General features: G+C 41.6%; 2 protein-coding genes and 1 pseudogene across 5 annotated transcripts; all 3 read right to left on the reverse strand.

Moving 5' to 3' along the window:
• Nucleotides 1-3,701: 3,701 nt before the first annotated feature.
• Mtrf1l (mitochondrial translation release factor 1 like) lies at nt 3,702-15,028 on the reverse strand. 2 transcript variants are annotated; one of them, XM_006978080.4, is made up of 7 exons: nt 13,983-15,028; nt 11,280-11,359; nt 9,389-9,572; nt 8,030-8,193; nt 6,160-6,277; nt 5,195-5,331; nt 3,702-4,563 (listed from the first exon to the last, which is right to left on the reverse strand). In XM_006978080.4, the coding sequence occupies exons 1-7, from the start codon at nt 14,827-14,829 to the stop codon at nt 4,363-4,365; spliced, it is 1,731 nt and encodes a 576-aa protein (XP_006978142.2). In that variant the 5' UTR covers nt 14,830-15,028; the 3' UTR covers nt 3,702-4,362. The 2 variants fall into 2 exon arrangements, with proteins under 2 accessions (XP_006978142.2, XP_015852271.1); XM_015996785.2 differs by lacking the exon at nt 13,983-15,028 and having other exon boundaries at nt 11,275-11,359.
• Nucleotides 15,029-17,661: 2,633 nt separating this feature from the next.
• Nucleotides 17,662-115,051, reverse strand: Rgs17 (regulator of G protein signaling 17). 3 transcript variants are annotated; one of them, XM_076552835.1, is made up of 6 exons: nt 114,920-115,022; nt 56,676-56,769; nt 49,196-49,339; nt 32,280-32,369; nt 27,539-27,773; nt 17,662-24,838 (listed from the first exon to the last, which is right to left on the reverse strand). In XM_076552835.1, exons 3-6 carry the CDS (start codon nt 49,312-49,314, stop codon nt 24,650-24,652), a joined length of 633 nt encoding a protein of 210 aa, XP_076408950.1. In that variant the 5' UTR covers nt 49,315-49,339; nt 56,676-56,769; nt 114,920-115,022; the 3' UTR covers nt 17,662-24,649. The 3 variants fall into 3 exon arrangements, with proteins under 3 accessions (XP_076408950.1, XP_006978141.1, XP_042118281.1); XM_006978079.4 differs by lacking the exon at nt 56,676-56,769 and having other exon boundaries at nt 114,920-115,051; XM_042262347.2 differs by lacking the exons at nt 56,676-56,769; nt 114,920-115,022 and adding an exon at nt 114,524-114,719.
• On the reverse strand, nt 29,574-32,271 carry LOC107401348 (FMR1-interacting protein NUFIP1 pseudogene; annotated as a pseudogene).
• Nucleotides 115,052-144,179: the final 29,128 nt, after the last annotated feature.

Raw genomic sequence — 144,179 nt, forward strand, 5'->3', positions numbered from 1 at the left:
CCATCCCACCATTAAGTCAAACTCCCCACTTCTTTGGGCTGGAGGAGCCCCGGCTAGGTGGATATTTCTGTAGCGAGGGCGGGAGTGAATGTGTTCATTATTATACAGTCTGGTGACAAGCAGTAAGTAGTGCGCTCCCCGTGATGCTGGGCACTGCACACCTTGAATTTGTTTCTACATGGTGACAATGCACAGGACTCGGTTTCAGAATATGGCGCCCTAACGCTACAGGATGCTCGCTCCGAGAAACGCCCACCCCCTCAACCTGCCAGTTCCCTCCTGCTTTTCTGCAGCAGTATTTGACTTGCAGTTAATGTTGCATGCGGTCAATGACAGCGCCTGTTGTAAGGCGGGGCCAAGATTAGACTGAGTCATACAAGGGCTGAGTGGATCCAGTTCTTAACTAAATTAGTTTATCTCTAGTTTTCTGGTATTTTTACATTTGAAAGTGTTGCATAAAAATAGTTATGGGTGGTGTTGCTTACCAAAATCTTGGCAGCATTTTCTGTTTTGTTTCTGAGAACGGAGCCTTTAAGTATAAATGGCTGAAACGACAGAAGTCTTTCTGGGACTTTTTGTACTACTGAGAACGAAATTGGCGGTCCAGATTTCCAGCAAATGAAAGAAAGAACTGTCAATAGAGGCATGGATTGAGAATTTTGAATGGTCAGCTAAGTTTGAGTCTTTGAACATTGTACTGACCTTGCAAAGCACTGCATAAAAAGTGCCTGCAGCCCATCAAGCATGGGGATCAGAAAAGTGAGAAGGTAGATCTTGTGGTAGCTTGTAGATTTCCATGTGAAGTTGTAAATTTCTTCTGATTACACTGCATAGGGGTTTTAGCTAAAGTAATTTGCTGAATGAATATTAAAATGCTGTCTGATCAGGTGTGGTGGCACACACGTTTAATCCCAGCAATTGGGAGGCAGAAAATTGAGTTCTAGGGCTACACACAGAAACCCTGTCATGAAAGACGGAGATGGTTGTGTAAAACATACTCCCTAGTGGGTAAGTGCGGAAATAACACTGAATGCAGACCATTGGTGTATTGTGTGTACAGTAATGGAGTTGGGTTTTTAGAGGCAAGGGAAACCTATCAGAACGCTGAGGAGGGACTAGAAAAATCTTGGTATTAGCTTGCCTTTTTAAAGCATTAGTTTAGCATTAGTTTCACTTTATAATGATTGTGCTTAGAAGTCAAACTTCACTGTGTACTAGGATTTCAGAGCTAGTCAAGACAATGCAGAGACTTTTGAATCCTCCAGAGGTAGGGGAGGAATTCTCAAGGAATTAGAAAGGTGAAAAGGGAAAAAAAAAAAAAAAAAAAAAAAAAAAAAAAAAAACAAAAAACAGTTCCTTTAGGAAAGACTTCAGGAGTCCAAGGCCAGGCAGTGGTGGTGCATGCCACTAATCGAAGCACCCTGGAGACAGAGGCAGGTGGATCTCTGTGAGTTCAAGGCCAGCCTGGTCTACAGTGTGAATTCCAGGACAGCCAAGGTTACAAAGAGAAACCCCCATCTTGAAAAAACAAAGATTTCCTGTTTCAAAAAACAAGCATGTTGTAATATTGTTATCACAGATGTTTAAGGGACATTTGCATCAACCATACCAGGACTAGGACCTTGTTCCCAAATTAATCAGTAGTGCTGCTTTTTCAGAGAACCTGGGTTCAATTCCCAGCACCCATTGGCAACTCACAACTGTCTGTAACTACAATCCCATGGGATGAGATAACCTAATTTGGCATCCATGGGTACTGCAGGCACCTGGTGTACAGACATGCATGCATGAAAAACATATAAAAAGCAGATTTAAAGTGTTTTTAAAGATAAAGTACCTTTCATGAGAAGGGAGGGATTCTGTTTATGTTACCTGGTTTCTGTGCTAAATACTGTTAGCAGCTTGAAAACCCTTGCCTATCAGTAATGGTGTTCCACTACTCACTTTCCAATAGTAAGAACTAAATCCTCAGTATAAAGTAAGTGTACTGAAATTATAAGCTGAGTTCTGAAGGAAATTTGCTGGAGATATATATATATATATATATATATATATATATATATATATATATATATATATCTCCTAAAAACTGTTCCTAAACAGTTTTAGGAACTGTTTCCTAAAGGAAACATATATATCCTAAAAGTGTTCCTAAAAACTTAAGACTACTGCTGATTCCAAAAAATCTGGGAAACTGCCTCATAATTCCTTTATTATTTAGGTTAGAGCCTCTAAAACCTAGCAACAGCGGCATGGAACAGTCAAACGCTCCCTATTTCAATAGGAATTTATGTGACAACAGTGCTAGGTCACAGGAAAAGGTATGGGTGGTTTAAACTGGCCAAGTCTTAAGCATTAATGTCCACGAATGTCCAAACAACTCGCATAGTACCAGAGTATCTAGTTTGATCTCCATAGATGAAAATCTAGTGCAGTGTCTTGAAAATCAAGATCAGGGGTCTGATAAGGGTAAACCCACTGGATTATGTCTATAATTGGATCTTAGTTTGAGGAAGCCAACTATAACACACCTGGGGAAGAAGTAGAGAAATCTGAACTATTAGTGCTAAGTATTTGGGATCTACCATGAATTTTGTCATGTGATGATATATGCTTAAGTAGTGCCAGTTGGTATGTGCGAGAGGGAACTGTCAGGTTTGCAATTTTTTTCAGACACTAGATGTACGAAAACATTATTGAAAATGGGCAGTGACTCTGGGTGTCTGACAGTTAAGACATGAGCCCCATTCAGAAGGGACTCTTAAAACCTCAGTTGTGACGCTGACATACTTAGTATCACATTGGCAACACCATTCAAACTACTGCAGCCTGGACCTCTCTTTGCTGCCAGTATGTGAAGCTTGTCAGTAGCAGGTGGTGTGAGAAGCCCTGTAAGCATGACAGGACATTTCATTTCTCCTCGTCCATGGCACAGCCTCTGGGGGCACTCTCGGACACCATAATGGTTTATTTCATAAATTTGGCTTGCTGTTACCAATGTATTTCGTGACATAATATTTTAGATCTTCTCAAGTTTTGGATGGCACTGGCATTTAAATCAATGAAAAATCAGTTAACCTAGATTGCCCTCTATGCTACCATGTTTACCCAACCAGGCTGAAGGTCCGACTAGAGAAAACCCAGCCTCCTCCAATCAAGAGAGAAACATCAGCTCTTCTTGGTCTCCACTCAGCTGATTCACACTGCAGATCTTGGGACACATAGTACTGCTCTATATGGGGCCATCCTTATAGTGATCTGTGTAGACACATCCTATTAGTTTTATTTCTATGGAGAACTGATATAGCCCACCAAGGAGTTTTGTTCATACTTGAACAGGAGGCTTTTTGCTTACCATGCCCCATGGGCTTGAGGTTCTCTGAAAGACCCACGCTACCAGCTGCAGGGCAACTCAGGAACCTCTCCACCATTGAGTGGGCTATGCCATGCCCTACAACAGGCCTGACTCTACCCTGTGGAAGCACCTTATAAGGATGTGCTTTTATTAGGAACTTCGTATAGGCCATTCTCTCTCAGCCCCAGCATACCTGACTTTTAATGCTAGTCAATTTCACTGTCAGAATCTATCTCTTTACATCACATTAACAAAGATATTTCTGCTTAGTATTTGAAATTTTTGAGCACCTATTATTTTGCACAAAAACTTGTTGGAAATACGGGCCTATGTTAGAATGCCAAAATGTTGTTGGTATTTTTGTTCTTTTTATTCTTTTGAGGAGCCCACCACCCAGCTCCCAAATAAATCACAAATGGAGGCTTATTCTTAATTATAAATGCTCAGCCTTAGCTTGGATTGTTTCTTGCCAGCTTTCCTTAAATTATCCTGTCTACCTTTTGCCTCTGGGCTTTTACCTTCTATTTCTGTATATCTTACTTTCACTCTTACTCCGTGGCTGGCTGTGTGGCTGTGCGGCTGTGCCCTAGCATCCTCCTCTCCTTGTTCTCTTGCTCCTTCTTTCTCCTCCCAGATTTCTCCCTCTATTTATTCTCTCTGCCCGCCAGCCCTGCCCACCCTTTCTGCTGCCTCACTATTGGCCGCTCAGCTCTTTACTAGACCAATCAGGTAACACAGCTTCACAGAGTTAAACAAATATAACATTAAAAGAATGCAACACATCTTTGCATCATTAAACAAATGTTCCACAGCATAAACAAATGTAACACACCTTAAAATAATATTCCACAACAACTGTCTTCCTTTGTGTCTCATTTTTTATAGAGTAGAGTCCAAGAAACTGTTACCTTACATTCCTCAAGAGAATACCTGTTAAATATTGGCACAAAGTGATTTTGCTCTAAGATTTTTCTAGTCTGTATAAAAAAACAGCTTTACAAAGTAGCTTAGTCTTTTCTGGAAATCATTTCTACTAGAGATTCATAATCCGAATAGTCCTTTAGTGATTGTATCATGTCATCCAGAAGACAGTCTCCTTGCATGAAGTTCTCAAGGTCATGCAGTGACTTGTTTATCCTGTGATCTGTGACCCTGTTCTGTGGAAAGTTGTACGTTCTTATTTTCTCTGATCTTCCTTTAGTTCCAACCTAAAGAAACGGGGGAGACATGAGATGCATTAGGATCCAGAAGGCCTACAGCATTGCAAGAACCAAGTGTAAGTCCCTGACTCCCCAGATGACATGGTGGAATGGTACAGAGAAAAGAAGGTAGACTTTAAAATCAGACACGGTATCTAAGTCCTGCCTCTGCTCCTTCAATGCTCTCTGGCTTACGCCGAAACTTTAATTTCCCACCAGCAAAATACTGATTACATAACGATGGAGTCTGGCATGGGGCTGATATTTAAACGGTAGAAGCAGCATATTTATGTGTACATTTATATGTAATCTCTGGGAATTCGTGTCATCCTGGAGTGGTGAAAAGATGATGGGTGGTCATACTAAAGAAGTCATGGAAAGGCTGTATATGGCATAAAATGAAATACAAAACAGTAGGTTCATACTTCCATTATTCTTGCTTCCATAGGTTCCAAGGATTAAAAGCTGAGTAGGGACTTGGTACACTTTGACAGATCTGAGAAAAATACGCTTGACTATAGAAAACAGGATGAGACTGTACATGGGTACTGCCCTTATAATGAAAACAAGAACAGTAGTAACATAAAAACTACACTACCCATACATATTTTATCTTTGGGTTTCTTAAATCCATTTTTACCTGAATCTTTCTAGCGTTGTATCTTTTGGTAGTTTCTTCCTCTAGATGCATGCTGTAGAGCCTTGCCCGTAACTTCTTCATAGCCAGCTCCCTGTTCTTCAGTTGAGATCTCTCTTGCTGGCATTCAGAAACAATGCCTGAATAACATTATGAGAATTACAGAATTTTAATACAAAAATCTTTATTGTCAAGGACTATTCCTTTTCTTTCTTATCCCTTTTGTTCTTTTATGAGATAAATCAAGACTCTTAACAGAAGACTTTAAATACTTTTAATACAGACTTTTTCACATTGTTGGTTACCTATCTTAAAAAAGACTTATAAAAATGAAATGTATTGTTCCCGTTAAGGTAAGCCTGAGCCATATAAACCAGACATCCCTGTCACTCACAATCCACCCCAGGGCTCTAGTAACACTTCAAAGCATGGCTCTACTTAGCAGTGTCCAGTCCATCTGCCCAATTATCCAGATTCAAACTGCCTTGCCTTGGACTTGACGGTCTCAAGGGAAAGATGCTCCTGAAATGTATTTAAAACTGCACACATGTATCATGTTTCTGTGTAGGAAGTCCAAAGCTTTTATTGCCTCCATGGTCCTTGTTACTATCTTAGCCTTAATGCTAATAAGTAGCGATTCAGACCATTTTCTGATAAATAATCCAGGTCATTATCTCACTGAGGTTCTAGTAAATATATATTTCTAAACCCAACTGGCAGGCAGCAGGACTCTGTTCTCTTCACAGTGACTACCATGGCAACTCCTAATGCTTAGCCCTCCCTCTTCCTGGCTTTGTAATTACCTACATGGCATCAGCCACAGAACCTACAGAATCAGGTGATTGGTTAAGAGCCCTTAATGATTTACTTTCTTTTGGCAACTGAAGGTCCGCTTCGGTGGGAAGCCAGTCAGTCCCCCAGAAATTGATCTTGACTCTAAGTTCCGTGTTGGAAAAGTTGGTACATACCTGTAGGAAGATGAACTATTCGAACAGCACTGTCTGTAGTATTTACATGCTGACCTCCAGCTCCACTTGCTCTCTTAGTATCAATTCTCAAATCTTTAGGATTAATCACCAGTTTAATCTAGATATAAGAAGAAAAGTGGCAACTTTAAGAAACAATTGCATGTATCAACTGTCTTCAGGTGAGACTTACACATTGTAAATACATGTCATACATAGAGTTCACATAAAATTTAAAACGGTTTAAGAATAGATAGTACTTAGGATATTATTTTCAATTTTTTTTCTTTTTTTTAATGAATAGGAAACAAAAGCAACACTCCCTAATCCTCAAAAGTTAAGCTTTTTGTCTCACAAATGATGCAACTGGGGACAGTTAAAAATAGGAGATTTGGGGCTGCAGATGTGGCTCAGTGGTGAAGAGCATGTGTTGCCCTTACGAGGACCTGAGTTAGTCAACACATCAGGTGGTTCCAGCCTCTGTAACTGCAGCTCCAGTGGATCCGCACCCTCTTCTGGTCTCCATGGGCCACATATACACAGATCCACACACATAAACATGATTTTTTTTTAAAAAGTAGAAAATATAAAATTTTGCTGAATTCAAAGACTTTAGCAGAGAAAACAGAAAATAATAGCAGTTTGAGTACATGAAACTGTTTCAGGGAGAGAGGGGATGGTACTTTATTATAAATAATTTGGAGACAAAGATCATGAAGCTCAGGGTATGCATGCCATGAACACTGAAATCAAACAGGATGATGCACTGTCCCAGGAGATACCATCAGAAACACCATGTAGCACGAATCTTAAAAGTTCTTATTAATAAAAATAAACTCAGAGCCAGGTATTGGGATGAACGCTGAAAGATCAGAGAGACAGAACCAGCCACAGCTACCTCACCTTGCCAATTCCTCAGCTGGTCCTGTTTCCTCAGACTGGAAGCCTCTGAGTCCTCATCCAAATGCATCTCAGCTGAACTGCTGCTGAAAGCCTAAAAGCTTAATCAGGCTTCCAGTCTGAGGAAACAGGATCAGCTGAGGAATTGGCAAGGTGAGGTGGCTGTGGCTTGCTCGGCTTCTCTGATCTTCCAGTGTTCACCCCAATACCCTGGCTCTGGGTTTGTTTTTTTTTATTAATAAGACTTTCTAACAATTCGTGTTACAGCACCATGTTTAAAAACGTGTTCCATGAACAACTAGAGACTGATCTATGGCATGTCAATCATCTTGCAGTAAGATAACCCCTCTAAGAGTTGCTAGAAAAGCTAGACGAAACCTAACCCTCACTCCCGTGGTCTAGAAGCTATCTGGACTCCTGACACTGACTCGGCTGTTCTCTTCCTCAGTCTTCTCACAGATACTAAAAGCAAGGAAGGAAAGCCTTCCTATCATACATCTAAATAGGACTTTTTCTTAAAAATAGTAGGTAGAAACCCTCAAATCATTCCTATTTCATTTTTTAAGTGAATTAACTTGTCACTTTTGGCAGAAGAGAAATTATAGACTGAGAACTTGCTTTGTGGGGTGGGACGCACACTCGGGCGGGGCCTTTCTAACACAGCCGGGTCAGAGGCAGCAACTGTGCCCTTTTCTGACGGCACCTGGAGAAACCACCCTGCCACGCCAAGTGAGGCCCTCAAAAGTGTCACCTGACGCATGAGGGAGGCTGACACGGCCCGTTTACTGCTGGAGAAAAACCCAGTGTAATCTGGACAATCTACAGACATTTTTCATTCTTACCATCCGTTGTAAAATGACATTTCTTCAATCAAATTTTCAAGAGTAACTCAAGATAGGAAAGGAAAATCCAAACAATAAGGTTACAGTTGCTGGGAGAGCGGCCCTGTGCCAGCTCCATTACTATGCTTTACCTCAGCAGGCTGGGGCAAAATTGCCACTGTCATGGTGCTGGTGTGGATGCGGCCCTGCTTCTCCGTCTTTGGCACTCTTTGTACTCTGTGTACCCCTCCTTCAAACTTCATGTGTTTATAGGCTTCTGGACCTCCAATGCTGGCTGTCGCATGCCTAAGGCCACCTTGAAAACACAGGGAGAACTGAATTCTTTTTACCATTCTGCCATGCATTGTTTAAATTGACCATCACATGTGTTTTCATTAAATGTGTTAAAAGAGCCACAAAATAACTAAAAATACAGAGGACAAGCACATTGAAGAACTTTAGCAAGTCTTTGATATCTGGTATTTCAATACGTAATCTTTATTTAGATTCATTTAATTTTATGTCTGAGTGCTTTAACTCTGTACATGCATATATGTGTAACATGTGTGCCAGGTGCATGTGGAGTCAGAAGGCAGCATCAGATCCACTGGAAATGGATTTATGGGGGGGGGGGGTTTGTGAGCTACCACATGGGTGCTGGGAACTGAATTTAAGTCCTCCCAAGAGCAGCAAGTGCTTCTAACTACAGCTTTCCAGCACCTTAATCACCAGTGTTACTGTGCAGTTATTAAATCCCAATGCTGAGGAATTCACAACAGTAACATCTAACAGACCACTGGTTGGTTTCTTTTTGAGACAGGTTCTCTTGTAGCCCACACTAGTCCTGAACAGTGTAATTCTTCTGCCTCGGCCTCTTGGGTGCTAAGATTACAGTTGTGAGCCCAGAGTATTCTGAAACCACTTTTCAAAGCTACAAGTGATTATACATACCATATGGAATGGCTTTCCATCGTACTTTATAAGAGATTTCAAAATGGTATCTTTATTTAAAACCATTAGGTAAATATTGGGCATATAACTACTTAGTCCTTACAAATAAGTTCGGATCACCATCTTGCCAACCCTTTTCCAGGACATAATGTAGATGAATCAATGCTTTACAAAAACAAATCACTCCACTTCGAACAGTGCTGTTTAGAGCCACCTGAGAAGCAACTTCACCTGAGAAGCGGGGACAACACTGACCGTCGGGAAGTCTGAGCCCTTTTCCTGACGGATGACTAACGTACGAGGACCACTGGACTGAGGCAGAGGGCAGTGCTGGCCCTGGGCAGAGGGTCTTGGGGTCTATGAAAAAGCAGGCTAGGCCAGCCAGTAAGCGGTTTTCCTCCATGGCCTGTGTTTCCTGCCTCTACATTCCATCCTGGAGTTCCTGCCCTGACTTCTCTTCGCAGTACTGTAACTGAAGGATGAAACAAACCCTCTCTTCCCCAAGTTGCTATTGGTCACGGTACTCATCACAGCCACAGAAACCTAACTAAAACACTGACCTAGTTCACTTGGGAAATAGTCCAACGTTTCAAAATGCCATCTTTTAAAGGCAGCGTACTGCTGGTACATGTCAAACATCTCGGAAGTGAAAAGCATGGCTTCCTGACCACCCACACCCGCAGTCACCTCCAGGATCAAGTCACTCTCGTCTGTTTCTTCTGAAGGAACCAAAAGGGAGATGATCTGTGAACACAAAGACAGCACCTTCCTGTGACTAAGAACTAGTCAAACCAGTGCCCAAAGCTATAAAATTAGAGAATTTAGTATGTAACCCGTTTCTCTAAACAAATCATTTAATATTGTTCTTCACTACAGTTTGATCATCTTGCTAACTACAAATATATAATGCATAATTTCCACTAAGGTATTAATTTTCAGTTATATTTTAAGTATTATGAAATGCATCTACTTTTGATAATCAGGTTTGTTTTTATTTCTTCTTGGAATTCTTTCATTTCTGATGCTCCTGCCTCCACCTCCTCAGTGCTGGGACTAGAGCTATGCACCACCACACTGCTTTTATGTGGTGCTGGGGACTAAACTCAGGGCTGCACAATGCTGGATAAACCCTCCAATAACTAAGCTACGCCTCCAACCCCCACTTTGGGAATCTTGCACACTTTCTATCAACTCCCTATTCAGATATAGTTTGGAATTAAATGCTGGGAGTATTATACCGCGTGTAGTGTGCAAAAGAAATTCTCCTCTCTTGAAATACAAACCTAACATGGAAGGAAAACTGCATTTAGCAGTTACGCTTCCTTAACATGGGAGAGAAAACTTGATTTTGGAAGTTTAGGACTGGCACTCTATCAACAAAAGCCACGTTCTTGCCCCTTCAAAGTTCAGTTTGCCATCACTCTATAATCTTTCCTATTCATTGCCTTCCCAGTAAGAGCTGGTACATGAATTTATCAGTGAGAGCTGTACAGTACACAGGTCTTGTAGCATGAAGAATTTGAAAGATAGGAAGAATAACATTTTCTGCTTTAAAACCCCCTTTGACACTGGTAATCCCTTCATGGAGTGTGCACACAAGAGAAACATCATGTTGTAGGCCTGCAACAGATGAAAGTTTGTCACTTGTTCCCCAGTAAGACAGACAAGAGCTACAAAAGTCTAGAGTTGGAGAAAGGGCGATGACTGCTGTGGGATGCCTGTCTGTGCACTGTGAACGTGTGCTGCTCTCACTGGTTGATAAATAAAGCTGCTTTGGCCAACAGCCAGGCAGAACAAGGTTAAGCGGTGCAATCACTGAGACGGAGGGTGGAGTGGTGCTGAGGATGTCGCTCTGTATGCTGGGAATGTGTTGCTCTGATGTGGTTGATAAATAAAACACTGATTGGAGGAGACTACAGCCAGCTGCGGAGGAAGCAAGATGTATAGAAAATGAGGTAACAAGCCACGAAACACGTGGCAAAGCACACATAAGAAATATGGGTTAATTTAAATGTAAGAGCTAACTAGTAATAAGCCTGAGCCATCGGCCAAACGTTTATAATTAATATAAGCCTCTGAGTGATTATTTGGAAATGACTGCAGGATCGTGCGGGACAGAGAAAAACTTCCGTTTACATAGCTCAGTGGTTAAGAACAATGACTACTTTTCCAGAGGACCTGCGTTCAGTTCCCACGTCAGGCAACTTACAATCTCTATACCTCCATTTCCAAGGGATGTGACACCTTCTGGCTTCCAATGGCATCAGGCATGTTTGTGGTACACAAACACACTTGCAGACAAATATTCATACAAAAATAAAGAAAGACTAACAGCAACAAAAAGGTCTATCTAAATTGCAACAGGTTACTTTTCTGGACTCTTATAAACCTGTAATGAAATGCATAAGGAATAGTGGCATGGATGCTCTATTCTTTGTATACATACCATACCTGATGCTTCAGCTGAGTTATTTCTTTTTGACACAAAGCAATTTCACTCTCTGCAAGTTTCTTTAAATCTTCATTCTCATCTAAGAAAAAGAGCAGCGGTTAAGTTTTTCTTAATTAGTGTTGAATTCACCTCCACAGAAGCCATGATAATAGACTTTGAGAGAAAAAAATCTAAGTGACTGAGAAACACTTGGCAATTAAAAGAACTTGCGACTCTTGCAGACGACCTAGACTTAGTTCCCAGCACCCACATGTTGGCTCACAACCATTTCTAATTCAGTTCCAGGGGATCTGACCCCCTCATATTATTATGGTGGGCACTAGGCATGCATATGGTACACGTGTACACATGCAGGCAAAATACACACAAAAAGTTAAATTTTAAAAATGTTTATTCGTTTTATTTGATATGTATGATTGATTATTTGCCTGCATGTATGTATGTATGTACAGCAAGTGTATGCTGTGCCAAGAGGCCAGAATGGGGTGCTGGATCACCGATGACTGGAGTTACAGACAGCTGTGAGAGGCTACACGGTGCAGGGAACAAAATCTGGGTCCTCTGCAAGAGCAGCAAGTGCTCTTCACAGTTGTGCTTTCTCGGCAACCCCAATAACTAGACAAGTTACCATAACTTTACAATACCACAAGGATACATTTAACTAGATAGAATGCCCAGAAGAGGCACAAAAGGTTCTAACAGTTAAACAAAAATTGAAAGCTGCCGTCAGTCCAAAGTTAGTCTTAGTTTCCACGGATAAAGTAAGTATCCAACCCAAAGCACTGTTGGAGTCTGCCCAATGTTTACATAAACTATTTCTTTCACCTCTGCTTTTATCATTATGTTATCTTAGAGTTCTCACTTCTGACTTAAAGATGGACTTTCTCATTCCTGTTTTTCTGTTCTATGGACATATACAGCCTGGGAAGGGGGATTACAAACCGTTTTCTCTCTGAAACAGCAAACGTGCACACAGTTTGCCTGTGTGTGTGCTAATGATAGATAAGAATCTACATCGACGGGAGGTGGGACAGTACATATCCAGAGCCTGCCTTAGGGCAACGTTATGGCTCTAAGCTCTACAGCTTCTCCACACTACAGGGTTTTGTTTTCTCCAGTTCTTTAAGTAATTGCTTGTTGTCAACTTCAGTTTCCCCACCCCAACTGTTGGGAAATAAAACAGTTAACTCTTGATAACTAGAACTTATTTTTGGATTTCCTGATTACATTAATCAGACTTTTAATTAAATTCTCTTTGGCAAACTCACCAAATGTAAAGGTGTTTTTCAGTATAAGCTGAAAAGGGTGAGCTTATCCTATGTCAGGTATTGGCACGATCTTGTTTCTTCTAAGTAATTATTAGTTTCTACAAATTCATTTAACGAATTCCTTCCCAGTCCCAAAGGTCTGCCTATTCCTCTGGAACTCATGGTTTCTTCTCCTCCTGCCTCAGGTGTACTTTATTATGCATTTCTGCCTTGTTATGGTCTCTGCCAATTTTGATTTTTTAGTATCTACCCTGACCCCTCTGACTATTCAGGCTCAACAGCTTTCTCCTACACTGTAGTTCTCCTAGACCAATACGGAAATCTGTACCAGTATCCTAACAGGTTTATTTGTATTATGTAAATATGCATTCAAAGCAAAGCTCTTTTCCCTACCTCAACAAAACTCAACTTTTGTATCTCTAACTTAAATTAAACATAGGAATCATTTTGATGGCAGAAGCTGTCCCCTCCTGTTTATAAGTCCGCCCTAGTTTTATGATACATCACCAAATCTGGTTTCTTAGTGTCTTTCAGGTCAGTTCAGTGCCTACCTACCACATCTCTCCTCTGAATGGTAAGCAGCTTCCTCCTGACTCGTGTATTCCCACACTAACTTCACAGTGGACTTTCCCTAGATAACGCCACTTCTTTCCCTAAAAATGTAAGACACTGCCCATGGTCTACAGAAACAATTCTAATCCTTCTTCTTTCTGGTTTCCCGTTTCTCTTCCGTTGCCATCTCCCCGTACCTATTCTATGCTTCCACCATACAGTGCTTGTCACGTGGTACCTATATCCACGTCGATCACTTCTGCCTTCTATTCACTTCTACACCACCTAACCACCTCCGCTTGTTAGAGATCCATTTAAATGCTACTTCCTGTTTTTCCGCACTTCTCTTTATACTGAAATTTCAAATCCTTACTTTTTATTCCCATTTTTGTGTGTGTCTATGAATATGCATGTTTGCATATGTGTGGGCACACATAAATGTGGAGGCCCGGGGTTGATGCAGGAAATCAATCTCAATCCCTCTTCTTACTTTCTTTAATGAGACAAGGTTTCTGAATCAAGCCTAGAGTTCCCACTTCAGTAACCAGACATTTCGGCTTCCGACTTGGCTTCGAATGCAGAGAAATCTCGAGGGAAACGTGCAGAGAACTCGGATTTCCAGGGCTAGGGTTCTAACTCTCCAGTGCATCACACCTCACACTGCAACAGGTCAATACCATAAAGGCACCGGGCTGCAAAGTCGGTCGCAGGGACTACCTCTTCTTTCCTGAGCATTTGAGCTGCCAGGAGGGGAGGGGAGGCAACTAAGAACCTTAGTAACTTCTGATGACTGATGGGCAGAGCACTGTGTTAAGGGAGGCCTGCAGAGCCTGAGGTCGGGAATGCAGATGGCTTCCAAACCCGCTGCAGCCGGAGGCTTACCCTGCAGCAAGGATTCGGTGTCCCGCAACTCCCGCTCCTTCTCGCTGAGCAGCCGGGCTGCCGCTGCCAGCTGAGGTCCCCCGGCGTCCAGACCCCCGGTCTCCGAGCCTGCCCGGCGCTCCAGGAAGGCCCGTAGGGGCCCTTCGCGGGCAAAGAGCTCCTCGGGCGGCGGCGTAGTGCGGCTGAGGCCGCGGAAGGCCCACAGGCGTCGGGCACCGCTCAGAAACCCGCTCCGCATCCTGACCGAGCGCACACCGTAGCCGAGCAAGCAAGGCTCTCGGAAGGATTGGGCTCCAAGTGCTCTAGGACTGCCTTTAAAAGTTCTGCCGGAAATGATGAGAGGGCTTCCGGCAAGGCGTGGGAAAGCCGCTAGGTGTCCTAAAGCCAAAAGGTGAAGGGGCGGGGCGACCACGAGGCGTTTGCCCCGCCTCCAGCCCGAGCGCTGGCTCCTGGGCCCCGCCTCGGGTGACGGGGCTCCACCCCCTCGGCCCCGTCTCCAAGGGAACGCAGGGCAAAGCCCGGGTGCCTCGGCCCAACCTCCGGGAGGAGAGGGGGAGCTCCAAGGCGGTGAAGCTCCGCTTCCTCGGCCCCGCCTCCAAGGGGGAAGCTCCGAAGCTCCGACCCGGCCTCCCGAGGGGGAGCCCCAATGCCTCGGCACCACCTCCGAGGAGGGTGGGAGCTCAGCTTCCTCGGCCCGGGCCTCCAGGGGTGGAGCTCCAATGTGGCTCCATCTCCGGCGCAGGGGATCGCCAAGGCCTGGGCCCCACCTCCGGGGGTGGGGAGAAAGCCTCGAAACTTTGGCCCCGCCTCCAAGGGGGAAGCTCCGATGCCGCGGCCCCGCATCCATTACCAAGGGGAGGGAAGGGAGCGTCCAGGCCTCGGCCCCGCCTCTAGGGGAGGAGCTCCACCGCCTCGGCCCCGCCTCTAGGGGAGGAGTTCCACCGCCTCTGGGGAGGAGCTCCACCGACTCGGCCCCGCCTCTAGGGGAGGAGCTCCAAAGCCTCAACCCCGCCTCCAGGCGGAACTCAGACGCCTCGGCCCCGCCTTCAGTCGAGGCTCAGGCCTCGGCCCCGCCCCTAGGAAGCTTTGACCCCGCCTCCGGGCTGAGTTGTAAGGCTGGCCAGTTCTAGGGATGGCCAGGCCAGGCCTGCAGCAACTTCTCTGCTATTTGAAAGTGAGGGTTTGCTTCCCAAGTCTGCATGGGGACTTGAAGAGCCATGAAGATAGTCGAGTGCCCTGCAGGCTCAGAGATCACAGCCACGGGAGTCATTTGTCCCCAGTCTCTAAGAGTGAATTTTAGGATGGTCATCCGTGTTTTCTCCTCTTCTTTTTCCTATTTTGTTTGTCTGACAGATGAGTTAGGTTCCTTCCCAAGACAGGTGTAACCTACCACGACCTCCAAGTGATGCTAACAAAATGTATCTGTTTTCCTTTCATCACCTACACATCATTCCCCAGCTTTTTCACGACATCCTGTCTCACGTTCTGGTCCATTCAGTCCAATTCTCTATTGCTCTTTCACTCTGCTCTTGCTCCCCTCCCCCGCAAATCCATGTTAAAACTAACAAAATACAACACAAGGAATCCTTCAAAAACCTGCTTTCCTTCTGCTCTGGAACTTTTCCTCACAGCGGGAGTACTCACTTATCTTGCTCAAGGCTCAGTCTCCAGCCTTACACTGAAAAATATCAAAGGCCTATCTCCAGTATCCATCCCATCCTCCTAACTGCTAACTGCTAAGATCCGAAAGACTTAACCACAGCCCACAAGAGACGTGGATAACAGGGAGTGAATAAATACAGCCAAACCACTCTTGGGAAAGCAGGGCTTGAAGCTCAGTGTATGAACTCTACAGGATTACTAGCTGTTTTTTTTTTTTTGGGGGGGGGGTGCTGTTGTTTTGCTGTGGGATGGTCTGTATGTCAAATTGTTCTGATTGGTCAATAAATAAAACACTGATTGGCCAGTGGCCAGGCAGGAAGTAGGTGGGACAAGGAGAGAGGAGAGTTCTGGGAAGCAGAAGGCTGAGGCAGAGAAACACTGCCAGCCACTACCATGACAAGCCGCATGTGAAGACACCGGTAAGCCACAAGCCACGTGGCAAGGTATAGATTTATGGAAATGGATTAATTTAAGATATAAGAACAGTTAGCAAGAAGCCTGCCACGGCCATACAGTTTATAAGTAATATAAGCATCTGAGTGATTATTTTATACGTGGATTGTGAGACTGCGGGCTTGATGGAACCTGGAGAGAAGCCCTCCAGCAACATTGTTTGTTTGTTTTTACGGTGGTGGTTCACTGCTGATCAAACTATCTTCATTGTAGAACAAAATGGTACTCTTGCCAGGCGGTGGTGGCCCACGTCATTAATCCCAGCACTCGGGAGGCAGAGCCAGACGGATCTCTGTGAGTTCGAGGCCAGCCTGGGCTACCAAGTGAGTTCCAGGAAATGCACAAAGCTACACAGAGAAACCCTGTCTCGAAAAACCAATGTATATATATGTATATACATATATATGTACTCTTAAAGTGAAAACTAATTAAAACTATTAATTACAAAATTCCCCCCAAAATCCCGAATTTTGCATCATATCTAATCAATCCTTAGCATCAAATACACGGGTACTGAAGTAAAAAAAATAAAGTGGCCCTTCAAACATCAGCAAGCAATTCCAGTGTAGTGGGTAGCCATTCCAGCTTGGATCTGGAAGTTCCAACCCCCATTGAGACTCTGGCAACTGTCACACCTACGAGGCGGGGCGAGGGGAGGCGCCTGGGTACCCGAGAGCTGGATGGGCCAGCACTCTCTCTGTGTGCTCTCTCCGTGCCAGGACGCTGAACGGTGAAGGTGGACTGTGCAGAGCTCCAGAGAACACCACTGGACTGCGTTACACCTTCCCCAGACCCTGCGACCTACCCATTACTTAATTTGTGAGTTATGCCATTAAATAAATATCCTTTAAACTACGTGGAGTGGCCAAAATAATTTCTCCAATATCTGGCGCCCAATGTGGGGCACGAACCCACGACCCTGAGATTAAGAGTCTCCTGCTCTACCGACTGAGCTGGCTGGGCCGGAGCCGGGCCAGAGCTCTGCACAGTCCACCTTCACCGTTCAACGTCCCGGCACCGAGAGAGCGCACAGAGAGAGCTCTGGCCCATCCAGCTCTAGGGTCCCCAGGCGCCTCCCCTCGCCCTGCCTCGTAGGCGTGACAGTTGCCAGAGTCTCAATGGGGGTTGGAACTTCCAGATCCAAGCTGGAATGGCTACCCACTACATTCCAGTACTTAAAATTTCCCTTATCCTTGTGTATTCAAATGATACTATGTAAATGCTTAGTTTTAAGATGGAGGTTGAGACCAGTTTTGTTTGTATTCTGACCTGAGTATAGAATAGTAGTACCATGAGGTTTTCTATTAGGAAAAGTTATTTCTAACACTAAACTCAATTTTGAAGTTATTTTTTTCTGCCACAGAAATTATGGTGAGAGTATTTTGAATTTAGTGTGAGAAATCCCTCCACTGCACTTTTCAAGACATCAGTTACTTCAAGAATATATTTTACTACTTATAAAAGGTACTCTAATGTTACATAACGGTGTAAAGAATCCACCAGAAGTCATTATACTCAGACAGTTTATACTCAGATAGTGGTAGGCCAATGAGCACACAATAACTTGTCTAAGGATACATGGAGAATTCTTTATTAATTCAAAACATTTTAAGAAAATCAGTGTAATGCATATGCATTTTATAATAATATCCATAAATCTCCACAATATAGTTAAATGAAAACACCTGTTATTTGATTTACTTTGAAAACTCAGATACACTTAGAGACTTCTGAGTTTTCTTACATTATTGTCATGCTCAAATCTATTACATGGTAAAAATTGTAGCACTTCCAGGAAGTCTATTATTGTACATAGGTAAATGATAAAATCTATTCAATGGAATAAAAATGCAGAAAAACAAACTGCAAGAAAAGAATCTGGATTATCTATTCAGTTATGAGTACCCACAGTTACTTCAGTATTATGAAATAGCCAAGCATGGTTACTCTTGCATTCATGTACCCAGAAACTTTTCCTGGTCCACTAATAAATATATTGGTAGAATACAAAATATGGAAATAGATTACTAAATAGAATGAGCATGGAAGTAGGAAATTGTACATGTTCAAGACGATAAGTTTCACAGAATCAAATTCATGAAAATACTTTTTAGTATTTTGAGAACACTTTAAAGTCAGACACAAGAAACACCGTGACGAACAGGCTAAAGCTAGAGGGGCAACATCAAGTCTTCCACACCACTTCAGCGTAGCATACATTGCTCAGTGGATGGTACACAGGAAAGCATTAAACACGAGTAATAAATAACCACTTGCTACAATTAATGAGACTAAAATCTTCAAATCCAGCATGTGCGCAGGATCTAGGTAAGTACACAGGGTGTGTCAGGGAGAGGGGAATCGGTTACGCTTTTAAGTGAATATTCAAGCTAACACTGGTTTGGAATTTGATCCATGTCACTTCCTCACTCACTGCATGTTCGTTATAGTATTTGGTAGTAATCTTTTAAAAGAGCCTAGTATTTTGTGCTAAGAAATCTGCCAGAATTGCTTTTGTTTGTTTTTCTTGCCCAGTGTAAACAGGCTGTTTCCTCCAAGACACCCTCTTGTGCGTGTGTATTACTCAACAGCAGAGAGGCTACTCAGAACAGGATGCTTCAACCAGGTGATAGGTAAACAACAACAACAACAAAGAAGAGCCCAAAGCAAGAGTCGTTAGCCTGCTGGCATGTGCCTTTGATGTCCTGTAAAAAACTTGGCGCTATTCAGGGATGGACAGGTGGCTCAGCAGTTAAGAGCACTTGCTGCTCTTGCAGAGGACCCGGGGTTCAGTTCCCAGCACACACATGGCGGCAGGGAAGAGGGGGGGACTCAAAACCATCTGTAGCTCCCATTCCTGGGGACTCTTTTGGCCTCTGAGGTGCTGCACACATATGGTCACATATGTACATGTGGACAAAACACTCATACACATAAAATCAAAATAAATCTTTACAATAACAAGACAAGAATAACACTATTCCTTCTAGAAAACAAAAACTCCTATCTAAACACACACACACACACACACACACACACACAAACACCTAGACAAATCCCAGCAGAGTGATGCTCTGCACAATAGATGTCTGCTTCCTCTCAAAATTGTCAAGGTTATGAAGGATACAAGAACACTTCTAGAAAGTCACAGCTGAAAGGAGCCACGGGAGAGGTAACAACAAATGGTCACGTTGTTACCAGATGTAGGAGCAGAGAGAAGACATTGGGTAAAGCATCTGGTATTGGAGTGGAATACAGACTCAATGAGTCAACACTACTCTTTAACTGTGACTAATGGCTGTCACAGGGGTAGAGCACATGAGGCCATTCTGTACTGTCTTTGTGATCTTTCAATAAAGGCTGGAAATACTCTAAAATTTGATGAAACACATAGCAACTGTTATCAGTCTTTCCACTCACAGTTTCATGATAGAATTGACAAAAATCACACTACTATTAAAAAGATGGTTTTTTAAATGGTGCTTTATGAAATTACAGTTGTCTCTATCATCTACTGACATACTTGGTATATTGGTAAATAACTTGATTTTTATATTATTCCTATCCTTGGGAATGTTGATTTATTTCCTATGTCTCCGTCTTTGTGTGTGTGTGCGCATGTGTGTGTGTGTGTGTGTGTGCACGCACATGTGTGCATGTTCATATTTAGATTTTGCAAATATGTTTCAAATAATCAACAAAGAAAGTAGAGTAGAGAGCACAGGGAAAGGTGCTGGGTAATAAATGAGAACAAGATATAATAAAACATCTGTATGAAAATGTTGTAATAAAACCCGTTTTTGTATGCTAACCTAAAAAAATTAAAGGAAAAATTTGGGAGAAAATATATTAAAATGACATTGACTATAGACCTTCCTATAGACTATTACTGGCCTGCAGAACTCTGATAAATTATCATACTCAATACCATTGTTCCCATGACCACCCCATAATTAATATTCTTCATGTTCGGATGAAGAGACAGATTCAGAAAGGATAGTGACTTTTCTACCATCTCTGGATACCAGTTGAAATCAGTTTGGTCATTGCAAAAGGAGATGTGCCCAAGCCTAAGACAATTAAATTATCGGTTTAAAACTCAAATCGCTAACTATTTAAAAAGCTGAAATGCTGTAATGAAGGGATACATCAACAGAAAAACGTGCAACAGAAAACATTTGGCACAAGACATGAGGGGGACTTGAACTTCAGGTTGTCCACATGACATTAAAACGTTGGTTATCATTATGAGTACTTTTGATACCTGCTTTCCCCAATGCAGAGCCTTTGTCACAAGAATTGAATGAGTCCCCAGCCCCATCTGCCCAACTAAGGCAACACCCACTTCCTCTGTGTTCTCACTAGAAATGATGGTCTGGAATATTCACTTAAACTGATGGGGAAAACATGTCACTTACGGCTGTGTTGGACTATATCTGTAAGAGTAATATTTTTCTAAACATACACAAAACTCAAAGTTTGCTGCTGGGAGCCAATACTTCTCAATGCACACTGTGTGTTGCAATGATATTAAAATCTTGCAGATACATTCTGAAGTACGGTCTCAGATGTTTTAGTGGTAAATGTTGGCAGTTGTGGCAAGTGAAGAATTATTAAAATGATTACACGTGGGATACTCCTTTCTAAGGATGGCATTGTATATTAACATTGAATATTTAAAAACAGAAAAGAATACCCAAATAATCGACTTCCTTTGGAAATTGGTCATTAACTGGCAATCCAAATAGATAGGTAAGCCAATCTTTTGACATTCTTTCCTATTTCAAAATAGTACATAAATCTTAAAGTATTCAAAATCCATGTTATGTCGGGTTCTAAGTATATCTTCTAGCTGTTTAAAAACAAATTGGTGGTTTTTCAAAAGGTTATTTTCCTATGGTTAATTTTGTTTCTTCCATTTAAAAATCTTCACCAAAGCACCTGATTTTTTTATTTGTTTTGAGTGTGGTTTCCACAATTACAATGTGACTTTTTCCGAGAAGATTAAAAAATTATAGAGAAAAAAAAGAATAGACTTAAATTAAAATTCAAGTATTATTTTAAACCATCACAATAGGGAGAGACATGTATTTGTTTTCAACAAATAAGCCTTTATCTAGTTCTATAGTCCTTTGACACTGAACTATCAAATAAATGTAGCACACACTTTATACTAGGAGGCATTGGAGGGCACTAATAAACAATCCAGGCATGGCGACTCACTGTGAAAACTGGTTATATATAAATATTGTATGAATTTTTTAAAGACCATATTATAATTTTGACTTTTGCATTTCACAATTTCAGTATCAAAATCCTGTTTTGCTCATATTCCTATGTGCCTTGTCATACTGTCAGAGCATCTGTGATAACCCTGGATAACATCATAATAAGCCAGAAAGAGAAGAGTCATCCATCCAGTGTTAGCATGTCTATTTGGAAGATCCACCTCTCAAGACCTCTGTTTTCAAGTCACCTCTGTATACATCATCTACATCACCTACTTTTCTTTCCTTAATAGATATGTCTATAGACAGGTACTATAGAAAGTGCATTAACCTCTTCTGTGTATTCGCAGATTCTAAGAACATAAAAAGTTATCTTGGCAATTTAAACCACAAGGTGCTTCATTTTAAAGTGCTAGTATTTTCCCCAGGGAGCTATATACTCGCTAGGGATGAAATCAAAATTGAATAAAGCAAATGTTGTGCTCTTGAAATGGTGGCAGAGACACCAGTTGAGGGCTTTTGTTTGTTTATGATAGCTCTGTGATTGAAACTGAAGAAATCATACCGTACTGTAAAAACTGGTATAGTTATAAATCCACAGACACACCCTTCCAAACTTGAAACATTCTGGAATGAAGTCAGGAACCCTCGCCCCTGAAATAGGAATTTAGCGCAGACCTGCTCACACGGCCTGGCTAATGACACGAACTGTGCAAATGTGCTCTAGAACCTTCTCAGGGAAACTTCTTAACTGGGGTTCCAAAAAGACACAGCAACTTTGAAATGCAAACATGGCAAATGCCCAGGTTAGAGACGAGGCCTCGTTATGGAGGCCCTTAACTTCTACATTTGGTAAAATATTAGCTGCATTGTCAATCAGACAACTCACCTAATCGTCCAAAGCATCTTGTAAAGATAACCTATGAGAGTAAGTCACCAGCATCCACAGTAACAACAGGAATATAAAGTCTACATCAAAAACAATTGTGCATGCAGAGAGTCATAGTATTTTACATATCTCCTGGTACGTGCACCAATTCATTGTGCCTCAAACACAGAAACACGTATGATGCCATACTATATATGTGTACACTCCTAGGAGCATAATAAACTAATCAAGAAAATAATTAAATGATTCAGAATGATGGGACTTCACAATAGAAGCAACGATGCCCCTTTTAAGATTTCTTGACTCTTTAGGAAAAAAATAGGATTTTTTTTCTGTAAACATCTTCATAACTATCTTTTTCTCAACGTATTACTGAAACTATTCAAATAGTAAATATCTAGGTGACATGAATAAAGCACATCTTAAATACACTAAGACTTTCAGAAAAAGAAACACAGGCATGTGTTAAAAGATGACGGTTATAAATACTTTCTATCTGCACTTTAACTATGTGTTCATAAATAATGTATTTAAAAGTGCTGAACATGGTAGGATAGTCAGCGACGCCAGTGTAAACAGAACGCTTAGTTTTCGACTCTGCAAATTGTCTTTAAAATCCCATTTCGTCAAACACTGCAACAGCTAAAATATTTGCATAGGGAATAGGTAATAGCCCTTTTAATCATAGCTCCTGAATTCTATATAAGTTAGAAAATCATACTCACTTAAAAAACAATTCTTGAAATGTTTTAAATTTATGGAAAAAGAAACATGATGCCAACCTTTCAAGTAACATAAATTTAAAAAGAAAACTCCAAACTTTTCTTTTTAAAAAAATATGTTTAATAAATTAAAAATGAGAGGTAGTTAAAAAATGACAAATAAAACCTATAATTAAATATCATCCTTAATATAAGGCCAGTATTCTCAGTGGATATAAATCTTTTTAAATCTTCCATTTTTTTAGATTACTCAACATTATATTCATTGAGTTTAAGATTAAAAAAATAGTCTCCAGGGGATATTGATATTGAAAGATAAGACCTTGATATAAATATGAAATTGATTGTAATTTTGGTTTTGTGCACAATACGACACTGTTCTGAAGGTCAGAAATACATGCCAGGGTCAAGTGAGTATTTCATGTAAAGAGTTAATGTAATTACAAAAAATAATATTGGCAGCTAAAATATTTGAGCACTGTACTGCCTTTTAATTGTGGATGAGGGTTAATTGTTTTTAACAATGTTAAAATAAATCTTTCTTGAGATACTACATGAAAACAGTTAAGGTCTGACATCGGAGATTTTCTTCTTCATAACCCTTTATAAAATGTTGGCTTAGGAAAAACTTAAACTTTTCACTGGATTATACGTTCAAGGCAAATATGCCACATGCCAGATGCAATTCCTCGAGATGTTTTCACAGTGCTACACGTAGGCATTCCTCACTAGATCTTTTGCTTTATAGTCCCAAACTGGATCAGCAAGCACATTATTATTTTCTTGCTGACATACATAACTTTACATGACTAATTTAGAACTGGAGAGCCATTCTTTAATAAATTAGTTATAGTATTGGACATTTGATATATACATAGACTCATTTCTTCTTGTATGAAATACCTAAAAAGAGTATCACTCTTGGATTTTTCAACGAGACAGGGTATCTTCAGCCGATTTTGTGCTTTTTAAATTTTTCTTATCACTGTTAGGTTTTGTTGTTGTTTTCTTTCTTTCTTTCTTTTTTAAAACAGAGCAAACTCTGCTGTAATGAAAATTCCAGAGTTTGGGCAGTGAACAACCAGAGGGCTCTCAGACTAAGACCCATCCACAGGCAGAGATGGTCAGCTAACTTTTTCTTTCCATGTACAGAAAAATTGGCTTCAAAGTCCCTGTACTAAACATAGTATGTAGCATGGTTAAATATCACTGTTACATGTTTAAAATAGCCTTTTTTTTGTATCAGATTATGCTTAAAAAATGCAAACCACAGCCAATTTGTTGGCGATTGTTTCTAAGAGACCATATTGCACAAAAGTCCTTAATTACAGATATAAGGTATGCTACTGAGGAAATAGTACAGCTAAGTGGCAGACAAAGCAGTTGTACTTTGCACATGCGGCCTCTGGAGATGCACTAGGAGACTGCTCAGAGGACTAGGAACACAGTTTGCTTGCAAGGAGAACAAGTGTTGAATAAACAAACTTAATTTGGCAATTCACTGTCTCGTATAGACTTTTCTCCAAACAGAATCATGGGTAACCTTGATTAAAAATGGAGACAAAGACCCTCATGGTTGTCTCTTGCCAGCAGCCCGAGGGTGCCAACCTGTAGTTCTCCAGGAACTCAATTTCTGGTGTCATTTAACTACTTATATTTCCCATCCCAGCCCTCTGAAGTGATTTTTTTTTTTTTTGGCCTTTCCCATGAAAGTTACGATTCAGAAGAAGAGTTGGCAGTACTTTCCACAAAGGCTTTGTAGATCTGCGAGTTCAAGAATCTTGGGAAAGAATCCCTGTGCATCAGGGTATAGATCTGGAGCTGGGCGTCTTCATACATGTGAGGGCTCGGGTCCAGCAGGTTCTTGTTGATCACCTCCCTAACTCGAGAATCCAGGCTGACCTAAAATGGAACAACAACAGATTATGTCCGTGTGGTTTGCAAAGGACATCTCAGAGAGATTTCATAGATGAAGTCTGATACTCACGACCCCAGAGACTGTCCTTTCAAAGGCTAAATAAATGATTTGTGAGTTCCTCCTTCTGATGTGGAATTATACAACAGCGAAGAAGAAGAAGAAGAAGAAGGAGGAGGAGGAGGAGGAGGAGGAGGAGGAGGAGGAGGAGGAGGAGGAGGAGGAGAAGGAGAAGGAGGAGAAGGAGGAGAAGGAGGAGAAGGAGAAAAGAAAAGAAAAGAACAATTTGGCTCACACAGATCTTGGCTTCTTCGTGTTTATCTTCTCCATGTATTATTGAGTGCCACTGCCAGAAAATAATCAGAATGTTATTCACCACCCACTCCTTTCCTGTGATTGTTAGCGTGACTCTGTTGACAATTGGGTACAAATCTGAAGGCAGAAAAGAATTCCCCGACCAAAATCAGCACACCTGTCATACATGGTACTTAATAGTTTCATATTCCAAAGGGTCCCACCAAGTCAAGGCAGGGAGAGCACAGACCATGGGAGAGTAGAGAAAAGCAGAAACAGAGTAGCTCTACAGTCCTAACCATGTGGCGCCATCTGGGAAACATCTTTAAAAGATCTCTACAGAGCAGAAACTAGGATAATGAAGTATACTACTTAATAAAAGAATCTTAGGAAATCAGAATACTCAATAAAATTACCAATGCAGTGTTGCTTTAAAAGTATACAGAAATTAAACTCAGGGGAAAAAAAATTCAGTTACCCATCACATGCTGCTATTACTGGGCAATTTACCTGGGACACAAAGGACATGTTAGGAAAGGAGGAACAGAAAAATAGCACTAAAGCCATGGTTAGGGGAACAGATCAAATGATCTGTCCTAAAAGGCCATGTTAGAAATAAAACCTACAAATGTAGGAGGCTTGGATCCCCAGCCCAGCCAAAGGAGGAGGAGAAAAGAAAAACCATACAGGAGACAAAACAATCATCCAGAGTGTTGATTGCTTTCGACTGTGACCATGGTGTTGTGGTGCATGGCTGACTGTCTCTTAACACACAGCCTTTTGTGTTTATATGCAACACCTTGGCCTAAGCATGTTGTGATGGCCATCTTGATTCTGGCTGTTTTTCTCCTCCATAGACAGGACTGTATGTTGTCTGCAGTGATCTCAGAATGAAGCTACGCAGATCTCACCGTGTTCCTGAACTCAGCAGACACGTGTGTTAGGCTGGTGGATAATCCAAAGGGCAGCTTGCTAGGTTTGTCAGGAAATGGAGGCCAGCAATTAGTTTCTGCAGTCTGACCTACCCAGTTTATGCATACAAAAAAGTGTCCATCTCTTAGCTGGACTGATTAACATGTTCTCCTTTTTTTGGGTCTTCTCTTTTTAAACACACATTTTGTAAGTGAGCTCTTCACTTCATTTGGCTTTTTCACACCATATGAAGTCACCAACAACAGCAAAGGGGGTGGGTGGGGCTGGTCATCATATTACTGTAACCCCTTGAACATTTCTCAAGAGCAAACTAACTTAAAATTTTAATTGGGTTGCTAGAAGTATTCCTTATAGGTTCATTCAGATAATGGGAAAAACAGGCTAGCACTTCTGATAAAGTGTACAGGAAGGAAAAAATAATTTCTATTCTCCATTTCTGTCCAAGAGTTAGTGGTAAAGAAAGGAGAGAAGTGAGTCCTTCAGTACTGGGGGAAAAAAAATCCCAGCCTAAGAGTCAACAAGGATGCCATGGGGTTTTATTTGTTTGTTTTTGAGCTGCCAGCCAGGGAAATGTTTTCAAACTAGTATTTATGTGAGCAGCTGGGTAAAAGCAAAGAATCCTGGGCTCTGTTTCCCGAAGTCCAGATTAAGCAGAACTTGGTGGGGGTGGGGGTGGGGTGGGGATGGGGTGGGGATGGCTTTGCAGTTAAAGCGCTTGCCTTGCTAGCATGAGGATCAGAGCTTGCCTTCCATTCCCAGAACCCCACAGAAACGCCCTGTGGGTGGGTGGGGCCCCTTGTGAGCTTCAGAAGCAGGAGACAGAAAAATCCCCAGAGCATGCAGACTGGGGGAGGGGGAGGGACTCTAGGTTTGCTCGGGGAAAAAAACCCACCTCGATGGTAATATAGAAGGGCAATTGAGAATGATTCCTAATGGATATGCAAATATATATATACATATATATATACACACCTATTGTTGCATATATATGCGTGTGCGCGCGCGCGTGCACCATTGTGAACGCGTACCATTGCGCGCGCGCGCGCGCACACACACACACACACACACACACACACACACACACACACACACACACACTCTTGGGTAGGCTTCAGTGATTGATTGGCTTTTTAGACAAATGACCCACGGGGGCTCTCAGATACACGGCCTGAGCATCATGCTTTGGAAAAGCATCACCCACTTTATACAACATAGCAACTTGCTTCTGCATGGCGTTAGTTCTGGAAAGCAAGTACCTGTCACAGACTGTGAGGCCAGGGATGAATGAATGAATGATCAAAGCACACTGGGGAGACCCGGCCTTCAACGTGTCCAGGGGGACTCTGAACGGAAGCTCATTAACCTAGCCAGAGAGGTCTAGGCACTGATGTTCTCAGTGTGGGTCCTTTAGAGCCGCCCTGGTCTCAGGAAGCCCACCTCAGCATTCTCCGGCCTCTTACCTCTTTCGGCGACAGTATAGAAATGTAGTCCTCGTAAATCATTCTGGCCTTCTCTTCAACCACTTTTTTGTTCTGTTCTTTCTTCAAGTCTTCGCAGGCTAGCCAGAAGAGGAGGTTCTCTTCGCTGTATTCTGTTCGGAGGAACTCTCGGAAAAGGTTGCGTCCCGCAGGAGTCTTCATCATCTTGTCAAAATTTTGAGACCAGGACAAGACTTCCTCCGCAGTGGGGTCCTGGCTGCAGAGAGAGGGTGAAGAAGCCATTAGAAGCAGCGGCGTCCGTCCACGTCCACCTGCAAATGCTAGCAGGGAAGGGAGCTGGTGGTTGGAAATTCTTAGTCACATGCTGCCCTCTAATGGCCGCATTTTGCTATTCCGCTCGGCTTGATCCGGCAAGCCATCTGAGGGACTGACTGTATCAGTCCCGAGCCTGGCTGGACAAAGGAACCCAGGGGTGCAAGATGCAGGCACGGGAGCCACGGGTTAGAACAGCAAGGAGTTATATACCACATGCTCATAGCTGTGGGACAGTCCTACGGAATTCTGCAAGTGGTGATGTTTCCGAGCAGTTTGTTGTAAATGGATGGGAACATTGTGTGAATAACTTTTCTCTCTTCCTCAGTTGCATGGTCTAACCGTAAGAAAGAGCTGATTTTCCATTTCCAGGATCCATTTCTTATTATTTACACAATCTCCAGTGTCGTCCGTGTGACATAAACAATTATGTCTATAATAGCTGACGGGTCCCACGGGACTAAGCTCCCTAAAGGTCCCTGACAAAGTGCCGCGTTATGCCTTCCTCTCAAAGAAGACCAGCTTCACGGAACATGAGTTCCCTGGGCTATGGGTTCTGTATAACTGCTTTTCTGATAATGTTCTAATTAATCTATGAAGCACAGCCAAAATTAATAAATGCTTGGGTTATATACTATTAAAAAAGCTGGACATAGATCTTAATCAAATATAACAAAATAAGCTATTTTTTTAAGACCCCAAGCCACTAGATAAAAAAAGTATAATAGTTCAGGCACTTCTAGGGAATGAACACTCATCCACTAGGAATCCTTTAGGAATCCCAACTAAAATGATTTATGGTAAAAAACGTTATCTCATAGGAGTCAGATGGTGGGCCCCTCTGTTAAAAAAAATTCAACATGAAAAACTTAAAGACTACAACAAAACCCCTTCCCCTTACAGGTGTAAAAGTATAAGAGTCCATATTCCAACAGATAAAAAGATTTTATATTAAAAGAGATATGTAATAAAAAAACTAAAAAAAGACTTAGGATCTACAACATCCAAATTGGCTAAATGGGTCATAAAAACAAAAAAATACATAATAAACTAGAAAATGGCTAAGATAAAGATAAAGGACACAGCTACAACCACAAAGAAACCTACACAAGTCTAGGGACTGCACTAAGTTTAAAAAAACACAGACTGCTTTTTGGGTCATAAAGTTCTTATGAGTGAAGGGATATGTCTAGCGCCGATTAATAACTGTTTGCTTGCTTTTTTTTTAAAAGATGATGTGATTAAATTATTACCAAGCTCTCATTGTTCCTTGTATGACTTGATAGTTTTCTTTTCTATATATAAACTACTAATTTACAAAAGTAAAATTACAACAGATTCAAAACACTTCTAAATGTGTTGTCTCTCTGTCATTCACCGAATTCTTGCCTTCCTGACTACCCAAGCCCTGGTTCTCCTACGGTCGTGGTACCCCCGATGGGCCAGTCCGTGACAGTTTTGTACACTTGTCAAAATGTCCCCAAATGCTCAACGTATTCCTTAAAAAGCATTGGCCGGGCGGTGGTGGCGCACGCCTTTGATCCCAGCACTCGGGAGGCAGAGGCAGGTGGATCTTTGTGAGTTCGAGGCCAGCCTAGTCTACAGAGCAAGATCCAGGAAAGGTGCAAGGCTACACAGAGAAACCCTGTCTCGAAAAACCAAAAAAAAAAAAAAAAAAAGCAGAGGACTTTTAGAAGAGCATGAAGGGATTTTTCAGGACAACTGTATACAATAAATACCACTACTTTATTGCCCAAATCACCAGGCACTGATCTATTTGCCCCCACACCAAAGAAGGAGAAGCACAAAGCTTGGAGATTTTTTATTTTTTAATTTATTTTTTTTAAAGACCAGCTGTGCATTTATTTGCATAAAGCCAAAGGTCAGACTTAAAATCCAAGCTAACAGCCATGAGGCTTACAGTTTCACACTGATCCGGTCTTGAAAAGGTCTTGGTTTTCTCTGCTTACGAGGATGCTGTTCTCTTTCACACTTCACTGACATCTTCAGTTTTCACAGAATCAGTATTAAGTCCAAAAAAGTCTTTTTTTCTTTTCTTTTTTTTTTTTTTTTGATGATGTACCGAACACACTGCAAAATCACATTTCTTTCATGTCAAATGTCTGGAGCCAGAAGCATTTCCAGGAGGTATGGGTGATGTGTTCTTGGTTCATATAACGGGTGGTAGTAGCTCTTTTTCCTCTAAAGGGCCATCTTCCTGAAACCAATCCTCTGGCTCTCCCACTTGGCTCCTGCGACAAATTCTACCAGCTATTTCAACATTTTGTCTTGGACTCTTAGGAGGACGGCTGTGGAGAACATGGTTTTCTGTAGGAACGTCTGCTTCAGTCTTGATAGGGATCTCTTCCCGTTCACTCTCTGACCCTGAAACACTGCCTGGGCTGCTTATCAGTGAGCACAGTGCTGGTGTCACCTCCTTAGGTACTATAGTCCTTTGCGGTTTCTCCTCCTTATCAGACTCAGAGTCACTGCGTATCAAAGTACCGAGAGGGTCTGCGGATGGAGCTGCAGGCTTAGAATTTCTGGCATGATTGCCCAGGCCAATGGCTGCTCTCTGTCTAGTCCCACCATTTTTCTATCTATGATGTTTACCAGGACTTCTGATTTTTTGCCGTCTGGGAACGTCTGGACAGGCCTTTCATTTTGCCATACTGTGCTGTTGTCAAGACTTCCCCTCTCTTTTCCTTTTCAAGCTGTAACTTTTTCTTCCTTTCAATGTTGGCCAGAGTTGGGTAGTTTTTTTTTTTTCCTTTCTTCCCTCCATCTTGCAGTCTCTTCTGGAGTGTCTAGCTTGATCTTCCTCCTACCAGGAGCATGCATATTTTCCCAACGGAACTGGACAATCTTCTCGTGTGCACTAAAGGAGCAATCTACCTCAGGGCATTTTGTATGTTCACACATGTGTATGTCATAGTTTTCTTGAATTTTAAAGCCACGGTCACAGGTATCACAGAAAAAGTGGGAAATCGGTTCCTTTCTTTTCCTCTTTTTCTGTTTTGGGGCAAACTGAAGTCATTGAGTTTTGCATCGTGTGTTCGTGGAAAATAGGACTGTGTAACCAAAGAGTAGTAGGATGTGTACACCCAGTTGTCCTGCGGTGGGTTGAGCGCGGAAGTCAGCTCGGGGGCTAAAGGCCACCCGGCGGGAGTGGGCTCTGCCATGCCACCTAGCAAGTGGAGAGCCCAGCGTGCCATTGTGGCGCTATCATTAAATGTCCTTTTTTTAAAAAAAAAAATTATTTTTTTTATTTTTAAGATGATCCAGAATCTTGCCTTTTAACTCAAAATATATTTGGTTAGGAGGGGTGTTATTTTATTTTTGTTTATTTTCACTAGGTATCTTAGATAGACTTGCAGCTGGCCCATAATATCTGAAGCTCTTCGTTCATTTACAGTATTAAATTTGGGGCTGGGGAGATGATTCAATGGGTAAAGTGCTTTCTATGCATGAGAACCTGAGTTTGAATCCCCAGGGCTCATGTAAAAGCCAGGGAAGGTGACGTGCTCCATACCCCTAGTGCTTGGGGTAAGGGGTGGAGATAGCCAGATGCCAGGGGCTCACAAGGAAGTCAATTTAGCAAAAATTTGAGCTCCAGGGTCAGTGAGAGACCCTGCTTTAAAAAAAGGTGTTGGGTGGGTGGGGTGGAGTCACTTGCTGCTCACCTCTAATATCCACACATACACACGTGGGGGAGCACACCCACACACATGTGCATATACACATCCACATAACATGGACATACACATGCAATACATCAATAAAAAAATTAAATGTACAGCTGCTTAACATCACAGTGAAACTCATATTAAAACTTGTATAAAGAGCAAAAAAAGATGCTTTATAATTATGTGAACCATCAACTTATAATCAGGTTTTCTCCTCTAAAATTGCATTTCAATTTCTCATTTTGGAAAGACTTGCCTAAAGACTGTTCTAGTGGCTATAAAACCAGGAGCTGGCTAGGTGGCTGGTTTTCACTGGTTGATTTTGGTAATCCTGTGTGTGTGTATGTGTGAGTTCGTGTGCATGTGTGGGTGTGCATGTGTCTTTGTGTTGCATGTGCATGTGTAGGTGTGCATGTGTGGGTGTGCATGTGTCTTTGTGTGCATGCACAGGTGTGTGTATGTGGTATTTAGATTCTTATACAATGAAGATAAATTTTAAAATATTTCCAGTCAAGAGAAGTAAAAGCCAGTAACTTGTGCAATAATCTTTACTGAACTATCAGAGAAAGATGAATTGGGACAATGCTTGGCCTTGTAACACGGTTAAAGAAAAACCTGGTCAAAGCTATTTGCAGTCGTAAGATCTTCCAGGTTGAGTTGTCACTCACTTCATAGAACCACAAGAGATGCCGCTTTGGCCTGGGGTGCACACAAGTGCACACACACACACCCAGAAGAGACCCCAGCCCGGCCACCACACTCACCACTCTTCTAGGACCTGGATGCTCTCCATTTTTGTGGTGTGTGTGGATCTCCCCGCACCGTCTCCTCTCTCCTCATTCCTGACGGTGAGGCTGCAAAATGTAACACACTCTGTCAAGGGAATTGCAAAAAGCCAAAGAAAAGTATCACTCCCTCAGGAGAAACAGATCACAGGAGATTTGATCCAGCCACGTGGGATTATTTAAAATGCAGAAAGAGGAGTGACACTTTTATAGGATGGTAGTGAGTGAGAGTTGGTAAGTCTGTATCAACTTAAAAAAAATCATAAAATCAATCAGAATCCTCACATGGGTATCATTATCTATTCTGACTTCATTATTAAATAACTTAAATTACTTAAATTCTTTTACATAATTGTACCTTTATAACCTCAACATTGGACATGCTTTCATAGTTGACATATTGTTGTGTTACCTTTAAGAGTGGAGAGTCATTTTGAGTTTTGCTTAGTTCTGTTGAGTTTTTCTCATTTATTTTCTCCCTATTAGTAGCTAAGAAGGTAGAGCACACCAGAAGCCAATACAGACTTAGATATCTTTGTAGCATCCTTCCCGTCAAGCCATAATTTTGTCAGCAATACCATCATTTCTCCAGTCCCTAAAGTTTGAACAACTGGATTGGGTTCTATGTCAGTCAGTCTCCGGGAGACAGTTTCAAGGATGTGGAGCAGGAGCCCACTGGGTGAGTGTGATGGTTATGTTTCCACTGTCATCTTGGCAGGGTCCAGAATCAGCTGGGAGATGGGACTCTGGCCATACCTATGGGGGAAATACTTTGACTATGTTCATTGATATGGGAAGACTAATTTTAATTGTGGGTGGGGCCATTCTTCAGCTAGAGGCCCTGGATCTTCTAAACACATTTGCATTCACCCCCTCTCTTTCCTTACTATGGATGGGTGTGACTAGGCAGTTGGCTCAAGCTCCTGACAACTTGACCTCCCCACCATAATGGGCCGCACGTTGAACTATGGGCTAAAATAAGCCCTCTTTCCCCTAAGCTGCCTTTGTCTGTGTATTCTATCACGGCAACAGGAATGATGCCGAGGCAGTAGAAGGCTCTGCGCCTCTGCTGTAGAGCGACCAATCTGGAGTCAATGTGCATGAATCATACGCTTCCGAGCATAATCCTGGCTCTTGTGTCTATTCCTGCGATGTTTACAAACATCTCAAATGCTAGCATATTAGAGCCATCAGCATAAAATATTGGATTGTGTTTACATCTCTCATTTCTACAGATGGTAAAATATGGACACACATTTGGACTAAATCTAGTTATGACAGAAATTCAGTAAATGCTTAACTGTTCACCATGGGTACCATTCTTAATTTCATACTGGGCACAGAATTAGCCCTCAATAAAAAAAAATTGAACTTAAGCAGTGGTAGCCTAGGAAAATAGGACAAGAATCCCCCGGAGACAGCTGGCTGGGTGAACGAGTCAAATGGATGAGTTCTGGGCTTGATTGAGAGACCCTGACTCAAAGAATAAGTTGGAAAGTAGATTTCTGACATTAATCTTGGGCTTCCATAAGTCTGTGCATGTGTGTGTTGCCTTATGGAAACATGGAGAGAGAGAGAGGGAGAGGGAGAGGGAGAGGGAGAGGGAGAGGGAGAGGGAGAGGGAGAGGGAGAGGGAGAGGGAGAGGGAGAGGGAGAGGGAGAGGGAGAGGGAGAGGGAGAGGGAGAGGGAGAGAGAGAGAGAGAGAGAGAGAGAGAGAGAGAGAGAGAGAGAGAGAGAAAGCAGCACCAAAAACATCATGTAGAGATTTAGATGGAGAAAATGAGGAAGAAATTGTTGCTGGTCTGCCTGCCTGTCCTGATACTGACACATCTCTCAATTTCACTTCGTTGTGCTCTTAAGATTCGTGGGCTTGGCCTGCTTTTAAAGGTAACAATATGGTTCATATTTACTCAAACTTCTCAGTGTTCTATGTCTTTGAAAAGGTTAAAAAGGAAGACCCCAAACATAAGAGTTGTGAGTTCCCCAAAAGATGTGTGTGTTGTCAGTTTGACAGACTCTACAATCAGTTGTGAGGTGGGGCCCTGGGCATGTCTATGGAGGGTTATATTGATTATATTAGTGTAGGGAGACCCAACTTGATGGTAAGTGGGACTCTTCTAGAATCTTCTAGGGGATTCTAGACTATATAAGATGGGGGAAGTGGGTTGAACATTAAGACACATTCATTGCTATTTCTTGACTGTGGATATGACATGACCAGTTACTTGAAGCTTCTGATATGTTGATTTCCCTGCCACGATGGACTGTAAGCCGGAATCAACTGTTCTCTCCTTAAGCATGTGAGTTTTTTTTTTTTCTTCCTTCTTCACTTTCAGGTAGGTAACATTTTAAATGATCATTCCTATCTTCCAATCTAAGACACAAAGAGCGTGAGACACACCCATAGTGAGCACTGTGGGAATATTCATCAAAGCCTACATACATACTTCAGGGAAGTGAAACAACAACAACCCAGGCTATAGCTACCAAAGCAAGCATGGAGACTTCATAGAGACTCTCAGGTCTGGTGCCCTGGAGAAGGGAGGAAATACATCTAGCACATTTCAGAGACTAAGAAGAGTGGGCTCTATCTACGGATGGTGGACTGTTTGTAAGCAGCAGTATGGAGAGTGGGGGGTAGGGGTGGGGGACACCTGAAGCGGTGGCTTTCTTCACTGTTATCAGAAACACTGTTTTGGAAAGTGGTCGACTGTTGTAAGAAAGCAATCAGTTCTTAGAAACAATGCTTGAGGAAAGTGGCGAATAGCAGGAAACCTTTGCGGTAGCCATGGTGATGCTGAGATAGCAGATGATCACATGTATTTATGCAAAATGCATGTGAGGAATCAGTAAAGTGCACACATAAAGACGATACTCTCCTCAGGTAATAGGGATTAGATTCAACCAACACCGTTTCGTTTGCAAGGATACACTTGCTCAGCCGACTCCCACACTGCCCCCAACTGCAGCAGGCTGGGGTGGATACCCTCTGACTTCTGGCCTCAGGCAAGCTTTGCTGAGCAGTATGTCCTATGTCCACTGTCTCTTCTTATAAAAGCTGTCCAGGATGATTTACCTTTTTTAATTATTCACAAAATGAGCTGATCTTAAAGAAAAGCTATGGGGCTGGGGGGAGGGGAGGGGAAGCGCATATCAGTCCGCTAAGTGCCCTTCTCCACAACATAGGGCATGCAAAACACACACACACACACACACACACACACACACACACACACACACACACACACACCAGACACAACACTACAGTCTCCACACAACCCCTACTCCCACCCCAGGACACACACCACACTGAACAAACAAGTCATGAACACACCAAAATCAGACAGCAGCCAACGATGCCTTCCACTTAGGTAGAGAATAAATTAGTTTCAAACCTAGGATGTAGGCATTTCCATGTCCACGTTTTTGTAATATAACTTGGTTTTGAGTAGCATGTTGAGAACAAAGAGTTTGAAATTTGTATCTGGAACTGTCATGGAACACAAATGTATAATTTTAGCATGTTTAATGAAATGTTAAAGAAATTAAAACTGCTGGGCTTGAGGATGTAGCCCAGTCTGGAACGGCTGCCTAACTGACATGCATGAAGGCCTGTGTTCAATTCCCAGCACCACACAAAACCAGGCGTGGTGGTGCATGCCTGTAGGCCCAACACTAGGGAGCTGGAGGCTGGAGAATCAGAGGTTGAAGGTTAACACTGGCTATATAGGAAGTTTGTTCAAGCCAGCCTGCACCGTGTAGACCCAGTCTCAAGAGGATCAACCAATCACACCCCACCACATCACAAAGACTTTCACATTTTACAATCACATATCATATAATGAAATAAGAACTCATTCAGCTTTTATTGTTCAGATTTAAATACCTAGAGTAAGATAATATGCTATTAAAGTTTCTTCCACTAGATGGCTGTGTTACCTTTAGAAATACAAAGTTTAGTCAGAAGAAAGGCAGAAAATCTGAGTGTAGTTACTCTTTTTTGGAAAAAATATTTTCTTTCACGTAAAACATCTTGATGATTCTGTCATTCCAAGGAGTTTGATAATAGTTGTTCCATTTTCTATGGATGTATTAATCAAGATGGAAGAGAAGGGTGGGGTGGATTTTCACCTTGAGCTGTGTGTGAACGTGGGGTTATAGCCCCCTTTCAGTTTTCAGAATGAATACTCCCTAGCCCAAACACACTTTGTTTGGAATACTTTAGTCTTAAAAGATGCTGGCATTGCTGCTGTGGATATCTATATATGTAAATAAACACTGATTGGCCAATAGCCAGACAGAAAGTATAGGCAGGACTTACAGAGAGGAGAATTGAGGAAGGAAAGGGGAGACTGCCTGGAGCCGCCGCCAGGACAAGGAAGATGTAAAGTACTGGTAAGCCACGAGCCACGTGGCAAAGTAAAGATTAATAGAAATGGGCTGAATATAAGAGTAAGAGCTAGACAATGATAGGCCTGAGCTAATGGCCAAGCAGTTTAAATAATGTAAGAATCTGTGTGTTTATTTTATAAGTGGGCTCTGGGACTGGTGGGACTTGGTGGCAGGAGCTGGAGAGAAATTCTCCAGCTACAAATGGTGCCCAACGGCTCAAGTTTCCACCTTAAACCTAAGAATATTTAACAACCAATTTTAAACAGAGCCAAAAACAGGTTCCTGCTTCATGTCTCATACGGGCAGCTAGACTCCTCAAAACGCGGGTTTAAACACTGGTGGGTTCCTAGCGTGTGCCTTTGACCAGCAGTATGGTGGTAATGAGGTGTCTGCCAGCGGCACATTATGCTGTGTGGTAGATTTAGTCTTTACTAGTATATAAAAAAAAGAGGTTTCTGGGCTACACGCAATTACTTTTTGCCAGGCATAGTGGCATATGCTTTTAATTCTAGCACTTGGGAGGCAGAGGCAGGTGAATCTCTATGAGTTCAAGGCCAGGCTCATCTACAAAGTGAGTCCCAGAAGAGTCAAAACTACATAGTGAAATCATATCTTGAAAAACATAAAAAATAACAAACAAACAGAAATACTTACTTTAATACATGAAAAACATTTATTTTCAGCCTGACTCAATTTCTCTTTGTTCTTGATGTCTCTCCAATATATACACATGCTTTTATAGATAGGTTTAAAAAATATCATTTTTATCTGTATAAAATTTTATTTCAAACCCTAAAACTGGCATTTTAGGTTCATTGACAAGCATATTAACTTGGGAAATCTCCAACCTCTTTCAACAAGAAACTACACACTCAAAATCTAGATCTATTGTGTAAGCTGATATTCAATTAGAGGATCAAAGTTTTTTATTTGGCATGAAGAGCAAATCTCCATTTTTCCTTAAAATGAAGAGAATTACAGGGCCAAATATATAGATGATAATATAAGCTACAAGCCAGCCATTGGGCTTGTCTTCTAGTCTCAGAGAGGTTGGAAAACCATTGTAGGCTTCTCTTTCAACCATGGTCATTTTCTTTGCAACGTATGGGTAAGTTAGTGGATGCTTTTGTGGAAACACAAGTCCCTTGGGTTGAGAAGGCCAAATCAGCTCCCATTTAGTGAGCAGTCACCATCTTGGAAACGGTGTGTGAGTAATCATCCTACTCTAAATGTATTCGGTAGACTGGAGCTCAGGCATGCCATTCCATTAGTATCCTTGTTGTTAGCTTCATCAGGGGCAAAGGTTACAATGCTAACACATGTAAGAAATGTGTCTGATAGTTGGCAGGGGCAACTTATTAACTTCCCACTCATACCTTGACTGGGACTTCCCAGTTACTGTGCATAAGATTTTCTGTAGAATGGACGTGAGGGACATCTTTGGGGTCACGTATGATCGACGGTAACAATGTTAAGCTGCAGGGGAACTTAAGTGCAGTATATGGAATTTCTGATGCTCTGAGGGTCTTCTGCCTGGGTGGTGCACCCTTCAAGAAGAGTTCAGTTAACCAGAGAACCCAAGAGAAAAAGTACAGTCATAGAGAATGCAGAAATGGTGCCTGTTATATCCACTGGGGGCAATATGCTGAAGAGAAAGAACACTGGCAGGCACACAATGGTCAAATCTCACTATGTCCAGTTAAACCCCTTGCACACTGAGACTTGTGGAGAGGTCAGAATAACTTCAGTTAGGAATTATTCATGCGAAGACTGTAGCCTAAAAGCCTCTTCTAGCTACATTAGGGCTGGGAAATAAAACTCCTGCTATACAAACTTGGGGACCTGAGTTCCAGTCCCAGTATCCATGTAAAGATGTGGTAAACAGCTGTAATCCCAGTGCTGGTGAGGCAGAGGCAGGGGAATCCCTGGGGCTCATTGTCTTGCTAATCTAGCCTCATTTTTGAGCACGAGGTGGCAGTGATAGGCTGTAGTTCAACAAACAAGGCAGAAGGCTCTTGAGGGATGACAACTGAGATTAAGCTCTGGATATATATATATATATATATATATATATATATATATATATATATATATATATATATATGGTTGTGTGCACACTCGCATACAAGCAGGTTCACACACATGCAAACGTGTGTGTGCACACACAGATTAGTTTATGTTCTTAATCACATCTTACTAAGGGAGAATTAAGAGGGATTAAGAGACTTGCCAAGGGCTTCACGTTTACATGTGACAAAAGGGACCTACCAGATCCGTCCAATCCTAGTCTTCCCCATATCTCATGTTGTGCCCTGAAAGTCAGTTTTATTCAAGGGAAAATTATCTTGAGGATTTTTGTGTTATTCTTAAAATGTGACAGGGCAGCTGTTATACAGGATGAGACACATGGGGCTACCATTGTACTGTCACTTAAAGAGTGAATAATTGGACTGGTTCCTTATCTGTATGTAATATATACGGTTTTATAAAAAAAAAACAGTAAAAAAACAACAACAGATGCTGCCATCCATGAGAGGTATGTTCATATATCATACATGGATATAAAAAAGATATATGTGATAGTTAATATTGAGTATGAATTTCACACCATCTAGAATTACCTAGAAGACAATCCTCTGTGAGGGATCATGGAGATTAGGTCAAGCTCTGGTCATGCTTGTGAGAGAGTCTCTTGACTAGGTTGACTGACAAGGGAAGATCCATTCTAAGGCAAGCAGCACCATTCCCTAGGCTCGGATCCTCAGTGAATAAAAGGAGAAAGGCACTGGAGCACCGGCATTACTCTCCCTTCGCTTCCCACTGCAATGGGACCAGCTACCTCAAGCCCCTCTTGCTGGGACTTCCCTGCAACAATGGAGCATACGTTGAACTATGAGCCCAAATAAAAAATTCCGTCCTAAGTTGCTTTTATCAGGGTATTTTTTTTTTTAACCACAGCAACTGTATTAGCTTCCTTTCCCGTGGCTGTAGTAAAATGTCCCTACCAAAGCAACCTAAGGCAGGAAGGAGCTCTGTCTACCCTTGTGGGGAAGTCAAGGCAGAAGGAACTTGAAACACCTAACTATCACAGGACATCCACAGTCAAGTGTGGAGAGCAAGGAATTAATGCACGAAAGTGTTTTAGCTAGCTTTCTTCTTTTTATTCAGTCCAGGACCCCACGTCCAGGGAAATGTGCCACCCACAGTGGGCTGTCCTTGCACCAATTAATGTAATTAAAGTAATTCCTTACATTCTCCCAAGTGATTCTAGACTGTGCCGAATTGATGATGGAAACTGTCACAACAGAAGGAACAGGACTAAGCCAGTATGGGTGTCATGGCATTTATCACAGAACCATTTCAGCAGGATAATTAGAATATAAACCTTATTTTCACCAAAATTCAATGTTTTATCTAACAAGGAAGGGAGGCAAAATACTTGAATGATGCCTTAAAATATTAGGCAGATTGCAAAGGTCAACCATACCTCAAGCATGAAGAAAGCAGGCTAGGTAGGTAGGCCCTGAAGAAAGAATGAGGAATTTTAGTGAAGACTGAGTTTCCAGTTGTCTTCGTCATGGAGTCATTTACTTGAGTAAGAAATGGAAATCCAATTTCCCTCACATTGACCTTTGACCTCCAAAGGGTCGCAGAGTCTCTGAACATTTAAAGAGGGTTCACCTTCCTCCTCCGTCAGCAGATTTTTTTTTCTGTCCAACTCTTCCTGTGCATCTTAGGGAGAAAATTGGTTCTCACGAAGTTCACCAATAGCTTGTTAACCGGCCAGATCATAATAGGCTGTGCGGTCCTTATGGGATAGGACTTCCCTGGGTTACCCACAGCTTTCCTCCTGCCTTTGTGAAACACCACTCTCTTAGTAACACCTGCCTTGGTGTGTTCTTTTTGAGACCTCTTAGGTGATCTTCTCTTAGGGCCATGTGAACAGCTCCTTCATTCTTTCTCTGCTCTCTCACGGTAGGTCTGTCCTGAGCTTTCAGCCTGTGACCTACTGCTCAGCACACTGGCCAGTCACGGCTCTCCTCTCCTGGATGCGGAATCCTGATGGTTTCCAGACTGTCACCATTAATGCCGACTTTACCCCACAGGTTTCCAGTTCATACCACAACGAACGCATGGGTACCCAGAGAGATCGTGGAAGGCATCGTCTTATCTTTGGACCAAACAACTTCCTCCTCTTTCATCTGACAGATTCATCTTTCAAAACAATTTCATTGCGTGCTTATTCATCTCGTGTGTGTATCTCTGCCGTTTGTTCTTCTCTCCTACCACCTGGGGATTGAACTCAGGGCCTCGGGCTTGGTGGCAGGTGTCCTTTACCCACGAAGCCATCTCACCAGCCTATTGGTCTAGGATTCTCGGCTTCTTTACTCGAGGGCCACACTTGAGGCTGTCCTCAGAGGGGACTACCTTTCCACGTCCCATCTACTCTCCTCTTCCCCCTGCCTTCAATGGCCCTCCTCTTCATGCTGCTCTCCCTGGTCCCCAGCACTGGTCCTCTAAGGAGCTTCCCAAAGGCTACACATGCCTCAGGGCAAGGTGGTGATGGAGAAGGGCATCTGAAGCCTCTGATGCTATACCATCTGACCTCCCTCCAGCTCCTCCCATGGCACTGCCTGCTGCACACACCTCTCTCTCTGCCTGTCCCCACCTCAGGGTACCCATGTCACATAAATCACTATTGCCATCCCCAAGGAGTTTGCTAGGCTGAGTTCTTTGTTCTACACTGAACTAACTAAGTATATAGCAGGTGTCTTAGCTCCCAAGGTGGCTCTCCCCTTACCCAAGCTGACTCAAATCAACCACCTCTCATCTGCTCATACTGCATCATCATGCCCCTTTTATTCTCCTGAATATGCTCTGCATGATACTTTATTATATTTCTTTCCTTTCTGTTGGAAATCTAAATTGCACAATATGAAACTTAGAACGTATTCGTCCTTACAAAGATTCATTAATTTTTATTTTATGTATGTGATTGTTTTGTCTACATATTTATAACTACACTGAAGGTATGCCTGGTGCCCACAGAAGCCAGAAGAGAGTGCCAGATCTTCTGGGACTGGAGTTAGGGATGGTGGTGAGCTGCCATGTAGGTGCTGGGTGCTGAAGCAGGATCCTCAGCAAGAGCAACAAGTGTTCTCAAATGACGGAGCCGCCTCTTCAGCCACAGAAAAATATTTTTTTTTTAAAGTAAATGAAATTTCAAAAAAAGGGTAGGGAGAATATATCTGTGATGGACACAGGTCAGCATAGTTTTCATTCTGACAGCTTCACCGTAGACAGGGGCCTATCAAATCTGTTTTATATGTGACCCAAAGCAACTATAATACCAAACTCTTTAAAAGGATAATCTGGTAATCAAAACCAAGTACTGGTGCCTGGATTGCCTAATGACTTTGTTCTTTGTCACCATGGAGACAGGAAGAACATGGTGGACAAATTCAGATGCCAACAATGGATACCTAAGCAATTGTAACCTTGCGATTTAATGAATGAATGGTCTATAGACGTTCCAGAGTCCTAATGCCCACTCTGGCTGGTGTCTGTGGTCTGTGAAAGCTATGACCCTCTGGTAGCTAGTTTCTTGGTTGGGTAAACTGCACATAGCTGATAGGAGCTATTCAGGAAAATCCCCCATGTCATTGTGGGATGGCGTATCAAGCCTAGACCTCTGTGCAAGCTATGTTCATGATGATCCTGTTGCAAGGGCTTTGGAAACTGTGTGCAGAGCAAATGATTTCACAGGAATAGGTTATGCTCCATGCGAGATGAATCAGCTCTCTGAGGGCGACAGGTACACAGGAGACACTTATTCACCATTGTCTCTAATGAGATGATTCAGCTTGCATATTGGGAGTCTCTGTATTTTCAGGGAGTAATTTCTTCACCATGGTACAGACTTGGATTCTTGTTTTCCTTTTCAAAAAATATCCTTTGGCTTTGAAAGCATGCATCTTAGTATTTCCATTGGCAGGGAGCTCAAGGGTGACAGCATCGGAGGATAAAATAGGACATTCTTTTTGCACTGTTTTGAATTACAGAGGCTGTGGTACTTGTTAAAAATGGAGGGCGGGACAACCAAAAGCATGTTTATGAAGGTCTCAGCATTTACTTAGTGAGCTCTATCCCACGGTCTAGGAATTCTGGGAACTAATACTTCTAAAAGAGAGACAGTTTTAGTTTCAAAGGACTAGTTAGTTAATTTACTAAATTTATTCTGTGACCAATCTTTCCTGTAAAGCATCTAGTGTCACTGGCCAAATCTGATGAGCCATACCCCAAGTAGCATTCGAGATTGTGAGTTAGACTGGGGAAGTTGTATTTATCAGTGGTTCATATCAAACCTGGTAATGAAAAGTTTGTAAGTACCATATTAATGGGGACTAGTCAATGCACTGCATATTAAGAGGCCTGGTATCTAATCCCACCTTTATAGCAGGTAGACTTGCTAACCTATGAAACTAAAACATATATTGTCATCATCATTTTCTTTAGTAAAGATAGTTTTGTTTCTTATTTTGACCTATAGTTTCAGGGGACATTAATTCATCATAGCAGGGAAGCATCTTCTGTGGAGATGGGACCTTATAGTGGCTGTTCACTTCATAAGTACAGGCAGGAAGGAGAGAGAGAGAGAGAGAGAGAGAGAGAGAGAGAGAGAGAGAGAGAGAGAGAGAGAGATATGAATCATGTGTGTAATAGCCCTTAAAGGTCCACACCAAATAGCCCATGTCTGCCAGCCATCCTTACCAAAAGGTAATGCTTTTAAAAAGAGTTTAAAGTGTTAATTAAACCTTTAAAACAAGGTTATGCAGCCTCCCCAAACAGCACCATCAGCTAGTGACCCAATGTTCAAATACACGAGACTACGGGGAGCATTTTATCTGCAAATCCCAATACTGTGTCTAATTCATAAAATAGCCAGAGAAGAATGATTTTAGGAGAAGCTGGGAACAAGAGCTCAGGAGGGATTCAGTCAGGAATCCTCCGGGTCCTTTGTTCCCCATGGCCATGACCTGACTGTGCCGGCCAGTTTCATGTCAACTTGACACAAGCTAGAACCATTTAGAACGAGGAAACCTTGAATGAGAAAATGCCCCGATCAGACTGGCCTGTTGGCAAACCTGTAGTGCATTTTTCATGATTGATAATTGACATGGGAGGATCCAGAGCACTGTGGGAGGTGTCACTTCGGGGATGGTGGTCTTGGGTGCCGTAAGAAGTCAGGCTAAGCAAGCCACGAGGAGCAAGCCAGTAAGCAGCACCCCTCCATGGTTTCTGCTTCAGTTCCTGCCTCCAGGTTCCTGCCTTTCTTGAGTCCCTGCTCTTATTTCCCTCAGGGATGGGCTTTTACCTAGATGTATAAGATGAAATACAGTTTCCTCTCCAAGTTGCTTTTGGTCATAGTGTTTTATCACAGTAACAGAAACACTCACTAAGACACTGACCATCACTCATTATCAAACAGAGGTCATGTCACCATGGGGGAATGGTAGGTAGATCATAGCTCTTGAGTTCTAATTTTTAATATTTCTTGCTTGGTGAACACCACTAAAAGCAGGCAGGCATTGAAGAGGCAATTGGCACCCAGTGATACTGGGGAAAAGGAGCCTGGATTATTTTGATGCAGTCTCTGCTATCATGAGAGGTTACACAGACCATTTGGACCTTAGCGCTAAGTTCAAAAAAACACTGGACAGGTTTACCCTCTGACCTTCTCTGTGCCCTTTGTGTTTGTGAATACATAAGTTTCTAGTCTCCAGCACACTTGCACATATGCCATCTTGGGTACGAGTGTTGTAGCAGCTCCTAAACTTCATACTGTACTGACAGCAGGTGGTGAGGAGCAGCATATGTTTCAAATTATTCCTCAGTAAAAAGAATCAGCCAGAAGGCTACTAGCTGAAGAGGCAAGTTAGGGTGGACCTTGAACCTTCAGATGCGTGAGTGGTGCTGTCAAAGTTCCCTTTTCTTTCCTGCAGAAAAGGCTCAGCACACATGTGGATTTTGTTCACTGTACTTGGGGCATTCATGGCTCGTGTGTAAGGCAGTGAAAGGATATAAATCTCATTTTCTTCACATTTCTTCTTGAAATGGAGGACACGAGGGAACAAGAGAAAGAGACTGTGTTAGGGAAGGAAGGGGCTCTTGCCCAAGGCCACAGTTCCTAGCAGTCATCACGAAGTACGCCGCACTCTAGACTTGGAGGAGACCATAGGGACACCCAGCAGGAATGTCCCCTGCACCCCTTTCTACAGTGAAATGCTAATAATTTCATGAGGAGGAGGAAATTATTACGTGAATGACGGCTGTCAGTGAAGTGTGGATGAGAAATGTAATCTGAAAGAAATGCCACATGGTTTAAAAAGCCCATAATGTGAAGCTATAGTGAAGCATTTACGTTTATCCCTAGACATAGAAATTTATTTTTTCAGCTCTTTACTTCCTTAAAAGGAAGTGAAGCCAGTCACACAACAGCAGTCCCCCATCCAAGGGGACAGCTGCTTCATGTTTTGATTCCTAACGCTTTTTAGGCTCTAAATTACATTTTTTTTCATGGTGCTGTTTGTTCTGCTCCTTTGACCTAGCCTGGAAAATTTAAAGAACATTTCTTTCTTTTTTTAAAAAGTATTTCTCACTCAAAAAAAAAAAACCTTACAATTTTCTTTTTTAAATTCAAAGCACAAAAATAATGAAATTCTAAAAACTTTATGTGTAAAGGATATTTTTATCTGAAATCATGTAAACAATACTATAATTAAAATCCATAGTGCAAGGCAATTGGATTTTTGTGCTTCCTGAAAACTCAAACTGCTTATATCTGGGTGAATGAATAGGAGAAGGGCGGGGCGGGGGGTGAGAAAAGGGAAGGCGAGAGAATGAATATACTCAAGGTACATGGTACACTTAACATGAGAACACCTTCATGGAATCTTTCATTATGTACAATGAATAAAAACAAAATTTCATATGAGAAGAGAAGCTAGCTATCATGTTTGTGCCTTGTTAAATGTAGACTATAATTTTAAGTTCCTTAGGCAATCATGATCCACTGCTGATAGCAGTTTCAGACTAGCTAACAGAGCACCCAGGCAAGAAAGGCATCATGCCTTTCGGGGGTGTCTAAAATATTGTTACTCAAAGGGTGTTGAAGGCTGACGCAGCTTCTAAAGGCTACTTTGTTCATGATCTTTAGTCTGTGTTTTGGGACAGTCTGATGCTTACAAACGAGTTGGGGTGTTTGATGATTCAATGCATATAGTCACAAAGATGTCTAGGAGGCAACAGAATCAAAACTCCCAGAGTATAGTTGCATACTACATAAAAATGTTGCCATCAGTGACAGATCATAAGTAACAGTGGTCCTGGATTATAATTGAGCTTAAAATTCCCTCTCTTAGTGACAGCTTCACCACTGTTGTGTTGTGGGGCAATACATGACTCACTTGTTTGCAATGATGCTGGTTTAGGCAGTCACCTATCCTGCAGGTCACATGAGCACACAGCACATGTAGCTATGTGCAGTATACACTCGCTAATGAATAACTATGTTGTTACCCGTTTTTGTGTTTATTGTACTTTTTGTTGGTAGAGTGCACCAATACATATAATGTCACAGGGCTGGGGAGGTGGCTCAGGAGTTAAGAGCACTGGCTATTCTTTGGCGGATCCATGTTCAGTTCCCAGCACCCACATGGTGTGGCTCACACTGGTCTATAACTCTAGTCCAAGGGGATCTGATGCCCTCTTCTGGCTTCTGTAGGCACTGCATGCATGCGGTACACAGACACACACACACAGACAAAACACCCGTATAGAAGAATAAAATAAAATAAAAATAATATCACTCATAAAAAATAGTCCAAGGAACCTACACGAGAGCATCCATCTCCTGCCTCCTGAGTCCTCAAGGAGCCACATGGAGTGGTTGGCCTGCATGATCTAGGTTTGCTTAGGTCCAACCTAAGATGCTGTCAAAAGGATGAAATGGCCCTACTTATGGTTTTCAGAATATATCCCTGTTGTTAAAATGGCAAATGTCTGTATTTATTAGTCATCTAACAGCATACAATCCAACTTTAAGAGTATCGTAGAGTGTTTTAATTTTGAAAATGATGAAGAACTGGGGGCTGGAGAGGTGACTCGGTGGTAAAGAGCACTGGCCGCTCTTCCAGGTGAGCTGGGTTCGACTCCCAGCACCCACAGGGAGTGGGCAGCTCAGAACCATCTGTAACTCCAATCCTTGGAGATTGGACGCCCTTTTCTGGTCTTTCTGGCCACCGGTGAGGCACGTGGCACATAGACGTACATGCAGGCAAAATACCCAGAAACATAAAAACAAATAAAAAATTGAAAACTAAATTTTACCAGGCAAATTAAACAATAACTTATCTCAGGAACACATCAAAGGGCAAATGAGAAACTGAAGTCCATCTTTAATGCCACGTAACCGGATTCCGGTGTTTATACAGAATTTAGGATAAAATAGTTTTGTTTTCTAGGCTAGTTTCTGTGCTGCACCTTCATGCTGCTTCTAAACTTTTGCCATCGTTGTGTGTATATGTGACATGTGTGTGCATGCTCGTGTGTGTGTGCAGGCATGAGTGTGCTGCGGCAGGTGTGTGGAGCCAGGTGACAACCGTCCGGGGATGCCGCTCTGCTTTCAGTGTGTTGGTCCCAGGGATCAAACTCAGGTCACGAGGCTCACATGGCAAGTCCTCTTGCCTGCTGAACCATCTCATGCTGTTTTGTTTTTTTTTTTTAATTTTGCACTACACTCTTTGAGTGGATTCTATTATTCCAGTAGGCCATTTTCCACTGCCCGGGGAGCTAAATCATATCAAATGCTCGCTCTGTGTCATAGGCTCCTGCTAGCACACCGCACGTAACATCTCATTTAATTTTATAGCCTTATGAGATATGGGTTCACATTAGTTGTTTGACAGATGAGGCTTGTGAGGACCAGAAAGATGAACTAGTTTATTATTGGTTACACAGTTGCTAACAAATAAGAACACAATTTGATCCCTGGCAGTCTGCCTAAGGAACTCCCATACTGTCTCACTAGGTCCTTTCATGGGTTAAGAATTGTGCTCAATATTCTCTGTAGGGGTGATGAGAAAAAACAACAACAACAGAAAACCTCTTAACTATGACAGAGATAGCAACCCCATCTAGAACTCTCCTTCCTTCATCTGAAATTGAATGCAAATTAATCATGTATGACTTTCCCTAACAGAGAATCGTCATTTAGAAAGCAAATTTTATACTTATAAAAAGAACCAGTCTGAGCCTCCCTGAGCCTTCCTGATGACTACAATATGTGCGGCTTCCTGGGCCTGCACTTTTCGTGATCAGCTGCAGCTTTTTCATCGTCAAGGGAGACCATCAACTCACTGTGAGGACACGCTTCCATCCTCTGCCTTGGCCACAGTGAAGCTGGACCATATCAAAAGAGCAACCTCAATGGACACTGGAAAAACATGGAGGCCATGCAGAAGATGACTTGACCACTTGGGCCTTCTGTTAGGTTTTGAAACAGGCCAGGGAGACCTAGTAGCCATGGCTACGCTGGTAGTTCTACTTATAAAACTGGGTCTTGAAAGAACCCCCAAGCTTAGGGTTCAATGGGAAGTTCCAGTAAATATAGTCTTGTCTTGAGCTATCTAATCCATGTAACTCTCACAGATTTTGAATTGACTGATTTTCACATTTAGTACACTTTGTGAATCTGGACCTGGAAAGAGACCTGAAGAATGGACATCTAGCATAAGACCGAAACCTTGGAGACCAGCTTGTCTTTCTTTTTATGGTTTGAGGGGGGAAGAAAAGAATAAACAGCTATCCTGCAGCATGTCAGTGGTTAAACTGCAACAAAAACAATACTCTGTGGCTCTAATTTCAGAGATTTTAGTGGACTGACTTGATCTTCCTTCCAAGCATAGTGTCTGATCTTTCAGATTTGTGGTCCTAAGTCCTTCCCTCTTCACTCCATGGCTTTGCTGGCAAGAGGGCTGTGGCTAAGGCCACCACTCTGACTCACAGTGCTCTGATTATACCACCAGATGCAACCAACCCCTGTGAGGAAACGTAATAAAAAACAAAACAGAACACTAAACTTAACACTGGGTGCAATAGTTTTGGACACTCCCTTAATATTCCTGGCTCTTGAACCATCCTGTCACTGTTGCTTGTAGATAGGTAACCTCACAATTATGACCTTATTATTTTTATCCATATCCATAAGAAGCATACATGGAAGAAACCATGACATTAAAGAAATTTCCCATTCTTTACCAACATTTTAAATGTCAGCACTGAGGGAGCTAATTTTGCTTATGGGATATGCATCTTACATCACATGACGGTCTTCAGAGATTTCTACCTACACCATGGGCAAGGAGAACAGGTTGGCAGGTTTCTGTGAGACAAAGCTTTGGTACATATGCTTCCACTAGTATAGGGTCTAGTATGGACCTACCAGGAGCAGCTACAGCAGCAGCACCAGCAGAAGCAGCAGGTGTTGTTGGGCCTCTGGTTTCCGGGTGCTGGAGACACAGCCTGGGTTCCTTCATTTTGGGACTGCTGCCGTTTTCTCATTTCAGCTGCTTCAGAACCCAGCTGGCTGAAGGGAGACAGAAGACACAAGGTGTGAAAGACTGCCAAAAAAGGCAAGCGAAGGGAAACAAGATTAGACACAATGAATCAGAAATGGAAAACCCAGAACATTGGAATGCCCTCTTCTTCAAACACTCCCCAGGAGCCAGAGAGATAGCTCAGTGCTTAGGACCACCAGTTGCTCTTGCAGAGGGGACCCAGAGATCAGTTCCCAGTACCCACAAGGGGACTTGCAAACAGCTTGTATCTCCAGTTCCAGGAGATCTGATGCCCTCTTCTGGACCCTGCAGGCACTGCACACATATGGAACACGTATTCACATGCAGCCAGAATACGCATGCACATAAAATAAATAAATCCAAAACAATATTAAAAAAAAAACTCCAGAAGAATTAAGTTATAGTGTCAAGGAATAGATAGAGAATGCAGTGAAGACAAAAACAAAAGATTGAAGCATAAGAGAATGGACATAAGCAGAGGGGAAACACGGAGGTCCCAGCACACAAGCAACAATATTTTTAGCCTGAAGAAAGAATTAACAGATTGTCAGTGGAGTGGTATTTTAAGGGGGGGTTGGCTGGGAACTTTTCAGAAGAAAACAAAACAAAAACTCACAGTGAAAGAGCACACCACATGCTGAGCAGGATGAATAAAGTAAAAATAAACCCACACTTACACATATAGTAAAACACAGACTTACAAAGTGAAGGGGTGAATGTGGAATTAATAACAGAGAAATAACATTCTGATTGACAGTAAGCTGTTAACAAGCATGGTGATGGGGAGGAAAATAACGCTTTCCTTATGCTGAGAAAGAATGGACACTCAGCAATTTTATATTCAGCTAAACAAAAATTCAGGGGTGGGGATTGTTTCTGACAGATTCACTCTATTACTTAAGCCTGCTGTCAGAAGGAAACAAAGTCAGAGGAAGGAGCCATGCCCTGTTAACAATTGCAACTGGTAAAAATATGACACCAGACTTAATGATTGGCTAAGATAGAGCCCCTAGGTTTCCCTGTTTAGAAAGAATCAGAATTACATTTAAAGCTATATAAATTAGGAAAAGGGGACACAGCCCTTCCCTCCTGTGGACACTGATCTTGTATACATCACAAATATCTCCATATCTTTTCATCCAAGAGTCATTTTGTTCCTTGTTCACTAAACTGTGGTGGGTTGAATGTCAGATTGTCTCAGTAAGACTCACACTGAAGTTTAACTCCTCAATGTACTGGCAGTGGGGGGGGGGGGGGGGGGTAAAAGCCCTCACAGGCAATGGGGTCACGGTGGATGTGCCCTTGTGAAAGCATTAATGAACTTCTGATGAGACTAAACTCATCACACGAGTGGGTTATTTTACATCAGCTTGCCCTGGTCCAATCTTTCATGCATGTCTGCTTGCTGTCTGTTTTCTGCCCTGTGTAGACTTTAGCATGCGGCCTGCACCAGAAACTAAGCTGATGTTGGTACCCTCTCTTCTAAGTTCCCTGACTCTGGAACTGCAAGGCCCAAAGCAAACTTTTCTTTATACATTGCTGGGCTCCAGGTCTTCTGTTATAGTGATGGAATAAATTAAGATGCAACAGGCCTATTGGTAGCAATTGGCATTAAAATGGACTGAACTTATCATCCCCAAATCCGTACATTGAATTCCTGTCCTGTTTCCTAGTGTGATGGTACTAAAAGGTAAGACTTTTTAGGGGAGGTAACCAGAGTGAGGAGGATGGAGTCCATGTGAGTATAATTACTACCTTTATACAACAGACCCCAGGGTACTCTCCTGCCTTCCTCCCTGGGTGGATGTGAAGAGAAGTCAGCAGTTGATCAGAATCTGGCAATGCTGGACCCCAGACTCTGATTCCCAGCTTGTGAAACCACAATAAACACACCTCCCTTGTTGATAAAACAACCAGCCCATGGAAGTTTGTTATAGCAGCTGTAGCACGAATCTTTGTTTTTTTTTTTTTGTTTGTTTGTTTGTTTTTTGTTTTTTTTTTTTTTTGGTTTTTCGAGACAGGGTTTCTCTGTGTAGCTTTGTGCCTTTCCTGGGACTCACTTGGTAGCCCAGGCTGGCCTTGAACTCACAGAGATCCGCCTGGCTCTGCCTCCCGAGTGCTGGGATTAAAGGTGTGCACCACCACCGCCCGGCCATGTAGCACAAATCTTAAAAGGTCTTATTGATAAAAACTCAGGAGCAAGGATTTGGGGTGAACACTGAATGATCAGAGAAACAGAACAATCCAACATCACCTCACCATTCCTCAGCTGATATTGTTTCCTCAAACTGAAAGCCTCTGTGTCCTCATCTGAATGGATCTCAGCTGTACTGCTCCTCAAAAGCCTAAAAGCTTAAAGGGGCTCGAGTTTCTGGTCCTCACGCCTTATATACCTTTCTGCTTCCTGCCATCACTTCCTGGGATTAAAGGCATGTGTCACCATGCCTGGCTGTTTCCAGTGTGGTTTTGAACTCACAGAGATCCAGATGGATCTCTGCCTCCGGAATGCTAGGAATAAAGGCGTGTGCTACCATTGCCTAAATCTATGTTTAATATAGTGGCTGTTCTGTTCTCTGACCCCCAGATAAGTTTATTGGAGTTTACAATATATTGGGGGCACAATATCACCACAAGCAGCTGCAGTGAGTAAGGCAGACACTGATGGTTCTTGTAAGCACTGTCCTTGCTCGCTTTCCTGGGCATTACCTCACCTGTGTTCTATCTCACTCATGTCTTCCAGGCCAACACTGGGGTTTTCTTTCCATCTCCTCCACTTTCAAAATTAGTGATCTGTCCTTAGAACAATTCTGCAATTTGTTTGTTTGTTTGTTAGGTATTTATTCCTTAAATCCTCGATTCTTTAAAAAGTGAATCTACTTCTTGAAGAATTTTTATAATCCTCAAAATACAATGCCCAATTGAGATTTTTTTTTCCTTTCAGAATCTGGGGCCCTCAATCCCACCTAGTTGACATCTCCCCATGGCTTTCTCAATTTAGCACCTCAAATACAACACGTCTTAATCTGACTATTGTCTTTTCCCCAAACTTTATTTCTCCCAGTTTTCTTAATCTCAGTTAAGTGAAATATCCCAACATTCCAAACATTCAGTCCAACATTCCATATTCCTCCAAGGCCCCTCTATTCTACCCAGGCTCCACATCAGCAGACCAGCAAGTGTGAGGCCTGTTAACTGGTCTCCTCTGTTCTCCCTCTGCCTCTATCTCCCGGCGGCTCTTCCCATTCCCTCCATTTACTCCTGACACAGCAGCTAGTTTTTCTTTTAAAACACAGACCAATCATTTTGGCAAAGAGTTTTCCGTTGGACCCTGCTCAAAAATCTCCGGCAGCTTCTCATTACTCTCAAGAGTGGGGCCGAACTTCTTGCCTCCAACATTTCTTTGATTGCTGCATCTCCCTCCTCATCACGGACTCTGATCAAATCCCTGACTTCCTTGGCTACTCTCCAGCCATGTCTGGTGCCCACATGTGTGTCCGAGCCTTTAGACTTGTTCCATCCTTGGGGCCGACCCTCTCATGTCTTGACTCAAATGCCACATTCTCCACAGAACATTCCGTGACTGTTTTATGTACAGTTACAGCTCATTCTGCTTCTAATATGAAGCACCATCTTTTCCCATTAACTTTTCTCTCTACTAGGCATCATCACCGGATTCCTACAAGGTCTGCACATCTTTTTCTAACCACCTAGAAAGTAAATTGAATGAGGACAGGGAATCGCTTTCTGCCTTTCTTTTCAATGTTGTAGCAATGTGTGGTGTGTAGGAGGCAGGTATAGATATCTGTTAAGCTGGTGACATTTACACACGGTCCTATTAATGACAGGGAAGGGACAGTGAGGCCTTTTACACCCAACATTCGAAGTGATGAATTTCCTAGACAGCCAATTCAATTATGCAAGAAAAAGTGAGCACAATGGGAGAGGGAAGCGTGTATCTGCTGGTTTCTAAGCGACGTGGTTGCCTACAAAGCAATTCCCAAGGATTGACCGGACATTTCATCACAGACAGACCAAGATTCCGTCCTGCAAAAACCAGCTTATTTCTAAAACACTAGGACCAACAGCCAGAACATATTTTGAAAGGCAGAATTCAAATAGCAAACTTTCTAAAAGTACTATGTCTAAAAAACTGTGTAACAGCTCGATGGAACAACTATAAGGAGTCTCCATCTGCTCTGAGACTGGCTAATTCCTCAGACAATAGCATCAAAGGTCTTTTAAATGTTCATTGTCATCAAATCATTTTATAAGTTCGCTGTGTGTATAATAAAAATAGTTGTACCACTCTTGGAACATAACAAAAGGATTAAAAAGACATTAATTAAAAAAAATAACAAAGGGCAAAGTAAGAGTCAGACACACTTCTGGAAGTAACAATATATAGGAGTGCTAGTCCCACCTATCAATGTAATACTATGATAATGAAAAAAAATTTATTTTATGATTATGGGTGTTTGCCTGCCTGTATGTCTGTGTACCATGTGCATTCTCAGCACCTACAGAGGCCAGAAGAGGGCGTTAGATCCCCCAGAAGTAGAGCTACAGATGGTTGTGAGCCACTGTTCTGGTCTTCTACAAGAGCAGCAAGTGTTGCCTTAACTATTGAGCAATCTCTCCAGACCCTGTAATTAGGATAATTTTGATAGTGCAGAATGGCAATGAAATAGGTAAGGGGATCAACAATGAAATTTTCAGAGACGTGGGAAACAGAGTCAAATGCCATGGCAACCATGCCTAAAATGCAGAACGTCCCCATGGCCCATACCTGAAAACAGTGGTGCTGGGAATCTGGCTGGGGTTTATCAGTATCTACAGAAGCAAAAGCTGTGTGGCTCCAATAATTTTTATCTTCCAGACCTCAATCAGTTTCAGTTTTTAAGCAAAACAAATTTTAATGTCATAGATAAGACATGAAAGCATTACGTTAGAGGAAGCACAATTCTCAGATACTTTTGAATATGGGTGAGCCGGTTCCTTTCCTCCCTCTCCTTAACTCTTGAGGAAAAGGAAACAGAAGAAGCTGGTCCCTTCTTTTCAAAGAAGCTTGTACCTGCTCCAAACTAGGACTTTACAGTGTCTGTCTGAGAACGCTGCAGTATCCAGAGTGGAGCAGAGCAGCGCCAGCCAAGTGCCCAGTTCTCAGCCCCAACTGCTTCTCACACCAGCCACATTCAGAAATGCTTCACTCCGTCTTTATGATAAGATGCTGGGAAGGCTGCGATGGAATCAGTATTAATGGTCTCAGCATCACCATTCCCTCCTCAAGGCCTAAACAAATTAGTTAACCAGGAAACCCCACCCATTAGGTACCGTGACCGAGGAGGGCTGTTTCCCTGTTTTGTAATACTGTGTCTTTCAGGGAATGTTAAAATTCTGATCTCATTTCCAGCTGTGCATAATTTTACTCTTCTATTTCTCCCTTTTCTCGGGGTCTCTTTGGATCAGGTTCAGTGACCAAAATCATTTTATAGGTTGAAGCCTGGGCCATATAAAACAAGATAAAATTTAAAGGGATAAATTAAAGAATGATGATTTTGGGCCCCAAAGCAGCTGCTTGAAACTAGGATGAGAAAAACCCAGCTTCCCAGCAGCACATGAAAATGCCTAGGTATCTGCAGGATTGTATCAGCCAACTGCATTTTGTTCCAAATAAAATAGTTAATGGGAATCCATTAACAGAAGGATATTTTCTAAGAAAAGCTGAGATATATTTTCTCTGGGATGGTTAAATATTATGTTCAATTCCTGTCACCACTGTTTATAAACGAAACAGAAAGGAGGGTTGAGAAAAAACTCACAAAGAGGGTTTTTTGTTTTGTTTTTGTTTGTTTGTTTGTTTGTTTGTTTTTAATTCTATTTTTATAAGAAAGACAAACATGCTCTGGACCAAAGAATCCTAAGCCAGAATTTGAAATGATGACATCAAGAAGAAAATATAGATTTGCTTTGCAAGGCCCCCAAGTGTTAGAAGATGGATGGACAAATAGAAGATATGAGACTTGGCTTAACGGTGGGGTGAGTCTCAAGTGAGGCCTTCTTGAGCCTTCAAGCCAAAGCCGAACAACGTTTGAAAGAGATTGACGTCCGGAGGTCTGACAATCACGGGGATGATTAGACAGAAACACACACCTGTCTGGGCTCTGAGGCCACGCATCGGAAGTGCAGTTGAGAGGAAGGCAGAGGACCCCTGTTTGTGTCACTGTCTACGACTTCACAGGTCATACTGTCAATCGTTAGCATCACGTAGTATTCCTCACGTTTTTGTCCAGTTGTTTTTTTTTTTCAATAAGATTGTAAAACTCTTGAAAGCAAGATGTGCATGCTTAAGTGTGTGTGAGTGTGTATGTGTGTGTGTGTGTGTGTGTGTGTGTGTGTGTGATGCCTGTGTGTATGTGTGTGTCCGTGTGTATGTGGTGTGTGTGTGTGTGTGTCAGTGTGTGTTTCCTGGAATCACACAGTGTTCTGTCTATAGTAGTAAATGCATAATAAATACTGATTACTGATAATGGTAGGTACTGGCCATCCAGTCCCCGGACTGATAAAGTGTCTATTTCTCTAAGGCAGAGTTTTGGAGACTTCACATGCAGTCTTTTAACTCTAAATAAAATACCTGTTGAATCTGTTCCTCCCCTTTCCGCAAAGTCTCCCTCATAAAGGACGAGGGTGACCTTCAGCCATGGGTCAAGAGAACTGAAGATGGCTGTGGGGAAAACCCTTGCATTCCGTCTGAAAGTTTATATAAAACTTGGATATTTGTATTCCAACTTTGGAGGGAAAAGAAAGTCCTTACATCTTCTTTAATGGTCAGGATACTGTGATACCAAGAGGATCCATTTTGGAAAATTAGGAAGACTTGGAAAAGAACTGACTCTGTACATCAGGGTTAGTTCCTAGGATGGAAAGACAGCTCAGCAGGTAAGAGTTCTTGTTAAGCAAGCATAAGGACTTGAGTTTATAGTCTCAGAACACATATTAAAAACACAAATTAAAAAAGGCATGTGCCTTTAACTCCAGAGCTGTGGGGGTGGCAGGACTCGGAACAGAAGGATCTCTGGGTTTCACTGGATGTAAGTCTAGGTCCAGGTTCAATGCCACACTGAAGTGTGGTGTGTGAACAAGCTCCTAGGTCCTAATGCCTGGGTCTAAGTCTAGTGTCTATCATTTATAGCAAGACCTTTGGGTAGTTATTTAACTCATTTTTGGGGCAGTTTCCTCACTGGCAGACAGAAATGAACAATAATAGAGCACATCAACACATCAGTATAACTGTGGGAATTAAAAGAATTCGATGCATTAAAGACTTGGACCAAATCCTGCACTCACAGTAAGTTCCCGGTAAGTGTCAGCTTCGTCAAGGGAATACGGAAGCAAGTTCTTCTCCATGTGCCAGCAAGCTGGATGCCACCGTGTTTTCAGGCTGCAGATGGCCAAGATTTTCATCAGTATCTTCTTTCTTAAGATCATTTCAATTCCTCTGTGATGGGTTTTTATGTGCATTGGTTAGGATCTTCCTGTCTCAAGAGATCTACACAAAAGCTTACTCACTGAGGAAAGATGACTACAGGGTTGGCTCCTTCTATTTCACTACTATGCTGTAATTTTTATCGCATGTAAATGAATCGAGTCCCGAGTGACTCATAGTACCCACAATTGGCTCGTTATCCAACAATGCACATCATTATAATTGTGGCCATCTTGTCATGTTTAGGGGAGGCGTTCGACTCAATTATGTCCTATTGACTCGATGTTGAGCCCCCAAAAGGTACTTATATGAGTCTCCCTTCAGCAGTGTGTCAGACAAGGAAGCAATTCACCACACAAAGATGATTATTTTTAGTTGTGATGTATTTTTTTTTCCCTTGGAGAAAAGCAAACCCTTGATGCAAATTTTCTGCTCAGTCCTCCGCTTTGGCTAGGTCAGCATGTCTTTCTAACTGAGCAAGTGAGATGTTAGACACCACTTCCTAGTCCATCACTATATATCTCTATGTCTCTCTATCTCTCTGTCTCTATCTGTCTATCTATCTATCTATCTATCTATCTATCTATCTATCTATCTATCTATCTATCTATCATCTATCTGTCTATCTATCCATCTATCTATATCTATCTATCTATCTATCTATCTATCTATCTATCTATCTATCTATCTATCTATCTATCTATCTAGCATTGTACCCAAAACAGTTTTTAGGTTGGGAGGGTATATATTTTAGTGTTGTTTTCAAAAATCAATAATTTAAAAAAATCTGTCTATTTATTGTACATGTCTGTGTCTGTGCCCACTCATGTCACAGTGCACACAGGGAGGTCAGTTGACAGTTTGGAGATGCTGGTTCTTTCCTTCCACCATGTGGTTACTAGGGATTGAATTTAGGTTGCCAGGTTTGGCAGCAAGTACCTTTACCTGCTGAGCCAAATTGCTGGCTCCCCAAACCAATATTTTCATGAATGTGTTTTAAAAAAAATCCCAGCACTAGGGAGATAGATTCACTAGCAAAAGACTGCCACACAAGCACAAGGACCCGAGTTCAATCCCCAGCACCACCCAGCTGGTGTGGTGATACACACTTGTAATCCCAGTATTAGATGGGAGACAGGAGGATCCCAAGGGCTTCCTAGCCAGCTAACCTAGTCAAGCTGGGGAGCCCCATGTCCCAGTGGGGAAAAGAACTGTCTCAAGGAGTAAGGCAGATAGTGACTGAGGAATGACTTCCAAGGTATACTTCTGATGTTCACATGCATCCGCACATATATTTGTGCACGCACGCATACACACACAGGCATACATGTGCACACCTATGGCAGAAAGTCACACAGGACTGGTTGAACTCTAGTCATCTCCAATTATCCACAGTTTTGCATTTTATGATTTTTAGCCTTGCTCCATCCTGCACCATCCACCCCAGGATGTGAACTCCCTTTGTGAACACATCTGTGCTGTATGAAAACTACCTGCCGTTAATCACGTAGTTCCCCTTGTGTTACTTCATTGCGTTCCCCAGAGCACCATCGTCAATCAGCGTATAAGTAGAGCAGGCGCCCACTGCGGGTCTCACGATGATGCAGTCTCTGCAGGTAAGGTGGGGCACAGCTAAGCGAATCTTCCTGTGCTCCTGACTCCCATCCTTCCCTCTGACCTTTGTTCCCATTTGGGCAGAAGCAGGAGATTTCCCTCTATAGCCATACAGCATGGTGAGCCAGCCACATGCAGCTATGATTTGCACCCAGGTCACTTTCTCTTCCTGGATTCTGACTCCTCCTTTCAATCTCCCTAGCACCCGGAAGAGGAGCTTCCTCCAGCCGGTCCTGGCAGACACTCCCAGCTTTGGGAAGGCACCACCGACCATGGCTTCCCCTTGCCTGATATCACGCACTGATGTAGAGCTTTGCCATTTGAGACTTCCTCCAAGACTCTCAGTGTTCTGAGGGTGGAACCTGGGTTTGCCACCTCAGAGCTCTTGTTACCCATGAGAGAAGAATCGAGAATCCCACGGAGCATCAAGGGTTTGTCAGCTGCGGCTTGCTTTTCTCAGAGGCAAAAAGATTTCAGCGAGAAAACGTCTCTGAAAGTGATTTCACAATTTTTAAGTAGCCACCAGTATCCGTATCTTTCAAGGTAGTATAATCTGGTATTTGATTTTCACATCAATTTTTTAAAATTAAAATATAATTACATCACTTCCCTCCATTCCCTTCTTTCAATGTTTCCACATCCTTCAAATTTATGGCCTTCTCTTCTTATTGTTATTGATGCTTATAACTGTATCTATCTATATCTGCATAAATATGTAAATATAGCCTTCAGAGTCCGTTTAGACACATACGTTTTAACATCAGCTGTTTTGACACTCTTGCTTGCTCTATGAATATGCTTACTGGTGAGCTCAGTTGCTGTATTGTATGTTAGGGAAATGATGCAAGAGAAAGAGAAGTCTCTTTTCAGCCAGGTGGGAATCCAGGCTTCCTCACAGAGGCCAGATTTACACAGATAAGGCAGGAGGAAAGATGATCCCATTGCTTAGACATTTAGGAGCACCTGGAAGACCAATTAGAGAAAATAGCATTTCCGGGTTTTGTTTGGTTTAGTTTTAGAGATAAGGTCTCACTGTGTAGCGCTGGCTGGCTGGCTGGCTGGCCGGCTGGCTGGCCTGGAACTCACTATATAGATCACTCACTGAGATCCACCTGCCTCTGCCTCCAGAGTGCTGAGTTGAAGACCTGTGCTACCACACCCCTCTACAATAGTGTTTTGAAAAATACAATTTTTATGGCTAGGGAAATTGCCCAGTTGGTTAAATGCTTATTGTTCAAGCATGGGTCCCGTGTTTTATCCCAAATACAAATAAATAAATAAATAAAATAAACCAAAACCAAAAACACAACAACAACAAAAAAACCAGGCCTGGTGGCTCCCTCCTGTAGTCCAGTTCTGGGGCCGTGAAGCCAGGCAGATGAGTCAGATGGCTAGCCAGCCCATCCTATTCAGTGAGTTCCAGATGAAGACATTGTCTTCATAAACAAAGGAGAGGGTTCCCTACTTTTGTTCAAGGTTGTCCTCTGGTCTCCACATACATACTTGTACACGCACTAGCACATGTATGTATAAATAGACACAGACACACACATACACACACACACACACAATTCTGGTTTTTATCTGTCTTGTTCAGGATTTGCATTATTTTGGAGCACCATATTACCTTAGGGTGAATGTTTTGAAAGTGGGGAAAAATACAGCAAGAGCTATTTTAGTCACAGACACTAGATGGTCACAGAATCTATTAGCATGGCCCCACTATAAAAAGAAAAAGCCAGCATTTAATATAGAGCCATAATGTGCTTACTTAGGGAAGTACCAACAAAACACTCATCCCTATGACAAGCGCATTTTGAAACCAACAAATGACAGTCAAAGAAGACGTGCCCTTTATTTATGTGCCTCATAAAGAAGATGGGCTAGGTTAAAATAAGATGGAGAAAGGAAAATTCAGCTATGAGAAGATTAAATAGAAAAACAAAACCAGTGGGAATGAAAAAGCGTGGCAGAAAATCCCCTTCAACAGTAAACGCTTCATGTGGTTCTTAATGATGGTTATTCAAACAGGGGAGTTGCCATGGAGACAATGCACACCCATGCTTAACATGTAGAGGGCAGAAACATTACCACTGTGGTAATGTCCACGGAGAACTGAGCACATGGTCCATGTCCCCTTTATGCCCGAGTTTAATGGAACATACCTGAATGTAACTCAGCTGTTTTGTGCTTCTATGTCCAGTCAGTGATCTTTGTTTCTCTCTCTCAGTTCACGGCACCTTGTGTTTTGAAGAGTAAACTCTGCTTTGGAATACTCCCAGATACATTCAGCATAGGAGGGGCCATGTGGTCAAGTCTTTCCAAAACTAAATAGTGTCTATCTAATCTAATAGACATCTGAAGAGGGTCTATAAAACTACCATCAAATAATAAGTAGTTTTTTTCAGAAGCCACTCAATGCAAAATCAGCCCTAGAGAATTTATACCACCTCTTCCTACAGTACATGGCCTACCATATGTTTAATCAAAATAATGTACTTTTAGCAATAATCTATTTTCAGCCTACTGGCCCTGACTTGTTATAAAGTTCATACCAGTTCAATCACATCTTGTAAAATAAACACACTGACATCCAGGAAATACCCAAGTGATAGAACCCATTTAATCAGCGTTTTTCAAACACATTGCCAAACATTTTCATTCATCCCAGGAGCAGAGGTCAGTGGCCGTCAAAGGCTGTGCTTGCTAGTGAAAGGTTCTGCCCTGAGGCCAGGCAGCAATTCCCAGACTCCCAGTAAAATACTCTCTAAATACAGACCTGTAGATAAGAAGTAAGACAGCACGGTCCCCCCTTTTCTTGGGTGGTGAGGAACTATGATGCCTCTCTAGCTTTGCATATGCGCATGCAAATGCATGCAAGAGCATTGGCTGGGATGGGTCTAACTCGCCATAAAGCATAAAGCTAGGAATGCTGGGAATGCTGGGAAAAGTGGGCCTTTGGCAGCAATATTTGAAACTCAATAAGATAAAGGCATGCACAGCAAACACTCTATGATGTTCCAGGGTTGTTGTGAAGCTACCACACAATTCTTATAGGACTATTAGCTAGAAAGTGCTCAGTTATCACTAACTCTTCAAGTTATCAATATCAACACTTCCTCTAGACACCTTGTCATTTCGTTAAGGTCTGGGTTAGAGTGCCACTTTCACATTATTGCTTGTGAAGGATCAAGGTGATTGTTGTTGTTTCCATCTGCAACCAGCCATGTAACAAAATTCCCATTGATTATCCTAACAATTAATAATACAATGAAACACTATGCAAAAATTCAATCCCTGGTTAGTTTTTAAATGACACTTAATAGATATAAAATCACTCTACCAAATGGCTGTGAAGTTTCTAATGTGTACTCACGCTGTTATATTGTGTATATTTGGTTGTAGGCCAGTGGTTCCCAACTTTCCTAATGGTTCAACCCATTAATACAGTCCCTCATGTGGTGATGATCCCCAACCATAAAGTTATTTCATTGCTACTTCATAACCTTAATTATGCTACTGTTATAAATAGTAATGTAAATATCTGATATGTGACCCAAAGGGGTCTTGACCCACACATTGAGAACCACTGTTGTAGCTCAATAACAAAATTTTGCCAATGAGAACAGATAACACAGAGCCACTGCATTTTAGCTCTTGATGGGGAATCAGAACTACCACTTTGACAGAACACTGTTATACCCCCTATGGTCCTCTAGCTGTTTGGGAAGCCATGTTGAGTCCTAGGTCAAGCAATTATACAAATCAAGATAATGGCATTACCTAATTCATGGAATTCTTGTGAGGATGAGATAAAAACCACTAGTACAGGAGTTGGCACAATACTAGGCTCATGATGAGCCCAAATGCATGCAAATTCTCTTTATTTTTAAGCTTTAGTACTTTCTCTACATGTGATTGGAGGATGAAAAATATTTTAAGTTATTATTGTGTAGCATCTAGGGCAGCGCCCAACTGCCACAGGGAGATCATAACAATACCGGAGATTTCTTACACAGAAATAGTTGTCTAAAACGTAGGAAATGTATAAACCATTCACCCACTATTGAAAAAGTGCCAGAGAACTGCTTATTCCACATAAGTCCCAGCCACTCAAACTCTAAACTCACAGGCAGATGCAGTGCGGTCAGTACGGGCCTCAGCAAAAGTCACCCCTATGAACTGCCTGTGGGAGTGTCACTTGGGCTGGTAGAAATGGGTTGTGTAACTAAACAGAGGAGGGGTGCAGACACTTCTTTCACTACTGAGGACTTTCTTGTGCAATCTCCAGTGTAAACCCATGAAGTAAACACTGCTATTTTATCATCAGGAAACCAGACAGACGTTCTAGACACTGGGTATTCTGCTAATACGAAGGTTTAAATTAAAACTGCCCATCCCCAGGGTCTCTGATTTTTCTTTTTGAGTGGACAAACTCTAGAGCAAACACCATTGAAGGTTGGAGAAGTGATCATCACTAAAGATAAGAACCCTCTTTCCAATGTCTTTCTAGGTAATGGGCATATTCCAGATGCCCTGAAAGGCTTGTTGGCTATGGTCATCCATGCTATCAATTCTCCCGTGGGCTGGGCTTCAGTATCTTGCCACAATGGCTTAGAACCACCGGAGTTACTTATTTGGGAAGCCCATTGAGATACCTGTCTCAAAAAGAAACTTAAGGTTCTTGGGTTTCCATTTCATATGAGTTATGAGACATTTGATCTAAGTTTAAAATAAATAGATTTGAAAATTTAGGAAACCAGTGAAGACTCATGGATACTTCACCCATACAGCTTCCCTCGGGCCTGAAGACCGCGTCTTGTTTTTCATGTTGATAACTGTCGGCATGGGTTCACAATGAAGAAGCACCCCTTCCACCACAGATGTTTCCCCACAGGGGTTCTGCAGTAGTTCAGAGAACAGTCAGTGTAAATGTAGTCATTAGAATTACCCGAAGGAAAAGGTTCTTTCTCTATTTTTTATATTTTATTTTATTTTATTTTGGTGTGGGGACACACAGGCCAGAGTGCACAGGTGGACAGAAGATAAGATGGCAGCAATTGGGTTTCTCCTTCCACCATGCTCCAGGTGTTGACCTCAGGTGATCAGGCCTGGTGGTACACCCTTACCCACTGAGCCATGTCCCCAGCCAAGGGAAAATGTCACTCGGTCCTGGGCTGCCGTCTTATTCTGCTGAACCCCATCTCTTAGTCCCTCACCAACCCAGCCAGAGATGCAGCAGAGTCTCAAGGCTCGCTTCACTTGAGACAGCCCTGTGCCCATCTGCTGCTTTTCCAGCCTCAGCTCCAGAGGTCACTGCCATGCCTTTGCTACCACCAGAGTGCTCCGAAATCTCCAGAGGCTTTGGCAGTCAAGACTGCCTGAGGTCATGAATGGCAGAGTCAAATTTTAATAATATATTTTCTTTAAAAGCAACAACAACAACAACAACAAAACAAAACAAAACAAAACAAAACAAAAAACCAGGTGTGGTCAAATACAGGGAAACCCCAAGATACAGTGTAGCACACAGGAACTAGGTAATAGGTAAGAAATCAACTGACTACTGAGTCACAAGGCCCAGGAGGGACAATGACTGACAAGAGCTAGGGTCAGAAAGGCAGGTGTAGAGAAGCCTCTGTCTTGAGAATTGCCTTTAGGTCGGGAGCAGTGGCCTACCCCCGGGATTGTGTGCTTCAGACAATGAACCCCAACTCCTCCCAGTGATGCCTTTGGTCTGTTGATAGTGCTCACTCCTGGCTAAACTACTGAAGAATGTCTTCCAGACCAGGCCCCTGTGACAGAAGACAGCAGAAGAGAGAATATCCTGGAGGAAAAAGTGTTGGATATTAAACCATGAGGATGGCTCCGTTCCTGGGTGTTTTTGTACTCAATGACTCATGATAAAATGTTCCTGACTGTACATCACTGTCATGGTCAGTTTGAGCTGTCAACTTGACCCAACCTAGAATCACCTGGGAAGAAGGTCTCAGTGAGGAACTGTGTAGATCAGGTTGGTCAGTGAGCCTATCTGTGGGGACCATTTTGATTATGTTAATGGATCTGGGACAACACAGTACCCGGCAGGTGGCAGTTCCTTGGATTTGTGCCCTGGACTGTACATGAGTAGAGAAAGTGAGCTGAGCCATGGACACATGTGTGTTCATTCTCTTCCTGCTCCTGACTGTGGATGTGACCAGCTGCTTCGGACTGTGGATGTGACTGTGGAATGCCTTGACTTCCCCACAATGACTGACCAGAAGCTGGAGCTATAATCCAAATAAACACTTCCTCCCTTAACATTGCCATTGTCAGAGTATTTTATCCCAGCAACAGAAACAAAAGCAGGGCACTCAACATGTGTAATACATGGCCCTAAAATAAGAGGGAAATAAAACCCAGATCTACCCTAAGGAGAGTGCTTAGATTCACTAAGTTGTACTACCTGTTCCTCTTGAAGTATAAACCAGAGATACTTTTTCCATCATTTAAAAAATATTTTTTAAGACTCATCTAGCCAAGATTGGTCTCAAACTCATTATGTATCTAAGGATGACCCTGAACTTCTGATCCTCCTGCCTCTATTACCCAAGTGCTAGGTTTACACACATGTACCACCATGCTTGGTTTATATGGCTGTGGGGAGAAAATCCAGGGCCTTGTGGATGTGACCCAAACATTCTACCAACTGAGCTACATCTTCAGCCTAAGGAGAAGTAGCCTAAAAATCCCTGAGGAGGAACTGGATCCCTCGAGAAAACAGCTGTTTTTATGTGTGAGATAAATTTCCTACATTTCCCAAGCTGTGCCTTGTTGACTAACAGTTCGCTGCTGGCTCTTCATTGACCCGTAATCGCTCAGCCAAAAGTCAGCACAGTGCAGTGGATCCCAGGGAAGCTTTTGAATTTTGATGGCAGGCAAAATCAATTCAAGACCAGTCTGTTTCTCTTAATAACACATTGCCTGCATATTTTTGGCTCTGCTTCCCTTGTTCATAATGAGACACGTAAAATACATGATTAAGAACACTGTCGATCTTCAACAGCTTCCTCCCTAGAAGTTACCCTGCTAAACAGGACAGATGCCAGGCACAGGGAACCCTCCAGTTAGCATTTTGATAGGACTGTGAAGGAGATGAAGAGAGACCTTTCCTTAATTCTCTAGTTGGCAGGAAGGAGATTGCCAACCACAAAAGCCAGATGTGCAGAAACTATAAGCATGGTGCAGTTTACTCTGTGAGGGATCTTTTTTTGTTTGTTTATTTGTTTTGTTTTTCGAGACAGGGTTTCACTGTGTGACCCTGGCTGTCCTGGAACTCCCTCTGTAGACCAGGCTGGCCTCAAACTCACAGAGATCTGCCTGCCTCTGCCTCCTGAGTGCTGGGATTAAAGGCGTGCGCCACCACTGCCCGGCTATGTGAGGAATCTTTATCATCACCACTATCAGGCTTGATGATACATGAAAGTGTATTTTTTTCTTTATTGATAGCAAGTCACACTTAACACCAAAGGAAGATGGCAAATTGGCTGATGAGTGGATGGATGGGCTGCTACCTGCATGGGGACCCAGGGATGGGAAAGGGATGAGAGTCTCTTTCAAAGTAGCCCACAGGAGAGACGTTGGGTGGGGCCCAGAAGGTGGCTCAGTGGGTAAGACGTTTGCTGTAAGAATGTGATGACTTGCCGGGCGTTGGTGGCGCACGCCTTTAATCCCAGCACTCGGGAGGCAGAGCCAGGCGGATCTCTGTGAGTTCGAGGCCAGCCTGGGCTACCAAGTGAGCTCCAGGAAAGGCGCAAAGCTACACAGAGAAACCCTGTCTCGAAAAACCAAAAAAAAAAAAAAAAAAAAAAAAAAAAAAGAATGTGATGACTTGAGTTTTAATGTCCAAAACTCATATAAATCTGGGTATGGCAGTGCAGGTCTGTAATTCCAGTATTCCTAAAGCGAGATGAGAGGATCCCTGGAAGCCGCAGGGCAGCTAGTCTGCAGAACACAGCAGTTGACAGACAAGACAGAGCCTGTTTCAGACGAGGTGGACAGTGAGAACTGACACTCCAGATTGTCTTCTGACCTCTGTATGTGTACACCCTCATGTGCATCCACACTCACACAGAGAAGCGTGCATGCGCACATGGAGAGACGATCTCTTCAATAGTTAGTGTGGTTCCAGTGGACTCATGAGTTTGCCTTCCCCTGATGCCAATCAGAACAGAGAACAAAACTGGGCTGATTACTTCAACTGTTTGACTTTACCAACCGAGCTGTAAAAAGGAGGCCATAGAGTTTCATGTGTTACAGATTATTTACATAGATAAAATTGGACAAATGACTTGAAAATAACTCCACTGACTATTAGCCAAAATTTCCATCTTATTTGTCACAGGTCAACTTAGAGAAATACTGACACTTTTTACAGAGAAACTTTGAAAATAAATATATAAGTGAAAATATAGGCCGGGCGGTGGTGGCGCATGACATACCTTTAATCCCAGCACTCAGGAGGCAGAGCCAGGTGGATCTCTGTGAGTTTGAGGCCAGCCTGGTCTACAGAGTGAGATCCAGGACAGACACCAAAACTACACAGAGAAACCCTGTCTCCAAAAACAAAAACAACAACAACAAAAAAAAAAAAAAAAAAGAAAAAAGAAAGAAAGAATATTTTGAAGTAGCATTAGAAGGAAGGTACAGCATTTCAAAACTCATTATAACCTTAAAACTTGTGCCAAAGGCAAGGCATGATAGTGCAGACCCTTTATCCCAGCACTCAGGAAGCAGACACAGGCATACCCATATGGTTTCAAGGCTAGTCTAGTCTACATAACAAGTTCCAGACCAGCCAAGGCGACATGGAGAGACCTTATCTCAAAACAACAACAAAAGGCAGAGAGATAAGGGTTGAGAGTGGGGGTGGGCTAGGGGTGGTGCTGAAGATGACTCAGTGGTTAAGAACACTGTCTGCTCTTCCAGAGAACTGGGGTTCAATTCCCAGAACCCATATGGTGGCTCACAACCCTCTATAACTCAAGTCCCAGAGGATCTGATGCCCTCTTCTGGCCTCTGTGGGCACTGCACACACATGGTGTAGTCATACACACAGGTCAAACACCTATACACCTAGAAATAACAAAATGTTAAAAAAAAAAAAAAAAAAAAAACTGGGTCCCAGAGTATAACATAAACATGTTGCAGACAGAAATTAGAAATTTTAATTTCTACAATAGAGCAGGAAAATCCAAGTGAAGTCATTCACTATCTGGGGAAGGGCAAGTCTTGCAAACCCCACAAATTACGTTGAAAGGCTCCACTTGGCAGAATTAAAGCGAAACCCAGTACTATGTGCATGGGCAATGTCAGGCTGTGAGAAAAATCAGTGTTGGTTATGGTGCAGAGGTTAAGTCTCAGATAATAGAGATGTCTAAAATAGAGAGAAAAGACAAAAACTCTGATAAGGATGGAAAAGAATATATACACACAAAACAGTTGTATAGCTGTGTTTTCACATAAATCATCATGGGTTGGAGAGGTGGATCAGTGGCCGAGTACTGACTGCTCTTGCAGTGGGCCCTCGTTCGAACCCAACATTCATATGGTAGCTCCTGATTGCCTATAATTCTAGTTTCAGGGGATCTGATACTGTCTTCTGGCTTCTGTGAGCACCAGGCATGCATGTGATGCCGGTGCATAAATACAGGTAAAACACTCACAGATATAAATAAAGATAAATAAATAATTATGCAAAAGACATCGAGCCATACTGATAAGATAGTTCAGTAAGTAACGGGGGCTTGCTCCCAAGCCTCATGACCAGAGTTGTTTCCCTGGGTCCTACACAGTGGAAAGAGAGAAGTGACTCCTGAAACTTGTCTTCTAACCACTTAGCACATGCCTCAGCATATACACATGCCCCACATGCAAATAAGATGCAGTTTAGCAAAAGAAATGAAATGTAGCCTGGTGTATAAAGCAAGTTCTCAAGAGAGCTCATTGAAGCACTGTGTTTTAAACACGATGCAAGAGTCAAGATCAGGACAACATCCCCCGTTAGAAAAGCTGGTACCAAGAGTGAGTTTTCACAACGGTAGGAGAGATGGCGAAACTTTTCCACCCTTGCGGAGGGAATAAGGCTGTGTGCATGGACCCTTTGGTACCGCCAGCTCCACCTCCAGGAATCTGCTGTGAACATTCATTGCTGCAAGTGTGAAACAGCTCAGCTCACAGTCACACAATGCAGTGTTCACTGAGATGAAAGGCTGGAAGAAACCCAGATGTCCATCAGTACGAGGGCTGGTTGATAAACTATGGTGTATGTTCTGTGGGTAGTGTTAGCCAAACCATCTTCCCTGCTGTGTGGATTTTGTTTAACTGTCACACCGTACTCTTGGCAACTCCGCAAAGTTGGAATGCTTACTATAGCCTAGTAATGCTGCCTCTGAAAGAAACAAGCCCAACTTACCATGTGCATCTTCACTGGGAGGGAGTAACAAGTGATATACACTTCCATGCAAGACATCAACCTTTTAAACTGGGCATATGACTAATAGTTACAGTTAAAATCATGCCTATCATGACCGGTTGTGATAGTGCACATCTTTAATCCCAGAATTAGGGAGGCAGAGGCTGATGGAATCTCCATGTGTTCAAGGACAGTCTAGTTTGCATTGGGAGTTCCAGTACAGTCAGGGCTACATAGTGAGATAACATCTCAAACAAAAACAGATGTGTGTGTGTGTGTGTGTGTGTGTGTATGTATGTGTGTGTGGATGTGTCCGTCTATGTATATTTGTCTCTGTGTATATGTGTCTGTGTGTGTGAGAGAGTGTTTGTATGTGTGTATGTGTGGGTGCCTGTGTGTATATATATATGTGTGTGTATGTATGGGTGTGTGTGTGTGTATATATACATGTGTGTGTCTGTGTGTGAGTGTGTCTGTGTTTTTCTGTGTGTATGTGTATGTGTTGTGTCTGTGTGTATGTGTGTGTCTGTATATGTATGAATGTGTATGTGTATGTATATATGGATGGATGCATTTGTATATGTGGGTGTTTGTGCCTGTGTGTGTATGTGTGTGTGTGTGTGTGTGTGTGTGTGTGTGTGTGTGTGTGTGTATTATTACTAGAAGTTCTCGGTTCTGTGGGAGCCAGGAGCCTCCCTGCCCTCCCCATCTACCCCTCCCTCTGATCTGATGTAGACCTCATTGGCCAGCTCCTGAGATGTGTCATGTGAGGAACAGAGCTCCTGATCTGCCTCCTGCGCTGTCAACAGCAGCCTGACTGGGGAATGACTGGCTGCTGAGGGTAGATGCTGCCCTCAGGCTCCTGCTGCCTCTGCTTCTGAGGGGATGGGTAGATAGCCTTTTGAGTGAACGGTGAGCAGAGCCTAAGAAAGTTCCCTGGGGTGGGGGATGGGGTGGGGACACTGCAGATTCATAAAGTGGAGAGCTGTGCAGCCTAAAGAAAAGGAAAAGCAGGAAGACCTGTCTGAGCTGGTGTTCAGTCATTCCTAGCCCAGGTGTTAATGCACACAAGGGAAGAAGAGGAGTGTCCTTCAGTGTCTGTAGAAGATGTCCTTTAGTGTCTAGAAACGAGAAAGCCACAAGGAGACACACGTGTCACACACACTTAAACACGCATGCGTGAATGTTTGCCCACTTTTATTTAAAAAAAAAAAAAAGACACTGAGAAGAGAAACCAGCATTACAAGGATCGCTGTAATGAAACAGAACTGGGGCCGTTAGAAGCAGAGTTCCCAGAAAATAACTCTTTACATTCATTCATTTCATTTTTGAGCCTTGTTTCTCATGTTCAAAAATAAATAAATAAAAACTACAAAATTAAATAGAGTCATCAACCTAGTGCTGTCAGGCGCATTAATGAATGCTTTTAATTCCAGCACTTGCGAGGCAGAAGAAGGTGGATCTCTGTGAGATTGAGGCCAGCCTGGTCTATGTAGTGAGTTACAGGACAGCCGGGGCTACTTAGAGAGATGTCTCAATAAATAACCAAACAAACCTAACAAAGTCTAACAAAAAACAAATCTAACAAATTAACAACAGTACACAGAAGAATACATCCAGGTAATTTTTAAACACTATACATCTATGGTGGGATGACTCAAGGAAATCTTAAGCATCACTTAGTAGGGCTTTTTTTAGAAGTAATATTACTATGGAACCAATTTCCTTCATTACGCATGTTAAAATATGTAAATGTAGTATCAGGAACCAACACTTTCAACATAAGAGAAATGAAAAATGTAAAACACAAGTCCATAAAAATCGAAATGTCCCACTAAAATGTTTCATTGAAATTACAACTTACTACAAGTTAGAATTATTCACATGGCCTCCTGATTTTTAAGATACTTTTCCTGGATCTTTGCTCTGAAGTGTCTTCACTTCAGACAAATGACAACTTTGCAGGAGAAAGAACACACACGGGTCCTGGGTTCTAATCATTCCCACAGAAAGATCCAGCTACTGTTCTTAAAACAATAGTAAAATTTATTTATTTATTTATTTATTTAATTAATTTATTTACTTATGGTCTTTCAAGAGAGGGTTTCTCCATATAGTCCTGGCTGTCCTGGAACTCACTCTGTAGACCATCTGGCCTCAAACTCAGAGATCTACCTGCCTCTGCCTCCCAACTGCTGGAGTTAAAGGTGTGCACAACCACCTCTCAGCTAGAAAATGGTAAATTTTTATGAGCTGTTAGTAGGTTTGCTTTAGTTCCTTTTTGGGGTATTCTTAGGCTGCTGTACACAAACTGTATCTTCTAGATATTGTTTCCTTTGGCCAACCTGCATTTCTTTTTCTGTCCTATTACAGTGAACATGTAAGACACTGTTGAGAAGAAGTGGAAATGATCATTCCCAATTTGCTAATCTAAATAGTAAAAGAGACGGACTTCAACTGTTGGTTGAAAGTTTGTGTGTGCAAGCACGTGTGTACCTGTGTGTGTGAGTATGAAGGCCAGAGGTCCATGGTAAGTGTCTTCCTCTATTGTTCTCCCCCTTACTTTTTGAGACACTGTGGTGGATTGAATAAGAATGGCCCCAATAGACTCATATATTTGAATGCTTGGTCATTTAGGGAGTGGCACTATTTGGAGATGTATCCCTGTTGGAGTAGCTGTGGCCTTGATGGAGGAAGTGTCACTGGGGTTAGACTTAGGGGTTTCAGAAGCTCAAGCCAAGCCTGCTGTCTCAATCTCTTTCCCTGTTGCTTGGGGATCCACATGTAGAACTTTTTTTTTTTTAATTTATGTATTTTTATTTTATATGCTTTGTTCTTTTGCCATGGGTGTCGGGTTTTCTGGAACAGGAGTTACAGACAGTCGTGAGCTGCCATGTGGGTGCTGGTAATTGAACCCAAGTCCTCTGGAAGAGCAGTCAGTGCTCTTAACCACTGAGCCATCTTTCCAGACTCCCATATGCAGAACTCTCAGCTACCTCTCCAGCACCATGTTTGCCTGCACACCACCATGCTTCCGTCATGCCCTGACAATGGACTAAATCTCTGAACTGCAAGCCAACCCCAATTAAATGCTTTCCTTTACGAGAGTTGCCATAGTCATAGTGTCTCTTCCCAGCAACAGAAACCCTAACAAAGACAGACAGGGTCTCTACTGGACCTGGAGCTCCCTGATTCCACTAGGCTGTCTGGTCATTGATCTATAGGGATCCTCTGCTGTTCACCTTCCCAAAATTAAATTACAGGTATAACTGTCCCTGGGTTTTATGTGGATGCTGGAGAGCTAAACTCAGGTTCTCATGTCTGCACAGGAAGCGTTTTACCAACTGAGTCATCTCTCCAGCCCCTAATAGAAATTTAGTCATTGATTTTTTTTTTTACAGACGCTTTTTGTCATAGTAAGAGAATTTTCTTCTATTCTTTTGTTAATTTATTTTTAGTCACAGTTGGGCAAAAAGGCACTGGATTTTCTTGTTGTGTATGTATATTGAGGTGATTGTGACTTCTTTTGATTGTGTTAATATAGTAAATTAAATGAACTGACTTTCAGATATCAGCTAAGTCCAGTAGAAGCCTCGCTTTATTCTCAGGCCCTATCCTTTCTGTATATTGACAAATTTGAATAGCTAACATATATGAAAGGGATTTTTTACATCTAGTTATGTAACAAAAAGTAATCTGCAGCTTTCTCTCTTTTTTAATTTAGTTTTAATAAAAGGGTTTTGATATTCGCATAAAGCGTTGAGAAGCATTCTTTCATCTTCTGAAAGATTTTATGAGGGTTAATATTGTGTCTTCTATGAGTTACTCTCCTATTGCTGTGATTCAGCACCGTGACTGAAAGCAGAGTTTAATTTGGCTTACAGTTCCAAAGGGCTGAGAGTCTGCCCTGCATGGGAGGTATGGGAGCAAGAAGGAGGTCCTGGGGGCTGGAACGGGATGTTGTGGGATCACGTCTCAGTCACGGGTAGGAAGCAGAGAGTGTAAACTCTAAGTCGTGCAAAAAGGCTTTAAACTTTCAAAGCCCAACCCCAGTGACAACTTCCTCCAGCAAGGCCACACCTTCTAAACCTCCCTAAACAGCGCCACCAACTGGAGATGAGATGTTCAAATGTCTGAGTCTATGTGTGACATTTCTCATTCAAACCACCACATTCTTTCTTTATGTAATTGAAAAAGTATAAACCATGTAGTCAGGCTTGATTTGTAGGAAGTTATAGACTCAACACCACATAGAAGCACTTTTAGTTTTTGTTTCTTTGACATATGAGTCCTATTTTGGGTATCTTGGATCTAGGCATCATCGTTTGAGTCTTATTAACTAAATGTCTGTTTTTTTCCTGTGTATATTGTTAATTCTTACATTTATATCTCTGATACTGATATGTTCCTTCAAATTTCTTATAGCTATTCATTCCACCGTGTGCCTTTGTTAATTCATTTCATCTTTATTTGGACCTTATTTTTAATATGACTTTTTATTAGATTACACATAAACATTAGCCACATCTTGTATATATCGGCTAACAATCACTGTCTTCCAAAAGGAATGAAAACTATATTTAAATGATCATTGACCTGGATGTGGTTAAAATTGGAAAGAAGCCAGGGCTTTGCACATGGTGGACAAGCGCTCTACCACAGCATTACAAGCCCAGTTCTGATATGCAGAGTCTTAACTCTGCCATCTTCCTCCTTATTGAGGATTCCCACCACCTCCCCATCACTCCCTTCCTGAAGTCTAGTTCATATGACCCACATTTTATGCTGAAACTGCTATATATTTTATTTTCATATGATGTTAGTATATTTGCTTTAAACAACCAATAAATATTTTTTTAAAAAAAAACATGAAAACTCAAATTTTTACTATGTTGGAAAATCTTTTGGTATTGCTCCAGGTTCCTGCATACTATCTTTTTCTTTATGGCTGAGCATGTTCTTGGAGAACCTACTGGCATGTAATATTCTATCTCAACCTTTATCAGCTTTCCCATACAGACAGGGGCATGGGCAATGACTGTGGGCCATTTCTTTGTGTCTCTCCAATGGCTATTCCATCCTCTCATGCCTTTCACAGTGTTTCTGTGAACTTTATAGTTATCTTGTTTTATCCTCATGTACATATCATGTGCGAACATGAATGTATTTTGGCTGTGCTAAACTTTCCCTTTATTATCAGTTCTTATGATAATGTTTATAGTAAATGTAGTATGGTTCAACTTGGAACTGAGGCTTCAGAACTCATCAGGTTTGAAAATGTGTTCACCATCATTCATTCAAATATTTATTTATGCATTCCTTCCAAATTCAGGAACTTCAGCTGTGTGTACGTCATGTGTCTTAACAGAGACCAGAGACCCTTAGTTCAATTTCTTTTCTTTCTGGGTTTTTAGCTGGATAGGACCACTGGCCAATTTTTAAATTTATTTATTTTTAATTGTGTAATCTAATTTCCTGTTAAGCCGATACAGTGATTTTTATTTGACTGTGGCACGGTTTTTTGTTTGTTTTAAATTAAGTATGTGTGATTTAGGTTCTGGTTGTATTTAAATTTTCTTCCAAATTCATCAGCATTTCTATAATGGTGGCATTAACACTTTTCTACTGATTCTATCATCTCTGGCTGGTGACAGTCCCATTGGTTGATAGTTCTTCCGTTTCAGGATATAAATCATACTTTACTGTGTTTGTTTGTTTGTTTTTCTAGACAGGGTTTCTCTGTGTAGCCCTGGCTGTCCTGGAACTCGATCTGTAGACCAGGCTGTCCTGGAATTCAAGATCCACCTGCCTCTGCCTCTCGAGTGTTGGGATTAAGATGTGCACCACCATCACCACCACCACCACCACCACCACTACCACCACTACCACCACCAGGCATCTTGTGTTTTTTGCCTATCTAGTAATTTTACATCAGATATTGACGGTTGAAACCCAAGTTTTGGTGGGAGTTGGGTTTTGCTTTGGTGGATTACTAAGCTATTTACAGAGAGATCAGCAGGATCCATTAAGGCCCATTTTTTCAGATTTACTAGTATGGGTCTGGAGTACACCACTCCATCCAGTGCTATAGGTGGCTACTGTGAATTCCCTAATTGTTCTGGCTATCTAGAGTTTGAGCTGTTTCCTGCCCACTGTTAATCCTTGCAAATGTTTGGTTTACAATTCTCTCTCTTGAATTGGGAGTTTCACCTTATTGTTAGCCTGGTACTCAGGAAAGACTCCAAAGAACCTTACTCCACCCTCTGTCTCCACCAGCATAAACCCGCATCTCTAAGTAAGTGTGCATCCAAATCCTATAATGAGGTTAAGGTAGTTTTCTTTATCAGTCTTCAGGAAACCTATTTATAAAAATAATTATAGTTGAATAATATGTTTCAAGGTTTCCTTCTGTTAAAGATGCTAAAAACAGAACAATGCTTATGTGGTATCAGTGGGGATTAAATATTTTCTGGTTTCCTTTTATTTTGTAACTGATGGTTCATTTCCTGCAGGAAAGCATGCAAAAGGAAAAGCTGGCAGAATGGTGAGTTGTTTTATGGAAATGAGGCCATTAGCACTGATTTAATGGACACAATCCATTAACTTTTGGACAATATTGATGAAGAAGAGAAAGAAACAGACTAGCAAAGAATCCTCAATTACTAGTCTATGTTCTTGACCTTGGAGCTGCGTGACCAGAACTGCTATAGCATGCACTAAATCTCAACACCAAAAGCCTTATTCTAGCAAAGGGAGAGATGACAGAGTAGACTTGCTTGACTAATTGAGGCCACAGACTAAATGGTATCCTCATCTTAGCCAGATGATGTTAGTCCTGGCATTACAGAAGCATGCCACTATACCCGGTTCTTTATATGGTGCTGGAGATTGACCTCAGGACAGTATGCTTACTTGGTTAGCATTTTACTAAACATCTCTAGCCTCTTATGAGAGAGAGACAGAGACAGAGATAGACAGACAGAAAGAGACAGAGAGATAGAGGGACAGAGACAGAGAGATAAAGAGGGAGACAGAGAAAGGCAGAGAGACAGAGACAGAAAATCAGAGAGAGAGAGAGAGAGACAGAGACAGAGACAGAGAGAAACAGAGAGAAACAGAGAGGGAGAGAGGGAGACAAGCAGAGAGAGAAGACAGAGACTCATGTCCTGTCTTATGTGGTCCAGCATGTCTAATGCCCAGTGCGGCATACACAAGGCTGCCTGGGTCAGGAGCTTCTAGGCATTCTCCTGTTTTGATCTCTGATCATGCCTAAGGAGCGTGAGAATTATAGACGTGTTCACTGAGGTTCCTGGCTTTCTATGGGTTCTGGTGATCTAAACTCAGGGCTCATACTTGATGTGGCAAATGTTTTATGCACTGACTATACTGGCTGCTTTTGTGTCAACTCGATGGAGGCTAAAGTCATCTGAGAGGAGGAAACTCCCACTAAGAAAACACCTCCATAAGACTGGGCTGTAGACAAGCTTGCTTTCTTAATTGATAATTGATGTGGAGCAAGCCAATAAGCAGCACTCCGACATGGCCTCTGCATCAGCTCCTGCCTCCAGGTTCCCGCTCTGTTTGAGTTCGGGCCCTGACTTCCTTCTGTAATAGACTATGGGTGTGGAAGCATAAGCCAAATAAACCCTTTCTTCCCCAACTTGCTTTTGATCATGGAGTTTCATCATAGCAATAGTAACCCAAATAAGGACACTGACCCATTTCCTCAGCCCTTATTCTGTATTTTAATAGCCAGTTTACTTGCCTATCCTTACAAATTTTCCTTAACAAAACCCAAGAGATTGTTTGAAAATACAGCTTAAGTGTTCTAGTAACACGTATGAGATTGATATGTGAATCATGGTGGTTTAAAAGAGTTTATTTAGGGGGCTCTCCTAGGGAAATGGTGGTTCAAGAGGCTTCTGTCATTTTATCTTAATCTGTTTCACTGTTGAAAATTTCAGTAGAGATCTGAGGATGCACATGCGTCTCTGTGTGTTTGGCAGAAAGTGATTCTTATAGGATAATTATAACCCGACTAAGTCATAGGCTTCAGGTATTCCTCTGACTACTACTAAAATGATTGTTTCAAGAGTTATTTTATGGGTTTAATCACCAAATGAGCCATTATCATCCAGCTCTGTTTTTGTTAATTAGGAGAAAATGACAATATAAAAGCATACAGGATGTCAGGATCGGGTGATTCATTGTGCTCACACAGAGTTGATTTTGAGAACTCATTTGGGTACAGTGCTTTAATTATATATTCCACAGCTCACAGACTATCTAAAGGTCAATACTACACATGAGAGAAATTGCTTTTGTGTCCTGGGGTGACACAGAACATCAGTGCTCACTGATTGCATTTACCACCAACAAACCAGTCTACACATCAGTCACACTGAAGAAAAAGTACATAGTCTATTTTTTAACATAGAAATGACACCACTATCACCATGATGTATAATGTACTCATGACCTTGTAAAGGAAACCACAGCTATTACAGTGTTCCACTCATGTTAGGTATCATATTTTGGTTCTGGAAATAATTATATAGACATATAATCATAAAAATTATAAATTTCATATTACTTTTATTAATTATAAACTCACACATGAAATTATATGATTAAAATATTATTAATAATCAAGTGTATAATTATCAAAATTATAAACAATAGTTATTAAATATATAAAATATATAAATTATGAAATATATAGATATATATTGTTTATGTGTATTATATATATATATTTCATTTTCATGTGTGTGCATGCATGTCTGCATGTCTTGGGCCCACTAATATGTGTAGGTGTATGCTGTGGAATGGTCTGTATGTCAAATCTGTTGCTCTGATTGGTCAATAAATAAAACACTGGCCAGTGGCTAGGCAGGAAGTACAGGCGGGACTAACAGAGGAGAAAAGAAAGAACAGGAAGGCAGAAGGAGTCACTGCCAGCCGCCGCCAGGACAAGCACCATGTGAAGACACCGGTAAGCCACCAGCCACATGGCAAGGTATAGATTTATAGAAATGGGTTAATTTAAGATATAAGAACATTTAGCAAGAGGCCTGCCATGGCCATACAGTTTGTAAGCAATATAAGTCTCTGTGTTTACTTGGTTGGGTCTGAGCGGCTGTGGGACTGGCGGGTGACGGAGATTTGTCCTGACTGTGGGTCAGGCAGGAAAACTCTAGCTACAGGTGTACGGGGTATGCATGTGTTCCCACAAGCATGTAGAGACCCAAGGCTGATGTTAAGAATTACCTCCAATCCTTCTTTCACCTTATTCATTGAGGATGGGTTTCTCAATGAAACCCCAAGTTTGCCAATATGAATGGTCTTGCTAGCCAGCTTGATTTGGGGATCCCAATTCTGCCTTCTGAGGCTGGAATTACAGTTGTGCTGCCATGTTCACCCCACATTTGTGTGGGCTCTGGGGAGGAGAACTTTGGTTCTCATGCTTGCGCAACAAGCATTGTAGCCACTGAGCAACCTCCCAGGTCCATGAAAGTATGTGTGTATGTGTGTGTGTATAATATTAATATGTACAAAAGTTTATATATAATAAAGTATACGGATGTCTATACAATGAAATTCAAGCTACTAAATTGTATCCTCTGAGGAAAACTTCAGTAATGGAACACAGAAAATGTAGATTTGAAATGAAAACTGGCCCAGTTCCAGTTATTCTGTGGCTTGACAAACTGAGGAAGCAGCGCCCATCACTGTATAATGGGTACATTCTTCACACTCTGGCAAAGGAGGGAGCTGTGATATCTTCATCTGTTAGTCTGACTTGATGTTCATTATGGCTGCTTGGTCTTTTCGTGATTACTCAAGCTCAGAGAGATGCTAGAGGCAATATTCCTTAACATTTATTAGTCAATATACAGTGTGCTGTCCACATTAAGCTGTTTTGTAATCTGATAGAATAAAGCAGTTCATTACATTGGGTATTTGAGTTAAGTGCATTTCTCTCACCTAAAAAGGTTTCAAAGTGTGGATATATTACAAAAACTGGAAATGTTTATTAGACAAAATTTTGAAAACACAAATATTCACAATGACAAGAAACATCCTATCATTCAAGAACAAGTCTTAGTGTCTGTCTCTCCATCCATCCATTATTCATCCATCCATCATCCACCCATCCATCCTCCACCCATCCATCCATCATCCATCCATCCATCCATCCATCCATCCATCCATCCATCCATCATCCATCCATTCATCATCCTTCCTCAGCCAACATCGGAGAAGTGTCTACCTATAGCAGATGTGAACAAATATAGAGACCCACAGCTAGACAACATGCGGAGAGTGAGAGACCTTGGAACACTCATCCTGCTTGGATGTCTCCATCAAATCCCTCCCCTCAGGGCTCAGGGAACCCTGTGGAAGAGGAGTTTAAAAAGTGTAAGAGCCAGGGAGATGGAGGACACCAAGGAAACAAGGCCCTCTAAATCACCATGATCAAAGCACATATGATACAGCATGCACAGGTCTGCACAGGTCGAGAGGGCCCTAGAGCTGAAAGGAGAAGTGGACACACGCCCACACTCCCTAACCAGAAGCAATCTCCAATTGATAACTACTTGCAAATAAAAATTTAGTCTCACTGAGACAACAAAATACTCTTAAGGGTAGACTATGCTCACAAGTAGATGGCCAATAGAAAATGAACTCCACAGCATCTTTGGGGGGTCCTTGTCTTACAATGTCATGTCAGGTCTTTTCCTTGTTTAAAAATTTTATATCATTATTTTTAAATTTTTTTATTTATCTACTTTCTCTCTTTTTACCCTACAGACTCTTCATGTATATATTATTGCTTCCAGTTTAGTGTTTTTATGAGATTCCTGAGAGTGTGAACAAATGGGTTTCTGTGTCGTTTGCCTTCTTGGGTTCTTTTCCTTCTGTTTGTTTTGTCCAATTTCAATGTGTTATTTTTTATATTACATTATATTATTATTATGATCCCTTAGACGCTTGTTTGTTTTCTAATAAGAGACAGAAAGGGGGTGGATCCAGATAGGAGGGGAGGTGGGGAGAAACTGGGAAAAGTATAGGGAAGGAAAACCATAATCAAGATCTATTATGTGAGAACATATTTTCTTTTCAGTAAGAGGAAATAAAAATAAAAATTTTCAGAATATTACTTTTGCATTTTTTTCCTTTTGAAAAAATATAGAAGTAGAATCTACTTTTTCAGTTTGTGGGTACTCATTTTAAAATTTGTATTATGTGCCTGGTAGCAGTGGTGCACGTCTTTAATCCCAGCACTTGTGTGGCAGAGGCAGGCAGATCTCTCTGAGTTTGAGGCCAGCCTGGTCTACAGAGTGAGTTCCAGGACAGCCAGGGCTGTTACACAGAGCAATAGAACTCTGTCTTAGAAAAATAAAATAAAATGGATTATGATTTGGTGTGTGTGTGTATGTGTGTGTGTGTGTGTGTAGTTATAATACATATATATAGTCAGTTCATATATTTTTATATATGAACTGAGTTGAGTGAGACTTGGAAATGCTAAAGTCAGAACACTGTTCACAAATCATTTCAGTTTGATACAGTTTATGAATATCTTGTAACTATGCAATTGCGTCTGTTGACCCATATAACTCACACCTTAAATGTGTTTTTCTGCTGTGTATTCCTCAAGATTACCTCAAGAGGCATGTGTCACAGATGCAGTTATGCTTTCAATCTCCCTTCAGGATCTGCTTTCATTGGAAGACTCAAAAAAAGGGATGCAGGATGGACTGAGCAGCTCCTGGACTCTGGTCTCAGAGTATTGAATTTCTATTTTCTTTGTGTCGTGTGAGACACTGACAAAGTCTACAAGTAACCTGAAGAGCCCAAACAACATGGAGATGTTATTTAAGAAATATTGTTGTCAATATCAATTAGTCTTAGTCCCATTACTAAATACTTGCTGGAAGCCATTTTTAAATAAAAAAAAATATTGCACACCTAATGTTTTCTTTGATTCTAGGTACGATTATTATGTGCCTGTCAATATTTTGATGGTGCGTTCATGCTACTCACAGACAGTGAACTGTTTTAGGAATTATCTGATTGTTTCTATATCTCTGAAACCCATTGTTCTCCAGGCACAACTCTGTGATCCCAGGGATGGTGAGCCCCTTTCTGTGTCAATGCAGCATATACCAGTTGGATTCATATTTTTCTTTTTACCAGTAAAGTTCACTTTATAGGTCATGAGTTCCTTGACTACCAGGCAAGAGATCCACTCCTAATTATGACCATTCTTCATCTCTGTCTAAAGATGAAGAAGAAACACAGGGACGTGTGGTGAGGATACTGGGGCCCATGTGAGAAAGGTAATTAGTGGTTAAGAAAAACAATTCAAATAGACAACCAGGAGAGACAGGCTCTCAGAATGGCACCTGCTCAACATGCTTTTGACTTGGCAGTAGCCATAAAAATAGAGTGGATTCTAGTTTACAGCTTTCTGAAGACTCAAAGAGATCTAGTAGAAAGATGCTTAGTCTAAAGAGCCAGCAAATATGGACAGCAGCCTTACCTGTCTGTAGCAGACCAGCCCACACATTTTTTTACCCCAGGAACTCTTGAGGAATGAGGGCTAAGAGACTTAGTTAGAAATAAAGAGGGGAGAGAAAACAGAGAGAAGACACAGGACAGACTTTGGGTGGGCCTGGATCTTTATCCAAACAGGCTCAGAACTTAATTCCAAAGGTCTATTTATAACAATGCCAAGGGGTGGAGCAAAAGACCTCCCCCTTGCTAATTACAGCCATCTGGTACCCAGGCCCATGGTCCAATCAACCTCTTATGCAGTCCTGCTGGGTATAGCCATTAGGAAACCTAGTGGGCTCGGACACCTGTCCCAAACAGTAAACCACAGGGTCAACTGTGCACATTAATTAAATGTACCCAGTCTTCATTTCTTCATCTATGACACTAGGATAAAATCAATACCCTCGTGGATTGGTCTGAGTTCCAAAAGTCATAATGTGAAATGCATCGAAGTGCACTCTGTAAGTAGAATTATGTAACACTGGGCATCATCAAGGAAAAGGGTTCTGTATGCAATCTTCCAACACGTGTCAGCTACATCCATGATTTACAGTAAGCATGTTAAGCTATGTGAGTGATATGCACTGGAAGTTAACACTTAGAAAGGTATTTCCATTGGATTAACAATGGGCAGATTTTGTCCTTTTGCTTCTCCACACCCAGTTTTCACATTCGTCCTCATTGGTTTTGAAAATCAAATGCAGAAAACATTAAGAGCATCGAACGCTTTCAGGAAGGGTGACTCTGTTACTAGAAGATAATCCTCACTGTCATTTCAACTCAGTTTCTGATTTTTCTTCTAGTGCTTTGAATGCTCTCAGTATGGTGGTGACTTGAAAATTGCATCATCAATCTATAGGAGAAAAAAAATGGCAGGAGGTCTCTAGGTTCCTTCTCCTCACTCTCTCCCCTCCCTTCTTTACCTGGGTATAGATAGCTATTTTAAGTACAAGGCTTGTATCCTCTCCAAATAAGCATACTAGGTTTTATTATCTATAAAAGCTCTACAAATAATTTTACTCTTTGTTTTAGTTAGGTTTTTTTTTTTGGGGGGGGGGTTCAAGACAGGGTTTCTCTGTGTAGTTTTGGTGCCTTTCCTGGAACTCACTTGGTATCCCAGGCTGGCCTCGAACTCACAGAGATTCGCCTGCCTCTGCATCCCGAATGCTGGGATGAAAGGCCTGTGCCACCACTGCCCGGCTTAGTTAGGGTTTCTATTGCTGTGAAGAGACACCATGACCAAAGAGACACCATGACCAACACTTATAAAGGAAAACATTTGATTGTGGGTGGCTTACAGTTTCAGAGGTTTAGTCCATTATCATCATGACAGGCCATGGCAGCATGCAGGTAGACATGGTACTGAAGAAGGAGCTGAGAGTTCTACCTCTTGAGCCACAGATAGCAAGCAGAAAAAGTCCGTTACACTGGGCAGATCTTAAGCATATATGAGACTTCAAAGCCTACCTCTACAGTGACACACTTCCTCTAACGAGGCCACACTTACTCCAATAAGGCCACACCTCCTAATAGTGCCAAGCATTCAAACACATGAGTCTATGAGGTCATTCATATTCAAACAATCACACTTTTGTTAAAAAATTTTAAATCATTTTATAACCAGTACATTCACAGATAAATATAATTTGGGGGTTAACATAATTTTCACAGATAAAATAAATTAATACTTATCTCTAGATATTATAATATTAATAATGTAAAATTTTAGGTATATCTGTAGGAATTTCACTTAAGAATTTAATGTGCAGAAATTCCTGAATTAGTCATATTTTTAAAGCAATATGGAGAAAATGCAAATTTAAATGGCTTAAACTTTATGAGTGAATATCATTTATAAAATTCAGTTCTCATCAATTCTCAGCAAGTGATTTAGAGACCCTGAAAGATATTGAGAAACCATAATGGAAGATTCTCTGGTGTTGAAGACAGCTGTTAAAAGGGGTACATCAGGTAAATTTTGGCCACCTCATGCTAGATATTTATAAAAAGGAAACACAGAAGCAGTAAGTGAATGAAAAGTAGCTAAAAGGCAGGAGTAAAATTACTAAATTATTATGATATATTATGTAATAATATTATTATTATATTGCTAAAGTATTATTATGCTCACAGTTTTAGATAGTTTGACTTTGTGTTCTGGGAAATGTTGCAATTAAAAGAATGATTTGAAATTTAATGCCAGGTATGCTGACTCTAAGGAGATGAAACCACGTAGTAATTCAATCTTTAGTATAACTGAATATTATACACACTGGATTCCAGAGACAGAATTCAGTGTCTAAAACTACTCCAGGCAATTCTCTGAAACAAGCATTTAAGAAAAAAAGATATCAACCTGACTGTAAGAATACCATTTTCCACTGGGCAGTGGTGGCGCATGCCTTTAATCCCAGCACTCAGGAGGTAGAGGCAGGTGGATTTCTGTGAGTTCGAGGCCAGCCTGGTCTCCAAAGCGAGTTCCCAGAAAGGCCCAAAGCTACACAGAGAAACCCTGTCTTGAAAAACCAAAAAAAAAAAAAAAAAAAAAACCTTTTTCCAAATTTTATTGTTCGAAAATAAATGATCTAATTCTATAAATATTGCTCATATCGGCTGAGTCATTGAAAAGATGTATTACTCTTCATATGGGAAAACACTTTATCATTTGGAGTCCAAAAGGAATATTCATCTTTATGTACAAACATCATAACTCAAAAAAATACTTAGAATCCAAATTGCTTCAGTTCTTAACATTTGAATATAATAGTGGCAGGTCTTTAGAACACTGCTCACCAATAAGAACCTACCACAGCCACCTAGCTAATATTTGCTAGATGTATTCTTTGCCTGAGAATGGTTTTGGTCAAGAAATACAAGAATATAATACAATGGTTTTCATGGAGCCAACAGCCTTGTGTGAAGAAATGTACAAGATGCTAGTAGGCTACTGGGTCAACTTAGGATCCCCTAATTTAGGATCCCCCCCCCTCTCTCTCTCACACACACACACTGCAAGAGGCAGTCATTTTCCATGACATTTTCCATTTCCATTTCTTTTCTGTAACAGAAGGTGTATCAAAAAGAGATTTCTGGTTTTATTTTATGTCACAGATTATCACAGATATATGAATGACCATTGGCCAATAAACAGAAGTCTGAACTAATTTCTCAAATTTACAAATATTTTCCATGTGAAATGTCTTGATTACAGAATTTTAGTATGCCAAGTTTGGTGACATGGAAGGGCTATAGAACTGGCCCTCACTTCTTCTGATTAGATGAGTCAGGAAGCACTGAACACCCTTTTGTGTTTACTTCAGTTTTATTGATAAATGAAGTTTTATTAATTGATTTCAAACATGTCATAGGCAGCATATCTGAAAAACATGGCCAATGACGGAATCCTTCTTTCATTATACCAGGGCCGCCTCCTCTAAATATAACATGAGTGAGTGGTGAAGGACCATCTACAGCCTGTCTGCTATGTGTCTGTTTTAATTCGGTGTTTTATTGGCTTGCAACTTAAGCATTTCTTGCAATGTAATTGGCTTAACAGACACCTGGATTAATTTGTTCTACTAAATCCTGGTAAAGCAGTGACCTCGCCAGTTGACTTTTTTTTTTAATCCCTGGAGAAATATTCCATATTTTGTTTTTTAATTTTATTTTATACATTTGGGTGTTTTGCCTGCTTGTATGTCTGTATATCATGTGTGTGCCTGTTGCATGTCAAGTCAGAAGAGGGTGTCCAGTGCCCTGGTACTAAGTTACAGTCAGTTGTGGGCCTCCACATGGCTGCTGGGAATCTATATTAGGTCCTCAGCAGGAGCAATCAGAGCTCTTAACCATTGAGCTGTCTCTCCAGCTGCTATTTGTGGCTTTAGAACATGTATGTGTCACAGTTAAAGAAAAAAGAAAGGAAGAAAGAAAGAAAGAAAGAAGGAAGGAAGGAAGGAAGGAAGGAAGGAAAAGAAAGAAAGGAAGAAAGAGAGAGAGAAAGAGGGGGAAGGATGGAAGGAGAGAGAGAGAGAGAGAGAGAGAGAGAGAGAGAGAAGAAAACAAGTATTTGTGAAGATAAAATCAATAGGATTCATTCCACATATTTTGGCTTATTTAATTCAGTAAGCATTTGTTGAAAACACATACTGGTATAATTTGTTTGAATACATGTGCATATATGTACATATGTTATATATGTATTAAAAATAAACGTTATATATTAGTACATTTTATTTATTGACAATATCAACCAGATGAATTTTTAAAAATGAAAAGCTTTAGCATCCAGAAATGAGAAGACATTAAGAACATGAAGCATGTTGAATTAAATTTAGGTCCTGCCTAGGCAGTGAGTGTTGGAGGTCCACATCAAGATGGGAATGGGTTCAGGGGTGTCAAAGGACAGGAGAGTAATGAGATGCTGGGGGTGTCATAGAAGGTCATCATCCTTCAGCCTAAGGAGGTGTGGCCTGGGAGTAAGTGTCTGGTGGAGAGTAGGACACAAGACCACTTGGAAAGAAGAGCTCAAGACACCCCAGGAGAGATTTCTAACTTAGGAAGAGGAGGAAGAGAGGGAGAGAGAAGATACTGTAGAAGCAAAGCTGGCGGTAAGTGAGGGCCAAGCAGGTGCAGGCGGCAAGGGTGGTTGGTATAGGCTCACACCATAGGGGACGATGGCTCTGGGAGGGGCAATGGTGAGCAAGGGTGATTCCACCATTTCTTGGTCGACTATGGCAATGAGGTACAAAGCCATGAGAGCTGCCAGGAAAGGGTTAACCTCATTGGGATAGTTGGGTGGACGGAGCAGCTGAAGAAGAGGCTGAATATAATAGAAGCTCTGCTGCTGCTGAAAAGTGGACCAGGAATTGAGAGGTGTGGTCAGTAGGAATGAGACTAGGAAACAGGAGGCTTTTAGAAGTAAGTGTGAGTTGTCCTAATAGCACAAGACTTTCTATAGTAACTTATAGTGAAAAGAAAGCAAAACCCTCTGGGGTGATTGGTTAACATGAATATCAGAATCTGTTATGTCTATACATTTCACTAAATGTTTTTTTCCATATCGTCTCTCTAAATTTTAACACATGCTATTCTTTTTTTTTTGATTTATTTATTTATTATGTATACAGAAGAGGGTGCCAGATCTCATTACAGATGATTGTGAGCCACCATGTGGGTGCTGGGAATTGAATTCAGGACCTCTGGAAGAGCAGTCGGTGCTCTTAACCTCTGAGCCATCTCTCCAGCCCAACACATGCTATTCTTACTACATGGTAAAAAAAGGGTCAGACTGAGATACAAAACATCCTGTCTCAGAAAAGAAAGAAAGAAAAAGCTGTTAATTAATTTAACAAAAATAAGAGAAAGGGTCACCTTCCCTTTAATATGTACTCCAAATATGTATTAAAAGCATTTGTTACTTCCAGGATGTTATAACATTATCTGCTTTTGCTTGGTACTAGGCTTTCAGAGAAGATGGAAATCCTCTATCCTCTACAGTGATGCTTTGGTGTGACACCCCCATGTGATGATCAGTGTCCCTAAGAAAGTCCTGATCCTCTTTGGTGTCCCCACTGAGTTAGGAAGCTAAGAGGTAGAAATCAACATGTGTTCAAAGTAGACGAGGTCTAGTCCTGCTTGATGACCAGTTGACAACTCTGCTTCAAGAAAGAGCAGATGAAGACAAGTCCCAGTGTCGGGTGACCTGCCAAGCGAGGGAGGTTGAAACCAAAGGTACAATAAATTTCTTTCCGCTACAAACAACACTGCTCTATGAACTTCAGTGATTAGACTTCAACTTGGAATGGACCTGATCAATCAGAATATTATCTAGAACCACATACTTGAAGAGGAATTCTAAGGAGATGCAGTGATGGAGAGAAAGAAAATAAAGAACAAAAACATCAGGATGGACGCAGGGATTTGCTTGGAATGATTCAAAGCCACACACCTCATGGCCTCATACAAAGGTTTCTGGTATTGTCTCTCACTTCCTAAAATGAAGCTTGTGGTTTATATATTGTGCACCCCAATAAACTTATCTGGGGGTCAGAGAACAGAACAACTACATTAAACATAGAGGTTAGGCAGTGGTACCACTTGCCTTTATTCCTAGCATTCCGGAGGCAGAGATCCATCTGGATCTCTGTGAATTCAAGGCCACATAGCAAACATCCAGGCATGGTGACTCATGCCTTTAATACCAGGAAGTGATGGCAGGAAGCAGAAAGGTATATAAGGCATGAGGACCAGGAACTGGAGTCTGGTTAAGCTTTTAGGATTTTGAGCAGCAGTTCAGCTGGGATCCATTTGGATGAGGACTCAGAGGCTTCCAGTTTGAGGAAACAGGATCTGCGGCAAAGTTGGTGAGGTGAGGCTAGCTGTGGCTTGTTCTGATTCTCTGATCTTTCAGAATTTACCCCAATACCTGGCTCCCCCGGGTTTGCTTTTATTAATAAGACCTTTTAGAGATTCATGCTACAGAAGCTGGCTTGGCTGATAAGGAATGTGATCACTCTAGTGATATGTAATTTCCAAGTGATAGTGAATGTGCACCTGACACACTTATACATGACCATTAGTGAGAATTAAAGTTTGGTCCATCTGTTACCATGGATACACATTCAAACATATTCAGGATATCCTCTTTTTATAGAGAAGAAATGTAAATGAATGCATACTAACTTGACAAGATTTACCCCCAAGAAATGAAAGGTGCTATACGCCTTAATGAATAAGGTAGATCATTAAAAGCCTTATTAACCAGCTAGAGACTCCATTACCTGAGCAATCTGAGAAATCAAAGTCTTATGTCGAATATTAGGTAATTTGTACTTTTCAAAAGTGTTATGTACTTTAACAATTTTTAACGTGTATGTGTGTGTGTGTGTGTGTGTGTGTGTGTGTGTGTGTGTGTGTGTGGGCACACACATGCCATACATATGTGGAGGTCACAGTGTTCTGTAAGTTGTGATCTACCCTGCAGGTCCCAGCAAATGAACTCTGTCAGTCTTGACAGCCAGAGCCTTGACCCACTGACTCATCTTGCTGGCCACAATTTACATATATATGTTTTTAATGCTTAGATTTGTGTGAAAATACTGCCATGCTTTTATATCTGTATTACATTGATCACATTTCTTCCCACCTTGTGTGTGTGTGTGTGTGTGTGTGTGTGTAAGGGGCAGTAAGTATATTACAGTTTATCTTTCTTTTAGAAACCTTTTCTCACATACAAACTAATATCCTAACAAAATTTTACTGATCTCCAACGTTAGAACTGGAAGTAGGAGTCAGACACCCACAGGAAAGGAAATCATAGTATAATATGAATATATCCTGGATGTTTTTGCAATTCTACTTGGACTCAACTAATTTCTTATCATTATGTCAGGTAAATGTTCTTTCTACTACAGTAATGAAATGTAAGTTTCAACAATCTTAAGCCACTTTCCTATGTTCCAATCCAAACAACTAAATTTTGCTTTGTTATTTGTTGCTAGAAGGCTTCCCTGGATAGTCCATGTTAGCCCTGAATTTGCTATATACCCAGTGTTGGCACTGGGCCAGTGATTTTCCTGTCTCATCCACCTGAGTGCTGAGGCTACAGCCGTAAGCCACCACACTCAGTTTGGAAGTTTTCAACCTCCTACACTGCATTTTGAAATATGAGTCCATTCTACTACATATTCTGTCAGTAACCATATGGTATGCTACTCATGTAACAGTTGCGGGGAGCAGAGGACACCTCAAGTGAATGTGTATGGAGCGGCTGAAGTCCTGAGTGAATGTGTATGGTGAACATGGCATACAAAGCCAGGTGAAGGACCCCAGGGGTTCAGACCCAGGGAATAGCAAAGCTTGCTTTCCTTGATGAGGCTCAGAAGAATGGGAAAGACTTCCTCTTGTCAATGTTGACAGTGTATGCAGAAACTACCAACCACAACTTCCTCCTCCGCTGGATGATGACAGCAGCCGGAGACTGCTCCCCTAGAGAGACCTTCTACCAAGATTAGCTAAACATGCTTGTTCAATTGTATACCATAAGCTCTTAAGCTCAATTCAGATGTATAAAATGAATGTGCTGAGTCTCTGTGTTGCTTTCATGCATTTGGTGCCCCTCACCAGAGACAGCACAGCTTACATGATCCCAGCTTTTGCGTACATGTGTCTATACGTTCTTCATTCCCTCATGGTCCCAGTCAGGTCATTCTCTGAGGCCATGCAGAGTGTGTCAAAAGGTAATAATGGCAGACGTGCTTGCTTTGTGAAGAACACTTACTTCCTAAAAGGGCACAGGGCACAGGCTTACCCAAAGCCACTTCCTGTATTCGCTACTAGTGGTAACTTCCTGTAGCGGGCCCTGGTAGTAAGCAGTAGATTCATTATCTAGCACTCATGCCACCCATGGAGGTGTCTTTCTTTAGACAGGAAGGCGTTTTGCTCTTTTAAGGCCTTCTGCAATGGGAAGTGAGAAGCCTTATCACTTGGTTCCCTGATAAGTCCTAAGAACCAGGCCCCAGGCCACACCGTGGGAGGGGTTAACGGGACACAGTAAGAGGACTCAGATGGTCATACTTTGTTCTGTTTCCCCACCCCCAACCCCTCCACTTTACTATAGGAATAAAATGCACAAAACTAACATTCCACGAAGGTCAAAACAACTACACACACAAACGAGAATACCCAGAGAGGTCTGCTGTCCTGCCACTGTACTCCTAGGGATGGGACCTGGGCTGCAGAGGAGTAGACTAAGATCAGAACCTTCAGGACTTTTTTTAATCTGATCCCTCTTTTATCCTTATGACTTACATTTTAAGTCTTACACTGAGTGGTAGCTGGTCATTCTAGAACCTACTTCCATTTTTAGTTTGGATGGAAGCGCCTTCAGATGGAAAGTAATGGCCTCCTTTCTTAATGTTCAGATCAAAGGGAAAATGAATGACACATAGACCGTTTCGCTTCTTCAGTTAGAAGAGTTTCCCATATGCCAATCTGGTCAGTCAGCTTTTCAGAGAAAAGGAAAAAGAGGGGAGCTGAACCTTAGTTTCTATGACTTGCAACTCCATGCCCCCCTCCCTCCCCCAGTATAAACAACACAGATGTAGGATGCAAGAGACACACACTTGAGTCATGGACATGATCAGAATGTATCAAGTACACAATGAAAACAGATAGGAAAGAAACCCTGGTCTTTTTTAAAAGTGTCCCATCATACTTCAAAGATGTTTCTGAAGCCCCTGTCACATTCAAAATGTCACAGATGGACATGGTCTCTTGGGACTCCCACAAGCCCCTCTATGCATATCCAGGATTCCAATAAACTGACAGCTGGCCTAAGTGGATGGATCCTAAAATATATTTTTTTGGACTATTACTTTCTTTCAAATGCTAATATTTGCAAACTCCAAAGCTCTGTGGTGCCCTCTTGATAGAGAGTAAAACATAATGTAAACATCATGCAGTCTGTTTTCATTGTATCTGTGTCTTGTTTTGTGGTTTCTGAAAATATTTATTTTTAGGTCCTTCCCTGATACACAGGGGCTGCCACTTCCTAGAGTGGCAGCCACAACTGCTGAGTGAATAAAATGAGATACAACGAGACCATGTTATTAGAAATCATTATGAAAATGTGATACATCCATCTCAGAATTTCTATATTTCATGGAACAATGAATGCAGTGAATGTGTTTAGAATTTCCTCTAAATATCCATTGGGCACTCTGGTAATTCTTTTCCAGTTTTATTCCTTGAAAACCAGGAACTTTACAACCAGTCACAAGACACAGAAATAACTTTTGGATAATGGCCTCTTGTTAGAAGGCCAGTGGCTTCTGTTTAATAGATCATTTAAGGAATAACGAATCTCAAATGTCACATAATCATTACGATCTCTAGTAACGGGTCTTTTTTTTTTCCCTTTGCCTTTGTAGTTTGTTTAAGACAGACCATAAAATATTAGCACCGACTGACCGAGACCATGATAAGATAGCTGAATTTCCATGAGCTTTGGCAGAAGGCAGGGGGGGTGGGGGTGGAGACTGCTGCTCTGAGCTCATGCCTTCTGGCACAACCTGCTGCCTCTTCCAGGACAGCAGAGCCACACATCCGCTCGCTCACGTGCGGTGCTGTCCTCTTCTCCTAGCAACCATCTTATGCTAAAGCGCAATGGCTGAGGTTGCCAGGATATATTCTTCTATTCTTGTCTGCCCCAGCCAGCCCCAAAGCAAGAGAGTAAAAACAAATGAGAAGCAAAGACACAGGTAGCCGGGCTCAGAACAGTAGCGTGCCTTTTCATTAAGAGGAAAGGAATACAGCGAATCATTCTGTGGTTGACGTTTGCGAACTTTTCCTTTTTAACACCAGACGGACCAAGGGTAAAGATAAACTGGAAGAAAGACCAGTTTCTTGCAATTGTCAGCACAACACAAAAAGATTCTGAACTGTAATTACTGTCTGGCTTCACAAATAAAATTTCTGAAGTAAATGCCACACACCGTAGAGCCAAAGACAGCACTGATGATCAAGTGTATACTTTTGACATGTTAAAGTATTTGAAAAACATGCATCTTTAGAAGACTAGGTGGTGGTGGCACATGCCTTTAATCTCAGCACCTGGGAGGCAGAGGCAGGAGGAACTCTGTGAGTTGAAGGCCAGCCTGGTCTACAGAGCGAGATCCAGGACAGTCAACACTACACAGATATCCATCTCAAAAGAAAAAAAAAAGTGTTGAATCATGGCTTATCACCTCATTTGATATCATAATGAATTCTGAATTTAAATGTCCTCTGGTTTATAGAAAAGCCCACGTTAAGTGTCTTAGATGCATACAGCCCCAAACAAATTGAGATAGACCTCAGATCCTTGCCTGTCTTACACTGACATCCAACTCCATTATGCCATGTTGCCTCAGTCCCTTACACAGATAACAGATTACAAATAGCCAACTTACATGCTTGCAGAACTCAGGCTGCTGATGTGTTTGTCGTGCTCTTAGCGATTCAGTGGGTGTCTTTGTTCTGCTTTTACAAATGAGAAAAACTGGTCCAAGAATGACTAGGTGACTCACCCAAGGTCATGTAATTAGAATTAGAATTAGGAATTGCAGAGCCAGGAATGAAGCCCAAGATAAATGACTCCTCATCCAGAACATATTTGACTCAGGTCAGACATTAACTAACTATCAGATTTGATACTGGATCACTATAAAGATAATGCAAAGAGCATGATATTTGGATATATACAAAGGCCTGGTATACATGTCTAAAGGATTCATTGATTTATTCAATAAATATTTACTGAATGACTCTATTTTGGTACCTTTGATACAGTGGTCAGTAAGAGAAAAAAAACCAAAAGCACACAGAACTTCTAAGTTGTGTGGACACAAAGTACACATATGTCTGAGGTGGGGTCGCAATTTTAAATAAGTAGAAAGCATCCCTGAAAATGTGATGTTTGAGCAAAGAGGTAAGAAAGTGAGCCACATGGGCATCTATGGGAAGAACACCATGGGCAACAGGAAGAAAATGGAGAAGCTGGGGATGTCCTGGCACTATACATAAGAGATTGTGTGGGAGGAGCAGAGGGTGGAAGTGTTGAAAATGGTGAGTACTTAAGGTGAATGAAGATAGGCTACATAAGGTCTTTGGAAACCAAGGTTAGGATTGGAATCCTAGACTAAACATCCTCATAACATTTAGTAACCACAGCATCATTGAATCTGTCTAGGATCCCACATAGGTCCACATCATCAGTCCCATTTGGTCTTAAGTTATCTGGAATACCGATGCCATTCCTTTGTTTTGTTATTGTGTTATTGTGAAGTAAAGGTCTGTTTCAGAGAACAATTGGAACCTTCTCAGCAAGAAGGCTACCTAATAAAAACGCTGAACATGGTAAGAAAGGTCTACCCCCACCTCAACACAAAGGATTTAGTCCCCTCCTTCAGTGAGCTTATAACTTAACCATGAAATCATGTAGGTCTCTTCCAAGTGTCCATTTGTGGAGGAGTATGCCCAGGGTTATGATTAGACCAAGGTCGGCCAGAGACAGTGCTATTGGACATGGTATTTGAGGGGAACTTTGATGGTAATATGTAGGGAGAAGTTTCCCAAGTTGGTAACAATAGGTAAAATATCCTGTATACAGGGCTGCAGAGGTGGTTTAGTAATTACAAACTTCACTGTTTTTACAGAGGACCCAAGTTCAGTTCCTAGCACCCACATGGTGGCTCACAATCATCCAGAATGCCAGTTCCAGGTATGAGACATACTCTTATGACCTCAGAAGGCACCAGGCATGCACATGTGCACATACATGCAAACAGGCATTCACATACATATATAAAATGAAAATAAACCTTTTTTAAAAATAGATGTTCAGAATTTGCACTAGGTAAGGTATCACAGACCCTATAATCTACTTGAGAGACTGAGGCAAGAGGCCAGTAAACTTGAAGACTGTGTGGGATACAGAGTGAGGCTATGTATGGGATTTTTTTTTTTTAACATACAAAGAAAAGATTAAGATTTGGGAAAGCAAAGGGGTGTGAAGCAGGCAGAGCATTCTAGGCTAGGATCAATGTGAGCAACAGCACACTGAAGAGAAGGATTCGAGAACATCCTCTGGGGTCAGCACATGGACTTGTGAGAGTAGACCAGAGTGAGAAGCAGAGTGATGGGGAGGCTGATCTAAGAACAGCGTGGGCTCTGCCTTTGGGAGTTTCCTTTCTCAGAGGGACAATGCATTATTTTGCAAGTCCTCTGTGTCTGCTGTCTATCACCCCTTCCTGGATGCTGAGTGAAAGCCATCAACAGCAGCATCTCCATCACTCCAGCTGACACTGACCTTGAGTGGATAGAATGCTTTCCTGGGCGGGGACAGCTAAGTCTCCCACTTGGAGCTGTAGCTACGGTTAGAACTCTGCTCTCTAGGTCTCAGGATAAAATATTTTAGGAGCTTCGCACTTGTCCACCCATGCCATGCGTTCTCCAGCTGAGTGCTGTGGTGACACATGAGCAGTTGAACGCAAGTTTAACAGCTTTTATCTGATTTCCATCTATTTTAAATGTCTTGTATAGGCTAAGCTCGATACGTTCAATAATGAGTGTTTTATACTTTAAAAAGTAATTCTGTGCACAACATAAAAAGTCTACATGTTTGCAGACTTATTGGATCCAATGGGTTTAGAAAAAGGGAGGAGGACAGAGTGTTGGGAGTGGGGAGGATGAGGGGAAATCTGGGAGGAGATGGGGAGGGGATGAATCTGAACAAAATACAATATAAGAAATTATCGGAGTTAATAAAAAACATTGTTAGAGTCTATATTATATGTTCTGCCACATCAGGTATTATTATCATCAAGTTTAAATTCTATCCAAACAACATGTGACATTTTGGACAATCAGCCTTTAAAAACGTCTTGGTCGTTCGAAAGCTGTCACTCACTATGTTTAGCCTGGAGTAATTGCCAGGCAACGGTGGAGTGCTTGCAGAGTCTTCTCCACACCCATCATTTCCAAACAAACAGAATACCAACTGGGGCATTAGCTATTGCTCCACGGCTTCCTGGAATTCATTCAGATCCATTCCCCCCATCTCCCCTGACGACAATCAAATCCCTCGCAGCTCTCAATAATCCATCATGTCTTACTTCGGTGTTATATCTCTGAAAACAAAAACAATCCTGTTTTTCTGTATATGCCATGATGAATCAGAAGAGGAGGAAAATGAGGTACAAGTAAGTTCAGATTGCTCTGATTTGTTTTTGTTTTTTGGTAAAAATTGCTTTTCCAGTAGCTATAAACTTGAATGCATGCCAGTTACAAAGGATTCTAAAAACTGCCCGCCCGACCATCCTCCAAAGAAGAGGATACCATTGATGAATTGAACTTCCTCTTCTCTCATTCCATGCCACCATGGCTCTGTGCCTTACACAGCCTCCATCTGTAATTTCACCAAGAGTTTAGATGATACAGCATTAAATCCCTATCCTATCGAATACACACGCATTACAAGAATCTATTCCTTTTGTGGGATATATTCTTCTGTGGGTTTTTTTTTTTTAACTTCTGTTGAATATGATTTTCATTTTCTGATGCATTACAGACTTCTGCTTTAGTTAATTATGCTCTACATTTTCTGGAATGCTCCTCCAAGCCTAGAGCACTTGGAACCAGGTTTGGCAGGCAAATGCAAGAACAGTTAAGGGATGAAGATAAAACATGAAGTTCATTCCTGGGAAATTCCTGGAGGGAAGTCAGATTTCTTGTCTGAGAAAAAAAAAAAAAAAAAAAAAAAAAAGAGCTCACTTCTCCCCCTTGTGCCCAGAATGTGGGATGCTACCAGCCATGCATTTTCTTGAATGGGAGCATGGGAGAGAAATTGCCTTCTTCAGTTAATGGCTCATGCCAATATTTTTCAAGCCGTGCTTAGAAAACTTGCAATAATATTCTGGGTTGCGATGTTATGTCAGCTTTTAGGTCCCTATCACTAAATCCCAGCCTGGCCCTACTATTGTGCTTTTCATTCTTCTTCATGTGATCTATTTATCTGCACCCAACGTCAGTTCAGTATCCCTCCTTTAGGAAGGACTCCAGAGTCCGTTCTCAAAACACACTCAAAATGGAAGCACAGAGCCCGATGGAGCCAAGTACTTCTGTTATTTGTTCCTTAATAAGTTGGAATCTTCCCGAACAGAGTCTGACACATAGTAAGTGTTTAATGAGTGTCTGTTACAAGCGGAAGTCAATAGGATAAAATGCACACAAAAATCAATGCATGAAACCCATTTATTTATTTTGCTTTCTACCCTAAATGCCTATCTCTCGTTCTCATTCTATGTTTACAGAAGCAAAAAGCGACGGAGCACCAAAAACAAGCAAAGGACATGGAAGAAGGCGAATTTAACTCCTGATTCACATTTGAAAGACATGTAGCTGTGTTCCAATGTTTTTTTTTTTTTTTTAAGTTTCTATTATCTGAGTTTCTTTGCTGTCCGGTCTCTCTGCCATCATTGGGATGACAGATCCTCAATATACCAGAGACTAAGTGTGTAGGAAAAGTTACCTTATTTCAAAATTTTAATTCAAGAGTCTTTTCCCAATGAGGTTTTGACGTCTTTTTCCTGCTAACATTCATTTCCATTTTGAAGAGTACATTGTTTCCCTGCGGAAACAGCAGTTTACTTTTGCTGGTACATGAAGATGATGCTCATTAGCTTGCTCATCTTCGTCTGGAGCAATTTAACATATTCTAATGGGGAAGGTCTTTGCTTTAAAAAAAACAAAACAAAACAAAACAAAAAAAACAAGTCGACTTGGCTGGCTTTGCTGACTTACTAATACAGTTAACATTAGGATCAAAACTTGCTCTGCATATAAGAAAAAGTACAGTCATAATGTTCTATTATTTTTCTAAGCTGAAAACCATGAGGTAGGTGAGGGTGAGACTCAGAACCTCAAGTAAAGCTATTGAAGAAACATCAGTGTGTAATATCTATCCCACAGCATCTTCCTTCTGGCTACAAGTTAAATTATTAGAGATAAGAAGACAAAGGGAAAAAAAAACTCCATTATTTCTGCAGACTTAGATGATTTCAGGATGGCTTTTGAACTAATCATGCTCTGTGATTCTAAACTCCCTTGCTTGTCCCCAGCTTTGGGGAAATTCCACTATCTCTATTTTGCAAACTTACACCCTGGAGCCTGGAGCCAAGGCCCCATATGGTGCCAAGTTCATCAGAATTGCTTCTCAGTATGAGTTCTAAGCCAAGAAAGAAAAAAAAAGCAACACAAACAAGCCCCATAAGTATTATGTACTATCTCCTAGTATATGTTTTTATTTTGATATAAAATATCTGACATTTCTCAAGAATGACTAAAACCAAGGCTCCAGGACACCCCTCAGTACTTTTCCTGATGCCTCACCATTGAAAACTTTGCTCCTCACAGCCAACAAGCTCGGGGCACTCCAGCTCTCTAGCAAACGTTAGAAAGTTTCCTGTGCTCTGCAATACACCACAATCTGCTGCTATTTCTCCACTAGTTGGTCCTGTCTTTTAGATTCTGCAAGCCTGGTGTTCTCTGCCTCACCTCCTGCTCTCTCTCTAGATTGCCAGCTCCTACATCCCCTTCCTCTCTAATTCTAATGCACTCCTTCCCACTCACGTTCAGCATCCTGTTTGCCAACAGCTTGACTTACCTTTTAGGGGAATTTTGAAAGACAGTTCTCACAATTTTTATGGCGATCTGGAGAGCTTAGTTCCTAAAATGCATGCTTTGCAATCAGGAGGATCTAAGTATGGTCTATTTTTTTTTTTTAAAGACAGATGTGGTGGTGCCTGTCTTTTTTGTTTGTTTAATTTGTTTGTTTTTTGTAATCCCAGTACTGTAAAGGTATAAATACATAGACTACAGGTGCTTGCTGGTCAGCCAGCCTAGCCTGTTTAGTGAGCTCCAAAGCCCATTGAGAGATGTTGTCTCAAGATAATAAGGTGGCTGGTTCCCCCAGAAACAACACCAGACGTTGGTCTCTGACCTCCATGGAAATGCAAATGGGTGCACATGCACACACACATGAATGGGTAACATGGTATACTGTTATGTAAAAGAAAATGGCATTGATATAAATGAGGGCTCATACTCTTTCCACTTACATCCGAGCCCATATGAACAAAGTCAATTCATGATCTTTCCATTCCTATTAGTAAAGTCTTTTTGTTTTTGAGACTGAGTTTATCTGTGTAATAGCCCTGCGTTTGGATATCCTAGAACTTGCTTTGTAGACCAGGCTGGCCTGGAACTCACAGAGATTCACCTCAAGTGCTGAGTTTATAGGCATGCACCACCATACCCGGCCCATAAACGGAGTCTTTTGAATGTATAGGAAAGTATAGACACAGTGAAGTGTGTCCTCTCCCCAGTGTTTCCATTAACAAATTACAGTATTACCGCAGTCATCATTTTCCTCTCAACTACACATTGGGAGGCTGGCTCCAGTCCCACCTCTACCCTCCCGCACCAGCACAGAGCTGAGTTCTTCCCTACACCACAAACCTTTCTTCCCTGTGCATACTAAGCACCTTCCACGTCTCTGGCACTAGCTTAGATTCTCCTGTGTGGGAAGAGGGAGAAGGATAACACATAAAACAATTGAACAGAACAGCAAATGCTGTAAAAACATGGAAACACTGATGTTAGAGAATGATAGCAAAGAAGGGGAAAGATCACTTTAGGCAGAGTCCAGCAAAGGGGTCTGTTTGAAGCTGAACTGAAATCTGAACTTGACAAATGATGGAGGGTTTGGCTCAGGAGGCTGCAGGGTTCGGCTTTCTCTCACTCTCCCCAGAGGTAGTTCTGGAATCACCCTAATGCTCACATATCTTCACTTTTCACACTAAGGAGTGTCTGGAAGCCTAACCAGTCTTTGCCCAAGGGAATTGCCACTGCTATACTGGAATCTAAGAAGGACTTCATCTTACTCGGGCACACTTGACCTTAAAAGGCTTAAAGGAGAAACAGCAACTGTAGGCAAGGCTGGAATTTTATCTCCTTTATCCACCATGACACCATCCCGATCTAAGAATCTATGCCATATACTCTTATAGAATTGGATGCCAGAAAAGACAATGTTCATCTGAAAATTAACTTCTTTCATTGACTAATAAGTTGTAGATACTCTCACTAGTTACCCAGAAGCCTTAGTTAATGTGCAGGGCTCTTGTTCCGATCAGTCTTATCTAAATGTCGTGGCCCCTTCCCCACTCACCCTGATAATTTCTCTTGCTGCATTTTTATCTTGGTTATGTTTCAGTTCCATTGCCCTGAATGAAAGTTGCTTGAAAATTTCAAAAGCAGACAGTGTGTAAATCCCTTATCACAAAGGCGTCCTAGACCCTAGCTAGTAGCAGCCTCATGGCAAAACGTGACAGTTCATCTTGGTTTTGATATTACTCAAACTTCTGCTGCGTGGCCTAAGTTAGCTGCTTTTCTTGGTTAAACTCTCTCTTTTTTTCCACTCTTTTCACAGGATTTATAATATATATATATATATATATATATTTATATATATATTGTAGCAGGAATCTTAGAAGGTCTTATTAATAAAATCAAACCTGAGGCCAGTTATTGGGTTGAATGCTGGAAGATCAGAGAAGAAGCAGAACAAGCCACAGCTACCTCACCTTGCCAGTTCCCCAGCTGATCCTGTTTCCTCAGACTGGAAGCCTCTGAGTCCTCATCCAGAATGGGTCTCAGCTGAACTGTAGCTCAAAAGCCTAAAAGCTTAACCAGCCAAATGCTTCTAGTTTCTGGTCCTCATGCCTTATATATCTTTCTGCTTTCTGCCATCACACCCTGGGATTAAAGGCATGCCACCATGCCTGGCTGTTTCCAATGTGGCCTTGAACTCACAGAGATCCAGAGGGATTTCTACCTCTGGAATGCTAGGATTAAAGGTGTGAGTGCCACCATTTTTTAGCCTTTGTATCTAGTGGCTGCTCTGTCTCTGACCCCAGATAAGTTTATTAGGGTGCACAATATTTTGGGAGACACAATACCACCACAATACATAATTTATTTGTGTCTGTATCAGTGTATATAGTTAAAAACCCTCTGTACTTCCTTGGCTTGAACACAATGCAGAATCTTTATCCTTTCTTTAACACTTCTTGTTGTCGATGACCTCATGCATGAATGCACATATGTGGAATATATGTGCATGTGCAGTCCTTTCCCACACATCCATTCAATATAAACCCCAGGTTTCCACTGCAAGCTTTCCTACCCTTCCTGCATCTGTAAGAGACTTCAACATTTTTATCTCTAGCCCCAGTCTTTCTTTTGGAAAGACTCATTTCCTAATCCCTGGGAGTGGGGACAGGGCAGGGAGGTCATTTGAACCTCAGAATTAGGAGGACACTTGTGGTTCCCACTCTGTAATTCTCCCCTATCATCACATCTCTGCCACGGTCTGTCTCCCTTCTGCTCTTAGCACAGCTTCCAAGGCAGCTCACCTCACTAGCAGGCTGTGATTGTTTCAAAGCTGTCTCCAGCAGGACAGCTAAATCTCTCACAAGGCCGTGCGTCCGTCCATTGGTCCCAATGTTACTCCTGAGAGTTACAGTGAGAACTAAGATGTGCCAGCAGCCACTGCACGCCAGGGCATTGCACATAGTGTCTCCGCTCAACTCCTCCGCCCTGAGGTTTTATTGCTTCCATTATACACTGTGGTAATTTTGATTGAGTCTAATTATTTCCCATGGCTTCTCTCCAGGAGGTAAAACACACCCATCCTCCAGGGGAACCACTCTATTCCAGTCTCAGAAAGCACAAGTTTCTTCAGTCCCATCTCATGCAAACCTGTGTGTGTGTGTGTGTGTGTGTGTGTGTGTGTGTATGGTGTGTATGGTGTGTATACACACTATATATATATATATATATATATATATAATTTTTACTCCATTCCAGCTGTGACATGGATTGGCAGAAGAGAACAGTATTGTCACCTGCTTATTCTGACCCTCTGCATCTCTACTGGTGCAGCCCAAGTTCATTCTTGATATTCCTGCGGCTTTTTAATTATAGTGTCTGTAAGAATCCTGGCACACGTCAAACAATTTTCCAAACTTTATTTCATTCTCAAGCCTTCATCACTTTGTCTTTGCACGCAGCAGTGGTATCTTATTTCCCAGATACTCGGGATTGAACCCTCCACATTAGCTTTAAGGCTCCCACCAAATCCTCTACGGCTCTCTGTTGATGGGATGCTGAAGGCTCCAAGTACCTTCTCATAGTGCCCTCTTTTCAGAGGTCAGACTGTGCTGCTGTCTCTCACCTGGAGGAAGTTATACCCCTTCCCCTCCCTAGTACACAGACCTGCCCGCTAGAGTGCCCTTCCCAAACCCTCCCTGCCACCCAAGCTCCCTCCTTCAACAAACAGTGTTTGCTTATCAAGGAAACAAAACCTCCCACCCTGGAAGGGCCACAGGCAGCATAGGTCTGCTTTCTTCCATCATCCTGCAAGTTCCTACATGTCTTAGGCTATTGGAAATTGAGCCACATAGAATTTTTAAATTTTCCCAGTGTCTCTCAGTCTCTCAAACACCTCTCCTCACTCTTCCTATAACTCTAGGTAAAATTTTGTGATTAAAAAGTTTATGATATCTTTTGGCCTAAATTTAAAAGGCTCATTTGAAACCTGAATAACAAAGAAAAACTTTCACCTAGAGTGGAAATCTCATCTGCATCACATACATTCCTAATCATACATTATTTTAAGCTGGTATGTTTTAAACCATGTTTACAGACTTATTCCATAGGACTGTAGTGAGTATACAGTATTGCTGCTTTTGTGGTACTTTTGGTTTGATTCTCCAAAAAATTGAAAATACTATTGTGACATGAAGCCATAGAATTCTTTTCACTGTTGCAAACAAGAGCTGAGTTGAGTTCTTCACCATGTATTTCTGAAGAGTTCAACGCTGGAGGTTGGAAAAGTATTCTTGAGACTTGAATTTTTCTATATGTCAGACTTCTGACTGTATATGCCCTAGTACACTTGTAATTAAACATTTAGCTTAGAAGTTAGCCGGACTATAACATTGAAACAGTAGCTTCAAGTAAACAGGTGAGCACTGTGCAGTGCAGTGACTCTCTGAACGGTAAACATTGCTTGGAAAGGGCAATGCATCAGCCTTTATAGGCAGCTGAGCTCTACTTTTTTCTAAACATTCTTTTACTATTTTTTTTTCAAAGATAGAATATGCTCATCTACACCTTCAGGCACAAGAGCTCCCAACAGTTTCTAAATTAAAAAAAAAAAGATATTCTGTATTTCTTCTATTTAGACCACCTATATTGTTCAGCAATGTCTTCCTGAGTGAGGTAGGGGAGCAAAATAATTAGGGTCTCATCATAAGCCCAGTAAATGTCGGCACACAGAGTGGTATTATTATGAGGTCTTCAGGATTAAAACAACAACAACCATTTGCTATTGTTCTGAGGACACCTTTCACTCCAGTGTCAAAATATGTGTTTGAATCTCTTCCTGTTGGAAGTTTATAAGCAGCGTTCTGTCTGCAACATGGACGGTCAACCAGTCACCACACTCCCGGGGTTTGCCAATTATCTTGCCACTGCCTCAACAGTTGTGTCCGACTAACTTGCCCAAGATAGGGATTCATCCACCACCAAAAACCCTTATCTTCCCAGGACTCCTCTGCCCTATAAATGTTAGACACTGCATTGTGGTCCCAGCCCATTGCCCATGGGATATTGAAGTCTCCAAGACATAAGTACTCAGTACCTTTGTTTTTATTACTCTTGAGCTAGGAAAGCCTCTCTTTGCTTATCAAAATTCTATCTTTCCGTACTTAAAAAAAAAAAAAAAGAGTCATAATCTCCATGGAATGTTCCCCAGATTCTGGTTTAGTTATCTAACATGATCTCAGTTCTTGAATTTACATAGCATTTTATTTCTCAGTTCTTGAATTTACATAGCATTTTATTTCTCTCCTAGACTATTTTAATAATAAAAAGATACATATCTCCTTTCTTCAATTCATCCTCAGTCTCCTTGAGACTCAGCTAGGTCTTATTTAATTTTAGCATTCCCGGTTGTAGATCAGGGCTCCAATTACACAATCCATTAATTAAGAATAAGAAGGAAGGGAGGACAGAGAAGAGATGACATCGATGAGTGGTTGAACCTGAAGAAAACATGGAGGTCAGATATGAACACTTGGAAAGTCAACCCGAGTCCTCTCTCTTTCCATCCTGTTTGTCTCTAGCTTAACTTTTTTAACTGTCTATCTATCTATCTATCTATCTATCTATCTATCTATCTATCTATCTATCTATCTATCTATCTATCTATTGGTTTTTCGAGACAGGGTTTCTCTGTGCAGCTCTGGTGCCTGTCCTGGATCTTGCGCTGTAGACCAGGCTGGCCTCGAACTCACAGAGATTCGCCTGGCTCTCTGCCTCCTGAGTGCTGGGATTAAAGGCATGTGCCACCACTGCCCAGTTAGCTTAGCTTTTTAGATTGTACTCTGTGAGCTCTACTGTCAGGTACATTGTCTCCGTTTTTCCCCCCTGAAATCTAACCAGACTAGAATTCTTTGGGGGCTAAGTGCTCAGAGGTCAGCGCACTAAGTACCAAAGTTGACTTCATCTATCATGAGCAGCTTCACCAACTGACCACTTTTGGCAGGCCTACTAAGCCCTAAGTAGACATTCTCTTCAAGATAATCTTAGTGGCAATAAGTGAAAAAGCTTCTCCATCCATACTTGTCACTCCCCTGGAATCTTAATAGTTTAGATATTAAGTCACTGAATTGCCCTGTTATTCAATAAAGAAAAGCTTAGCTTGCACATTAATTTACTGATGCTATTTACATATACATAGGGGTGTGTCTACTTATAAAACCAGAACTGATCTTATGCACGTCAGATACACAAACAGTTGCATGTAAGAAAGAAAAACGTGGCCTAGATATTTTATCAATGTGACTGAATTTTGGTATCACTTATAAAATTTTGTCAACTATTTCCAGTAAACTACACACCAGGGCAAGAAGTACTTCATGTTTTTTTTTTTCCCCTTCCTGGAACTGACATTTATTTAATGGAATTCTACCTCATGACAACCTACTTGCATCACTCAGATGTTTAGTCAACGAAATTACTGAACTAATGGGGAAAATTACCTTCTTAGGACTGGGTTGCCTGAAGTCTCAAAACTAGACGTGGTTACATAACATAGCAGTTATGTAATGATGCGGTGAACAGGATTATACTTTAAAATACAGTGAGTTTTAGCTGGGAGTCTCATTTTCTGATCGCAGCCTTGCTTCTTTCCCCTTGAATCTCTGTTACCTCATAGCTGCCACCTCTCTACTTCTCAAGTACGTAACTTGCTGTTCCCCAAACACTAAGCTACGATCATATAAGCGTCACGTCAGTTGTTTGCCTTTCCATCCATGAATAAACACACACACACACATCCACGTATGGAGGCATGAATCATCTACTCCAGATATTACACTTGGGAGGTAATTCCAATCGATAAAGGATTTCCCATCTCTTGGCTTTCAGTATTAGATCATTACATAAGCGTATTTTTCAATGAACTCACTCATTTCTATAAATACAGGTAAATCATTAGACACTGACTTCACTAAAGATCACTTTATCTAAACAATTTCTTCACCAGTGGAAATTGGGTTTACTTGATATGAGTAGATAGAGGAAGCATGGCCTTCTATAGCTTGAATGAAATTTGCCAGCCTTAGTCATTTATAACTTTGTGCAAATGGGACCAACCAGGCAGTTTATCCTTGGACATCAAACAGGTAACAAAATGTCATTGTGTGTGTGTGTGTGTGTGTGTGTGTGTGTGTGTGTGTGTGTGTGTTTAAAATTGTGTTGTTTTTTTAATTTGTCCTGATAGACTAAAACATGTGTGTTCAGATAGACCAATGCATTGATAGGTTTAAATTTTCTGATAAGAGCTTAACTTTCAGTCCTCTAAATAACATCAAATAGGATTGGCAGGTTGGCAGAGCAGGTAAAGGTACTCACCACACAGGTGCAACGCTCTGAGTTCAAGCCCTGAAATCCATGATGACGGGAGAGAACCAACTTGAGAAAGTGCGTGTGTGTGCATGCACACATGTGTGCACAAAGTTTAACAATAAGCATATATTTAAAACACACAAAATAACAGTAAATGTCAATGGTTTTCAGATATGGTAGAAATGAGAAACAAAAGAATTTATGTACCTTCTTCCTCAATTTATAGATTTAGAAATAATCTGCATGAGAGGCTGGGGAGATGGCTCACTGGGTACGGTGCGTGTTGTAAACATTTGAGGTTCTGAGTTCTGATCTGCAGTACCACATAAAAAGTAAAGATCTGAGTGCAGCCATGTACACCCATAACTCCAGCACTGGAAAGGCTCTCTAGTCTCTCTAGTCACCTATCCTCCTCAAAACTATGAGGTCCATGTTCAGTGAAAGATGTCCTGGAAAATATGGTGAGGTGACTGAGGAAGACATTCTCTTATCTTCATAAGCACCCACACTGGTGAGTGAATCACCTACACATGTGTACACACACAGATAACCCACACAGACAACTCACACACACGCATACAATGCACATACAGTCATACTTTTCTTGGTACTATGACTAACAATACTAACAAGGGGCAGGGGAGTCAAATGTCAAACTTCACTAAAGAGCAGGTAGGAAAGTATGAGTATTGTATCTCCCAGTAGAGTATTCAATATTCTTGGACACTGATTCACAAAGCATCAATACAGTAAGGTATGCCACTTTATAAATGACACACATTACTACATATTGATCCATGCAGGTCTATGCCTTAGGGCCTTCAGGAAAGCTCCTACATTTTTTTTCCTTTGCATTTATCCTGTCAATTTTGCACACACAACTGAGACTTTACAGACAAAATGTGGCACAATCACGCTGAGCAGTGATTTAGAAAAGAAATAGGTTCAAACTTCAAATCAGCACACGTTGTTATTAACAACCCAGTCGAAGGTTTAATGACAAGCGTGTTGAATCTAGTGGCTGACAGGGGTTCCACTTATTTTCAAGTTCATCATTCCTAGTGTGGACATCTTTTATTACTACAGATAAGCAAACTAATGGTGTGTGCATAACATTGCTGAGGACGATTACATCTTTACTGTTCTACAGATCATATCAAACCTTTGAAGATCAGAATAAATCTGGGCAGTAGATTTAGAAATCACACCAGTGATTACAACAGGTCAATTTTGAAGATATTTTTATGTTTCCAAAATCAAATTTTTCTTTCTCAAAGGAGTATTCTGGTATCACGGCAAATACCTGTAACTCTAGCATGCGGGAACACAGAGGCAGGGACATTAGGAGGTAAAGGTTATCCTTGGCTACCTACTGTGTTCAAGGCCATCCTAAGCAATGTAAGACCCTGTCTCACATACACACAAAAAAAGCTGATTAATTAAAAAGGGAAACATCCTGCAATTGGGACCTCTGTTCTATTTTTCAAAGAACAATCATTGTCAAAGATGGAATGGGAAAAGCATCAGAAGGAAACAATGCACAGCATTCTAATACACGGGCCCTATAGCACATGGGCAACATGCTGGCTCCTCGTACATCTGATGCCAACACTTCAGGACATCTTAAGCCCTTTCAGGACAGTCACCCGAAAGGCACTTTGAAATGGAGCAGGGGCATAGGACAGAAGAGGCAGGAACTGGAGAATCTCTGGGTTTGTAAGCTCACCGAGAGGCTTAAGACTGCTATCTTTCGCCTCTTACATCTTGGTAGCTGTTGCTCAATCGCTGGCCAGGCACCAGCAAAACCACTTCCTGCTTTTCTTCTTGTCTTCATCTCTTTCCTTAGCAGCCCCCTTGCCCTTTAGAGGTAGTGTCTTCTAAACATTGAGATCAACTAACTGAAATTCCTAAATCCTAGGGAACTCCTTGCCTACTGCTCTCATGTGGTATTTAGGGGTGACTTGGACACTGAAAGCCCCAGTCCTATGAGATAAAATTAAAAGAGTGTGTTGAGGAAGAAATCCATGTAAATTTCTTAGACACAGGAGTCATATGTAGTTTATCTTTGCATCTAAAATTCATACCATGGAGCCTAATGTAGTAGCTATTGGAAATATGAATGACTGAAAAATGTTATTTCAGTGGTTAGGCAAACTAGTCAGAGAAAGAAAAAACAAGAAACTGATAGGGATACAGGCTTCTACATGAATAGGGGGCCCTTGGCTAAGACAAGGACCTCTAGGAGAGTAAAATCTTTCACATGTGTATCATCCAGGCAGTGTTTCTTGTATTTATTTAACCACAGTAGAGTATGTCAGGCTTGCAGAGAGATTGCCAGTCTAACAGGCATTTTACATAGATGTATCCTTTAGTTCGCTCCTTCAGCATTTTATGAAAATTATCATTTTCAGTGTTATAGATAGTAGTGATAAATGGGCTAAAAAGGGATCAAGGCTAAACTCCTAGTTATTTGCAATAAAAAGCCTTGGATGTGCCTACAAGTTACACTCTCTGCTTTTAAATTTTCTGTCACTCGGGAGGCAGAGTGAGGCAGATCTCTGTGAGTTCGAGGCCAGCCTGGTCTACAGAGCGAGATCCAGGACAGGCACTAAAACCACACAGAGAAACCCTGTCTCGAAAATACAAATTAAAAAAAATATATCTGTCAGGGTGATTTCCCACATGTTGATTACACCTGTTATTTAAATGAAATGTCAAATGTCAGACTTTAATTTTGGCTAATTGAAATAAAACAATTAGTAGGTGCTCTGTGCTCAACAGTAGATAGCCAACACAAAGTGAGATCAATGGTGGTTTTGTAGATTTTTTTTTTCCTAATCTTACTGGTTTTTTGTTTTTATATTATAGTTTCTGATTTCATGTTTTTATGGGTTTGGGTTTTTGTGCATGTGCGTGTCTTTCTTCTTCTTCTTCTTCTTCTTCTTCTTCTTCTTCTTCTTCTTCTTCTTCTTCTTCTTCTTCTTCATTTATTTATTTATTTTTGTTTTTCGAGACAGTTTCTCTGTGTAGTTTTGGTGTCTGTCCTGGATCTTGCTCTGTAGACTAGGCCGGCCTCGAACTCACAGAGATCCACCTGGCTCTGCCTCCTGAGTGCTGGGATTAAAGGCGTGTGCCACCACCGCCTGGCCTATTTTTTTCTTTATTCACTTGTTTTCTAAAGGGAGGCATGGCGTTGGATGGATGGGACGATGGGGAGGAGATGGGAGAGTAGATGGGGGAGAGGAAACATTACTCAGAATATATTGTACAAAAAATTATCTTCAATTAAAAAAAAGAAAGATAAAAATGATGAGTTGGGAGAAATAGAGATAAGGGGTAGCTATCTTGGACTAAACTTGACTTAATAATTAGATGGACAGGTTTTCACTGTGTAGCCCTGGTGGCACAGGACTCTCTGTGTAGACCAGGCTGACTCACACCCACAGAGATCATCTTGTCTGTTTTCTCAATGCTGGAGTCAAAGGATTGCACCTCCATGCCTGGCAAAACTTTTTATAATATACCAAAAAAAAAAAAAGAAAAAAGAAAAAAAAAAAAAAAAAGCCCATGCCCATGCTTTTCATTGAGACCAAAAGAGCTGATCCAGTGTGGGCCTCGTGAAGTTTCCATTGGCTAACTAAGGCCAGCGCCACCTGAAGAAGTTGAATAAACACTTATTCTGTTCCGTCACTGATGCCATAATTTCCCTCTGGGCTGTGCCTGTTTTATTATGATGCCACAGCTCTTGAACTGCAACCTGTATATTGCAATAGCCAATCAGCAGTACTATAAAAAAGCCTTTGGTCCAATATAAGGAAGTAAATATTTGCTTTGTGAACCACACTCATTGTCTATAATAAAATTATATTTATTGACAAAGGGATTTAAAAGAAAATGTCACATGCAAAGTTTGAGAAAGTCAAGGGGGATTTTGGACATCAATACCTCTTGCTAGAATTCCCAATACAAGATACTTGTATAATTTTTATGAAAACCTTGCACATCTACATAAGTAACAACTCAAATTTAGTTCTATTGCAAACAGGATTTCATTTCCCATCGCTTTGCTCATAAGGACCTCCTACTTATCATTAGAAAGTTCAGGCTCACTCCCGAATCACTGCATTTGACTAGAGTGAGTAAATGGAAATATCTGATGATTATAACATTTTATGCTCAGCAGTTTATTTAGTTCTTAGAGAATGCCATAGCTTTTTCCAAGTTCAGTGATTAAACTTTGGGAACTAAATTTGTCCCAAGTCATAGATTTTAAAAGTCAAAACTATGAGGTCGTAAGGTCATTGCTTTGTGCAGGGAAGGTGTCTCAGCAGGTAAATGTGCTGGCTGTGCAAGCTTCTAGACCTGAGCTTGATCCTGAAGATCAAGTAAGGATGGAGGGGGAAAACTGACTTCAGAATTAACCTTAGACCTTATACATATGTCATGACATGCTTTCTCTCTCTTTCTCTGTCTCTGTCTCTCTCTCTCTGTCTCTGTCTCTCTCTGTCTCTGTCTCTGTCTCTGTGTGTGTGTGTGTGTGTGTGTCTGTCTGTCTGTCTCTCTCTCTCTCTTCCTCCCCTCTCTCTCACACGCACATTAATAAAAACATTCATAAAATTAAGTTTTTTCAAAGCCCACTGATTCACGATGCACACTGTGGCGGTTTGAATGAGAAACACCCCGCACAGGCTTGTGTAATTGAGCACTGGCTCCCCAGCTTGCAGCGCTGTTTGGGAGGCTGGGAACCTCGAGGGGGCGGAGTCTTGCTAGAGGAAGTCCTTCCCTGGAGCAAGCATTGAGAGTATAGAGCTCACTCCCAGTCAGCGCTTGTTCCTCAGTTCCTGTATGTGGTTGTGATGAATATCTCGGCTTCCTGCTCCAGCAGGCACGCCTTCCCTGCCATTTCAGACATTTAGTCTCCTGGAAATATAAGCTAAATACACTCTTCCTTGAGTTGATTTTGGTCATGGTGTTTGCTTACAGTAACAAAAACCATAATTAATATACACACTCTGGACATAAAAATCATTAGTGCAATAAATTAGACATCTGCCTTTAAATATTTAAATTTTACATGCAGCTGACATTTAAGGATAGGATATGATACTAGCCTGACATGATGTTATAACTCAGTTTAATTATTTTATCTTGACGAAAATTTCACCGAATCCCCTCATGAGATCTCTATCATGCCCATCTTCTTTTTAATCTGTTGAAACTGGGATGTTCTCTTTATGACATCAGCAACTGATAGAAAGAATCTGCAACAGCCAGGGAACTCTTTATATTGAACCATCCATACAAAAGTGTATGGTTGAAAACAATTCAGTGACTGGGTGCTCAGATTCTAAAGGCACTGGGCAGGCTGGAATGAAAGCCCAGACACCAGGGCATGAGCTCCTAGTGCTGTGCTTTCCTGACTTCCCAGCGGATCCGTCTCCAATCCTTCAGGGCTAGCCATTGTGATTTCTCTAATATTTGCCACACACACTCTTGGCCACTGAGCATGGCCTTTCCTTGTTTGTGTTTCCTTTTTAAAAGACATCACTATTATCACTCCAGGAAAAAAATGATGTTTAAATAGTGTTATATATGCAAGCAGGTAAGTGACACAAACAAGTCACCTTTGAAGAAAGAAAATGGTCACAAGCATGTCACAAGGTAATTTTCTTTCTTAGTAAAATGTGAAAAATTGAAAAATATTAATTTTATCTACCAATTTAGCAATGTTTTTTTTTTAAAGAAACATGTTGGTAAGAATTAGATAGTGTACCTATCAAACCTAAGGGAAACAGGTACATTACAGGTATGCATAAAAAATAAGAGAGTAAAGGCATACACGAGTTAAAACAGGAAAATACTAGAAAGAACATAAAGGCTCACAAATAAAAAGAATGTCCAACAAATTAAGCCATGCCTAAAGTGAGTTATTTTGCAGTCACTATACAACACTAAAATTTAGAAACAGTAACAAGGTAAGAGGATTTTTTTAAAGAGCAAGAATATTGCTGTTCAATACAAGTCGATTATTCAAATGATGGCTTGCCTATGCATAAGATGAATTGGTGGTCAAGTACATCTCCTGTCTGTGCATTCTGTCTGTGCTTTAAACTTGCCCAGGATCACTCACTGCACAGGAGGAAACTGAGGCTCGGGGTAGACGAATAACCAAGTCACTAAATGGAGGAATCAGGACATAAACCAAAGATGTCTTGATTGAAAATTTGTGTTTATTATATCCATGTGTCCTCATTTCTGATCAGTTCCTGTCTTCCAGGAGATCTAAAATAAGCAAATATGGTTTTATCACCAGAAGCAAATCAATACTATAAATGTTATATCAGGAGAATGTGTTCACAATTCTAAAGCTTGCTGCCTCCAAGATGTGGGACCCTGGACATAATTTCAGGGAGGGTACTTAGTAAAGAACATGACTGTGTGCATGCGCGCGCGCGCGCGCGCGCGCGCGCGCGCACACACACACACACACACACACACAGGAAGACTTCTTTTCTCCACCTTGAGAGACTGTCTCTCACTAAATCTGACATTAGCAGTTCCTGCCAGGTTGACTGACAACAAGTTCTGGGATCCTCCTGCCTGTCTTCCTGAAACCCAGTGTTGAGGTTATAGGCATTCAGAACATGCCTTGTTTAGATGTGGATGATGGGGATCTGAATTCAGGTCTTCATGTTTTCAAAGTCAGCGTTCTTATCACTTAAGCCATCTCCCCATCATGCCACCGTGGTTTTGGAAACAAGGTCTCTCACTGAACCTGGAGCCCACAGTTTCAGCTAAGCCGGTCGGAAGACTTTTCTGAGCCGTGGCAATTTTGCAAAGTTAACTTATTTTGGAAAGATTTAATACTTCCTCTTCTTAGTTGCTGTGCTAGGAGCTGGCGCAGCAGCAAGTAAAATAATCTAGGTGGATTTATTTTTAAGTTACTAAAATGTCTTTAGAGGGTAAATTGAGGTGAGGGGAGACAGGAAAGATGGACAGTGTATCTCCATCAATCTAACATCAAGCATCCCACTGTCTACTTAGAGGTAATGATGTATTTGTTTTAAGCACTCCATAAAACCCCATAGTATGGTCTTTAGTAATCAGAAGATAAATTTACTGATTCTCACATTTTCTCTTCTGGAAAGTGAAGTATCTTCGTTGTTCTGTAGACAGAACCTGGTATCCAAATCCCCTGCAGAAATGCTGTAGACTGGATTCCCATCCCTTTCAGCTCCATGCTTCACTGCTAGTGTCTATGACTCCAGGAAAGCCCATGCATTTCAGCAAATGGACTTCTAATGCAAGATCCCCTATCTTCCCAGCAGAACATTCACACCTAAGTTCTTCCTTACCCTGTGTCTGTGAGTCAGCAGAATGCTCATCAGTTAGGACAGAGATCATTTCTATTTAGCTGTTTAATAAAGCCAAATAAGAATGTGGCTTTTTGCTTTCAAACTGTCTAACACCAGGGTATGCTAATGAGACTTATTTATTATGAAAAAGATTAAGAAAATTTTAGGAATGATGACAGATTTAGACCATTGACACCACAGGCTCCAAAATTGAGAAGGGAAAGCTTTTTATTTGCCTACAGGGCCCAAAGTAGGGACTAACCCAAGGAGCAGCTGAGGCAACACAGCAAAAAATAATGGAAATGGGCAAAATGAACACCTTACATTGCCTGTGTTAAAGTGAGTGGCTTTCTTTATCTTTTGGAGACAATTTCAAAAGGGAAAATGGCTACCGGGGATCTGGGTTCAGGTGTTATCCCCAAGGACAGGCATCTCATTTAACAAAATATCTCTCTTTCTGTAATAATAAACATTTGTTTTCTTAGCTCCCCAAGCTGTAAATAAACCTCATCCACAGGTCCTGAATACAGTCCTTAAGATTAAAAATTAGTAAATAAATCTATGCTGCCATGAGTGGGCTAATTACAGTTTTGGTTCATGCTAACAGAAGAAGGTGCTTCATAATAGTAACTTAACAGAAGGTCAAACTTCTTTGTCATGTGACTTGATGAGTATGGATTATCCTTGATTGGTTTATCAGTGTTGCAATGCATGTCCCATGCATAACTGCTACTGTTACTACAACAGATTTCGGAAATGCATACAAAGAACTTAAAGAACTTCACAGTTTGCGAAGTCTTTAATACACACAGCGTCTAGCAGCTCAGAACCTATGAGGAAAACATCATCTTCATTATGAGAGCAAAAAAAAAATTATTTCTTGCTTTGCCAGTTAAATGGTTTTCATAAAGGTTCACCACCCTGAAAACCAGTGTGCCTGAGAGCCGGAAATGCAGATGGGAACCAAACTAAGGTTTCTCTTTATCTGTGATAGCCAACCCCTGATGGATAGAATCCCACTATGCTATAATCCCCCTACAATCCCCCCCCCCCCCCCCCCCGCCCCGCTTTAAGGAGACTGAAAGGGAACAGCTAAAAGCTTGCAAAGTTCACCAGACAAGACACAGAAGGATGAATTTACTGAAGGGTCAATAGGGAGCTGGGAATGTTGGAAACACTGTGTTCCAAGCCAGGGCAGGGTTCCTGGGCAATCAGAATCTCACAAGTGAGCCTGCATCCCCAGCTCTCAGTGGAGGAAGCAGACGCACAGCTGGTCTCGAACCGGTACCTTTTAGACCAGGTGACCCCTGCTCAGTCTCTAGGAGCCCTCAGACTGAGTGAGTGGGATGCGCAGCAAGCTGCCTCCTGCTAGCCAGGAGCAGGTCTCCACCCGATGCTCTGTCCTTCCGCCATCCTCAGGTCCTCCGACATTTTTCACCGAGGCACAGAGGTAGGGAGAAGAGGAGACAACAGGAAAGTGTCTGCGCCCAGCCTCTGCGGCAGCGGGAGAAAAGAGAGGAGGAGGAGGCGGAGGGAGGCTAGCGAGGAAGTAGCTAGAAGCTGTGATCCATCCGTAATCAGGAGAACCAGCTCCCACCGCAAGGAAGTCTGTGATGCACCCAGCGGGGCAGCGGCTGGGGGCTGGTGGGCGTTCCTGGTCCTCACCCCCTCGGTTGCCGTAAAACCGACTCGGTGCCATGCACACCAGAACTCGCTTTCTCTGGACTAACGGCTGGGGGAGGAACAAAAGAGACTCTCACCTTCTGTGCACACACACACACACACACACACACACACACACACACACACACAAATACACACACACACACACAAACACACACACGCACACACACACGCACACACACAAACACACACGCGCACACACACGCACACACACAAACACACACACACTAACACGCACACACACACGCACACGCACACATACGCACACACGCACAGCAGCTGCTCAAGGTATCTGTAAAACCATCATCCGCACCTGAATCGGTTATTTTCCCTAAAGGCACCAAAAGATAAAGGGAGAAATGAGACCACCGGAGGTGGTCCGCGGCTGAGACCAAACAGCCACGAAAAGCCTGGGGACCCCGAACCCATGCGCGCTCCCCCTCCAGCCACCGCAGCGTCCTCTCACCTCCGGGTCCCCGAAGGTGTTGAGCTCTCTCCCAGCGGGAGCGCGGACACCCGAAACCGAGCCCAGGCAGGACAGCGGTCCAGCCCCTCTGCGGAGCCTGGGGACCGAGTGGACCGAGCCCTGCGGCGGGCCACGCGGGATTCAACTTCGCGGAGCCACGGGGCGGTGCTGCCCGCCGAGACCCGCGCACCCCACTGTCTCACCAGACAGGGCACTGGCGACGGACGCCCCCCCCCCTCCGCCCCCTAGTTCCTGCACCTCCCCCTCGCCGCGGGAAGGGGGTGGGGGAGGCAAAATGAGAAAAGAAGAAAAAAAAATCAAAGCCACCCATCAGTGCAAAGCAGACATTTTTATGTCATTTCTTATCCTCTCGGGCATTCAGAGGTTGCGCCTTACCGGGTGGCCTGGGGTGTAGGTGAGCGCACCGCGGTCGGTCCGAGGGTGCGCGAGGCTGGGCTGCTGCGTCCTCTAGAGGAGCCGGCTCGCTGCCATCCGCCCAACTTCAGCACCCGGCGACGGAGAGAGGGAGACAGGCCAGCAGAGAGCCGAGAGGGAGGAGGCTGGGGTGGGCGGGGAGGGAGCGGAGCAGCTCGCAGCGCATGCGTCTCGTCGACCGGCGCAGCCCCTCGCCCCGCGTGGCCGGAGGTGAGCCGTCCTCCCCTCCCGCGGGCGCGCGGCCGCGTGAGTCACCGTCGCGTCCCTGCCTGGCGTGCCCGCCCGGGGACCGAGCTCACGGTGACTCGGTGCCAGGCAGCTCTGGCGACAGCAACGGGGAGGCTCGGGGTGCCTTCCTGGAAAGGACACACTCGGGAAGGAGGACCCTCCTAATTCGCTTTCACCCACGGCTCAAGTGGTGTTCACCCTGGGAGCAGGCTTGCAGGTCTTTCAGGCAAGCAAGGCGCCTTAGGCTTGGGCTGGCCTCAGCCTTCTTGTCTGGGGGACTCAAAAGTGTAAAGTGAAATAAGTTCGAGTCTTTTACTTTATTGATGTTACCCAGAAACACCCAAGAATTCCTCCAGGCTCTCTCTAGCTTTAGGTATATGCACCTCTGGGCCATTGGAGGTGGGGTTCAGTGAGAGAAACCTAATGCCAGGCAGGAGTCAAGAACTCTTAGCCAGGTGTAGAAACCTGGGGCCTAAAGCATCCTTCTAGGACCACTTGGTGGTGACAGGCATTGCTAATCTTTCTGCTCCACAGTGAGCCCAGCTCGGTGATGAAGGAGCCTCGGATGCTTAATGCATTCCAAGCACTAGACTGTACCTCCTGTGATTAGGCTGAAGTGTTTCTGAGGGGGAGAGAGAAAAGCGGATGTCTTTCGCATTAGATTCCACATCTGTGGGAAGAGGAGTGAGTCCCCGCAGGAATGATTAGGCTCTTTCCTTACACCTAATTAGAACTGATTGCTTGTAGATGTCTATGACGGCCCCCTGCTGGAGTGCTCCTGTATGCAAATAATGTTGGTATTCCAGCCCACTGAGTAAGTACCCTTGCTTCACCCCCTTCCATTAATAGAACTCAGGGTCTCTTTTCTTCAGGTACACCCATGGCTTTGTGTGCTAATGCCCTGAAAATGCACTCCTTGGAGCTGATCTACGCTGGTCTGTAATGAGAAAGAAACACAGAAACGGAGAGCGAAATTTAGAAATTTTTGTAACGATTTACTATTGCCATGGCATCTGAGTGCTTTACAGTTGTAGTTGACATGCTCTGTTTTAACAGTAATTCATTTGTTGTTATTGTTGTTGGAGATTATGAAAGCTCACCTTAGTCCATTATGACCACTTTAACAACATATCACAGAATGGATGACCCACAGACAACAGAAACTGTCATAATACTGGAGAGGGCCAGAGAGTCCAAGGTTAGATGCAGTCAGATTGGGTGTTTTATGAGGGGTCAAGTCCTATTATATGGGATGCTTTGCCCTCACATACTAGGAGTAAATAAGGCACTTATAAAGACCACTGTATCCCTGCATGATGCTTCATCCACATGATCTAAGTACCTTCGGAGCCAATACCTCTGAATGCAATGACTTTGAGTTAGGGTTTCAACACAGGGATTGAAGGAGACAAGTGTTCTATATTACTGGTCCATAGTGGACAAAAATAAATAAATAAAAATAAAATCCAAAAGTGGTATGAGCAGCAGTGACTCTCTTGTAACACCCTCTTACACTTGTATCTTATTCTTAATTTCTGATGAGCTTTTGCTGGCCCACCTTAACTGAAGAATTACAGACGTTAATAATTCCTGAACCTTTACTTCAACAGCTATTGTTGTTAGTATTTATTGAGCAATTAGTTCCTGCTGGATACTGGCCTGAATTCTTTTCATGTGTTTCCTATTCTCTCTCCACAACAACCCCACAAGGTAGAGACTATTATTATCATGTTTAACAGGCGTCTCAGAAGCTGAGCGGCGGAAATCCACCCCCTCCAAACCTGTTCCTCCTTGGATTGTTCAACCCAGTTATCCAATCCAAAAATGTAGAAGTCATCTTTGCTTTACCTCCTTGCCTTCATCCTCATCTAGTTAATTAGCAAGTCATATTTTCTCTACCTCAAAAAAGGCATGCCTGATTTCTACATCCTGTCCCTTCGCTACTGAGATAGCCTTGATCCAACCTCTACCATCTCTCACCTAGGTAACTCAAGGCCTTCTCTTTGGATCCTGTTTTCTCCTCCTTGACACTCTAAATAGCAACAGCTTAATGATCTTCTAGAAGGATATAGATCTGATCACGTGACTGCTCAAGCTCCTCCAGTAGTCTTCCTTGTATTTTAAGTACAGCTCATGATCCATTTTCTACCTTGGGAGGTTCTGTTCAATAGCCTTCCAGCTTTATTTGCTGTTATCTTGCTTCCATGGACCGTAACTGTGATTGTTCTGACTGTGTAGAGCTGTCAGCATATGATACCTATTGCTCTTTCTTCCTGGAATTCTATGCATGTAGTTCCTTACATAGCAGGCTATTTAATATCATGGAGGCATCTGCTCCTAAGAATGGCCTGATACGTCCACCATGTAAACTGTTCCAATGAGGCAAGTGGTTCTTAACTATGTAGAAGGATCCCTTTGTCTTGTTTTATTTTACTAAGGAAATATTTTTTCAATATGCAAGTAAGCCGCTTAATCTCTCTACCTTTTCACCCCATAGTAGAATAAAGTCTTCCAAAACTTCACTTTTTTTTTTCTGTTGCATCTCTGCAGTCCAGAACAAGATTTAGCATATAATATCACCTTGGTAAATATCTATTGAATGAGTAAATGAACGACTAAATAAATCACAAACCTAGAAAAGGTGTCTTGGTTGTTTTCTGCTGGTTCTGCTTGGATTCTAATTTCTCCTCACCAGTATTTGTTGTTTCTAAACACATACAAATCGAGTACATCATTTCCTCTGCCTAACCTATGGAAGGTGGCTCACGTGGCACACACTTAAACTGTATGCAAGGGTCAGGTTCCAACAATAAACTTTAAAACAAGCATACCACACTTTTTCTTTTATCTCCAGTATCAAGAATTAAACCTGTAGCCGACTGCATGCCAGGCAAGATCTCTACTACTGAATATTCTCAGCCTTGCTTTTAACTTTTTATCTTGAGACAAAGTCTCACTAAGCTGTCCAAGCTGTCCCTGAATTGACTCTGGTGTATAAGTATACCTTGAACTTACAATCCTCCTGCCTCGGTCTCCTCGGTCTCTAGGATTACAGACCTGTGCTGTACCATGTATTTATTAAAATCTTTGTGTATGTGTGTGATTTTTTTGATGCTTTATACATTAGCCAAAATATAACAATGTTCTAAGAACCAGACATGTTGACTACTATCAGAGAAATGGCAAGGTGGGCAAGTCCAATCAGAGCCTTCATTATCTTCATCTTGTAATTCTTTCAGTCTCTACAAATATATCTTGGTGTTAGCAAATAACTGCAGCTGTCTTGACATCATGACACCCAGGTCAACATCTCGAACTTTATAAATGTCTACAATTTTCCCAACACTGTCATCTAGTTTCTTTAAGATAGTGTCACTGTGATACACAATTATCTTTATGTGAGCCAGAAATGGATTGCTGTTCATCTTGACAACAGGGACACCTGCTGTACTGTCCATACAGACCCCAGACCCCATCGAATTCATCAATATTAAACATTTGTGTGGTAACTATGAAAACCAGAATCTCACCATAAATTTGGCTACAACAGATGTCTTTTTCAAGTAGGGAAAATCTGGGTACATTAGTGGTTTGGATATAATGTTTTCTTAATAAAGTAGACAGGAGACTCACAGACAAGATATTTGCAGATAGAAGATACTGGATAAATAAACAAACACGTGCAGTGCATTTACTTATAATTATAGACATTTGTCTTCATTACGAGTAGTGGAAGTGACCTCAGTGAGTCTAACACCCTTAAAAGGTTGTTCTAATTTATTCTCCTTACCCACATATTTATTTTAAAGCAATCACTTTATCCTTCCAAGGAACAGGGAAAAGAAAGACTTTTAGAATTCAGGGAGCTGTGACTACTACACCCAGATAAATGTCCACAGAATGAAGCATGTGAAAGTATGGTATGACTGAGAACGTGGCTACACTTTCTATTACGTTAGTCCAAGAGCTTACAATGTTTCACCTACTTTCAATCTACCCTCTAAATCCGGGTCTTCCTGGAGAACAGAAGGCGGAAGCTGTTGTGCTTCTTCCTTGAAAGAGATAAGATAAAGGGGGAAAAAAAGATAAAAAGAAAGAGCAGCCTGCCTCCCAAATATGTAACATGGAATATAGCTTCATATTTTGCACATACACTATTTTTTTTTTTTTACAATTCATTTTAACTAAAGTTTCCTGACTTGCTCAGTTTGCCTGAGTTGGACTTGAAAATCTCAACGCTATTACTTCAGACTCCCAATAAAGAATTTGCGTCTCAAGGAAATGAAATGGGTCTGTGAGTGTAGAGAGAACCATCTTTATGTGATTTCTACTGGTTGCACTCAGTTCACTACTTTTGCTTGAAGATGCAGAGTTGGTTTTCAGCCTGTGAAGCCTAGGCTCCCATGCCAGAAAAGAAGGAGGGTTCTGTGTTGTGTGATATTGTGTTTGTGTTCTGACAAATACAGCTTTTGCCTGGAGATCAGAGTGTGGAACTAGCCACTAGTTCGTCATAGAAGCTGGGCAGTGGTGGCTCAAGCTTTTAATGCCAGCACTTGGGAGGTGGAGGCAGGAAGTGATAAGGCAGGGTGGAGACACGATCTTGGGGCCCTTTTGGTCAGAGGATCTGGAGCCGTAAGAAGTCATTCGTGGCTGCTCCTCTGCTTCTCTGATCTTTCAGGTTATTACCCTGATACCCGACTCCTGGTTTTTATTGATAAGATTAATTAGATTTACTCTTCAGTTACGGGCAAGGCAGATGCCAGCAGGTACCTAGACACAAGCCAACATACCTGGGTCACACACAGGCAGCTACAGGCACACACTCAGACCAGCACACGGGCCTCTTGGAGGTAGGCACTCAGGCCTACAGAATGACACACACAGGCAGGCTGGCGAAAGCTGGGGCTCAGGCTCTAGTGCCTTTGACCTCAAGGTCATAATTATACAGAACCCACACAAAAGTGATACTCCACCAAAAATAGTTATATAGCAGATGATACCACTGGTTCCTTGGGGGTTTTTTGACAGCTAGTGTCAGCCATTTTATGATGACTTACAACTTCCTGGGTGTCCAATGTCAGCCATGTTTTAGCTGACTCATACCAGATATCCGTATCAACACCGTGTGTCCTAAGCATAAATTGCTCTTGAGACCTTTTGATTCCAGCAGAGACATCTGGAATAGCTTCAGGAAAACGTTTGCTTGATAGACTCTTCACCTTTGCATTCTGTCTGGTTCTCTACAATGTGCTGTGAAGACAGGACTCCCCTGCTCTTCCACAGGGAGAAGACATCTTTTCTGTATGTTTACTTCATCTGGAAAATGTGGTAACTTCCAGTGATTACAGTCAGATTCTTGAAAGACTAGCAAATTCCAGAAGGTAATGGTGAAGGGTATGTTATCTGGAGACGTGTAAATGCCCCTACGTGAGAGTTGCTGGTTTGTGGAACAATCGTCTCACATATCAGATCTCCCTCCAGGGCTGGAAGGAAGTAAAGATAGAGAAAAAACATGTTTTGATTTTATGTAGGGTTTTTTTTTTCTTTTTGGGTATCTTTATTATGTTTTGGTTCATGGTAGAATAAGTTTGTAAAGCTAAAGCAGGTCTTTGAGAAAATCAGCTCACTAAGGATATTCGACATAGAGAAGAGTCAATGGGGCTGGTTTTTGAAAGACACTTAAGCTGCAAATGAGGATGTAGACTCGTTGCCACAAGACAAGTCTTGTTAAAGACTTCCTGGTTTCCTGATTTTCTGTGGACTAGTCTCACAGTGTGAAATATGTTGGAGTGGTATATGGAAATACTCTACAGCATCTTGCCTAAATCTTTATGTGTGAATACTCGTAGAATTTATCAGATATGGAGTGATTGCCTATTCAAGTTTCATCCACTCATTCATCCACTCTCCCACTCTCTTGAGAACTCTTAAGAAGCATCTGCATGGCATTGTGGGGAATGAAAATATCATGGAAAATAATCTTGAAGCTGTGTAAATCTAATAGTTCCAGGTGAGGTAGGCATTATATATGTGGGCTGGCAAAACAAAGTCAGTGTGAATAGTTGATAAAATATTATTTTTTCTTTTTCAAATTCAAGCCAGAAACTTATAGAAAAGGAATCATCAGAACTCTCAATTGCACAGCACAGAATTACCAATGGCCAACGTGTCCTATGAATGTAACATAGTGAGAAAATGTTGTCTTCAGAAGAACTGGTTTGAATGGTTTTATGGGTTTGCAATAGAAATCCAAGAAAGGGGAGAGTTTAAATATAACATTTACATAAAAAGTCACATGTTTATACCTGCAGTTGACAGTCACAGAGAAGACCATTACATAGGAATGAGCACCATGTAATCACATTACAGCACCGACCCATTACATAGGGATCTGATGTTTTCATTAGTAAATAAGATTAAGGAATAAGTGATAAGTAACATCAACTCTACCTTTCTGTAGAGCTCACAATTAACTCAGCAACTACCACTGGTTATGGCAAAGAATGGAGGCCATTTGCATATGCTGAGATGTGTGGAAGAAAGGGCATTAGCAGGCAGCTGCTGTTAGGTGTCATAATTAGTTGATTGATTAAGTAAGAATTGTAGAATACTTGATTGTTATAACTCCATTAGAGTGTTCATTCAAGTGAAGTCATATAGTTGCAAATGTAGAATATGCTACATTGTGACAAGGAAGGGGTTAACACTTAGCTATGAGACATTTGTACATCTCTGTGAAAATAAATTGCTAGGCAAGAAGATTATCGGAATCATTAGCAATATATGCTACACTGTGGGTGCATTGTCCAGCACCAATTGAAATCAATTGGGAGTTGTATTAGTTACTTTTCTTTTCACTGCAACAAAATATCTAACAGAAGAAAACTAATGTAAAAGAGGTGTGGGCTAACAGTTTCAGAGGGCACACACAGTCCATGATGGTGGGGAAGGCAAGTTGGCTGGAGATTGTAGCAGGGCCTGCTGATAGCCTGGCTTATAAGATACAGAACTAAAATAGAGATGAAGCTTGGTCCTCACCCTCACAGGGTTAACCCATGGTGACCCCCTGTGATGGCCATGCCCCTTCTCTCAAAGGTCCTACCACCTTCCAAACAGCAACTCCAGTTGGGGACCACGTATTCAAACCAATGAACCTGAGAAGAACACTGAATATCCAGTTGATTTTGAAATGGAGAAGCCACATACATCAAGGCAATAGTTACTGAAGAGTTCTCAAATTGTTGTTTCTTTTCTAAAATTGCCATTCTAGAATCCATGCTTTCACTTGCCAAGTGAACTTGAATAATGGAAGCTGACATATAAATTTATTTCTTAAGATTTGATAAATCTGCACACTGAAAGCTCTGAAAAGTTCCAAGATAAAAAATTTACTGTGGCCTCTATAAATACATTTTATATGAATATATAAAAATGGCCTCTCATTCCCTACATGTACATATGACACACATGTTTAAAGTACATGTCACACCCAGAAGGTGTGTAGTGTCAAAAATCTCAACTTCATTAATCAGAATAGTAATATTCTTTGCATACAAATCTAACTAAGCTCCATTTTCCTTTTTTCATCCATTCAATATATATGGAGTGCCTATCATGTGGCTTGTAATAAGCATTGCTTTAGACCTTAGAGATAAGATGAGGGGAAAAAAATACCACAGAACTGTATACATCTGTATGTCTTGGGCTTTGTACTTCTGGATATCTACTCATATAGTCTAGGACAGGAATGCCACTCTGTCAACAAAGTCCTTAAATGCAGGGAGGTCCTGTTGTGGTTCAGGACCTCAGTGCACTAAGACGCCTATATCTGCCTTCTTGTTCCATAGTCTTAGATGCCAACTACCTACGTGCCTGCTGCCATCTGCTTTATATTGATAAATCTGTTGACACAGACACAGCTGGCCCATAAAGAGTTCAGTCTGTTGCCTGTGGTGGGACTTCTGTGATGATGACAGCTTATCACCCTCTGCCACTATCCCCTCAAGTGTTATGTGATAAACAGCAATGTGGGGGTGTAAGCCAAATAATCCCTTTCCTCCTCAACTTGCTTTTTGGTCATGGTGTTTCATCACAGCCATAGAAACCCTAACTAAGACAGTCAATGTTTATTACAAGAACGGAGAAGCAAACCAGAATAATGTGTTATGGGGTTATGCTGAGGTAGAGTGTGTTACTGTAGGTTCTGACACATCCTGGGAGCCAAGTACATTCTGACTTCTTTTCATTCTCTTTTCCTTCCAACAATATGAATGGAGGCGCTGGGAACACAGAAAGAGAAGAGGATCTGGGATGTGAGGGGAACTCCTGACATCAGGGTTTGGAGCCCAGACCTCTCACAGTGCCCAATTCTGAACTCAGTCAAAATATCACCTTGACAATTGACAACTGAAGCCCTCGTCATTGAAATTTTGCTTCTGTAGAAGGCTCTCTGCTTTCTCAAATCCTTCTCAAATTTTCAGTCCAACATCTTGTAAAGCACTGTGCACAGAGTGTCCAATATATATATATATATATATATATATATATATATATATATATATATATATATATATATATATATACATATACATATATATATTTGTTGAATAATAATAACAGTAAAAATGAATGACAGGCTTCCTGGTGATGACACTGGCTGAACTGCATTTTAGGGGAAGAATAAGACGGCATCCAACAAGAAGGACTGCGTCAAGATCCAAAAATGAGTTCCAGAAAACTCAAGCAGTGAAGGACCCAAGTAGAATGGGAGAGTTTGGATTTGAGGAGGTAGCCAGGATCAAAAGGTTTGTGTTGGCTGTGAGCTAAACAGCTTAAGGCTTTTTCTGGTTGGATTTGAAGTAGGACATGAAGGTTTTCACTGTCTAGTCCCTACTTTCCCTTTAAAAACCTATGTCCCAGCCATGCTAACACTTTTGCACATTCTCTCCCTGTCCCATGGCATCCCTGCATGTCACCATGCTTCTATCTCTTGATTTCTTTGTATACATACATACATACATACATACATACATACATACATACATACATAGTTCCCTACCATCAGCGATGCTCCTGCCCCCTTGATAATTTGTGTGTGTGCATGTGGTGTGTGTGCGCGCGCGTGCCCATTTATGTGAGTGCATGTGTGGTAGGTGCACATAAATGGCTGTGTGTGTGTGTGTGTGTGTGTGTGTATGTGTGTGTGTGTGTGTTTGAGACAGGCTCTCTCACTGCCCTAGAGTTGTGTCGCGATCGATCCAGCTCCTACAAGCATCTGGCATTACGCTCAGCTTTTCTATGGATTCCAGGGACCAAACCCAGGCTCTCTCACTTCCATGGTAGTCACTTTATTGACTGAGCATCCCTCCAGTCCCTCTTTTGAGCTTCAGGAGCCCTAGCCATTAAAGTTCACAGCTCAGACCAGGATGGCTTCGTATTTGTTATTTGTCTTGTTCCTCACATCAACCCTATGAAAAGGTCCTGCTTTATTATCATGTTTTTAAAGCCTGAACAAACTGCCAGTGCTTTAAAAAAATTTATTTTGTAGGTGAGTAAACCCAGTGTAGTATAGTAGTGTGTTGCCTAAGGTTAAAGAATAAAGTGTCTGAGCTAGAGGGTTTGATGTAGAAAGCTCTGCCTTCAACTGTCTTGGAACATGAACACTCCATTCCTTGCTTAAATAGAACTATGTGACCATTTCATATATGCCCACAAATATGCATGTACTGTTTTATCAGTCTAAATCGTCATAGTTTTCTTTTTACCAATCAGAGTTTTAAAACTTCCTGTGTCAAGTCACTTTTCCCCCTTCCTTGATGACAGCTTCGGAAGATTCCATAATTACCACGTCACATTCCATTATTAAACGCTAGTGCAGTTTATAATCGTAATTCATCATTTTTTTTCCGAAATGTTTATTCTTCCCAATTGCAGGGCAAGCTTCTGGCTCAAGGGACTTGGGATAAAGACTGGACACAGATCTGTCATTCCCTCCTCCACCCCTCCTAGCTGTGATTCAGCTCCTACTGGGTTAGAGGTAAGCAGGGAAGAGAGATGTGGAGAAAAGGGCAGATATGTCTTTACTTAACTGGTCTTGGCCACAGCTCTCTGTTGGCTGTTTGTACTTAGAGACAGACACCAAAAGCTGGCATTTGCATGGGTGTGCAGTCCTGGTGGACCACGGAAAACTGTGGGGTCTTCAGAAAGCAGGGCATGCCACATAGGTCCCTCATACTTAAGACCCTGCTTCTGCTAAAACAAAACAAAACAAAACAAAACAAAACAAAACAAAACAAAAAACTTCTAGAATCTTCTCTTACAATAGTCACTGCCACTGGGGCTCTCACCATAAACTCTTGGGGCTGGAATTTCCTCGCTAAGTGGCCTGTCAGTTGGGTTGAGACTCCAGCAAATTAGCTCAAATTTGGTAAGTTCCATGATAGATATACAACCATTAGACAAAGACAATCACACAGCTTAGCTGTTGTAAAGAATACATAATATAGGAAGCCACTCTCCTCCCCTCTGTATACCCTCCTCTTGTCCTGACACCCTTTAGTCGTAGGGCCAAGGAGTCTGTCCACAACCCAAGCAGATGCCTATGCCCCGTCCTGAAGTCCATGCTCCTCTTACAGCAGATATCCTTGTCTAGGTCTTGTTTTTTTAAGGTGTGTGTGTGTGTGTGTGTGTGTGTGTGTGTGTGTGTGTGTGTGTTAAGGTCAGAGGGTGTCTATCTTATTTTATGAGACCTGTTCCTTTCTCCCCAGCACTGCGATCACAAATATATACCACCCCACCTTGTATTTTATAGGGCTCCTGGGATCAAATTCAGGTCCTCCTGCTTGTGTGGAAAGCACTTCACCAATAGAGGTATCTCCCCAGCTTCTTTAAAAAGTTGGGTTTTTTTTTCTTTTTACAAGCTGAGGTATGTATAACTCAGTAGGCATTTGCAAGGCCATGCATCCAGTCCTGGCACTGTCAAGGCTTCATCTGAAGAACACATCATTTCTAACCATACACCCACAGTTTAAAGCATGCCAGCGAACAACTCAACTGTATGTGTTCCCTTTTGAGAATTGAAATATATCCCAGCACATCTTCTGATTCTAGATTTTGCATTAATTCATTCATGGACATTAAAAAGATATTTTAAGCACACTTATATTGTTTCTACTATAATAAATTACCAGAAGCCACGGGGCTTAAGGCAGTACAGATATACTATATTACAGTGCTAGAGATTTTGAGGGATGCATGGGTGTCTCTGGGCTGAAATGAAAAGTATCAGGAGGGTTGCATTTCCTTCTTAAGGCTCTAACAGAGACTCTATTCTCTTCCCTTTCCTTTTCCAGAGGCCCCTGCACTCCTTGGCTTGTGGTGCACTCCATCTTTGAAACCAGCAACATGGTATCTCTGACATCTCCTCAGGTTCTGAGTAAAGGACCCTGGTGACTGGACTGGGACCACCTGCCTCGCTCCTCGACTCAGTTCCTTGATGTGATCTCATCTGCTATGTCAGTTACATAGAGGCTGGTTCTCAGACACATGCGCAGACATCTGAGAAGATGGGATTATTTTGCCTACCACATATATTATTTTTCTGAAAAATATCTTGAATAATCTATTTTGTGTTCATGATGAGGAAAGACTTGGACAGTACATCTTCTTGCTCTTTTCACTTGGTCCTGTTTTAAGGAAACGAAAGCTGTAGCTTAATTGGTGCTCATTATTCCATGGCATGAATATAATACTATTTATGTGTCTACTCCACTGTTAAGAAAAATTTCTTTTTTTTTTGTTTAAGACTCTTAAGAACATTGTAGAGACAGATTATCTTGTAAACATCCCCTGATTCATATGTGCACATTTTAAAATGTTGTTTTATGACTGAGCAGTGGTGGTGCACCCCTTTAATCCCAGCACTTAGGACGAAGAGGCAGGTTGATCTCCGAGTTCAAGGCCAGCCTGGTCTACAGAGTGAGTTCCAGAACACCAGGACTACACAGAGAAACCTTGTCTTGGAAAAAAAGTTCTCTCTCTCTCTCTCTCTCTCTCTCTCTCTCTCTCTCTCTCTCTCTCTCTCTCTCTCTCTCTCTCTCTCTCTCTCTGTGTGTGTGTGTGTGTAGTTACCTCTGGAGGCCAGAAGAGGCAACAGACTCCTTAGAACTGGAGATGCAGGTAATTGTGAGCCACCCAACATGGGTGCTGCAAATTGAACTCTGGTCCTCTGCAAGAGCAGCACGCTCTCTTAACTGCTGAGCCTCAACAGATATTTCTTTACTGTTGTATTGAGTCATGAAATTGAAGATGTTTCTTGTGTTTCAGGATCCTTCTTTGCTCTTCAGTAGCTGTGGGGCTATTTTGCATTTTCTTTTCCTTACCTGCTTTTTTACTCTGGGTTCTTTGGCCACCCTCTCTTGGTCTTTATCCTGTCATTTCATCTCAGTCCCCAGGTGGGTTCCTTTGCATTTGTGTGATTCTGAGACTAGCTTCAAACAAATCCAGTAGCCCACCCTTGACCACCAGGGACACATTGCACGAGTCGCTGCGGATGCCTGAAACCACAAGGAATCCTGAAATTGAAACATACTATGAGTCTTTTTTAAAGTCATAACTTAAGATAAATTCAATCTTTAAATTATTCAAGAAGATTTTATAATAATAGCTAGCAGTAGGATAATTGTAACAACCTGCTAGAATAAAAGTTATGTAAACACAGTCTCTCTTTCTCTTTCAGAATCTTAGGCTATAGTCATTTTTGTTTAGAGGATACAATGTCTGAACAGGGAGAAGAAGTGAGGCAGAGATGTAGACATTGTAACGTGGTGCTAGGCTGCCATGTTAAGTATTCTTTGAACACAAACACTGCACTACCTGGAACTTACAGTGTAGACCAGACTGGCTTCTAACTCACAGAAATCCACCTGCCTCTGCCCTCCAAGTACAGAGAAGACTAGCTATAACCTTTGTCATAGATGAAAGTGTGGCCACCACACCCAGCATCTGTGGATCCTTTCACTGTTTGAGTGTGGCAAAAGACAGGGGAATGATGTTCTGTGGCGTGATGTTCTCATGGCAGACAAGCAGTGAGTCTTCTCCCACCAGCCCCTTTCACAGTAGCATCCACCATCCATGAGGACAAAGTGTTCACAACCTAAAGGCCCCTCCTAGAGCATATCTCTCAAGAGAATCACACTGGAGATTAAGTACCTTACCCATGAATTGGGGGAGAGGCATTCTAAATTACAACAGTTGGGTAGTGAGGATGGGATTAAGGATGAATTAAACTGCCAGAAGGCTCACAGCTTTGCCTTTCAGACCTTGAGTTTTAAAAATGAAGTCTGATTCTAATAACTTTTTTTTGCCATTTTTATTGCATTTATGATGGCAGATATTTACCCTCTTATACTCTGTTATTTTTTTCTCTGTTGGTTTTTAGTTTATACATATCTTAATTTTCCCCCAGAGCATTCTCAAGGGATGGCAATGTATACTCTTAACTGATTTCAGCTCATCCCAAATGAATCTTATCTATTACCTCATATATAATTGAATAAGATTGGAATAGATTTCTTTTTGCCTACACCCCACTTTTAGCTATTTTTATCAGATGTGTCATAAACCTCATGATTCAGATCTTTCTCTTAGATTTAAATAGTCAGATGTCCTTTAAATAAGTCAGAAAAAAAAGACATTGGCTTTCCTATTCATTGGCATATTTACTACTGTTCCAGATTCAGTCTTTGACTACCATCCCCCCCCCATCCCAGAAACGGAAGGAACACTGGAACTTAAAACTAAGACTCATTTCTTGCAGTGTAGCATCCCAATAACTAATTTTATCAGCTTTTAAGTATGTGAAAGTGTTTCTGTTTCATCTTCATATTTTGCAGGTTATCTTTCCTACCATAAACAATTTGGCTTTGAAAATAAAAACTCTCAGCCTGTGGTAGTTTGAATGTAATTGGCCCCCCTTAATATCATAGGGAGTGGAACTAGTAGGAGGCGTGGCTTCATTGGAGTGGGTATGGCCTTGTTGGAGGAAGTGTGCCACTGTGGGGGAGGCCTTTGAGGTTTCCTATGCTCAGGATACTGCCCAATGTCTCAGTTGACTTCCTGCTGCTTGCAAGATATAAGACTCTCTCAGCTACTTCTCTAGCACCATGCCTGCCTGCATATCACCATGCTCCATGATGATAGTGGATTAAAACTCTGAAACTATAAGAGAGCTACCCCAATCAAATATTTTCTTTATAAGAGTTGCCATGGTCATGGTGTTTCTTCTCAGCAACAAGAAACTCTAAGACACATCTCTAACAACATATTATCTTAAGACATACTTTGCTCATACTATGAAGTCAGGAATGACATTTTCCTTATTATTATCTTGAATGAAGCACAGCTAGGGTTTCCTTGTTTCTCTTGCTAATTTCTTGCATTCTCTTTGGTTTTTGTTCATATCCAGTGGATCACCATGTGGTTATGAAGGCATTTCTAAGAATTTATATTACTTGAATTTCACTAAGTGTGTTATGTCTTTGGATTGTTGTTTACCAAAACAAACAAATTTACATCCGTGGGACTACTGCTGGCATTTTTTAAAACAATTCTTCTCTCTTCTCTGTTCAACTCTCTTGTGAATCTAAATTTATGTTTGTGAAACTAAAGCAAAATTCTTAAATTTTCTATTCAGCATCTTCAAACCCTTTATTCTATTTTTATGTGGAGTGACTTGAGTCCTAACCCCTAAGTTCAATGGTATAAATTTTTCTTGTGTCATTTTCAGATACTGTGATTTTTCGATGATATTGTCCGATTCCAGAGTCTCTCCAGCTGTGCTTTGGCCTCTGCCCTGTCCTCAGGGCTCAAGGCATTGTGAGTATCCTCAGTTGTAAGCATTTGTTATGCTTTGTTAGTCTCTTCACTTTCCTCTGTAAACTTAGCGGTCCTGATGGAGAAGAATGGCCAGCCCAGGAGAATAGTTTAGAAAATAAAAATAATACAGAAGGCAGTGAAATAAGATGATTTATTTTTTTAAAGCTAGAAAGAATAAAATCATCCAAATTTAAGAAGAAAAGGAAAGGACTAGCAAAGTTTAGAAAGAAATGTGAGAGAGACAAAATAGTACAAAAAACACCACCAAAGCAAAACCCCATTTAAAAATGGTTAATACTGATAAAATTCTTCTAAGTCTTCAATAGAAAAACAAAAACAGAAATAAAAGCAAAAAAACCCCATAATTATCAGAATTTATAAACATTTGAGGACCTAATTCCAAACTTGTTAGCTCATTTCTTTAAGTTTCAATGACATCACTTCTGGCTCCCAAAAGGCACTTTTATTAACAAAGAAATGATGTACTAATACTGCTAATTTAAATTGAGATAAAAATTCTTGACAGTCTCTAATTAGTCAATGAATACTCCAAATTCATGTTTCATAAAAAATGAGTTTGTCCCAGGATGCAAGGTGATCATTACAAAGCTGATCCTTATGCCTCTTCATCACTGGCATAGACATAGGACATTCTTTTAAATGAATTAGGAAATGTGTTTAACAAAAATCCATCATGATAAAAACTCTAAGAAGAAAGAATTGAGTTTATCAAGACATTCACTTACAAACTTACAATGTAGCATTAATGGCAAAATAACTAATATTTTCTTGCTAAGATGGGGAACAATGTAAAGAAAGTCAGCTCTATCAAGGCTACTCAACATTACATTCAAAGCTCTCCTCGGTGTATTAAGTCGTGAAAAAATTACAGACATAAAGACTGTGATGAAACTAATAAAGAATAATGTGTTATTTCGGGTGACATAATTGTAACCATAGCAAAATTTGAGGACTCAACCTCTACCAAACTACAATCAATAAATGTACTTAGCAAGATATAAGGACATGACAGTAAGCTATAAGGACATGGCTTCAGATTTCTAATTGTGTCAGTTTCTTATCATGTAGGTGGGGCCAAAAACAACTTGTGGGGAGAGAGGTTTATTTTTACTCAGGTTTCACAGGACACAGTTCATCATAGGATCAGGGGTGTGGGGGGAGGCACAGAGGCAGAACAGCTCTATCCTCGGTGTTGGATCCTCTCACTTTGGCAGAGAGGATGCAAAGAAAAGACAAGAAAGGAGGCATCAGGAATCATATCAAATGGCTTGATCTCCAGAGACCTACACAGCTCTGCCAGGACCTGCCTTCTAAAGGTTTTACAGTCTTTCCAACTGCCTGCCACACATTCCCCTCTCCTCCACCACCCATCCCTGCCATCTGGGGAGTAAGTGTTGTAAGCAAGAATTCATGGGGAAAATAACAGATTCAAACACATAGCACTAATTAAACTTGTAATAAATTTCACATATAAATGTAAAGGACCTAGACTAGGAGGAATAATCTTAGAAAGGAAGAAAAATCTGGAGGAAGATTTATAACATCTAATTTAAAATTTATAAGAAAGGATACAATATCTCAGATATTCTATTTGTCAAGAGAAGTCAACCATCCATAGTACAGACTTGTCAATCTAAAAATAGACCCATAATATTATATTTAAATTTCAACAGAGTGACTCAAGTGAGTTAATGAAGGAAAAAAAAACCTTTTAATGTATACTGCTACATATTCATATTTGTGAAAAAGCACACAAAGCCAAGACTGCCCTTTTACTTTATATTAAAAATGTAATAGTTGAAATACGTTAATTAGTATCTATAATATAAAATTTACTTGATATTAATGCATACAACACTTGTAAATATGAAAACATTATGTTGCAGGAATCTTAAAAGTTCTTATTAATAAAATCAAACCCGAGGCGAGTTATTGGGGTCCATGCTGGTAGACCAGAGAGACAGAACAAGCCACAGCTATCTCACCTTGCCGGATCCTCTCATGGTCTTGTCTCCTCAGACTGGAGGCCTCTGAGTCCTCATCTGGAATGGGTCTCAGCTGAATTACTGCTCAAAAGCCTGAATGCTTAACCAGCCAAAATCTTAACCAGCCAAATGCTTCTAGTTTCTGGTCCTCACGCCTTATATATCTTTCTGCTTTCTACCACCACTCCCTGGGATTAAAGGCTGGCTTTCTGGGATTAAAGGCGTGTGTCACCATGCTTGGCTATTTCCAATGTGGCCTTGAACTCACAGAGATCCAGAGGGATTTCTATCTCTGGAATGCTAGGATTAAAGGTGTGAGTGCCACCATTTTCTAGCCTTTGTATCTAGTGGCTGGCTGTTCTCTGACCCCAGGTAAATTTATTAGAGTACACAATATTTTGGGGAACACAATACCACCACAACATTATATTGAGAGAAACATGCCAATCTCAAAAGTGATTTTATTCATTTCAAATTTAAGAAAGAGAAAATTTGATTTAGCACAATACCCCTTTTTTGTTTTGTTTTCTGGTTTGTTTGCTGTGGGATGGTCTGTATGTCAAATTGCTCTGATTGGTCAATAAATAAAACACTGATTGGCCAGTGGCCAGGCAGGAAGTAGGTGGGACAAGGAAAGAAGAGAGTTCTGGGAAGCAGAAGGCTGAGGCAGGAGACACTGCAGCCACCGCCAGGACAAGCAGCATGTAAAGATGCCGGTGAGCCACCAGCCATGTGGCAAGGTATAGATTTATAGAAATGGGTTAATTTAAGATATAAAAACAGTTAGCAAGAATCCTGCCATGGCCATACAGTTTGTAAGCAATATAAGTCTCTGTGTTTACTTGGTTGGGTCTGAGTGGCTGTGGGACTGGCAGGTGACAAAGATTTGTCCTGACTATGGGCAAGGCAGGAAAACTCTAGCTACATTTGTTTGTGTTTTGTCTTGTCAACTTAACACAAGCTAGAGGTATCTGTGAAGAGGGAACCTTAAATGAGAAAGTACCCTCAACAAATTGGCTTCTAGTCATGTCTGAAGTCATTTTATTGATTACTGATTGATGTGGGTTTGTTCATCCCATGGGGGCAGGGTGTATGGTGCCATCCCTGGCCTGGTGGTCCTGGCTTCTATAAGAAACCAGGCTGAGCAAGCCATGAGGAGCAAGCCAGTAAGCAGCACCCTTCCATGGTCTCTGCATCAGCTCCTGCCTCCATATTCCTGCCCTGATGCCCCTCAATGATGGACTGTTCCCTGGAAGTGTGAAAAAAAAGTAAGTCTTTTTCTTTCTGAGTTACTTCTAGTTATGGTGTTTATCATTGTAGCTGGAAGTGTCTCAGTCCCTCCCTGCCTGTGGTCCCACAGCCACTTATAAAATAATCACTCAGAGGCTTGTATTAATTACAAACTGTATGGCCTATGGCTTCAGCTTCTTTCTAGTTAGCTCTTTCATCTTAAATCAACCCATTCCTCTTAATCTATATGTTGCCATGTGGCCATGGCATTACCAGTCTGCTGGCATCTTGTTGCTCCTTTGGCAGCAGGCTGGTGTCTCCCCTGACTCTGCCCTTCTTCTTTCCCTATCTCTTTTGGACTTTCCTATGTGGCTCCATCCTGCCCTGCCATAGGCCAATACAGCTTTATTTATTATCCAATGGGAGCCACACATATACACAACTTACAGAAAGATATCCTACAGTAGCTCCAGGTTTTGAAAGCCTTTATTTACCAGCTATCTATGATAATGGCACCTCAGGTCAGCATAAAAGCTTTCCAAATTCCTCAGTACACAGTTAAATTACTGTTGACAGCTTTGCCTCATACAGGTTCAAGACAAGACCCTAAGCTGGGCTCAGTTCAGGCAGGCATTGGTGTGATTTATGCTAAGCAGCTCTTGTGAAATGTTGGATAAACTTGTGGTAATACCACCCATCCCAAGTTATGATTATATAAAACGCATCATTCATGCATTTATCTGAACTCTGAAACATTTGCAGGGCTCAATAGTGAAGATTCATGTCTCCTCTTCTGCCGCGCCTTGGCCTCAATTGAGATAACTTGACTTTTGCAGATGCTCTGCTCTGCAGCTCTAGCTTCTCCATAGCATGGCAACTTTGAAGTAACTGATTTTCTCACAGGGATGCTCCCAGCTGTAAGCAAGACAAGTGGCATCTGCCATTCTTTCATAATGCTTCAGAATTGGTTGTTCACCCTTTCTGGCCAATCAAGTTAATAAACCAGCCTAGAGTCAAGTGGAGGCAATCATAATACTTGTCAACAACTAGCCACAATGGCTTCTCTGTAGCAATGCATAGTTTAATAATGTCTAGTTTATGATGCTACCAAGAAGGATTCCAGACCTGGCCTGTCTCTCCTAGCCACGTGTGCTTCTCTCAGCCCTTTTGGCTTAGAAGAGCTTTTTATCGCATTGCTACAGAGAAGCCATTGTGGCTTGCAAGTCTCAAAATAACCTGAGAAATCTCATTTTTTTTCAACACTTTAGGAAGTTATTACAAGGAACTCATAAATGAAGCCTTAATGGCATTAAGACAAACAATAAGAATTCATGAGAAAAATAAGGTCATGGATCAGATGAAAACTGCAAAACAACCTTAAGTATTAGACATCAGTTTTAGTTTTCATTAAAACAGAATGAACAAGAAATGAAAAAATTCAGAACAAATCAATAGATAGCAGTAAAAAGACAGCAAAATGTAGGAAACAATAATTTTTAAAAGTTTAAATGAGAACAGTGAAAGAACTAGGAGAGAATAAAGAGGTCACAGGAAGGAAAGTAGAATAGGAAAGAAGAAAATCAACAGAAGACCACTCGTTCAAGATGGCGGAGACAAGCAGACGCAGGTAGGCCTGTGGAGGTGGACGGGCCTGGCGGCAGCCAACAGGGACATTCAGGCCCAGCGGAGGACCACAGAGGTGGACAGGCCCTGTGGCGGAGATAAGCAGACGGAGGTGGACGGCCCGGCGGCGGCGGCGGCCGACAGAGACATTCAGGCCCGGCGGCAGCCCACAGAGGTGGACGGGCCACACGGCAGAGACAGGCGGACGCAGGTCGGCGACCTGCGGAGGTGGACGGGACCAGTGGCAGCAGCCGACAGGGACATACAGGCCCAGCGGCAACCGGCAGAGACATACAGGCCCGGTGGCAGCCTGCGGAGATATACAGGCCCAGTGGCAGCCCGCAGAGGTGGATGGGCCCGGCAGCAGTGACAAGCAGAGGTGGGTAGGCCCGCGGTGGCAGCCAGCAGAGACATACAGGCCCGTTGGCGGCCCGCAGAGGCAGACAGACCCAGCGGAAGCTGACAGGGACATACAGGCCCGGCAGTTGAGACAAGTGGACACAGATGGGCCTGTGGCGGCGGGCCGCTGGGGTGGACAGGCCCGGGGACGGAGAGGGGCGGACGCAGCTTGGAGCGGGGATGCCCCTGGCCCCAACACCTGGGGAAGAGGCTATCTCCGTGGGTCGGAACCAGGGCGAGTCTGGGGACTCTGTCTGGGGACAACCCAGGGCCCAACTGCTGATCCTGTGAAACCCAACAACTTGGAGGTGTTGGTGAGACTACTACCCTGCTAAGCTGAAACCCATCTGGGAGAGGATTCAGATGCCTACAGTTTGAAATCTGAAGAAACAAGATCAGCTGAGGAGTTGACAAATGAACAAAACGTGACCTGGGAACACAGAAGAAGGCGCTACCCAGCCACTAAACCAGATCACCAGAATCATAAGTATATAATTCACCAACTGAAATCAGCTGTCCCTGAAGAAACAGCCCAATAGCACCAATTTAACCAAGAACCCCTACTAAACCAAGATTAAAATTAGAACAAGAGAGGCACTCTCAGACACAGACACCACCTGCACCGCACAGAGGAAAAGATGAGTAGACGCCAGCGCAAAAATACAGGCAATAACATAAAGACCTATATGGCAACATCAGAACCTAGTGATTCTACACTTGCAAGACCTAAACATACCATGACAGAAGAAACAGAAGAAATCAACCCTAAAAATGACTTTAAGAAGATGATAGAGGCCCTTAAAGAAGAAATAAAACATTTCCTCAATGAGGAAATAAAAACTTTCCTTAAAGAGGAAATGAAAAACTACTTTAAAGAGGAAATAAAAACTTTCCTTAAAGAGGAAATGAAAAACTCTCTTAAAGAGGAAATAAAAACTTCCCTTAAAGAGGAAATGAAAAACTCCTTAAAAGAGGAAATAAAAAACTCCCTTAAAGAAATGGAAGAAAAAATGAACAAAAAATGGGAAGAAATCAAATCAAGCCAAGAAAAAGCAATTAAACAGATGAAAGAAACATTCCAAGATCTGAAAAATGAATTTGAGACAATAAAGAAAACACATGCTGAGGGAATGCTGGAAATAGAAATCCTGACAAAACGAACAGGAACTACAGAAACAAGCATAACCAACCGATTGCAAGAGATGGAACAGAGAACCTCTGATACTGAAGACACAATAGAGAAAATAGATTCATCAGTCAAAGAAAACACTAAAGACAAAAAAGTCGTAACACAAAACGTCCAGGAAATTTGGGACACCATGAAAAGACCAAACCTAAGAAAAATAGGGATAGAAGAAGGGGAAGAATACCAACTCAAAGGCACAGAAAATATATTCAACAAAATCATAGAAAATCAATAGAAGAAAAACGAAGCAGAAGTAGGATTGGAGAATTCTGTGTGGTGGGCAGAGTAGTGACCTCCAATGATGCCTCCGCCCTAACCTCTAGAACACTTGAACATGTTGCCTTGCTTTGCACAGGGACTTTAGAGATGTGAACACAGGAAGGGTACTTGATGGGGGTACTCAGTATCCTAGGATATAAGACAACAGATGCAGAGGTCAAGGCTGCGGAGCAAGGCCATGAGCCATGGAATGCAATCAGTCTCAAGATGCTAGAGGCAGGCCCAGCTGAAGAAAGCAGGCCAATAGAGACATCTGTCTTGCCCTCGCCACTTCCTGTATTCCTTTCCCTTATGCCCTAGCCACTTCCTGTACTCCTTTCCCCTTACTTCTTATCTGCCATGAAGTAAACAGCAGTCTCTACACATTGCCATCTCCACAGTATTCTTTCCAGGCACCTGGGGCAAAGGGACCACAGGGTAATCCTTTCAAAACCGCGAGCCTAAACAAATATTTCCTCCTTTAAATTGTTTGTTGTGAGGGGCTGGAGAAATGGCTCAGTGGTTAGGCGCCTTCTCCTGTCCTCTGCGTGTATATGGTACACAAACAAACGCAGGCAGACATGACACATAGACACTTTTTTAAAATGAAAAATAATACCTGAAAAGTTGTCTAAGTCTCCTATCACAGTAATCAAACCCAAGTCATACGTATTAGACACCAAATGAAGCACTACTTTAAAAGATGTTGATAGGAAGAAAGTGTGAGGCAAAATGCTACATCCAACCAAAAGTTTTTCAAACTGAAAAATACAGATAGCTATAAATATGCAAGTCTTTAAAGACAATCACCCCTGTGATCATTTTCTGGCAAATCTACAAAAGAATGGGCTCCCTGCTTACAACTGTGTAGACATTTTAACCAATGTTTAAATAAATAGAAATGTTAAAAGATGGGAATAGCAACAAAAATAATAGATAAATTTATTCTTTCAGTCATTGATATTAATGAAAAATACAAGGTGAATAATGATCAAGATAAACTCTTCACTTGTAAATAAATAGGAAGTATAGCAATACTACTTGTAGCCAAAAAATAAAGAAGTTGAAGTTTAAGGCATGAAATTTGTCTAAAACTCAAGAGTATATTTTAGACTAATAAATGAATAGAAATATAAGTAATTTATGATTTAAGGATTAACACTAAAAGACCGTAGAGACTAATCTGTGATAGGAAGCTAACAGGTAGCATCTAAAGAACTAAGTAACTAAAAGTATTGTTAAGGTGGCATACATTATAAGATCTAAATGTCAAAGTTTCCTAAACATCAAAGGATACTATCAGGAAAGATAAAAAATGAAAAATACACAACCAAAGGAATTTCACTGGAAATTGTCAATACAGATTATATGCTATAAATAATATGATAAGCTTAAACTGGAAACACCAATCATTGGGCAACTGTAATCCAGGTAAAAACACTCCAGTTACTAACAGCACCATGATGGTCAGCCTTTATTGTCAGCCTAACTGGATATAGACTCACTATGGGTCTTTTAGAGGTGCTTTCTGATTGTCCCTGCAAAGAATAGAGAAAATGTAAATTCATTTGAAAGGAAAGAGTCTAAACTAAAGATTCTACTTTAGGGGATGAACATTTCCCTCCCCAGGAGAAGGCACTCAATGTGGCACTGAGTGGTCCAAGGCACTGTGGTCCAAGCATAGCCAGGCTATATTTAGTCCTGGCAGCAGAGCTTGGCAGCATTGTCAATGTGGTACTGATTTTGCAGAAATGGAAGATGTAAAAGTTGAGGGAGGTAGTCCTGTGAGCTTGCACATAAGTCTCACAGAAACACTAAGGCTAGGTGATGTTTGATCAGGTCAGATTCCTGGCAAGGAGGCCTTGAGGGGCATTGTATAGCTCTTGGAAGGTAAAGCCTAATTTGCAATGGAGACCTTGGGATTCTGGAAATGCCTGGACCATCTAATATCTGCCAACAAAAGGAAAGCAAGAAAGAGAAGAACCAAGCCAAGAGAGAAGCCACATGGACTATAGTTGACAGATCCAGAGGGATAGGGCTTCCCAAGGCTGCTGGAACCCAGGTGAGTCCACCAGAAGCCCAGGTGCTGGACATAGAGCTGTAGGATCTGGTGTTTGCCCTACTGTGTTTCAGTTTTGATCCAACCTTTCCTTGCCATCCTTATGTTCCTTACATTTTAGTGGGGCTAACAATTAGATTACCTTGGGTCTCAGAAGAGATTTAGGATTTGGGTCTTTTGAACAGTGTTGGGACTGTGAAAGACTGTTGTGGAACAATCTTTTCATATACTGTGAAGATTTGTCACTCAGATTGGTTTAATAAAAGGCTGAATGGCAATAGGTGGGCAGGAATTTTGGGATAAAGAAGATGCTGAGAAGAAGAAGGGCAGAGAAGCCAGCCAGACACTGAATGAGTGGGACACACAAAATGGGATAGAGATAAAAGCCACGTGGTAGAACATAGATTAATAAAACTACAGGGTAATTTAAGCTCTAAGAGCTAGTTAGTAACAAGCCTAAGCTATGGCTGAACTTTTATAACTAATAATAAGTCTCTGTGTCATTACTGGGAAGCTGGCAGTCCTGACGAAAGTGTCCAAATGCAGAAGATTATGATTTGAGATGTTTAAAGATAAGCAAAATACATTTTAAATTATGAGGTGAAAATAAGTCTTGAGGGGTAAGATGGAATGTTATAGTTTAAAGTATAGTGTTTAGGTGTCAGGTTGAAAAAGGATGGAGGTGTAATGGTCTTCATTATTAATATGACTGGATTTGAAATCACCATGAAAACATATATGTAAGTATATTTATAAGTCTGTTTCCAGGACGGTTTAATAAAAGGGAAAAGTTACCCTGAGTATGGGTAACATTATCAGTGTGGTGGTACCCCAAACTGAACTGATGGCAGATGAAATGGTCTGTGATAGGTTGCATTCCTTCTTAAGCCATGAGCCAAGACATGCCCTAATTATTAAGTTGCCCTTATTTATTAAGTTGTTATTTATTAAGTTGCTTAAGTAGGATATCTTGTCACAGCAATAAGAAACTTGATTAGTAAGTCCACAAAACTAAATTATTTATTATACCAATAAAAAAGGTATTTAGGATAAAATTTAAAACCTAAGAGTGAACAAGATAACCAAAGCAATAGATAATATATAAAAAATTAATGTATAATGATAATACTTAATACATAAAGTATCAACCAAAATCTACAGGTAAATGACACCAATATACGGGAAAAAATCAATTAAAATTCATTTTATAATGCAAAAAGCTATATTTTCAGAAATGGTATCTAGACTTGATGTTTATATACCAAAAACAGTCCGGGCAGTGGTGGCGCATGCCTTTAATCCCCGTACTCGGGAGGCAGAGGCAGGCGGATCTCTGTGAGTTCGAGGCCAGCCTGGTCTACAGAGCGAGATCCAGGAAAGGCGCAAAGCTACACAGAGAAACCCTGTCTTGAAAAACCAAAAAGGAAAAAAAAATATATACCAAAAACATAACAGCAAAAAAGCCTCAGTTTACTCCAGGAGTAAAGGCCTATGATTTTTAAGATATATTGCATTTATTTCTATTTCTGGGATACGCGGTTGGATGTTTCTCAGGACGAATCTCTCCCACCCAAGGTCCTGGAGCTACTTATAAAGTAAATGCAGAGGTTTATATTAATTATAAACTGTATGGCCTATGGCTCAGGCTCATTATTAACTAGCTCTTATAACTTAATTCAAACCATTTCTTTTAATCTGTGTTTTGCCACGTGGCTTCATGGCATTACCTGTTTTCTCACATCTTGCTTCTCTTGGTGGTGGCTTGTAGCTTCTGTCTGACTCTGCCCTTCTCTCTGTCTCTCTGCTTGGATTTCCCACCTGCCTCTAAGCTGCCTTATCATAGGCCAAAATAGCTTATTCATTAGCCAATGAGAGCAACATATATTCTCAGTGTACAGAAAGACGTCCCACAGCTCAGGAGCTATGATTAATCATTGTGTGTGAAAACTGATCACACTGATACACCCAAGGTAGTCCTTTAATCTAGTAAGCAGTAGGTTCCTGGTAAGAATCTCAAGTTTCCTGTTCTCAAGTGACTTCCAAGTTTTTATTTCTGTATTTAAACCAGGCTTATTTACTTTTTTCTTTCAGCGTTCATTCTAGCAGTATATATGAAACATAACCTGAAGTAGGCTACAGTGAAAGATGTCCTTACCATAGTCATTACTATATGTGTTACAAACTATAAAGCAGCCAAATCACATAAGTATCGTTCTGTTAGCAGAATCCATGCAATTTACCAGGACAAGATGGTAGACTGTGCATGAAGCAAATGCTTAGGACCCTCGAGTTTTGATCTTTAAAATTTATTTTGTTTTATTTTGATTTTTTGACAAGGAGAAATTTATACCGTGTGCTATGGTTAAATAGTCTGTCCTTTGCTCTTTCCAGAGCACCGCTTAGGTATTCCATAGTGAGCTGTTTTCTTATCTCACCACTTTCCCCAATTTGCTTTTATTAGCATGTATCTGCAAGTGTGTCTGGACGATCTCAGATTCCTCTGGATCCTCCACACTTAGCTAAGAGCAGAATCCCTTGGGTCATTGAAATGCTTGTCTTTGCAATTAAGAGGCAAGAAAATAGTGGAGGACGCTGGTGTGCATCGCCCGGCCTTGTTTCTCAGTCTTGAAGTGAAGATCAATTTATTTCTAAGAGAAAAAAGTTGCAGATGGGCCTCCCTGAGTGATGCATCCCTCTCCATGGGTCACAGGGGGCAATTAGATGTCACTGGTCTCTAGGACATGTAACGGTATGTCCTGGAAGCATCATGACAAGGCATGTCAGTTTGTTCATCCCATTTTGTGGGTTAGCTGCTTTATAGTCAGACATGACTCATCTGTCTTACAGGAGCGAAGGCAGAGGCCACTCGAAGTATGACTTTCGTTGTCCATGTTTATTTGTTTTGCTGTTGTTTGAATATGAGTACACACGCTGCCCTGGCATCATGATATTTACACACTTTCCAGATCTATTTTCTCATTAGCAGAAGTCGTAGTTTAGACTAGAGTAAAAATATGGACCAAATTTTAGTTTTTGGCTAGTTATTTCTGCCTACCTTCTGTCTTTTGGGTGACGTTCTATCAATTTCCACTTTGTAAAAAATGGAAGTAAAGGTTGATAATAATTCTTGGAGAATAGTGAAGGGTCTTCCTACATGTTACCACACTAGAGGTTTTTAACTCAGCAAGGTGCATTTGTGGTTTTCCTCATTATCTTAACAAGAAAGGAAACCCTGCCCCCTGTTTTCCAAAATAAGGGTTGTTAAGGAATCTCCCTCCTTGGCCACTGCTCATCACCTGCCACACAAACCCGCCTGTGAGGAATGCTTGAACAAGCATCCTCTGTGTCTGCATTTTGTAGGATTCGTATCTGTCTAAAGCTGGAAGTGAAGTAACTATTCCTGCCTCCCCTCCCTGATAATGATCTTACTGGGTTCCTAGCAGCTCCGTGTTAGTGCTTCTGAGCAAAGGAACAGATAAATGGAAACCCTCTGTGATAAGCTGGCAATTCTGAGCCTTAATGGCTCTGGTTTTAAAACCAGGAATGCACCCATTGCTCCTGAGCCATACAAGTTTTAATGGAATGTGGTCACAAAATGAGAAATCAGTGCCGCATAGCCACTGGACTACTAAAAATAATTTTGTCACGCTGTTACTCATTTTATTCTCTATGCTCAGATAAATGAGGAAATAATGAAATACCAAGGGAATGTATCTCTTAATGGGAAGTAATTTATACAAACAAAAATTCTTCCAGTGAGCTTTATGTTAACTACTAGACACACATCATCCACACGTCTCTCTTATGAGTACAGAGTTTAATGTGTTTAATTATTGGATGCATAAATTATAGGTTAGTTACCTGGTGATCTGCATATCATATTTTCAGAATCATGTTGCATATGTTTAAGGATAATCATGAATTCTTATGTTGTCATGCATTATAAAGTCTAATTTTTATACTTTGAGCATAAGAAAATAACAATGCAAAAACCTACATGGAGAAGCTTGGAAATAGAGAAATATTTTTAAAGTTATGATTTTAAGTGTATGGGTGCTTTGCCTGCAGGTATGTCTGTGTTCCTGGTGCCTGCAGAGGTCAGAAAAGTCATCAGACCCCCTGGAACTGGAGTTACAGATGGTTGTGAGCTGTTGTGTGGGTTATGAGAAATAGAATCCAAGTCTTCTTCAATAGCAGTCAGTGTTCCTAACTGCTGAGCCATAGCTCCAGCTGTTAGACAAATATTTTTATTTGTGTCTTACAAATTCATAGGTAGATAACATCTGTATTAGTTACTGTGGTGGTTTTAAAGAAAATGGCCCCAAAGTGATAGGCACTCTTAGGAGGGGTGGCCTTGTTGGAGGAAGTGTGTCACTGTGGAGGTGGGCTTTGAGGTCTCCTATGGGCTCAAGCCACGTCCAATGAGGCAGACCACTTCCTGTTGCCTGAAAGCCAAGATGTAGGACACTTGGCTACTTCTCCAGCCCCTTGTCTGCCTGAATGCCACTATGTTACACAATCATGATAATGGAAGATGTAAGACACCCCAATTAAATATTTTTCCTTTATACGAGTTGCTGTGATCATGCTGTCTCTTCAGAGTGATAGCAACCCTAACAAGACAGTTACCTTTCTCACTGTTGTGACAAAATCCTCTGACAAAAGCAGATGGAGGAAGGAAGGGGAAGTCATAGCGTGGAAGTGTGAGGCAGCCACTCACATGGCATCCACAGTCAGGAAGCAGAGAGAGATGAATGGCCCTGTTCAACCTACCTCTTCTTTTTTTATGCACTCCAGCACCCAAGTCTACAGAACAGTGATCCCTTCTTTACAATGGGTCTTCCAAAGTCAATTAACTTCATCAAGATATACCCTCACAGGTGTGCCAAGTGACCTATCTCCTAGGTGAATACAGAGTTGCCAAATAAACAATCAATACAGACCATCATAACATCGTTAAGCAACTTTAAAATAAAATTACATTTAAAAGACAAGGTGATGTGTCTTTTAGTAAAAACAAGAATATAAGAAAAAAGTCTCAGTAGAGTTGTCTAAAACCTCTGAGAGGATTTGAAACATGTTACATACGTTTTAAAACAGGTGAATAAGAAAGTTTCTGAGAAACTCTGACATGGTCTTGGCATTAGATGTCTCTTGTTACTGTCAGTTTTTATATGACAGGTACATGTCTGCTTTCTATTAAAAGTTACAACTGTATATTTATGTTAAGATGCTGCAGACCCTTGGGTTTAGAATACACTGGGGAAAAAATGTCAACAAGTCTATTCTTGCCTATCAAGCACATTTAAAAATATTGATGCAAGAACATAAAGTCCACTTCACAGAACACCAGAAGTG

Source organism: Peromyscus maniculatus, chromosome 16 (assembly GCF_049852395.1).
Source record: "Peromyscus maniculatus bairdii isolate BWxNUB_F1_BW_parent chromosome 16, HU_Pman_BW_mat_3.1, whole genome shotgun sequence".
Lineage (NCBI taxonomy): Eukaryota > Metazoa > Chordata > Mammalia > Rodentia > Cricetidae > Peromyscus > Peromyscus maniculatus.

Coding starts and splice junctions, on each gene's coding strand:
- Rgs17 (XM_006978079.4), bottom strand. CDS start 49,314: ATGAGAAAACGGCAGCAGTCCCAAAATGAAGGAACCCAGGCTGTGTCT. Junction 32,370..49,195: donor TGCTGCTGTAGCTGCTCCTG/GTAGGTCCATAC, acceptor TACATTTTGCAG/CCTCACCGTCAGGAATGAGG. Junction 24,839..27,538: donor CTATACTGTCGCCGAAAGAG/GTAAGAGGCCGG, acceptor GTTCCATTTTAG/GTCAGCCTGGATTCTCGAGT.
- Mtrf1l (XM_006978080.4), bottom strand. CDS start 14,829: ATGGATGCGGGGCCGCGGCATCGGAGCTTCCCCCTTGGAGGCGGGGCC. Junction 11,360..13,982: donor CACCGAATCCTTGCTGCAGG/GTAAGCCTCCGG, acceptor TCTTTTTCTTAG/ATGAGAATGAAGATTTAAAG. Junction 5,332..6,159: donor AATAGTTCATCTTCCTACAG/GTATGTACCAAC, acceptor AATGTTATTCAG/GCATTGTTTCTGAATGCCAG.